General features: G+C 47.0%; 2 protein-coding genes and 2 pseudogenes across 5 annotated transcripts; all 4 read right to left on the bottom strand.

Annotated features, from left to right (window-relative positions):
- Positions 1-4,871: 4,871 nt before the first annotated feature.
- Positions 4,872-59,317, bottom strand: LOC139268862 (solute carrier family 2, facilitated glucose transporter member 11-like). 4 transcript variants are annotated; one of them, XM_070887649.1, is made up of 12 exons: positions 58,998-59,317; positions 54,721-54,819; positions 54,458-54,618; positions 38,720-38,844; positions 34,249-34,378; positions 32,576-32,724; positions 29,561-29,748; positions 28,725-28,835; positions 18,069-18,170; positions 13,158-13,233; positions 6,578-6,705; positions 4,872-6,067 (listed from the first exon to the last, which is right to left on the bottom strand). In XM_070887649.1, the coding sequence occupies exons 1-12, from the start codon at positions 59,031-59,033 to the stop codon at positions 5,894-5,896; spliced, it is 1,479 nt and encodes a 492-aa protein (XP_070743750.1). In that variant the 5' UTR covers positions 59,034-59,317; the 3' UTR covers positions 4,872-5,893. The 4 variants fall into 4 exon arrangements, with proteins under 4 accessions (XP_070743750.1, XP_070743752.1, XP_070743751.1 ...); XM_070887651.1 differs by lacking the exon at positions 29,561-29,748 and adding an exon at positions 29,820-29,969 and having other exon boundaries at positions 28,725-28,798; XM_070887650.1 differs by lacking the exon at positions 58,998-59,317 and adding an exon at positions 57,044-57,776.
- Positions 59,318-60,090: 773 nt separating this feature from the next.
- Positions 60,091-60,329, bottom strand: LOC139269974 (U2 spliceosomal RNA; annotated as a pseudogene).
- A 152-nt stretch (positions 60,330-60,481) lies between these two features.
- On the bottom strand, positions 60,482-60,712 carry LOC139270021 (U2 spliceosomal RNA; annotated as a pseudogene).
- A 12,714-nt stretch (positions 60,713-73,426) lies between these two features.
- Positions 73,427-128,048, bottom strand: LOC139269234 (solute carrier family 2, facilitated glucose transporter member 11-like). Its single transcript, XM_070888324.1, has 12 exons — positions 128,028-128,048; positions 122,257-122,355; positions 121,995-122,155; positions 117,930-118,054; positions 116,722-116,851; positions 115,854-116,002; positions 95,570-95,757; positions 86,150-86,260; positions 83,184-83,285; positions 80,049-80,124; positions 79,144-79,271; positions 73,427-73,588 (listed from the first exon to the last, which is right to left on the bottom strand). Exons 1-12 carry the CDS (start codon positions 128,046-128,048, stop codon positions 73,427-73,429), a joined length of 1,452 nt encoding a protein of 483 aa, XP_070744425.1.
- Between the last annotated feature and the right edge of the window lie 16,131 nt (positions 128,049-144,179).

Genomic DNA, 144,179 nt, shown 5'->3' on the forward strand with positions numbered 1-144,179 from the left:
AAAAGTGTTTCAGTATTAAATGAATCATTACACCGCGAGAATCAAAGCCTTAATCCATCAGAACACAATTAAGTATTTTAATTTATGTTAGCCCATTTCAAAGATCTCTGTTTAATCCTAACCTGTAACAAATGTCGTAATTGTAACTTTGTGTATCTCAGGGTTCAGTTCCGTGCCGGCGGGTAATGCAAAAACAAGTGCGCTGCGAGTTCAACTTGCCCAGAATAAAATGGCATAAGAAATTCAACAGAACTGATGGCATCTATTCAAGATTGTCTCTCATGTCTCCGTACCACCTTGTGTGGAAGAAACTAAGATTTCCCAATTTGCAAACTTTGGGCTTTTGATTTGATTTCGACCTCGCTATTTTGGGGTTTGCTGTGTCTTCTCTTGTACAATGGGCCCGGAGAGCGAGCAGCCGCCCCGGGCCCCAACACCACCAAACCTCCGGGATCCACACACTCCACACAGGGGGCAAGCTCGACCGGGGGAGCAGGGGCCTGAAACATCGTTGGGTTTGACCACCAACCGACCCGGCTTCATCGCCCCAAAGTTTGGCCAGGTGTCTTGAAGTCCTGGTCCCTGTGGCCTGCCTGAGCCGGCGCACATGCGCGTCTCTGGCGGGGCGGTGTTTAGGCCCCGCCCCCGCCATGTTGGCGCATGCGTATCTAAGGCGGGGCGGTGTTTAGGCATGCGCAGGACACTATGCAGATGCTCAGAGCATTTACAATAGCAACTGATGTCACTGAATCCGAGAAAACAGACTCAGATTTGTAACATATGGAAAATATTTATTGCTATACTGGCCAGTTTATATGTTGTAAAGTCCTGTCCCCTCAGTACAGATTCACACGAGGCATGTAGTGAAGTCAAGGTCACTCTGGACCTGCACCTTTATTTCACAGCTCTGGAATGCTGCACTTGCCTGAGACATGTCCTTATATACCTGTCTCTTGCAAGTGCACCCCTGGTGGTAAGGTATGCTGGTGGTTACAGGTCATATCTTATTATAGTCATGTATAGCATGTTAGGATACAGTTATATATAATAATGTAAGATACATGACATCACCCTCCCCCAAGGTCTTCTTGTCTTTATAGGTTCAGTCTCTCAGGTGGTCTACGCTCTCGCGTTGAGCGTCTGAGTTGTGGTTCAGTTATTTGCCTTGGTGTCTGTTTTTCTTTGGGTGTGGTTGCTGGTATCTCGCCTGGGCTGTCTGTTTCGATTGGTGTGATTGTTGTTGACTCGCCTGGGCTGTCTGTTGGGATTGCCCTTTCCTCAGGTTGTTCCCTCTATCTGTCCACCAGGTGTGGTGCGAGTTCCACATTGTAGTCTGCCTCTGGTTCCGCACTGTTGTTGGTAAATCTCCTTTTGACTTGTTCTACATGATTCCAGCAAGTTTTGCCATTGTCCATTTGTACTACCAGTAGCCTGTTTCCTTCCTTGCCCACTACTGTCCCTGAAAGCCATTTGGGACCCCTGCCATAGTTTAGTACAAACACTTTGTCCCCTATCTCATTCCATCTCCCCCTCGAATTTCTGTCTTGGTACTCAGTCAGCTTACGGTGCTTTGCCTCAACGATTTCGTGCATATCTGGGAGGATTAATGAGAGCCTTGTTTTTAAAGTCCTTTTCATCAACAGTTGCGCGGGGGGATCCTAGTCAATGAGTGCGGACAAGATCTGTATGCCAGCAGCAGTCGCGACAGGCGACCCTGCAGCGTGGGACCTTGGATTTTAAGCATGCCTTATTTAATGATTTGCACTGCTCTCTCCGCCTGGCCGTTGGAGGCTGGCTTGAACAGTGCCGTCTTGACGTGATTTATGCCGTGGTCAATTATAAAGTCTTGGAATTCTGCGCTGGTGAAGCATGGACCATTGTCACTGACCAATATGTCAGGGATTCCGTGCATTGCAAACATGGTTGCGAGGCTCTCCACAGTGGTGGAGGTTGTGCTTGAGTTTAAAATGGTGCATTCGATTCACTTTAAAAATGCATCTACAACTACGAGGAACATTTTGCCCATGAATGGCCCCGCATAGTCTACGTGCACCCGCAACCACGGTTTGGTAGGCCAGGGGCTCAGTGGAGCCTCCCTGGGGGCATTGCTGAGTTGGACACAAATGGTGCACCTTCGGACGCAGAGCTCCAAGTCCGCGTCAATACCAGGCCACCAGACGTGGGATCTGGCTATGGCCTTCATGAGAACGATCCCCGGGTGCTCGCGGTGGAGCTCCCGGACAAATGCCTCTCTGCCTCGCAGAGGCATGACTACTCGGCTGCCCCACATCAGGCAGTCTGCTTGTAGTGATAGCTCATGCATGCGCCTGTGAAAGGGTTTTAATTCCTCGGGGCAGGCATCGCGAGCCTCTGCCCTGTCACCGGTTAGGACACATCTTTTTACTAAGGGTAACGTGGGGTCGCTGGCCGTCCAGGCTCTGATTTGGCGAGCTGTCATGGGCGAACCTGTGGACTCAAAGGCATTGATTGCCATGACTATCTCACAGTCCTGTTCGTCAGACCCTTCCGTGGTCGCCAGGGGTAGCCTGCTGAGCGCATCGGCACAGTTGTCTGTGCCTTATGGTATAGTCGTAGGACGCCAGCATGAGTGCCCACCGTTGAATTCGCGCCGAGGCGTTGGCGTTTATTGCCTTGCTCTCAGATAGGAGAGACGTGAGGGGCTTGTGGTCGGTTTCTAATACGAACTTGGCCCCGAAAAGGTATTGGTGCATCTTTTTGACACCGTACACGCACGCGAGCGCCTCCTTCTTTACCATTCCGTACCCGCGCTCTGCCCGCGAAAGTGACCTGGAGGCATAAGCTATGGGTTGTAATTTGCCCGCACTATTGACATGTTGCAAAACGCACCCGACCCCTTACGCTGACGCATCGCATGTGAGAACTAGCTTTTTACCTGGATCAAAGAAAGTCAAACCACTGTTGGAACACAGAAGGTTGCGTGCCTTATTGAAGGCGCGTTCCTGGGCATCCCCCCAAAACCAATCGCACCCCTTCCTGAGTAGCACGTGGAGAGGCTCCAGCAGCGTGCTTAAGTTCTGCATAAAGTTCCCAAAGTAATTGAATAGCCCAAGAAAGGTGCGCAGTTCTGAGACATTCCTGGGCCGGGGCCAGGCGAATTGCTTCTGTTTTGGACTCTGTTGGGCAGATTCCATCAGCGGCAATCCTTCTGCCCAAAAATTCAACTTCGGGTGCGAGAAACAGGCACTTGGATTTCTTGACTCGTAGGCCTACCCGATCCAACCGCTTTAGTACTTCCTCCAAATTACGGAGATGGGAGTCGGTGTCCCTGCCCATGATAAGCATGTCGTCTTGAAATACAACCGTCCCCGGGATGGACTTAAGCAGATTCTCCATGTTGCACTGGAATATGGCAGCTGCCGACCTGATGCCGAATGGGCATCGATTGTACATGAAAAGGCCTCGATGTGTGTTGATGGTAGTGAGTAGCTTGGATTCCTCGGTCAATTCTTGCGTCATATACGCAGATGTGAGGTCTAGTTTTGAGAAAAGTTTACCTGCAGCCAATGTGGCAAATAAGTCCTCCACTCTGGGCAGCGGGTACTGGTCCTGTAGGGAGACTCTGTTTATGGTAGATTTGTAGTCCCCACAGATTCGTACGGATCCATCAGGCTTCATGACTGGGACGATGGGACTTGCCCAATCGCTAAGTTCCACAGGTGATATAATGCCTTCCCGCAGAAGCCTGTCTAGTTCGTGTTCAATCTTTTCCCTCATCACATAGGGTACAGCTCTGGCCTTATGATGGACTGGTCTAGCATCCTGTGTGATGTAGATTTTGACTTTGGCCCCTTTGAAAGTGCCCACACCTGGCTGAAAGAGATGTTCAAATCGCTTTATAACTTGAGCAGGAGGTCCATTCCTCTAATGACATGGCATGGACATCATCCCATTTCCAGTTTAGTTTTGCCAGCCAGCTTCTCCCCAGCAGTGCTGGGGGGTCTCCGCGGAGAATCCACAGGGGATGTCGGTTCACTGTCCCTTTGTGTGTGACAGAGAGCATGGCGCTGCCGAGGACTGGTACGATTTCTTTGGTATCGGTCCTTAGTTTGGTGTCGACCCTTGTGAGTTTTGGTCTGTCTCTTTTATGTGGCCACAGTTGTTCAAATTGTTGAACGCCCATGAGAGATTGACTCGCTCCCATATCCAGCTCCATGTTGACAGGTATCCCGTTGAGTAGGACCCTCGTCATGATAGGAGGCGTCCTGTTGTAGGAGCAGCGGCCATTGATCGTGTTGACCCGCTGTACATCGGTGTCCCGGATACTGTCCCCACCGTCTTCTGGTCCGCTTTCCGACTCATCTGATTCGTATACCAGCCGAGCTGCCGTTTTTTTGCACATGCGGGCCAAATGCCCTGTATATTCACAGTTCCTGCAAACAGCCTGCTGAAATCGACATCCCCTTGACGAGTGCCCACCCCCAGTACAGACCGGTTCCATTGTTCAAAGTGTTCGCAAAGAATGAGCTGCGTCTGGCTGATCTCTCTTGAGCTTCTCTCAGTTAGTAGTTGATTGCTCGCATTGTGGGTTGATGAGGTGTGAACGGCCGTTCCTGTGGCTCTTGATGGCTTCTGGCGCCACTGCCTGCTGTCGAGAGCCTGTTCTCCCGGTTTTGTCTGTGTGTGGGGGTAACAGCTTGTTTAGTGCTGTGAACTTCTTCTTCGATATTTCGTTAGTTGTCGTACCTGCATTATAAATCAACCTCGTTTCTTCTTCCCCTACCAAGAATGTCTGTGCAACCAGTGCTGCTGCCTCTAAGATCAGGTTCTTGGTCTCTATGAGCTTTCGGAATATGCCTGCGTGGCCTATTCCTTCAATGAAAAAGTCTCTCAGCATTTCTCTCCTCAGTTCATCGGAGAACTCACATGAACTAGCCAACCGCCGAAGTTCCGCCACGTAGTCAGGTATGCTCTGGCCCACACAGCGTCTGTAGTTGTAGAACCCGTGTCTGGCCATGTATAGGCTGCTCGCTGGCTTCAGGTGGTCTCTTACCAGTGTGCTCAATTCTTCAAATGACTTGCTTGCTGGTTTCTCGGGTGCCAGCAGATCCTTCATTAAAGCGTATGTTTTCGAGCCACAGCTGGTCAAGAGATGGCTCTTCTCTTGTCTGCCTAATCATTGCCTAACCAGTCTTTGGTTACAAAGCTTTGTGGAGCCTTTCTATAAAGTCCTCCCAATTGTCTCCCGCATTGTACTTTTCATCTGATCCATTGTTCGCCATTCTGTGGATTCTGTAATCCCGTAACTTGTCGCCACTGTAAAGTCCTGTCCCATCAGTACAGATTCACACGAGGCATGTAGTGAAGTCAAGGTCACTCTGGACCTGCACCTTTATTTCACAGCTCTGGAATGCTGCACTTGCCTGAGACCTGTCCTTATATACCTGTCTCTTGCAAGTGCACCCCTGGTGGTAAGGTATGCTGGTGGTTACAGGTCATATCTTTTTACAGTCATGTATAGCATGTTAGGATACAGTTATATATAATAATGTAAGATACATGATATATGTAGCTAATATTTTGTTGATAGTTTTGTGTCACCAAAGCCTTAGCACCAAATCCTGAAGTATCAGCCAGTTCTGAAACTTCCTAACATCTACTTGAACATGAAATCCAGAAACAGAATGCAAGAAACTTTGGCGACCGCTATTTGATTGTAACTTTCAGAGTCCCTGCCTCAACAACCCACCCAATTCAACCTACTCTTGCCGCAAGCTCTTGGTGCAGAGAAACAGTTGTTAAACACAAAAACTAGTCCAATCGACAGATCAAAACTGCATGGTAATGCTAGGGAAACACAACTATAACATGAACATTTTGTGCTGATAGCAACATGGTTGGTTTTATGGTCCTTTCACAGTCTTGTTTCGGCTTGTTCTGGCTGACCTTTGAAATTGCGTTCGTAAAACTCGTGAGAAATTTCCAGAAAGGTCTTCCCTTTCGTTTCTGGCAGAAAGAATCCAATGAATAAAGCGGCGAGGAAACTAAAGGAAAGGAACGGCACATAACAGAAACTGCCCAGTCCGCCCTGAAAGAGAAAAAACAGGGTGAGTGCAAACAGAACAGATTTTAAATTTGGTAATGATTCTGCTATTGCCATTTACACCCCCTCTGGACCCATCTTTTGTTTAGTTACTTTTTCCATTACCACCTCCTTTTGCCTTGCACCATCAGACCTTTTGTCGTTTAATCTCTCTGCCTTCTGGCCTATCACAGGCCTTCCCCTGTGTTCTTTCCTCCCCTCCACCCCCCCCCCTTTTCCCTGCCACTGTACTTGCTTAAAACCTATTACATCTCTAACTTTTTCCAGTTCTGATGAAAGATGATCGACCTGAAAAGTAAAGTCAGTTTCTCTCTCCGCAGTTGCTGCCTGACCTGCTGAGTATTTCCAACATTTCTGTTTTTATTTTTTAATTTTTCTTTGCATTACAAGTTATTTTTATTCCCCACTTTTCCCTCACACCCCACCCTCGCCAAAGGATAGTATAGTCAGTGTCACAATATTAAATTAAATTTAACCTGCGTTCAATATACTTACAACGATGAATGGGAAAGTCATCCCAACAATAATAAGGGTTATCCAGAACAAGGAGCCATTGATCATGTAGGCTGCGGGCCGTGCAGTTTGGTCAAATATTTCCATCGGTATGATCCCAGTTACTCCGGCTAAGGGCAAAGAAATGATAATCACTAACACAAAACAGAGAGTCGGGATAAATGGGTCATTTCAGGTTGTCAATGTCCTAGGGGGAGTGTTTGCTAGTGCTGTTGGGGAGGATTTAAACTAATATGGCAGGGGGATGGGAACCAATGCAGGGAGACAGAGGGAAACAAAAAGGAGCCAAAAGCAAAAGACAGAAAGGAGATGAGGAAAAGTGTAGGGCAGAGAAACCCAAGGCAAAGAACAAAAAGGGCCACTGTACAGCAAAATTCTAAAAGGACAAAGGGTGTTAATAAAACAAGCCTGAAGGCTTTGTGTCTTAATGCAAGGAGTATCCGCAATAAGGTGGATGAATTAATTGTGCAAATAGATGTTAACAAATATGATGTGATTGGGATTACGGAGACGTGGCTCCAGGATGATCAGGGCTGGGAACTCAACATTCAGGGGTATTCAACATTCAGGAAGGATAGAATAAAAGGAAAAGGAGGTGGGGTAGCATTGCTGGTTAAAGAGGAGATTAATGCAATAGTTAGGAAAGACATTAGCTTGGATGATGTGGAATCTATATGGGTAGAGCTGCAGAACACCAAAGGGCAAAAAACGTTAGTAGGAGTTGTGTACAGACCTCCAAACAGTAATAGGGATGTTGGGGAGGGCATCAAACAGGAAATTAGGGGTGCATGCAATAAAGGTGTAGCAGTTATAATGGGTGACTTTAATATGCACATAGATTGGGCTAGCCAAACTGGAAGCAATACGGTGGAGGAGGATTTCCTGGAGTGCATAAGGGATGGTTTTCTAGACCAATATGTTGAGGAACCAACTAGGGGGGAGGCCATCTTAGACTGGGTGTTGTGTAATGAGAGAGGATTAATTAGCAATCTCATTGTGCGAGGCCCCTTGGGGAAGAGTGACCATAATATGGTGGAATTCTGCATTAGGATGGAGAATGAAACAGTAATTTCAGAGACCATGGTCCAGAACTTAAAGAAGGGTAACTTTGAAGGTATGAGGCGTGAATTGGCTAGGATAGATTGGCGAATGATACTTAGGGGGTTGACTGTGGATGGGCAATGGCAGACATTTAGAGACCGCATGGATGAAGTACAACAATTGTACATTCCTGTCTGGCGTAAAAATAAAAAGGGGAAGGTGGCTCAACCGTGGCTATCTAGGGAAATCAGGGATAGTATTAAAGCCAAGGAAGTGGCATACAAATTGGCCAGAAATAGCAGCGAACCTGGGGACTGGGAGAAATTTAGAACTCAGCAGAGGAGGACAAAGGGATTGATTAGGACAGGGAAAATGGAGTACGAGAAGAAGCTTGCAGGGAACATTAAGGCGGATTGCAAAAGTTTCTATAGGTATGTAAAGAGAAAAAGGTTGGTGAAGACAAACGTAGGTCCCCTGCAGTCAGAATCAGGGGAAGTCATAACGGGGAACAAAGAAATGGCGGATCAATTGAACAAGTACTTTGGTTCGGTATTCACTAAGGAGGATACAAACAACCTTCCGGATATAAAAGGGGTCAGAGGGTCTAGTAAGGAAGAGGAACTGAGGGAAATCTTTATTAGTCGGGAAATTGTGTTGGGGAAATTGATGGGATTGAAGGCAGATAAATCCCCAGGGCCTGATGGCCTGCATCCTAGAGTACTTAAGGAGGTGGCCTTGGAAATAGCGGATGCATTGACAGTCATTTTCCAACATTCCATTGACTCTGGATCAGTTCCTATGGAGTGGAGGGTAGCCAATGTAACCCCACTTTTTAAAAAAGGAGGGAGAGAGAAAACAGGGAATTATAGACCGGTCAGCCTGACCTCAGTAGTGGGTAAAATGATGGAATCAATTATTAAGGATGTCATAGCAGTGCATCTGGAAAATGGTGACATGATAGGTCGAAGTCAGCATGGATTTGTGAAAGGGAAATCATGCTTGACAAATCTTCTGGAATTTTTTGAGGATGTTTCCAGTAAAGTGGACAAAGGAGAACCAGTTGATGTGGTATATTTGGACTTTCAGAAGGCTTTCGACAAGGTCCCACACAAGAGATTAATGTGCAAAGTTAAAGCACATGGGATTGGGGGTAGTGTGCTGACGTGGATTGAGAACTGGTTGTCAGACAGGAAGCAAAGAGTAGGAGTAAACGGGTACTTTTCAGAATGGCAGGCAGTGACTAGTGGAGTGCCGCAAGGTTCTGTGCTGGGGCCCCAGCTGTTTACATTGTACATTAATGATTTAGACGAGGGGATTAAATGCAGTATCTCCAAATTTGCGGATGATACTAAGTTGGGTGGCAGTGTGAGCTGCGAGGAGGATACTATTAGGCTGCAGAGTGACTTGGATAGGTTAGGTGAGTGGGCAAATGCATGGCAGATGAAGTATAATGTGGATAAATGTGAGGTTATCCACTTTGGTGGTAAAAACAGAGAGACAGACTATTATCTGAATGGTGACAGATTAGGAAAAGGGAAGGTGCAACGAGACCTGGGTGTCATGGTACATCAGTCATTGAAGGTTGGCATGCAGGTACAGCAGGCGGTTAAGAAAGCAAATGGCGTGTTGGCCTTCATAGCGAGGGGATTTGAATACAGGGGCAGGGAGGTGTTGCTACAGTTGTACAGGGCCTTGGTGAGGCCACACCTGGAGTATTGTGTACAGTTTTGGTCTCCTAACTTGAGGAAGGACATTCTTGCTATTGAGGGAGTGCAGCGAAGGTTCACCAGACTGATTCCCGGGATGGCGGGACTGACCTATCAAGAAAGATTGGATCAATTGGGCTTGTATTCACTGGAGTTCAGAAGAATGAGAGGGGACCTCATAGAAACGTTTAAAATTCTGACGGGTTTAGACAGGTTAGATGCAGAAAGAATGTTCCCAATGTTGGGGAAGTCCAGAACCAGGGGTCACAGTCTGAGGATAAGGGGTAAGCCATTTAGGACCGAGATAAGGAGAAACTTCTTCACCCAGAGAGTGGTGAACCTGTGGAATTCTCTACCACAGAAAGTAGTTGAGGCCAATTCACTAAATATATTCAAAAGGGAGTTAGATGAAGTCCTTACTACTCGGGGGATCAAGGGTTATGGCGAGAAAGCAGGAAGGGGGTACTGAAGTTTCATGTTCAGCCATGAACTCATTGAATGGCGGTGCAGGCTAGAAGGGCTGAATGGCCTGCTCCTGCACCTATTTTCTATGTTTCTATGTTTCTATGTTTCTAACTAGTGGGATACCACAGGGATCATGCTGTTAGTGGTGGGTCATTTATGGCGGAGGAGCGGCGAGAGATTGTGGCGGAGGTGCAGTGAATGAGGGTTCGGGGCCCAGAAGAGCCGAGGGCCCAGGGGCAGCACAGGGCAGTCCACACTGCGATATGTGTGCGCACTAGGTCCGTGCAGCAGAGCAGGTTTCCAATCGTCCTGGTTAATCCTTGCCACTGGATAAAGGCCTAGCTCTGTCAAGCCTGTGTGGTGGCTGATGTGCAATGGTCACCACACCTTAAAAAAAATTCATTCACAGGCATCTTCCACCCCCTCAATTGGAGTTCAGGACTGGAACATCGGGTCCTTCATTGAAACATCTGTGAACTCATGTGGAAGCAAGTCATCCTCGTTCGAGGGACTGCATGTGATGATGATGACAGGGATCAGTCCTGGGGCCTCAACTATTTCCAATCTACATTAATGACTTGGATAAAGGGACCGAGTGTAATGTAGCCAAGTTTGCTGATACTAAGATAGGTAGGAAGCAAGTTGTGAGGATGACGCAAAGAATCTACGAAGGGATATAAATAGGCTCAGTGAGTGGGCAAAAATTTGGCAGATGGACTATAATGTGGGAAAATGTGAGGTTATTCACTTTGGTAGGAAAAATAAAAAAGCAAATTATTATTTAAATGGGGAGTGATTACAAAATGGTGTAGTACAGAGGGACTGGGGGTTCTTCTACATGAAACGTAAAAAGTTAGTATGCAGGTACAGCAAGTAATCAGGAAGGCAAATGGAATGCTGGCTTTTATTGCAAAGGGGATGGAGTATAAAAGTTGGGAAGTCCTGCTCCAACTGTAAGACCACACCTGGAGTACTGCGTACAGTTTTGGTCTCCTTATTTAAGGAAGGATATACTTGCATTGAAGGCAGTTCAAAGAAGGTTCACGAGATAGATTCCTGAGATGAAGGGATTGTCACATGAAGAAAGGTTGAGCAGGTTGGGTGTATACTCCTTGGAGTTTAGAAGAATGAGAGGTGATCTTATTGAAACATACAAGATTTTGAGGGGGCTTGACAGGGTAGGTGCAGAGAGGATGTTTCCCCTCATGGGGGAATCTAGAACTAGGGGGAATAGTTTCAGAATAAGGGGCCGCCCATTTAAAACAGAAATGAGGAGGAGTTTCTTCTCAGAGGGTCGTGAATCTTTGGAATTCTCTACCCCAGAGAGTTGTGGAGGCTGGGTCTTTGAACATATTTAAGGTGGAGATAGACAGATTTTTAAATGATAAGGGAGTCAAAGGTTATGGGGAGCGGGCAGGGAAGTGGAGTTGAGGCCAGCATCAGATCAACCATGATCTTATTGAATGGCGGAGCAGGCTCGAGGGATCAAATAGCCTACTCCTGCTCCTATTTCTTATGTTCTTAGAAAATGGGTGCACCAACACACTTGGTATCAGGGTGTAATGAGACATTCTTCATGAGCATCAGCAGGGGAGAATACAGTCCTCACACACTACAGACATTGTAACTGAGATGCACAACAGAGTCTCGGTGTAGATAGGGATGACTTGGGGGCGGGGGGCGGGGGGAGGGTCACGGTTCTGAAATTCCATGGGCTGCAATCCTGACAGTTGCAACAAGGTCATGCACTCTGACCCTGACCCCTGCCAGAGTTTGCGGAGTCAGTGGAAGGGCGCCTAATTTGCATGGAGCAGGTGGGTGCAAGCGCCATTTTCATGTGCATCTTTGACATCCATCTGCCGTGCACACCCAGAAACTTGAGCACCTGCCTATAGTGGGCACCCTTCCCACACTGTCACTGCTCTGATTTGTGCCCGAGCAATGGGGCCAATCCAGATAATTTTCAGGCAGTTTGCCACGTCCAGCCACTGGTGGGACCCACATGTGCCCTTATGGAAGTCTCATGCCTCTCAACGTGCCAACTACCACTACTAATGCCACGTACAGATCGATAGTCAAGACCAGGAACTCCCAGCTTGGGGATTCTCCACACCTCCCATCCTATCATTTATCCTGTAAAGGGGCTGGCAGAAGGTCCATCCCTTACAGATAAATGCAGAGATTCACAGAAACAGCAGAGTCCCAACATTTCCTTGGAGGTTCCGCCCCGGTCTCCATCTCAAGTTAAAGCGAGAGACCCGTATAACCCCGGTAGAATTTCAGGGTCCCAAATCTATGGTGCTGTGGTTTTCCATCCACTACCAATCACCACCCATTCTGCGCACCGACCAGCAACCCCGACCGCTAATGTTGAATTTCACCCCCTTTAACTCCCCAGGCTCAGACATGGACAGGAAACACGAACAGAGTTGCCACTGCTGAGTACTATGAGGACAGAATCAGGTTTCTCTCTGGAACCCCCTATAGTTCAGCAGCCTGTGAAACTGCACCATGGCAGGAGTCAGCAGCTCAAGGTGAAGGAGGGGAGAAAGCTGGAGGGGGAAGAATGTAAAAGGAAGGGAATCTCCTAATCTCAAATGTGGTTGAAAGGTCAGGGCGATCAACCGATTCATGGAATGAAAGCACAGCTGCTCCCATTCACCCCCCTCTGCTAGGACCCTAGGTGAGTCAGCAGGAGAGCCCAATGGCATGTCAAGGTGAAGAAAGTCCAGCTACTCCTGCCTACAGACTAATCCAAGCTTGACAAGGATGTTACCAGAACTGAAAGGTTATAACTATCAGGAAAGACTAAGCAGGCTGGGGCTCTTTTCTCTAGAAAAGAAAAGTCTGAGGGGTGACCTAACAGAGCGTTTTAAAATATGAAAGGGATTGATAGGGTAGACATAGAGAAGATGTTTCCACTTGTGGGGAGTCCAAAACTAGGGGCCTTAAATATAAAACAGTCACTGATAAATTCAATAGAGAATTCAGGAGAAACTTCTTTACCCAGAGTGTGATTAGAATGTGGAACTTAGTTAAATACATGAGGGAGAAAGGAATAGAAGGATATGCTGATAGGGTTAGATGAAGTAGAGTGGGAGGAGGCTCGTGTGAAGCATAAAGACTGGCACAGACCAGTTAGGCTGAATGGCCTATTTCTGTGCTGTATATTCTATGAAATTCTGTGTAATCTTGAGTGTTGGACAATGCCGAATGCAAACCCTAAGCATCTCAGTCAGCAGCCGATCACACTAACTCCTCGAGTACTCAGGGACTCTCACATGAGGTGGTTCTCGATGAGGAATTGTTTCTTTCTGTACTATAAGAATGATTTATAGCAGACAACCTACCTGGCCCAATTCCAAAGCTTAAGATGGACGCAAAGATGCAGGCCATGCTCAAGAATGGCATCCAGGTGATCTTGTCCTACATCAACAGACAGAGAGTGTTGTTGTGTGCGTAAATAAACAGACTAACTGAAACAGGAGTAATATAACTTAACTGTGTCCTTTATAGCAACTCCCCAAAATGGTGTCCCAAAACCAGCATGAACCAGTACATTTACAGCAGTGTGTGAATAGCTCCCTCAGGGTCCTAATGCCTGTCTAGTGAGAGTTCGTGTAGCAAACAAATAGAGTATAAACACAACATATTCCCCCCGCTTCTGAAATAACCAGGCCGTGTTCTGATACACTGAGACCAGCGTGGAGCTTGTGGTGTTTGATCGAGGTTTTCGGTTGGGAAACAGAACGGTGCCTCCGTTCCATCCTGCTGGTCTGTTGGCCTGTGAGTTGGGATCAGTCTACGAGCGTTCCATTGAGCTCGTAAGTGAGAGGGCTGAACTTTCACCCAATCTGCTTTGGAGGCGAAAGTGAAGATGCGAGCTTATGACTCCGGTTTGGGCGCTTAACTCTAACCCAATCTCCGTTCTTCACTTGGGGCTTTTGAGCGCGTCGTTTTGTGTCAGTGTACGACTTTGCTTTTCGTTGCTGTTCCGAAATTTAGGATGCAAGTGTGGTTATCCTTGCGCTAGGTTTGGCTGGGGATTTGAGAATGTCCAGTAGCCAGCGAAGATTCCGCCCAATCACGAGCTCAGTGGGTGTCTTCCCCGTTAGCGAGTGTTTTGTCGAACAGTATATGCAGAGAATGATTTGAACCGCTTCGTTGAATGTTTGGCCTGCTGCAAAGTTTGCTTTCAAACCCTCTTTGATAACGCGGTTAAACCGCTTAACACCTCCGTTGCTTTGAGGATTGTACCGAGCAATAAGGCGATGCTCGATAGCATGATGTGAGGAAATCCGCGATTGTCAGTGATTATGACCTCTGGGAGGTCCCACTTCGTGAACATATGCTGAAGAATCATTGATGAGGTCACTGAACTTGTTGTGATTTCTGGCATGCTCCAGGCCTGCAAGACCATCAGCAGGCCGGGGCCATTAGAGGGAGCAGCATGCGGCGGCATACCACTGCAGAGAGCAGCGCGTGCTGCTGCAGGAGTGGCGAGAATTCGTAGAGGGATGTGATCGTGGCCTAGGAGAGGCGAGAATTCGGGGCACAGAGGAGCCGAGGGCCCAGGGGCAGCACGGGCTAGCAGCCCACACTGCGATATGTGTGTGCACTAGGTCCATGCAGCAGAGCTGGTCTCCAGTCGTCTTGGTTAATCCTTGCCACTGGATAAAGACTTAGCTCTGTCAAGCCCATGTGGTGGCTGGGATGCAACGGCCACCACACGTTTAAAAAAAATCCACACACAGGCATCTTCCACCCTTCAAGATGTAATTCGGGATTCGGAATATTAGGTCCTTCATTGAAACATCCCTTTTCGGTGTGGAAGCAAGTCATCCTCGTTTCGAGGGACTGCCTATGATGATGATGATGATGATGTAGCGATTTCTGGCCATTTGGAATGCAGGTCATGTACTACAACAAGGAAATGCTGGTGCTGTGGAGCTGCTTCAACTGGACCGAAGATATCCAACTAAAGTTGTTGCCATGGTCTTTGTGGCCATGGAATGGGCTTCATTTGCGCTAGTCGGATGTTTGTGGCCTTTTCGCTCAGACTACATGCTTCGCCGTGTGAGGCAAACTCCTCGATGAGTGTCAATCCCAGGCCACCATACTGAATCGCAACATCTCTGCTTCATGCGGACAATTCCAGGGCGTCCATCGTGTGCCACGATGAACGTGCTATTGAAGCGACTTGGGAATTACTGCCCCATCACCACGAGCTAGGCAGCCATCGTTCCAAACGGAAAATTCATCGCAAAGTCTATGGAAGGTTTTCAGCTTTTATGAAATTTCCTTGGGCAACTCAGTGTGGAGGAAGTGGCACATGTGCTGGAGCGTAGCATCACTCTGTGATTCGGTTTGAGTTTGTCGCTGGAGACAAAGTATCTGATGGACTGAGTGATGATCGACGTGACATGTGTCATCATCTGTGAACAAGACAGCACCAGAGTCCGAAGCAGGTGTCGAGCGGCTGAGCATGTCAGCTACGTGGTTGCGACTGCCAGCGATGTACTGTACATCAAAGTTATACTGATGAAGGCGATCTGACCATCGGCTGATTCATAGTGGTCTGTGCCCAGATCCAGTTGTAGCGAGTAGCGTAGTCAGTACTTGATGATCCGTATGGAGGGTACACTTTCTGCCATAGAGGTAGATGTGCCAGCGTTCACATGTGTTGATGCAAGCGAGTGCTTCGCATTCCCCTGTAGAGTATTTATGTTCTGCAGATGAGAGCGTGCGAGAGGCTAAGGCTACTGGGTGTTCCAGGCCGTCAATCCATTGAGAGCACAGCACCCATGCGGTGCCTGATGCATCTGTGGTGATGTGCGTAGTGGTATTTGGATCAAAGTGCGCAAGAATAGGAGGGGATGTGATTTTCTCCTTAAGCGTGGTGAATGCCTGAACCTGGGAATCTGTCTATTCCCAAGGGATGTCCTTGCGTAGCAACGTGCGAAGTGGTTCGGCAATGTGTGCGTAGTGCGGGACGAACTTCAGATAGAAGCTGCAAGTGCCGAGGAATGATGTAAGTTCTTTGACGTTGGTAGCTTCTGCATTCGCTGGATCGTGTCGATGTTGTCAAGCGTTACCTTGTGCTGTGACTCTGTAGCCCAGAAAGTTTATTCTCCAGCAGCGAACGTACACTTATCGGCATTAAGTGTAAGGTTATATGTAGCAAGTCTAGCCATAACTGCGTGAAGTCGCTGGTCATGTTCTTCCATTGTCCGTCCATGGATGACGATATCATCAAGCAGATTGAGGGCTCCCTCTATGCCTGCTTGCATAGTAGTGACAATCTTCTGAAATGCACCTGGTGCAGAAGATAGTGCGTAGGGCGTGGGTTGATACTGATGCAGACCATCATGCGCCGTGAGTGCTGTGAGCGGTTTGCTGTCCTCCGCTAGGGGTATTTGCAGGTAACTGCGGCGCATGTCGAGTTTCGTAAAAACTATTGAGCCATGGAATTCTGAAGATAGTTCGTCGATGGTAGGAAGAGGGTACTTGTCGGGGCTGAATGCCTTGTTAACCTCTTTCAGTTCGATGCATAGGCGGATCTCCCCATTTTTACACCCAGCAATGACTAAGTTCAAGATCCAGGGTGAGGAGTCGATGCTCTCAATGATTCTCTGAGATTCGAGTCACGTTAATTCTGCGGATACTTGGTCGCGAACCGCGAATGGGAGACGGCGAAGTCGCTGTGTAACCGGTTTTAATTTGAATCATTATTGTTAAAAAGTACATTTGTTTAATTTGTCGGTTTTAAAGGGGGCACTTAATTTTTTGTTTTACTAAAATAGTTGTAACTTAACTGTGTCCTATATAACAACTCCCCAAAATGGTGTCCCAAAACCAGCATGTTTACAGCAGTATGTGAATAGCTCCCTCAGGGTCCTAATGCCTGTCTAGTGAGGGTTCGTGTAACAAACAAATAGAATATGAACACAAGGACTTAGCACTCTTCCTCTTACCACTTCCTAGTTACAGCTAACTATCAGTGTCAGCGAGGATCAGTTGGTAGCATTAATCTCTGCCTCAGAAGGTTGTGCTTCAAGCACCGCTTCAGGGCAGGAATTACTGAGGGAGTGCTTAAATATCACTCTTAGTACAACAATCCAAGAGTCCATTAAGATAGATTTTGAACCTGCCGCCCGGGCGTTAAATTGACGTTGTGGTTCGGCTACCCATTATTATACATGTTTACCATCCTTTGAGTAAAAGACTTTTTAATCCAAGTTCCCAAGAAATTGATTAGGCCCTCTGATTGTACTCATGAACTCACTCTCCTACTGACTGGCAATAAATAGAAAGAAAGACTCCCATTTATATAGCGCCTTTCACGAACTCAGGACGTACCAAAGCACTTTAGAGCCAATGAAGTAATTTTGAAATGTAGTCACTGTTGTAATGTAGAAATAGTCCTATAACTAACATTACACCCCTTCAACTTCCAGGCAATGTGTCCAGGCTCTCTTTTGAGCACCTCCTTCTCTGTCACTTAGTTCTGCATAGACAACGAACAGGGTCTTATAAGGGGTGGAGCTTCAGCCTGCCTCTCATGAGATCGATGACACAGAATAGACACAGAATTCTCACAGCCTGGGCTTGGGATATACACATCGTGGATCATCAACCAGGATATCTAGAAGGAAGAGATGTGCTGGCACCATGGATGGTGGGAGTGTGGTCCACACTGGGGGTTTGGGATTGGGATCTGGCCTGGACCACCAACAAAGAGGTATTTTTGTAGTTTCTCCCTTGGCAAGAGGACTGGTGGGGAAAGAGTGGCATGTTTCTTGGATGCTAACCCCCCCACCATAATAGCCAGCAATGCCCAAATCTTGTGGTCTCCTGGGGCAGGTGTGTGTCTGAGATGCAGCTGTTGTGACACATGTGCACAATGGTCCCATGTTATTTGGGTACCCTCCACATCACCCCACATACTCTGGAGGGCACCAGAAGACACAATCTCAACTAAGTGAGCGTACCGTGGCCCATGGAACATCTGTCTATACAAATACAACAGGAGATTAGGGCAACTCTCTGCTGCCTCTTTGCATACTCTCAAAAATATTACTCCCCTCCATTGAAAGTCCTGACACGAATATTGCTTCCACAATCTTGAAAGGTTTACAATAAGCCCACCGAATACAAAGACCATAGATGTACATGTTCCTGGATGTGGGAATTACATCTTGAAAATGCACTCATTCCAACCTGACTCCTTTTTTTACTGTGAGAAAGAGGCTGCAACTCACCTGGAGAGTCAATGAGATGGTGAACAATATTCCACAAACAACCATCGAACTGTAACCTCCCAAAAGCAGCATTCTACGCCCAATCCGCTCAACAAACAGGTTCTAATGGAGAAAATCACTGTTAGGACACGTTGATTAATCACCTCTCATTCTACAGCCTATCCCAATGAAAGCAATAAACATTCCCGGGTCTGCTACAGCACATTGCAAATGTGTCAGAAACTCCTACATTGTCCAGACAATAGCAGAGCACAGAGCTCAGCATAAACCCCATCTCATGCTGCAGCCCAGCTTCGATTCTGAAGCTTAGTGTGATTTACAATTTTGTTTGATCTTCTTCAGCCTGTCCAATCTGGACAATCTACTCAACATTTAGTGACATCCTGCCTCCAACTCCTTGGCTGACATAATGATGTCAATAGTCTGCAGGTTGTGTGTTATCCTGTATGTACCCAGTGTAAGAATATAGAAATGTTTTTATATTATTATTTTAAATACAGAACAAAGTTAGAGCAGCTAATGTAGACAGAATTGGTTTAAACTGTGTGCTCACAAATCCTATTTTTCTCCACAATGACACGGGAGAATGACATTGGAGAAAGATGAATTTCAGGGCCAAAGACATTGTGCTATAAAGATAAGCACATGTAGATTATTAAATAAATAAGCTAATTGGCATTAATGAAATAATATGGAGCTAAAAGGGTTGTTAGGTTAAAACACATATATAGGCTTTCAAAAAAACAGGCTATTGATCACAGCAAGTGCAAATGAAGGAAATTCCTGCAGTGTAAGTGAAGAAATGGGTTCCTTTTACTATAGAGATTTCAAGAGCTAAGCCATCAAAGACTTGGATTTATATTGTGCCTTTCATGACCATTGGACAACTCAAAGCGCTTTACAGCCAATGAAGTACAATCACTGTTGTAATGTGGGAAACATGGCAGCCAATCTGCGTGCAGTAAGCTCGCACAAACAGCTATGTAATAACCACTAGATAATCTATTTTTGTTATGTTGATTGAGGAATAAATATTCACTAGGACAACGGGGATAACTTTGCTGCTCTTCTTCGAAATAGTGCCATGGAATCTTTTACATCCAGCTCAGAGTGAGTGGGACTTGAACCCACAACCTTCTGACTCAGAGGTGAGTGTGTTACCCACTGAGCCACAGCTGACACGCCAAGTGGAGGAATGGGTTCCTTTTACTATAGAGATTGCAAGTGCTATAGGCATCAAAACTTGTACAATAAAGGCTATAATTCGGGAAGAGCAAAGATAGGAAGCAATGGTACAATGTAACTGGATGTAAGGCCAACCCAGAATTGTCCAGTAATCTGTGCAAAGATCTAAGCATCATAAAACACACAATAAAATTGAATTCACTCAAGAACTAGACAATGAAAGAAATGGTATAAGAAATACAACGTTTCACTCAGTAGGAACTTTTGACTCCCTTCAAGGTAAGGTATCGTGAACAGGCTTGGATAAGCCACGCCCATGATTGCCACAAAGTTCTCTACAGGTAGGTTTTGGACATAAAGCTAATGTGTATAGCTCGTTATGAAATTTTAAGATGAATGTTTTGAAATTATAATAAATAACAATTATCAGACATGTCCCTGGCCACTGACTCCGCCCCTCTCCCTAACATCTGCCTGATGCTGAATCACACTGTTCGCAGTCTTAGTGTCATATTTGACTCTGATACGAGCTTCCAACCACATATCCGCGGCATAACTAAGACTGTCTATTTAAACTTCCGTAACATCACCCATCTCTGCCCTTGCCTCAGCTCATCTGCTGCTGAAACCCTCATCTGTGCCTTTGTTAACTCGAGACTTGACTATTCCAACGCATTCCTGGCTGGCGTCCCACTATGATGAGCAGTGGCAGACATTTAAGGAGATATTTCATAACTCGCAACAAAAATATATCCCAACGAGAAAGACTGTAAGAAAAGGGATAACCATCCATGGCTAACTAAGGAAATAATGGATGGTATCAAATTGAAAACAAGAGCATACAATGTGGCCAAGACCAGTGGGAGGCCAGAAGATTGGGACATTTTTAAAGCCAGCAAAGAACGACTAAAAAAAATGATAGAGAGGGAAGATAGATTACGAAAGTAAAGTAGCATGAAATATAAAAACAGATACTAAGAGTTTCTACAGGTACATAAAAAAGAAAAGAGTGGCTAAAATCCCCTGGAGGATGAGACTGGGGAATTAATAATGGGGAACAGGGAAATAGCAGAGACGTTGAGCAAATATTTTGTATCGGTCTTCATGGTAGAAGACACTAAAAACATCCCAATAATGGATAATCAAGTGGCTATAGGGAAGGAGGAACTTAATACAATCACTATCACTAATGAAGTAGTACTCGGTAAAATAATATGATGAAAGGCGGACAAGTCCCCTGGACCTGATGGCTTACATTCTAGGGTCTTGAGAGGGGTGGTTGTAGAGATAGTGGATGCATCGGTTGTAATCTACCAAAATTCCCTGGATTCTGGGGAGGTCCCAGCGGAATGGAAAATCGCAAATGTAACGCCCCTGTTTAAAAAAGGAAGCAGACAAAAAGCTGGAAATTATAGACCAGTTAGCCTCCTAACATCTATCGTTGGAAAAATGCTGGAGTCCATTATTCATCATCATAGGCATCGAGGAAGACATGCTTCCACTCTTAAAATGAGTCCTTAGGTGGCTGAACAGTCCAATACGAGAGCCACAGTCCCTGTCACAGATGGGACAGATAGTCGTTGAGTGAAAGGGTGGGTGGGACAGGTTTGCCGCATGCTCTTTCTGCTGCCTGCGCTTGATTTCTGCATGTTCTCGGCGATGAGACTCGAGGTGCTCAGCGCCCTCCCGGATGCACTTCCTCCACTTAGGGCGGTCTTTGGCCAGGGACTCCCAGGTGTCAGTGGGGATGTTGCACTTTATCAGGGAGGCTTTGAGGATGTCCTTGTAACGTTTCCTCTGCCCACCTTTCGCTCATTTGCCATGAAGGAGTTCTGAGTAGAGCGCTTGCTTCGGGAGTGTGGGCCTGCCCAGCGGAGCTGATCAAGTGTGGTCCATGCTTCAATGCTGGGGATGTTGGCCTGGTCGAGGACGCTAACGTTGGTGTGTCTGTCCTCCCAGGGGATTTGTAGGATCTTGCGGAGACATCGTTGGTGGTATTTCTCCAGCGACTTGAGGTGTCTACTGTATATGGTCCATGTCTCTGAGCCATACAGGAGGGCGGGTATTACTCTAGCCATGTAGACCATGAGCTTGGTGGCAGATTTGAGGGCCTGGTCTTCAAACACTCTTTTCCTCAGGTGGCTGAAGGCTGCACTGGCGCACTGGAGGCGGTGTTGAATCTTGTCGTCAGTGTCTGCTCTTGTTGAAAAGAGGCTCCCGAGGTATGGGAAATGGTCCACATTGTCCAGGGGCATGCCGTGGATCTTCATGACTGGGGGACAATGCTATGCGGTGAGGACAGGCTGGTGGAGGACCTTTGTCTTACTGATGTTTAGCGTATGGCCCATGCTTTCGTACGCCTCAGTAAATACGTCGATTATGTCCTGGAGTTCAGCCTCTGTATGTGCGCAGATGCAGGCATCCTCCTCCATTTCAGATGCCCCCAAAAGTTCGCCACTATCCTCCGCCTGCTTCACGATGACATGCAGGCCGTGATCCTTATCAACGGATCCATTACAGACCCAATCCAGGTCCGGACCGGCATCAAACAGGGCTGCGTCATCACCTTAATCCTCTTCTCAATCTTCCTCGCTGTCATGCTCCACCTCAGTCAACAAGCTCCCCGCTAGAGTGGAACAAAAGTACAGAACCTGTGGGAACCTGTTCAACCTTCGTCATCTCCAGGCCAGGTCCAAGATCACCCCAGATACTGTGAGCTCAAAGTAAAGTGTGACCGTAGTCTTTTATTGTAGGTCTCCAGCGTGCCTCTTCTGCCTGTGAGGCCTCCTTAAGTACAGGTGCTCCCAAGGGATTGTGGAATCCCTTGGGACTCCAGGGGATGAGCCCTCTGGTGGATAAAGGTATTTATAGGTTTACATACATAACAACACCCGCCTCCCCCCCCCCCCCCAAAAGTCAATAGTGTAACTATTTACAAATTGAATCGATCTGGGGCCTTTCCCTCGTTGATCATCTCGGTGCAAATACTGGTTTTGATGAGTTGTTTGTTGGGCCCTCGCTGGGCTGCTGTGCAGCTGGCCTTGCTGGGCTGCCTGGTGTGGTGAGTCCCGCTGGGCTGCTGCGGGTGATGGGTTCTGCTTCGTGATCAACCGCTGGGTCGGTTGCCACTGTGTATGTTGGAGGGTCAAAAAAGATAGGGTCTATTGTGGGTTGCTCTGGATAGTCCATGAATCTGAGTTTGGTTTGGTCCAAGTGCTTCCTGTAGATGAGTCCATTAGAAAGTTTGACCCGAAACACCCCACTCCCCTCTTTGTCCACGACAGTGCCGGGAAGCCACTTGGGACCTTGTCCATAGTTCAACACAAATACAGGATCATTAATCCCAATTTCGCGTGACACATTTGCGCGATCATGATATGTACTTTGTTGAAGCCGTCTGCTCTCTACCTGTTCATGTAGATCAGGGTAGACTAACGAGAGCCTTGTCTTAAGTGCCCTTTTCATGAGTTCAGCGGGTGGAATCCGAGTGGGGTCTCGTGCAGTAACTAAGCAGGACTCTGGATAAGCGAGTCTGCAGTGAGCCTTCAGTTACCCTCTTCAAGCTCTGTTTGATAGTTTTTACTGCTCTCTCTGCCTGACCATTGGATGCTGGTTTGAACGGGGCAGATGTGACATGTTTGATCCCATTGCGGGTCATGAACTCTTTGAACTCGGCACTGGAGAAACACGGCCCGTTGTCACTCACAAGGACATCAGGCAGGCCGTGCGTGGCAAACATGGCCCGCAGGCTTTCAGTGGTGGCAGCGGACGTGCTTGCCGACATTATCTCACATTCCATCCATTTGGAGTACACATCTACAACCACTAGGAACATTTTTCCCCAAGTACGGGCCTGCATAGTTGACATGGACCCTAGACCACGGTTTGGCGGGCCAAGACCATAAACTTAGTGGCACCTCCCTGGGTGCATTGCTTAACTGTGAGCATGTATTACATTTGTGCACGCAGCTCTCCAAGTCTGCATCGATACCGGGCCACCACACGTGGGATATGGCTATCGTTTTCATCATTACAATGCCTGGGTGGGTACTGTGGAGATCACTAATGAAAGTGTCCCTGCTCTTTTTTGGTACCACTACCCGATTACCTCACAGAAGGCAGTCTGCCTGTATAGACATTTCATCTTTGCGCCGCTGGTATGGCTTTATTTCTTCCTGCATTTCTAACGGGACACTGGACCAGCTCCCGTGAAGCACACAGATTTTTACTAAGGACAGTAAGGGGTCCTGGCTCGTCCAGGTTCTAATCTGTCGGGCGGTTACAGATGATTGCTCATTCTTGAATGCTTCCATTACCATAACTAAATCTGCATGCTGTGCCATTTCCACCCCTGTGTTGGGCAATGGCAGCCTACTGAGAGCATCGGCGCAGTTTTCTGTGCCTGGCCTATGGCAGATGGCGTAATTGTATGCGGACTGAATAACGTGAATGCCCATCTTTGGATGTGGGCCGATGCATTCGTATTTATCCCCTTACTTTCAGAAAAGAGGGATATCAGTGGCTGATGGTCGGTTTCCAATTCAAATTTGAGCCCAAACAGATATTGATGCATTTTTTTTACCCCATAAACACACGCTAACGCTTCTTTTTCAATCATGCTGTAGGCTCTCTCAGCCTTAGGCAGACTCTGGATGCATAAGCAACCGGTTGCAATTTCCCAAATTCATTTGCTTGTTGCAATACACATCCGACCCCGTATGACGACGCATCGCATGCGAGTACCAAATGCTTACATGGATCATACAACACAAGCAATTTGTGTGAGCATAACAGTTTTCTAGCTTTTACAAAGGCATTTTCTTGGCTTTTACCCCACACCCGTTCGTCTCCTTTACGCAGTAAGGCGTGCAGTGGTTCTAACAGTGTACTGAGACCCGGTAAGAAGTTACCAAAGAAGTTCAGGAGTCCAGGAATGACCGCAGCTCCATCACGTTCTGTGGTCTCGGTGCGTTCTCGAATGCGTGTCTCTGTCTTCGAATCGGTGGGCCTGATGCCGTCAGCTGCTATTCTTCTCCCCAGGAACTCCACTTCAGGCGCCAGGAAAACGCACTTCTAGCGGTTTAACCCGAGTCCCACGTGATTGAGCCGACTAAGAACCTCCTCCAGGTTCTGCAGGTGCTCGACGGTATCGTGGCCTGTAACCAAGATGTCATCCTGGAAGACCATGGTGCGCGGGACCGACTTCAGTAAGCTTTCCATGTTTTTCTGGAATATCGTCGCAGCTGATCGAATCCCAAACGGGCATCTGTTGTAAATGAAGAGACCTTTGTGCGTGTTGATGCAGGTGAGGCCTTTCGATGATTCCTCCAGCTCCTGCGTCATGTAGGCCGAGGTCAAGTCCAGCTTCGTGAACTTGTTTCTTCCCGCCAGCGTCGCAAGTAGGTCATCTGCCTTTGATCCTGCAGGGAGAAACGATTGATAGTTACTTTGTAATCATCACAGATTCTGACGGTGCCGTCTCCCTTGAGGACTGGAACAATCGGACTGGCCCACTCGTTGAATTCGATCGGTGAAATGATGCCCTCTCGTTGCAGATGGTCCAGCTCGATCTCCATGTAGGTACTGCTCTCACCTTGTGATGAATGGGTTGCGCCCCCGGAATTAGCTGGATCTGCACTTTTGCTCCTTGGAACGTCCCGATGCCTGGTTCGAACAGCGAGGGGAACTTGTTTAGGACCTGGGCAAACGGACGTCGTCCCAGTTCCAGCGTATCTTCCCCAGCCAGCTCCTGCCGCGCAGCGTGGGGCCATCGCCCGGTACCACCCAGAGTGGTAACTTGTGCACCGCTCCATCGTAGGAGACCTTTACGGTAGCACTGCCGATTACGGGAATCAGATCCTTTGTATAAGTTCTCAGTTTAGTGCGAATGGGAGTCAGGACTGGCCTTGAGGCCTTGCTGCACCACAATTTATCAAAAGTTTTTTTGCACATAATGGACTGGCTCATGTCCGTGTCTAGCTCCATTGACACCAGGAGTCCATTTAATTCAACCTTCAGCATTATCGGGGGATACTTTGTGGTAAATGTGTTCACCCCAAATACCTCTGCCTTCTCGGTCTGAGGCTCTGGTTCGTCATGATCCGCCGTGGCTCTGTGCCCCTTTGCAACATGGTGGTTTGCAGGATTAGCAGGGTTTGCAGCTCACCTGCACATATGTTGGAGGTATCCCATTGTTCCACAGCCCTTGCAAACATATCCTTTGAATCGGCATGAATGGAAACGATGATCACCCCCGCAGCACCAATAAGGTGTTAGTGGCCTAGCATTCATCACCCTTGATGGTGGACTCTGAGACATCTGCGGACGTGCAGCTGCAGGCATGTGAGGCCTGCCCTGTATGTTACGATTCGAAAACAACATTACTTTGTTCACAGTACTTGTAGCAGCACTCGTGTGCTGAGAGTTTTGCTTGGTATTGTCACTGGTGGCGATGAACACCTGGGCTATCGCTATGGCTTTACACAAGGTTGGGGTCTCTACAGTCAAAAGTTTGCAAAGTATTACTTCATGGCCAATGCCAAGTACAAAGAAGTCCCTGAGCATCTGCTCCAAATATCCTTCAAATTCGCAATGTCCTGCAAGGCGTCTTAGCTCGGTGACACAGTTCGCCACTTCCTGGCTTTCAGACCTCTTGTATGTGTAGAACCGGTGCCTCACCATCAGAATGCTTTACTTCGGGTGGAGATGCTCCCAGACCAGTGTGCACAAATCATCATAGGATTTCCCTGTGGGTTTAGCTGGAGCAAGCAAACTTTTCTTGAGGCCATACGTTGGTGCCCTGCAAATGTTGAGGAGAATCGCCCTTCGTTTGGCAGCATTCGCTTCTCCTTCCAGCTCGTTGGCCACGAAGTCTTGGTCGAGTCGCTCCACGAAGGTTTCCCAATCATCTCCCTCCGAAAATTTCTCCAGGATGGCCGTTGTTCTCTGCATCTTTGCAGTGGGGTTCGTCATCTGTATCTCATCGCCAGTTGTAATGTATTGAATAAAGAGTCAGACTAGATACTGTGAGCTCAAAGTAAAGTGTGACCTTAGTCTTTTATTGCAGGTCTCCAGAGTGCCTCTCCAGCCTGTGAGGCTTCCTTTAGTACAGGTGCTCCCAAGGGATTGTGGGATCCCTTGGGACTCCAGGGGATGAGCCCTCTGGTGGATAAAAAGGTATTTACATTTTTACATATATAACAGAGTCCATCATTAAGGAAGCAGTAGCGGGATATTTGGAAAAGCTTAATTCAATCAAGCAGAGTTAGCATGGTTTTATGAAAGGGAAATCATGTTTGACAAATTCGCTGGAGTTCTTTGAGAATGTACTGAGCAGGGTGGACAAGGGGGAACCAATGGATGTGGTGTATTTGGATTTCCAGAAGGCATTCGATAAAGTGCCACATAAAAGGTTACTGCACAAGATAAAAGTTCACAGGATTGGGGATAATAGAATAGCATGGATAGAGGAATGGCTAACTAACAGAAAACAGAGAATTGGGATAAATGGGTCATTTTCCAGTTGGCAAACAGTGACTAGTGGGGTGCCGCAGGGATCGGTTCTGGGTCCTCAACTATTTACAATCTATATTAATGACTTGGATGAAGGGACCGAGTGTAATGCAGCCAAGTTTGCTGATGATACAAAGATGGGAAAGTAAATTGTGAGAACGACACACAAAATCTGCAAAGGGATATAGATAGGCTAAGTGAGTGGGCAAAAATTTGGCAGATGGCATATAATGCGGCAAAATGTGAGGTTAATCACTTTGGCAGAAAAAATAGAAAAGCAAATTATAATTTAAATGGAGAAAAATTGCAAAGTGCAGCAGTACAGAGGGACCTGGGGGTCCTTGTGCATGAAACACAAAAAGTTAGTATGAAGGTACAGTAAGTAATCAAGAAGGCAAATGAAATGTTGGTATTTATTGCAAGGGGGATAGAGTATAAAAGCAGAGTAGTCCTGCTACAACTGTACAGGGTATTGGTGAGGCCACACCTAGAGTACTGCGTACAGTTTTGGTCTCCGTATTTAAGGAAGGATATACTTGCATTGGAGGCTGTTCAGAGAAGGTTCACTAGGTTGATTCTGGAGATGAGGGGGTTGACTTATGAAGATAGGTTGAGTAGGTTGGACCTATACTCATTGGAGGTGAATTTATCAAAACATATAAGATAATGAGGGGGCTCGACAAGGTGGATGCAGAGAGGATATTTCCACTCATAGGGGAAACTAAAACTAGGGGACATAGTCTCAGAATAAGGGGCCGCCCATTTAAAACTGAGATGAGGAGGAATTTCTTCTCTGAGGGTTGTAAATCTATGGAATTCTCTGCCCCAGAGAGCTGTGGAGGCTGGGTCATTGAATATATTTAAGGCGGAGACAGACAGATTTTTGAGCAATAAGGGAATAAAGGGGTTATGGGGAGTGGGCAGGGAAGTGGAGCTGAATCCATGATCAGATCAGCCATGTTCTTATTAAATGGCGGAGCAGGCTCGAGAGGCCACATGGCCTACTCCTGCTTCTTATGTTCTACCCTACGTAAATTTGAGGTCATTCAAAACTCAGCTGCCCGTGCGCTAACTCACACCACGTCTCGCTCACCCATCACCCCTGTGCTCGCTGACCTACATTGACTCCAGTTAAGCAACGCCACGATTTCAAAATTCTCATCCTTGTTTTCGAATATCTCCATGGCCTTGCCCCTCCCTAACACTGTAATCTCCTCTAGTCCACAACCTCCTGAAATATCTGCGCTCCTCTAATTCTGCTCTCTTCCACATCCCTGATTATAATTGCTCAACCATTGGTAGCTGTGTCTTCAGTTGCCTAGGCCCTAAGCTCTGGTATTCCTTCCATAAACCTCCCCACCTCGCTATCTCTCTTTCCTCCTTTAAGAAGCTTCTTAAAACCAAGCTTTTGGTCATCTGCCCTAATTTCTCCTTAAGTGGCTCGATATTGAATTTTTTGTCTTCTAATACTCCTGTGAAGCACTTTAATGTTTTACTACATTAAAGGCGCAATATAATTATAAGTTATATTAGTGTCTCCAGCTTTACAAATCTGTTAAAAGGTTGAGGAAGGAATTATCCAACAGCCAAGTTGTGTGTTATCCTGTATGTACATAGACTGTGCGTTATACTGTATGTATCCAGATTGTGCATTATCCTTCAGATAACATCCTTCAGCCTGTGCATAACATGCTTCAGGCTGTGCATTATCCTTTTTGACACTGAAAAGGGGAGGGTAACTGAGTAATTTTAAGTTGTTACTAGATATATTGACTAATCATGAGCCAAAAAGAAAGATGGTCAGACAGTCTGACACTGGAGCAGTCCTGCTCTCCTGTGATTCATGTGGGAAAAGAAGGGAGTTAGGATAAACTGCATAATAATCAAGTAAATATAACAAATAAATCACGAGAGAAATTGTTTGACGGTGAAACAAAGGAGAATTAAAACAGTACGTACACTTGTTAATGCAGTGATGAACTCACTGCACCCAGTTCCAATAGTGGCATACTGAATCTTTTCATTGGGAATTCCTGCAGTACGAAACACATACACAGCGTAGGAATATGTCTGGTGGGAAAAAAGGCATTAAACTTTGAGTCCAACAAAATATCTGCAGGATCTGTCAATACACTGGGCATGTAGCATATATAAATAATACATATACAATTCAGAGTCTACCTAGAAACTACACAAGTGTCCGTTAATCCACAGGGACATTACTTTATTCTATCAGAGTATACAGGGTCTGCTATTTCTTGCAATTAGTGGCCATCCCGTGGCATTGCTCACAGTGAGACTTAATAAACTTAAACTTAAAGCCAGTTCACAGATGCTGCTCAGGTACACAGCAGTCGGGTTTTCTTTGAAGGTGATGGCGGGGGGTGGGGAGGGGGGGCATGACTTGGCAGTGGAGGAAAGGCTGGGGATGAGAGCAGCAAGAGGTGACAGGGGGATAAAGTCATGAACATTTGGAACAGGGAAGACTTTTATAGATAGATTGCTATACAGACAGGATCTGCCTTCATGTGACCTGCAATGTATTATAAAATATTCACAGGGGGCATCTAGTATTTCCTGCTATCCTGTGTGCAGCACCTGGCTGTTATCCTGACCACACTGCTCGACTGGTCTGGTGCCTGATGATAGCCACAAGGCTAAAAGCACAACACAGCCTTTCGGCTACCAGCTCAAGATCGCCAACTGAGGGCCGAATCACCACCCACTCTGCTCAAGGTTTACACCAGTGGGGTTTATTCTTAATTTTTCAGAGCTAGATTTCCAGCTAGACTCACGGCATCGTTCCCACATAACTGTATGGCACTGCCCAGCACGAAGGTGATGATCAGCTGCCATTGGACGGAGACATCTCGGAACAGGTCCCACAGTCTCTTTGCCCTTTGACCTTTGACTGCAGTTTGCTCCTTCAGCATTTCATCTATTTCGGCAGTGAGGTCGACCTCCCCACGTAATCTCCTTAACGCTGTGGAAATGGAAAGGGCGATTATAGTGGTAACCAGAGGGCCAATCAGACCATACTAATCCTTTCCTCACCAGCTCTGGAAGTTGTCTGTATTATCGTATCCTCTTCAGAAGTTCCAGTCGGATAGCCTCTCTTTGATGGCTCCAGATCAACAGTAAAAGGATTTGGAAAGAAGCAGGTTGATGAGACAGTAACTGGAGCCGGGCAGGATTTACATAACTCTGTTCAATTCATAAAGCTGTTAACCAGAGACAATCTGAACAATCATGCAGCATATTTGTATTTGAATTGAGTGACTTGGTTCCTCCCTCAAGCAAAGCCGCCCAGCAAGCAACTGAACTATTGTTGCAACGTTGTATCGGATTAAACGCGGTTATGGTTTCTGTGAGTAAAGCTGTTTTTTAATAACTCCTTCATAAAATTAAACAATTCAATATCAAGCTTAATCTTAGATAAAAATCCTTCAGTTTTCTTACAGTCCCCATCAGCTGATTTCCCCTCCCATTTTTTTTATGGGACTAGCAGATATCCTCACACAGATTTGGAGGTTATACCACATCAAGAGGGATGGGAAAGAAGAGCACATTTCCCCTGAAAGAATTTGGAGAGAAGAACACAAGAGATGCATTCGGAGCCAATGAAGTGAATAATTTTTTTTTAAACTGATTTCTGGAAAACATATATCACATTACCCATTGTAGGTAGGTACTTAAAGAAATAAAGGGGCCTAAATTGCCCCCTCCTTAAGAACATAAAAAATAGGAGCAGGAATAGGCCATTTGGCCCCTTGAGCCTGCTCTGCCATTTAATGGCTAATCTGATCTTGGGCTCAGCTCCACTTCACTGCCCGCTCCCCATAACCCTTCACTCCCTTATCATTCAAAAATCTGTCTATCGCCACCTTAAATATATTCAATGACCCAGACTCCACAGTTCTCTGGGGCAGCGAATTCCACAAATTTACGACCCTCTGAGAGAAGAAATTCCTCCTTATCTCAGTTCTAAATAGGCAACCCCTTATTCTTAAACTATGACCCCTAGATCTAGATTCCCTCAAGTGGAAACATCCTCGCTGCATCTACTTTGTAGAGCCCTCTCAGTATGTTATATGTTTCAATAAGATCACCTCTCATTCTTCTAAATTCCAAGAAATTATGGCGGGGTGGGATTCGAACCCACGTCTCCGAAGAAACTGAAGCCTAATTCCAGGACATTAGACCGCTCGGCTACGCGAAGAGTTGGTAATGGGGAGGTGAGGCCTTTCCAACCGGGGGCAGGCGGATGGGCCGACCCATCAGAAATTGCCCCTGGGGTTTCTGCCCTGCCCACTGTGCCCGTCCTGTCGGGCATACGCCAACCCTTTGTCGCCCAGCGGCAACCACTTTCTGCCTCTTGAGTGCCGGACCGCTGGCCCGGCCAAAGCCCTCCCTGATGGCCCAGTGTGCGCCACTAAAGTGGCTGCAGAGCTCGTGGCAGCTCTCCCCTTTAACTGAAGGCGAGGGAAGTTGCTACGCGTCAGCGCGGTGCTAATGACACCTTCCACTCCGCTCCCAACCCACTTCTGTCCCTCAGCCGCCCAAAACACCGCCCCAACGAAATCACAGAGGAAACAAGCACAATCCCTCTATTCTCCAACCCAGGGATTGGGGCGGAGAATAATTATTTAATTCAAATTATCCGCCCTGTTTGGGGCAGAGGGAAATTTCGGCCCCAAAGGTGTTCTCTTCAGAAACTATGGCTATAAAACTAAATAACTCTTTGCAAATATGATGAGGAAAGAATGGTTTCTGGAGGAAAAGAGCAGCTCAGAATGTTACCAAGTGACTCACCAACAAGTGGTTGCAGAATGCCAGGGATGGTCACAACCCAAGAATGAATTAAAACCAACATCTGATCTCAGCAGGGGGAGGGGGGTTGGGTGGGGGGCTCTATAATTGGGCTCAGTGCAACTAGGCTAGGGAGAAGAAAAAATAATTAGCCAGGGTACCCTCTGCTGGAAATGTGTGGATGTCAAGTGGGGACATGATCTGCCTCAATACTGCGTGCATATTTACAAAAGTATATACTTGCTTTGGAGGCAGTTCAGAGAAGGTTCACTAGGTTGATTCCAGAGATGAGGGGGTTGACTTATGAGGAAAGGTTGAGTAGGTTGGGCATCTACTCATTGGGATTCAGAAGAATAAGGGGTGATCTTATCGAAACGTATAAGATTATGAGGGGGCTTGACAAGGTGGATGCAGAGAGGATGTTTCCACTGATAGGGGAGACTAGAACTAGAGGGCATAATCTTAGAATAAGGGGCCGCCCATTTAAAATTGAGATGAGAAATTTCTTCTCTCAGAGGGTTGTAAATCTATGGAATTTGCTGCCTCAGAGAGCTGTGGAAGCTGGGACATTGAATAAATTTCAGACAGAAATAGAGTTTCTTAAATGATAAGGAAATATGGGATTATGGAGAACGGGCAGGGAAGTGGACCTGAGTCCATGATCAGATCAGCCATGATCGTATTGAATGGCGGAGCAGGCTCGAGGGGCCGTATGGCCTACTCCTGCTCCTATTTCTTATGTTCTTATAACCAAACAGCCCGCTGACACCTACTCGCAAGGCCCGTATTTGAAGAATAGCAGGTCAGCGAGGGCTGTAGGCACCTGTGAATCCACACTGCAGTTCTTCAGTAGTGGAGCAGAGAAAAGGAAATAGTTTTGTGTTTTATTATAGTGCAAGGCCTGCCTCTGTAACCACTGGGGGAATTTCCATTCCCGCTTTCTCCAAGATTCCCCCAGCCAATGGAACAAAATATTTATTCTCCCTCTCTCAACCACTTACCCTTTATGCACAAGTCCTTGTTCTCCCTGTCAATCAGCAGGTATCTGGGACTCTCTGGGCACCACGGCAGAGTGATGAGCTGGATCAGAGCCGGCACTGCACAGGACGCCAGCAGTAGAGGCCACAATTCTTCACTGCCCAAAATCTCTCTGCAAGTAATATCATGAAATAGCATCACTTCCTTATGAATACACCTTGTTCGACCAACACAGTCCAATATAGTTGCACTATGCACAAAGGATCAGTGGTGAGTGGAGGTCTGTGATTGGAATAATGGCCCTGCCAGTGATGCCCACATCCCAAAGAATTATTTCAAAAATTATGCTGAAGTAGAATGTATATATGGACCGAATATTTCTCAGTTATTAACTGATATTTATTGCTAGATATATTTGCAGTAAAATTTGCACATTGGCAATTATTATCTACACTAACCTAGTATGCTACCTGCTCCTGTTGACCTTTCCTTAAATGTGTGGCACTCCTTCATTCATCACCCTGCCCGTGTCAGAGGAGTCAGAGGTGAAAATGGGATCTTGACTGGGAAGTGGAAAGGTCACAGGATCGGTGCCCAGCTCCAGAGCCCCTGAGCATCACACACACAGTCTCTGCAGACCATCCGGGGGAAGAGTATTGGGATGTTTTCCTACGTTAATGCCACCATATAAATGCTTCTACATTGCTGTTGTCGAGGCAGATAACTGCTCACGGCCACATTTGGTGCAAATATCCAAGAAGGATTTGACGCAATGGAGTGTTACCTGGAGTGGGGGATGGCACTATAAACATCTGCCACCGAGGATATTGTGACCATTGGGGTCCATTTGGCGGAACGATGGAAGACAATTCCGAAAGCTACAGAGCAACATCTTTCAGTGTCTGCAGTATCAATCTGATACCACGAAGCCTGCTGGTCAATGGGCACTCAGATCCAGGACTCAGCACCTGTAGCGTAACTAGAGTCTTCCTTCATGATGACATCCTATCTCTCTGGTGACAGCCCATGTGACCTCATCAATTGGCTGGTAATTTAGGTGTGAAGATGCAGGAGCAAACTGCCCATGCACCTGCACTGGTGACACAGCATATGGAAGAGTCCTCCCGGGACTGAGATGGGAACCACCAGGGGGTGGGGAGGTGCGCAGCCAAGCACCACTGTTATCCCTATCCCTCAGGTAGCACATCTGGGCCACACCAAGTTAAGCTTAGATCAACAACGAGAGGTACCTGGGTTAGGTAAAATAGTAATATGATGTGTATGTGTACAGTAAAACCACCTTGTGATAAGAAGTGTTCTGAAATAAATGTGTGGGGGGGGGGGGCGAGGTGCCTCAAGGGGGGCGGCGAGGTCAGGTAGGGGGCTGGAGGTGGGGCAGGGGTGTGATACCCATGAATGGGCACTTGGGGGGGCAGACCCAGGGTGGGTGAGATTTGGGGGCGGGCCCAGGGATGTGGGCCACATGGCAAATGGGCCCAGGATGGAGCCCAAGGGAGTGGGGCCCAGGAGGCGGGCCCACCTTCCGCAAGTACACCGTTCTACAAAAATAAAAATCAGAATTTCAGGCCCTGTATCTTTATGCAGTATTTTGACAGAAACACATACCACACACACCTAGCAGTGTAAAACTGCACTACATGCAGTTATTGTAAAATAAGTTAATCTTAGGACTTACCTAAGTCCGATGGTCTGTCCCACCACTAATCCAGCTGCAGTGAAGGGAGCAAATGACAAGGCCACTAGGCCTCGGATCTTCTTAGGTGCACACTCTCCGAGATACATGGGGTTAATGTTTATTCCCACACCTCCAAGCAAAATGAAAACTGAGTTACATGAGCCACAGTTAAAGATAGACATTCCTGTCCACTTTTATTTCTAGTTTACGCTTACTGAATATTCGCAACACTGCGCCAATTTACTCAATTGGTAAATTTTGTTTCAAGGTATTTTATGATGCACTTGTATTTTGCTTGGATATTAGTTGTATAGAATCATTGGCGGCAAAATTGCGCCTTTTTATTGCCCTGGTAGCATCCCTGAGGGGTACTAACAGGACATAATGGCAATTTCGTCTGGGGGAGGGGGCGCTACCAGCTCGCGGAGAATTGTCGCGGAACTTTGGAGGGCACTGTCCTGGCAGTGCTGCGCCCCGCGGTTAGCCCCCGGGCCGGCGCGCAACTGCCGATGTCATCTTCGCCATGCATGGCGATTCCGCGCCGACTCCTTTCTGCCAATTGGGGGTAATTGCCCCACGGGCCATGTGGCTGGCACGGGCGGATGTCAACTGCAGCTTTGCGGGTCGTGAAGTTGGCGGACATCTGCCTGGGACATTATTTAAAGGGGAGGCCTTTAGCGCCATCTTTATTTGTTTGGCCAACTTTTGGGTCGCACCGAAAATGGCGGCCCTAGTGACGGTCACCAAAGGGCTATGCAGAGTGCACAGCGGCCCTCCCCTTAAAGGAAAGGGAGGAGCATTGTGGCGTGTCAGCGCTGGCCTGCTCCACTTAGCGCTGGACTCAGCGCCGCACCACTGCCACTGGAGCGCCCCTCAAAGGAAGCAGAGCACCTGAGACAGCGCTCCACTTCCTTTGAGGGGCGTACAGCCCCATTCCGCTTCGGCGACGGGACTTCCGGGCCAGGCGCAGGAAGTCCCGGCCTTGGAAGGTTACCGGCCCAATCGGGGCGAGGAGCAATTTCGCCCCCATAGAATCTTACAGCATGGAAGGAGGCAATTTGGACCATTGTACCTGTGGAGGTTATTTGAAAGAGCTATATAATTAGTCCCACTGCCCTGCTCTTTCCCCTTCACCCTGCAAATCTTTCCCTTCAAATATTTATCCCTTTTGAAAGTTGCTTCCACCACCCTTTCACGCAGTGCATTCCAGATCATAACAACATTATATAAACTAATTTTTTTTTCTTTTCACCTCAGTTTCTACACATGCCCACCCTTTTGTACCTCACCCAAGTAGTTAGTCTTCGTCCGTGAGCCTAGAGACTGAAGGTTAGAAATTCATCTACTCACCACCACTCTAGTGCCATGAAATGGCAATGGAATGGCAGTGGCTGCTCTTTTGCCAGTTGATGGAGAGTCCTGCGGTGGCTGCCATAATTCTTTTCCCCATTGCGCTGCAGGTAATTGGCAACGCCCTACAAAATAAAGAGCAGCGTGGTGACGTCAATCGGCATGCAACGCTGACTTTACGTCACCAACGTGAATTCAGCGCTGGGTCCTAAGCACGCGTGGTGACGTCAATCGGCATGCAAGCAGGCTGACAATGGCTATGTCTGCAGTTCTTAAAGGGACACACACATCATTCAAGTCAGTTTGTATTTAAGGGTTTGGATTCGGTTTTTTTAAATTTTATTGACGTGGTGGCTTGTTGCAATAGATGTGAAAAGCTTTTTTAAGTGTGCAAGGAGTGCTGCTGGATGCTTGCAAGGGTTTGGATGGCAAATGAAGGCCTTTGAGAAGCTAGAAAATGCTGCGAATACTCATGCAACGTCTGTGGGGAGAAAAACAGAGTTCATGTCTCAAGTTGACATGCTGCCTGACCAACTGAGTATTCCCAGAATTTTAAATCGTCATTTCACATGTATAGCATTCGCTTGCAGAGGGAAGAGGAAGACGCAGAGGAGGAATTAGATGGAAGGATGCAATCCACACAGCCTGTTTGAGGCCGGGATATCAGGGATGGAATCATTCACCTGCGGTCCCACTGGCTGGGCAGGCTGCCTCTTCTTATTGGCCCACTGACTGGGCAAGCTGCCTCTTCTTATTGGCCCACTGGCTGGGCAGGCTGCCTCTTCTTGTTGGCCCACTGACTGGGCAGCTGCCTCTTCTTGTTGGCCCACTGACTGGGCAGGCTGCCTCTTCTTATTGGCCCACTGACTGGGCAGGTTGCCTCTTCTTATTGGCCCACTGGCTGGGCAAGCTGCCTCTTCTTGTTGGCCCACTGGCTGGGCAAGCTGCCTCTTCTTGTTGGCCCACTGACTGGGCAGCTGCCTCTTCTTGTTGGCCCACTGGCTGGGCAGGCTGCCTCTTCTTGTTGGCCCACTGGCTGGGCAGGCTGCCTCTTCTTGTTGGCCCACTGGCTGGGCAGGCTGCATTTTTTGGGTGTGTGAAATGAGGAAGGCACAAGAGTAGAGTTGTGGTGATGGAAGGGTGGGAAAGCAAGAGGTGCATGCCAGAAGGAGCATAACGTATGAGGATACTTGCATCTTGTATCCTTTCAGCCTTGCAGCAGGCCAAGGGCTCAACCATGCCCCTGCCAAGAATGGCCTGCACCGTGGGGGTGAGGTATATCGCGCGGGGGAATATAACGGGCAGGGTGTGTATCAGGCGGGGCGTGTATAGGGCGGGGTGTGTATCACGCGGGTGATATAATGGGCGGGGTATCGGGCGGGGCGTGTATCGGGCGGGGGATATAATGGGCGGGGGATATAATGGGCGGGGCGTGTATCGGGCGGGGCGTGTATCGGGCGGGGCGTGTATCGGGCGGGGGATATAATGGGCGGAAGATGCATCGGGCGGGGGATATAACAGGCAGGGTGTGTATCGGGCGGGGGATATAACGGACGGGGTGTGTATCGGGTAGGGGATATAACGGGTAGGGGATATAACTGGCGGGGGTTGTATTGGGCGGGGGATATTACGGGCAGGGGATATTACGGGCAGGGGATATTACGGGCAGGGGATATTACGGGCAGGGGATATTACGGGCAGGGGATATTACGGGCAGGGGATATTACGGGCAGGGGATATTACGGGCAGGGGATATTACGGGCAGGGGATATTACGGGCAGGGGATATTACGGGCGGGGGATATTACGGGCGGGGGATATTACGGGCGGGGGATATTACGGGCGGGGGATATTACGGGCGGGGGATATTACGGGCGGGGGATATTACGGGCGGGGGATATTACGGGCGGGGGATATTACGGGCGGGGGATATTACGGGCGGGGGATATTACGGGCGGGGGATATTACGGGCGGGGGGTGTATCGGGCAGGGGATATAACAGGCGGCAGGTATAACGGATGGGGTGTGTATCGGACGGGGGATATAACGGGTGGGGGCTGTATCGGGCAGGGGCTGTATCGGGTGGGGGATATAATGGGTGGGGGTTTATCGGGTGGGGGATATAATGGGTGGGGGTGTATCGATTGGGGGATATAACGGGCGGGGGTGTATCGGGCGGGGGGATATAACAGGCGGGGTGTGTATTGGGTGAGGTGTGTATCGGGTGGGGGATATAAAGGGCGGGGGATATATCGATTGGGGGATATAACGGGCGGGGGATATAATGGGCGGGGGACCTAAGGGGCGGGGGATGTAACTGGCAGGGAATATAACGGGCGGGGAATATAACGGGCGGGGAATATAACGGGCGGGGGATGTAATGTGCGGGGGTTTATCGGGCGGGGGATATAACGTGCAGGGGGTGTATCGATTGGGGGATATAACGGGCAGGGGGATATAACGGGCGGGGGTGTATCGGGCGGGGGATATAATGGGCGGGGAATATAACGGGCGGGGAATATAACGGGCGGGGAATATAACGGGCGGGGGATGTAATGGGTGGGGTATATATCGGGCGGAGAGTATAACGGGCAGGTTGTTTATTGGGCAACCAACACAATACCTTCCATTTGTTCTACCACCCGAAGCCCATTTGTCAGCTATGGCTCAGTTGGTAGCACATCGCCTCCGAGTCTGAAGACTTGTGGGCAGGGACTTGAACACATATAAAAAAATCTAGGCTGACACTCCAATGCAGTGCTGCACTGTCGGAGATGCTGCCTTTTAGATGAGACGTTAAACCGAGGCCCTGTCTGCTCTCTCAGTTGGTAAAAGATCCCATGGCACCATTTCAAAGGAGAGCAGGGGAGTTACCCCCAGTGTCCTGGTCAATATTTATCCCTCAATCAACATAACAAAAACAGATTATCTGGTCATGATCACATTGCTGTTTGTGAGAGCTTGCTGTGTGCTAAATTGGCTGCCGCTGCGGTGACTACACTCCAAAAGTACTTCATTGGCTGTAAAGCATTTGAATTGTCCGGTGGTCGTGAAAGGCGCTATATAAATGGAAGTCTTTCTTTTCTTTCATTTCTACCGCGTAATTTGTTCGAAAAATGTACCTGAGTTTATTCCAGAAAAGAATCTCCCAATTATGATCATCTCGAAGGATTCGGCTGTTCTGCTCAGCCCCATTAGCAAAGCACCAACCAGTACAAAAATGTTGCTTAGCAACAGCGAATTCCTCCTGAGAGGAAAAAAAAGTAATGAATGTCAATCAGTAAAATGCGATGGAAGCACCTTTATCTAATCACAATGGCAGCAAGTTCCCATTCACATCAGTGGAATTGATCTCTTCATATCTGCTTACAATTCCTCTCCCCCACAAACTCTGTTCCCTTGCCGTCGACTCCATCTCTCTCCCAGGCAACTGTCTGAGGCTGAACCAGACTGTTCACAACCTTGGTTTCACCCCGTGATGAGCCTTCAATCACATATCCACACCATCGCTAAGACCACTTATTTTCACCTCTGGAACATCGCCTGACTCCATCCCTGCCTCAGCTTACCTGCCGCTGAAACCCTCATCCATGCCTTTATTACCTCTAAACATGATTATTCCAATGCACTCCTGGCTAGTCTAACCAACGTAAACTTGAGGTTATCCGAAACTATGCCACCCTTTTCCTAACTCACACCAAGTCCTATTCACCCATCACCGCTGTACTCGCTGACCTACGTTGGCTCCTGGTTAAGCAACGCCTTGATTATAAAATTCTCATCCTTGTTTCCAAATCCCTCCATGGCCTCACCCCTCCCTATCTCTGTAATCTCTTACAGCCCCGCAACAATCCAAGATATCTACGCTCCTCTAATTCTGACCTCTTGAGAACCTCCGATTTCAATCACTCCACCATGGGTGGCTGTGCCTTCAGATGCCAAGGTCCTAAGCTCTGGAATACCCTCCCTAAACCTCTCCACCTCTCCTTACTCCTTTAAGACGCTCCTTTAAACCTATCTCTTTGATCAAGCTTTTGGTCATCTGCCCTCATATCTTCTTATGTGGCTTGATGTCAAATTTTGTTTTATAACACTCCTGTGAAGCGTTTTGGGATGTTTCATTATGTTCAAGGTGCTATACAAATACAAGTTGTTGTTGTAATGAGTGAATGTACCAGCAGCCTCAGTGCAGACATTTATATTCAAGAGAAGTAGAAAGGCAGTGTACTGGGACTTACAGGTTTCTCCATTTAAAATGTGGAGATTAGAAGCAGTTTATTCTCAGGGCCGGCTCGGGGATGAGTCAATAACAGTTTAATGGGAAATCCATGATCATTGCAAGTAGATCATTTTCTTCTTTGACAAGCTGGATTTGCTCTGTACCTTAACTGACTGAATAAACTGTTGCCTGGGTACAAGGTAGTCACAGCGCTGCAATGCCACACAAGAGTTTTAATAACATCAGAGACAAGGGGAGAAAAGGCAAGAGTGATTTACATAGGATATACAGCACATAAACAGGCCATTCGGCCCCACCAGTCCATGCTGGCATTTATGCTCCACTCGAATCTCCTCCTGTCTTTCTTCATCTAACTCTGTCAGCATGACCCTCTATTCTTTTCTCCCTCATATGCTTACCTAGCCTCCTCTTAAATACATCTATATTATTCACTTCAACCGCTCCCTGTGGTAGCAAGTTCCACATTCTCTCCACTCTCCTGAATTCTCCATTTGATTTCTTGGTGACTATCTTATATTGATGGTCTCTAGTTTTGCTCTTCCCCACAAGTGGAAACACTGTATCTAATCTGTGAATATTTTCCTAATTTAAAAATCTCTATTAGGTCACCCCTCAGCCTTCCTTTCCTGATAGATATACCCTCGCATTTCTGGTATCATCCTTATAAATCTTTTTTGCACCTTCTCCAGTGCCTCTATATCCTTTTTATAATATGGCGATCAGAATTGTACACAGTACTCCAAGTGTAGTCTATCAATACAGGTTTAGCAAACTTCTCTACTTTTCAATTCAGTCCCTCTAGAAATAAACCCTAGTGCTTGGTTTGCTTTTTTTATGGCCTTGTTAACCTGTGTCACTACTTTCAGTAATTTGTATATTAATGCTCTGAGATCCCTTTGCTTCTCTACCCCAGTTAGATTCGTATTTTCCAAGTAATATTTTTCTTAACAAAATGTAATACCTCACATGTATGTGTTTTGAGTTTCATTTGCCAATTATATGCCCATTCATCAAGTTTATTAATGTCGTCTTGTAATTTGTGGCAGTCCTCCTCAGTATTGATTCCCCCCCCACCTCCATTTGGTGTCACCTGCAAATTTAGAAATTGTGTTGTTGATTCCAAAGTCTAAATTGTTCATATAAATTGAGCGGTTTTAGCATTGATCCTTGTGGAACACCACTTCCTACCTATGCCACTCTGAATAGCTACCCTTTACCCCTACTCTCTGCTTTCTGTCTTGAAGCCAGCTAGTTATCCATTCTGCTACTTGTCCCCCGACTCTGCATTCTCTGACCTTACTCATTAATCTATTATGTGGCACCTTATCGAAGACCTTTTGAAAATCTAGATAAATTACATCTACTTCATTTCCCTTGTCTACTTCCTGTTACCTCTTCAAAAAGTTCAGTGCGGTTGGTCAAGCAAGACTTTCCCTTTTGAAATCCACGCTGACTATTCATTATTATATTTTTGGTTTCTAGATGTTCTTCTATTTTTTCCTTTAGTAGAGATTCCATTATTTTTATCCTACCACCAATGTTAAGTTGACTGGTCTATAGTTTCCTGGACATGTTCTATCTCCCTTTTTAAATATAGGTATTACGTTAGCTATCCACCAGTCCTCTGGCACTATACCCTGTTCCAACAAATTATTAAGTATGTACAGTTATGCCTCTGCTATCTCTTCCCTAGATTCTTTTAAAATGCATGGATGTAATCCATCCAGACCAGGGGCTGGAAATTCTGTTCCGGCCATTTTGTGGAGTTATTCATAGTGGGGCGGTAAGTATAGCGCCCTATAAAGGTTTGCCCCTCTGTCCAGGAAATTTGTCCGAAATTTAGCTACATTGATTGGGGGCGCTAAATCAGGCGTTCCATACCCGTGCTCAGCCGCCCCAACCGAAAACTGCAGCACAAAAAAAAAAATCAAGTTTAATTGCGCATGCTAGGAGGCTCAGGATAGATCCCGAGCCCAGCCAAATACAAGTTTGCGCATGCGCAGTTCCACCAATGCACTTTGAGTAGAGTGGGAAAATGGAGGAGCAGGAAGGACGCCAAAGAGCATGCCGCTTCTCAGCCATGGCCGCTGAGGCACTGAAAAAGACTATAGAGAGGAGGTGGCCTGCCTTGCATCTTGCTGGAGGAAGGAGGCCCGTGCCAAGAGTATATCTAGGCAAAAGACACGAATAGCATCCCAAAAATTGACAAAGGGCTATTGTGGGGGGTGGGAAAATTAAAACAATCACTAAAGAAAAAAGTACTAGGCAAACTAATGGGACAAAAGCTGGACAAGTCCCCTGATGATGGCCTGCATCCTAGGGTCTTAAAAGAAGTGGCTGCAAAAATAGTGGATGCATTGGTTGTAATCTACCAAAATTCCCTGGATTCTGGAGAGGTTCCCAGTGGATTTGCAAACTGCAAACTGCAAATGTATCGCCCCTATTTAAGAAAGGAGGGAGACAGAAAGCAGGACACTATAGACCAGCTAGCCTAACATCTGTCATTGGGAAAATGCTGGAATCCATTATTAAGGATGTAGCAGCAGGACATTTAGAAAATCATAATGCAATCAAGAAGAGTCAGCATGGTTTTATGAAAGGGAAATCATGTTTGACAATTTGCTGGAGTTCTTTGAGGATGTAATGAGAAGGGTGGATAAAGGGGAACCAGTAGATGTGGTGTATTTGGATTTCCAGAAGGCATTCGATAAGGTGCTACATAAAAGATTACTGCACAAGAACAAGGGTTGAGGGTAATATATTAGCATGGATAGAGGATTGGCTAATTAACAGAAAACAGAGAGTCGTGACAAATGGGTAATTTTCAGGTTGGCAAACGGTAACTAGTGGGGTGCCACAGGGATTGGTGTTGGGGCCTCAACTATTTACAATCTGTATTAATGACTTGGATGAAGGGAGCGAGTGTAATGTAGCCAAATTTGCTGATGATACAAAGATAGGTGGGAAAGCAAGTTGTGAGGAGAATGCAAAGAATCTGCAAAGGGATATAGATAGGCTACGTGAGTGGGCAAAAAATTGACAGATGGAATATAATGTGGGAAAATGTGAGGTTATCCACTTTGGTAGGAAAAATGAAAAAGCAAATTATTTAACTGGGGAGAGATTACAAAATGCTATGGTACAGAAGGATCTAGGGGTCCTTGTACACGAAACTCAAAAAGTTAGCTTACAGGTACAGCAAGTAATTAGAAAAGCAAATGGAATTATGGCATTTATTGCATAGGGGATGGAGTATAAAAGTAAGAAGTCCTGCTACAACTGTACAGGGCATTGGTGAGACCACACCTGAAGTACATCGTACAGTATTGGTCTCCTTATTTAAGGAGGGATTTACTTGCATTGGAGGCAGTTCAGAGAAGGTTCACGGGGTTGATTCCTGAGATGAAAAGGGTTGTCATATGAAGAAAGACTGAGCAGGTTGGGCCTATACTCATTGGAGTTTAGAAGACTGAGAGGTGATCTTATTGAAACATTCACGATTCTGAGGGGGCTTGACAGGGTAGGTGCCAAAAGGATGTTTCCTCTCGTGGGGGAATCTAGAACTAGGGGGAATAGTTTCAGAATAAGGGGTCACCCATTTAAAACGGAAATGAGGAAGAATTTCTTATCTGAGGGTCGTGAATCTTTGGAATTCTCTACCCAGAGAACTGTGGAGGCTGGGTCTTTGAATATATTTAAGGTGGAGATAGATGGATTTTTGAGAGATAAAGGAGTCAAAGGTTATGGGGAAGTGGAGTTGAGGCCAAGATCAGATCAGACATGATCGTATTGAATGGCTGAGCAGGCTCGAGGGGCCAGATGGCCTACTTCTGCTCCTATTTCTTATGCTTCAGAGGATTTGAAGTGAGATAGCACAGGAGGTCTCTGCGAGAAGTTTAGCGACCTTACGAGGGTCGTCAGGGTAAGTACCCTTTACATTAATACACCAATGCCATGGTTGCAAAATCACTGTCTCACACAATGTAATGTCTTTGAAGAACCTGCCCCTTCTCCATGGCGTGGGCTTGTGAAGCCGCCTTAAAGCTGGAGGTTTAGTTCATCAGCCATGCCCTGCACATTCAGGCATCAAGGATAGTCTTGTCCCCTATTCATTCTCACACCTCCTCCCACAAGCCTTTGACTCTTGATATGCATTTGCCAAATGTCAGCCTGAGCCGCAATCCTAGATAGCGCTCACTTCCTCCCAACCTTCCCACATACTCAGGGCACAGCCACACAGATTATAATGCACATCTTTACACTTCCAGACAGTAGCAGCTACTCTACTATGGAAGGCACATGTGCCGCACGATGAGCTGCACACTCACTCACATCATCTTTAGTGTAGGCGAAATTGGCTCATAATTGCTGGGAGCAGCAGCGTGCCAGAGGAGGGGAGCCTGAGCTTCAGGACCTCACAGAGGTGGAACAGTGAGTATTGGCCCTCATGGGCACCACAGTTTGCATGGTGGCAGGCAGTGAAGCAGAACCCTCTATGGATAGTGATGGTCTGTGACTGGTATTTGCGATTTATGTGAGTTCCTCGACCCCGATATCAAGTGGCCTACCCGTTACGTATAGATGTCCAATGCCACCTTCCTCTTATCTCCCTGCCCCCACCCCTGCTGCTAACTGCACATCTGTTACTTTGTGATTACATATGATCGTCCAGAAGCACAGCAGCCTGCCCCTGAACCATCAACATCGGGCGATGGGGGAGATGATAAAGGAGGGACAATAGTGTGCTCACTGAGCGGGATATGCCATCAGTTCCACCGAGTGAGGACACCACATCGGTGGAGGAGGCTGAATTTGAGGGGTTTGAGGAGCCTGAGGCTCCTGGCCCCAGTGGCCTAAACAAGGCCCAGCGGGAGGGGAAGCTCAGAGGCCAGCTCTCCGGAGGGTGAGTCGGCCCAGGAGTCCCGTTGAGAGACAGGCAGACATGGACCTGGTAGCTATTCCAAGGAGACCACCCAAATGCACAGCGACCTCATGGGTGCATTGGAGAGGGTCCCGCACAGCATTGACGCACTTGCTGTGTGGCACGGAGGCTACCTCAAGCATTGCCTGCACACAAAGGGAGATGGACTCAATGAGCGCTAGTGGAATCCCAGAGGGGATGGCGCGTGCCATGGTTGACGTGGCAGCAGCAATCACTCAAGCCACGCAAGAACTTTGTGATGTGATGCTGTCAGTGATTGCTGACATAAACTCACAGACTGCTGCGTTTCAAGCTCAGTGTGTTCTGAGTTAGTCTCGGTGTGATGCCATGCAATCACTGACTACTGCCATCCTCTCTGTGTTCCCCACAGTCCAACGGGGAAGTGACGGTGCCAGAGCAGGCCAGCCAGTTGCACTCACATATTGTGCTCCGGATGCTGACGCTGTGTCCTGTGTGCGGGCAATGGGCCCCTGGAAATGGAAGGTGACAGCATTCCACCTCCCACCACTGCCACTCCACCTTTGCACCTGCCGCAGTCTACACCCGGGCCATCCCAGATTGCTGCCGTCGTTGCTGAGATGGTGGAGTCCGCAGCCGGGCCTTCCTGCTAGGCCACCTGTACTGTCTGCCCCACACACACAGCAGCCCTCAAGCAGTCTTGCTGTAGGCACTGAGGCCACATTGAGGAGGAGCACTAGGCGTGGGAGAGGGATAAAGGAAAGGGGTGGAAAATTTCAAGCGAAGTTTGACTGAGGACTTTGCCCACCATGGGCAGATGTACTCATCTTGTAAATAATGGATGTAAATATGTCATTGCATTGTTTGACACAACCTATTGGTTGTAGTGTGTGTACCTGAGATGCCATATAGATGCTGCTGTGGGATGACTAATGGAACTCCCCTTTGTCTATACATTCTTTCAGTTCATTGTGCTTGATGGTTTTTCTATGGGACATTGTGTTGTTTTGTTACTTGCTGGGGAGGGTTTTGGTTGTGGATTTGCGGCCACCACGTTGGTGTTGTATTGGCGTCTTGAGTATGCTTGTGAACATTATCGGAGATGTGGCATTATGGTGGCACATAGCGCAGTCAGTATTAGCTACATCCCTCATCTTCCTCCATTCAAGAGAGCCGATGCATTATGAGCTACTGACATGTGGCTCTGGCACCGGCAGCATTGCCACACTACCTCCACCATGGATGGTACTCCTTCTGGTGAGCCTGACCATTCGAGACCTCGCCAGGTCCTGTGCCTCGTTCTCCTCCTCCCCCCAATGTTATCCTACAGGCAGACCTGTAGCCTATGACATATCTCTCTCAGCACAGAAGTGCATCCTTCTCACACACCGCTCCCTCAGAGAGAGGTGAAATTATGAGCGTTGCTGCCTGTAACCTCGTGGGGGGTGAGGCCTCCTGACCAGACATCCACATCTCTCCTCATTCGTGGCCCTGCATGGCCAACAGCCCTTCTATCTTCATGTCACCTAACCACCGCATGAAATAGGTGATGATAGCGAACTAGTAATGAACCCATTAAATTATTTTACTTAAGTGGTAAGTACCCCGTAATGGCAGATCAGACATCTGAATTAAAGTGAGGGGTTCACGCAGTGTCTGGAGCACAAGCGTGCCGCTCAATATGCCCTCCGATTTATGCTCCTCCTCCCTCCCTTTCAGTATGCTCCAAATAACGCCAGTCAACCATGGGAATGACTGATTTTTTGGGCTTCACTTGGGGCGGAGATTAAATAAGCATTTCCACCTAATTTAGCGACCAGGGCGCTAGCAGGATCAAATTTCCCAGGGCGATGCTGGAAACTGGCCCCCTGGGCAGTCAGCATTTCAAGACCCATTACCGCCCCTCAGGGGCGCTAACAGAGGCGCAATCCACCGAATTTCCAGCCCCAGAGGTTTGATCCTTTTGCAGTTTCATTCGTTTACACACATTGAGGGTTATGGGGAGTGGGCAGGGAAGTGGAGCTGAGTCCATGATCAGATCAGCCATGATCTTATTGAATGGCGGAGCAGGCTCGAGGGGCCAAATGGCCTACTCCTGCTCCTATTTCTTATATTCTTATTACCTGGGCAGTAAGATTGCAGTTCTGCCTTTGAACTACCAGCAAGTAGTTCCATTTCAATGCAATATGTAGTTGTAGTCTGATTCACCAGTATTCAGAACTGCCTTGATCCTCTGCAATGGTGCCACTGTGACAACTTATGAAACGGCAAAACTCTGGTTGAGACCGAGGAAGGTCATTTTACATAGAAACCGTGTCACTAGTAACCGGGGTTCGCTGCCGGGGGTTCACGGACCCCCAGGACTCCCTGTCTCCACCACGCAGACAATTTTAACTCGATTCAATCCCCGAATGTTACAACATCGAGGGCACAGAATTTGACCTTCCACCCACCGAGTCACCCATGGACACCAGCACAGTAACACTTTGGTCCACAGCTCCGGCCCCGTACAGGAGGCACCGGAAACCACCACTTGGCCCCAGAGGCTCATGGTCATAGGCCCGCTGTGTTGCCAAGGAGACGGTGAGCGGTCTCAGCGGGCGCGTTCAGCTCGTGAGTAACAGACATGGGGAGAAGAGAGAGCCGTCAACACCATCGGTCTCACCAAGCTCCATGGCGGGCCACTAACAACACATCTCTCCGAACCTTGGAGACAGTCTCAACTGCATGATGAGTAAGTAACCACAAATAATAGTAGATTTGCAAAAGCAAAATACAGCAGATGCTGGAATCTGAAATAGATATACATGTTTAATTGAATAACTCATTTTATATGGAAACAAATATGTGTGTTGTGTTACAAGGGGATCTGTGGAATTTTGATAATGGGAGGAGGGCCTCAGAAACAAAACGGTTGAGAACCCCTGAGCTAGCAGACCATTCTTCATCACATCAGTTTCAACTGGATTTCAATTTATAGAATCAGGAGCAGCTCAGAATAGTGTTGAGACTGGGCTTATTTAACAGCGAGTGTGATTTCATACAGCTGTATCCGACAGGTAGACCACAGGCACAATCTGGCCCGTGACTTCCTTTCATTTGTCTCCTACTTCTCACCTTAAACACACAAAGGCCATTTCAAATAACCATAGTTTCACTGGGAGCTGAAATTAACTGGCTTTTTGCACTTATTCTAAGTCAAAGCTCGGTGACCAGTTTAGCAGCAGTCGTTTTAAACTCTCCGGGCCCGCAGGATTAGCAAAGGTTGCTCCCTCATTGGTGGATCTAGCCCAATCAGGGAAGCGACCTTTGGTCACAATCAGTCTCTGGCCCCAGGGGTGGAAAAAACTGTAGCTTTCAAACATCAGTCGATTGGAAAAACGATGTCATGTATTCAACTATCATTGTAACCCATGTATAAGCTGACCTAAGTTGTACACCTTGAGAACATTGACCACAAGGGGCGAACTTGTGGGAGACACTCCTAACCTGAACTTTCAGGCATAAAAGGAGAAGCTCCACCCATCTTCATCACTTGAGGTCTTGGTAATAAAGGTAACTGGTCAGAGAGTGACCTTCCTTCAAGTATGGGCCTTGCGTGCATTTATACTGTGTAGTAAGGACATATCATTGGCGACGAGAAACTGGGATTTAAACCACGCGAGCATGGCCACTAGCAGCACAGAAGAGAGGTACTGTGTTGGTGATGATTGGGACGACTTTATTGAGAGACTACAGCAAAGTTTTGTCACTAAGGAATGGTTGGGACAGGATTCGGCCGACAAATGCAGGGCTCATCTCCTGACGGTTTGTGGATCCAGAACATACTCCCTGATGAAGGACCTTCTAGCGCCAGAGAAGCCGGTGGACAAGACGTTCGAAGAGCTCAGTAAGTTGATCGAGGAACGCCTTAAAACGGCGAGCGGCATGCACATGGCGAGACACCGGCAGCGAGAAAGGCAAAGTGTTCCAGACTTCGTGGCAGATCTCCGGCGACTGGCGAGCCTATGTAAGTTCCCAGATGTATGCAGAGCGGAGATGCTGCGAGACTTTTTTTATTGAGGGCATCGGGCACACTGGGGTTTTCAGGAAACTGATTGAGACCAAAGACTTGACCTTGGAAGCGGCGGCTCTGATAGCCCAGACATTTACCTCAGGGGAGGAAGAGACCAGAATGATGTATGACAAAAATCTTGGCTCAAATGCGGAAAACGACCAGGAAGTCAACATTGTTAATGCGGCACACAGTTCTCTAGGCAGACAAGGGCAATCGCACATGCCCCAGCATGTAGTCGAACCCAAAGGGGGAATTCAACAGAGACAATGGCTAGCTGAATGGCGATTCATGCCATCACAATGGACAATGCGGCCAGTAATGGGGCCATCAACACCTGTTAATGGTGCGCTTAAGGACAGTCACAGAGACAGTCAGAGACGATCAACTGGTAATGGACCTTTTGTTTCCAACAATGGGGCCTCCAGCTCATGCTGGAGGTGTGGAGGCAAACACCCAGCCAGAGCTTGCAGGTATCAGCAATATACCTGCAGAAACTGCAACGTCAGCGGTCACTTGGCGCGTATGTGCAGGAAGCCTGCAGCCAGATTGATGTACGAGGACGACGGGTCCCATGTAAGCCCTACGAGACCAAATGAATACTGGGGGAAATCACTAGAAGCTGAAGTTCAGCGAGTTCATGTAGAGCACATATACAGTTCATATACCAGGACGCCACCGATAATGATGAAAGTGCTCCTCAATGGCATCCCAGTATTAATGGAGCTAGACACGGGGGCCAGCCAATCCCTGATGAGTATCAAACAGTTCGAAAGGTTGTGGGTGTTCAAGGCCAGGAGGCCAACATTATTGCCGATTGACGCACAGCTACGGACATATACAAAGGAGGTCATTCCGGTGCTCGGCAGCGCCACGGTAGTCGTGACCCACAAAGATTCGGAGAACAGGTTGCCACTCTGGATTGTCCCGGGGGACGGTCCCGCACTACTGAGGAGGAGTTGGCTTGCTGTCATGAACTGGAAATGGGGCGATGTCAATGCAATTTCTTCTGTGGAGCGAGTATCATGCTCACAGGTCCTGGACAAATTTGACTCATTATTTCAACCCGGCATCGGCACTTTTATGGGGGCCAAGGTAGTGATCCACATAAACCCGGATGCCAAGCCAGTACACCACAAGGCCAGAGCAGTGCTGTACGTGATGCGGGAAAAGATAGAAGGCGAATTGGACCGCCTGCTGAGGGAAGGCATCATCTCACCAGTCGAATTCAGTGACTGGGCGAGCCCGATCATGCCGGTGCTCAAGGCGAATGGGTCGGTCAGGATATGTGGCGATTACAAGGCCACCATCAATCGGGTGTCACTCCAAGACCAGTACCCACTACCAAGAGCAGAGGACCTCTTTGCGATGCTGTCCAGTGGCAAATTTTTTTCAAAATTGGACCTGACCTCAGCTTACATGTCCCAGGAGCTGGCGAGTGAGTCAAAGAAGCTGACCATCATCACGACACACAAGGGGTTGTTTGAGTATAACAGATATCCGTTCGGGATTCGTTCGGCCGCCGCGATCTTTCAGCGAAATATGGAAAGCCTCCTCAAGTCGATTCCAAGGACGGTGGTTTTTCATGACGACATCCTCATCACTGGTCGCGATACTGAAGAACACCTCCACAACCTGGAGGAGGTGCTAAGCAGACTAGACCGGGTAGGGCTGCGACTGAAAAAGGTAAAGTGCATCTTCTTAGCTCCAGAGGTAGAATTCCTGGGGAGGAGGGTAGCAGCAGACGGGATCAGACCTACTGTGTCCAAAACGGAAGCGATCCAGAGAGCACCCAGACCCCGCAACACGACGGAGCTGCGTTCGTTCCTGTGGCTCCTGAACTATTTTGGTAACTTTCTTCCCAAGTTGAGCACGCTGTTAGAGCCGCTACAAGTGCTCCTATGCAAAGGTCGTGATTGGGTCTGGGGGGACAGCCAGGAAAGGGCTTTTGATAGAGCACGCAATTTGTTGTGCTCCAACAAACTGTTAACACAAGTTTCTTACACAGGTCATATAACGTTAACGTGCGTCATCCTATGGGGTCGGGTGTGTGTTGCAGCATGTGAATGCCAATAGTCAGTTACAGCCGGTAGCTTATGCCTCCAGAAGTCTGTCCCAGGCAGAAAGAGGCTACGGGATGGTAGAAAGGGAAGCACTAGCATGTGTATATGCAGTAAAAAAAAATGCACCAGTACCTGTTTGGCAGGAAATTTGAGCTGGAGACAGATCACAAACCCCTAACGTCCCTTTCGGCCGACAACAAGGTCATAAATGCGAATGCATCGGCCCGCATACAGAGGTGGGCACTTATGTTAGCCGCCTATGACTACACAATTCGACACAGACCGGGCACTGAAAACTGCGCCGATGCACTCAGCAGGCTCCCACTAGCCACCACTGAGGCGGCAACTGAGCATGATGCTGAGATGGTCATGGCTGTTGAAGCTTTTGAAAGCGAAGGCTCACCTGTGACAGCCTTTCAGATTAAAGTCTGGATAAATAAAGACCTGCTACTGTCTTTAGTTAAGAAATGTGTCCTGAATGGGGACTGGGCAGCCACGTACGGGGCATGCCCTGAAGAATTTAAACCGTTTCATAGGCGCAAGGATGAACTCTCGATTCAGGCCGATTGCCTACTGTGGGGAAACCGAGTAGTCATGCCCCAGATGGGCAGAGAGGTGTTTATCAGAGAACTTCACAATGAGCACCCGGGCATTGTCATGATGAAGGCAAATGCCAGGTCACACGTTTGGCGGCCAGTGATAGATGCAGACCTGGAACTTTGTGTTCGCAGGTGCAACACGTGTGCTCAGCTGGGCAACGCACCCAGGGAAACCCCCCTTAGCCCCTGGCCCGCCAAGCCATGGTCACGCATCCATGCGGACCATGCAGGTCCTTTCATGGGAAAAATATTTTTGGTTGTAGTCGACGCCTACTCCAAATGGATTGAGTGTGCCATTTTAAATTCAAGCACATCCTCTGCCACGTTAGAAAGTCTACGAGCAATGTTCGCAGCCCATGGTCTCCCGGATGGCTTGGTCAGCGACAATGGCCCGTGCTTCACAAGCACTGAATTCCAGGACTTCATGGCAGGCAAAGAATCAGCCATGTCAGAACGGCACCGTTCAAGCCGGCCTCAAACGGCCAGGCGGAACGAGCAGTGCAGATAATCAAAACAGGAGATGCTCAGAATCCAAGGGGGTTCCCTACAAAGCCGCTTATCACGCCTCCTGTTGGCCAATAGATCCCGACCACACTCTCTCACAGGGGTTCCACCCACAGAGCTGCTAATGAAAAAGGATGCTCAAAACCACGTTACCCCTTATACACCCTACTATGAAAGAAATCGTTGAGAGCAGGCATCAGTCACAATGTGACTACCATGACAGGAATGTGAGGGCGCGATGTATTGATGTCAATGACCCTGTTTTTGTCCTTAATTACGCTGCAGGGCCCAAATGGTTTGCAGGCACTGTGATTGCCAAAGAGGGGAATAGGGTTTTGGTAGTTAAACTTACCAATGGACAAATCTGCCGCAAACACATGGATCAAACTAAAAGAAGGTTCAGCAACGCCATAGAAGAAGCAGAGGAAGAACATGACGTAGAGTTTACTCCACCACAGGTGACCGAACACCGGAACCAAGTGGAGGAGAGCCCAGTTACTGTGGGCAATCTGGACAGGCCTGAGGCACCGCAAACAGCAGACATTCAGGCCAGCGCCCAACAACCGGAGCCGCAACTCAGGCGCTCTACAAGAGAGCATAAACCACCAGAGAGACATAACCTGTGATCCCAATAAGACTTGGGGCGGGGGGGGAGGTGATGTCATGTATTCAACTATCATTGTAACCCATGTCTAAACTGACCTAAGTTGTACACCTTGAGAACATTGACCACAAGGGGGCGAATTTGTGGGAGACACTCCTAACCTGAACTTTTAGATATAAAAGGGGAAGCTCCACCCACCTTCATCACTTGAGGTCTTGGTAATAAAGGTAACTAGTCACAGAGTGACCTGCTCTCAAGTATGGGCCTCGTGTGCATTTATACTGTATAGTAAGGACATATCAGACGAGGCAGAAGATTAGAGGTAAGGGTGGGGGGGGGGGGAAAGATGAAAGTGAGGATGGGTGAAGAAGGTTGTGGGTCAGAATGGAGGGAAAGAAAGCGTTGCATTTATATAGTGCCTTTCACGACCACCAGATGTACCAAAGCGCTTTACAGCCACTGAAGTACTTGTTGAAGTATAGTCACTGCTGTAATGTACAAGATTACATGGAAAAGTAAGGGAGAAGGATGTGGGTGAGAATGGAGGGGAATGGATGGGAGTGAGGATGGAGGGAAAGGATGGGAGGATAGAATGGGGATGAGGACAGGTGGATGGGGTGAGAATGGAGGGAGAAGGATGCGGTGAGAATGGAGGGAGAGGCTGGAGGGAGAAGGATGGGGTGAGAATGGAGGGAGATGGACTGGTTTGAGGATGGTGGGGAGAGGGACAAAGCCTAAATGTTTTTACGTTGGGTGCTTGGAATTGTCGTGTAATAGGTCTCGCTACCCTCAACAATTCTTAACCCTTAATAATGACAACTCCATCCAAGCGCTGTCATATCTGGGGTGTCTCCTCTAACGGCTTGTTCACAATCTTGGACAGGCTAAAAGAAAAAGTGTCTCTTGCCTCTGGACTACAGCCTCTATCTCACTCGCTTATTCTCATCCTTTCCTATTTGCCTGTCGTTTATCAACACGGCTATGGTAAGTACTTCCCTGAACTTCTTTCCTTTTCTTCTAAGCTCTAAATATCGTTTTGTACCTTCACTGTGTTGGAATCAAGACTCATGGCATTGTCTCCTACTCCAGCTTTCTTTCCCAGGAACCCCAAACTATTGAACTACCTCCTTCCCTCCTCCAGTCGTCCCTTCCTCTTATAATTCTCGAGCTAGTCAAACCAAAGTTTAGTGTCAGACTAGCTGATATTCACTCCTGACACGTGAGCATTGGAATTTTTAATCTTCTCAATCGTTATTCCCTGATGCATCTCATCCACTGTTTTATTCTTTTCGGTCACATTGATGTCATAAGAACATAAGAATTAGGAACAGGAGTAGGCCATCTAGCCCCTCGAGCCTGCTCCGTCTTTCAATAAGATCATGGCTGATCTGGCCGTGGACTCAGCTCCACTTACCCGCCCTCTCCCCGTAACCCTTAATTCCCTTATTGGTTAAAAATCTATCCATCTGTGACTGCTTCACTGGATTTCTTTAAAAAAAAGACATTTTACTGAAACTCATGACAACACTGAGCACTTTTATATACAATCTGTTTGTGCTCAAAGTCCACTGAACTGCTGGTAAATGATTGGACAGGTTGTAAAAGACACGTTTCCAAAATTGTGGGGTCTTATTTCCACTTTCGACCCTGGTGTAAAATGGGCAATATCGAATTGTCCACCAATTGACACCCGACCTGATTTTTCCCTTCTATTGAAGTCAATGGAAATAAAAATGGAGAGAGCCGTAGAACGGGCTGCCGACTCGCTATCACTGCAGCACAAAGTCAAGATCTACCCTGCGGTTTATTCAAGTCCTGACCTGGACATGCCACTTCTTGGAAATGAATAGTCTGATTGTTGGTGTTTAACCCTGACATTCCCCCTGTAGTTCCTACCTTCCACACGTTATGGCCATGGGCCCAGCAATAAGTGCCCCGACCAATCCTCCAACAAAATAAGTGGCCACTGTGATGCTCCAGAGTAGTGTGATGACCCCGCTCTCCAGCTGCGTGCCATAGTGCTTAGTCCAGGTTTCATTGATAAATTTTTGGATGTACTGTCATTTTGAAGTAAAGAAAAATACGATTTAGTTTGAATTATGCCTTTACAAACGTGGAGACAACTGACCTTTTCAAATTGACCATTGCTCTGAACTCACAGTTGTTGGTGCATTGATGATTGTCAGGTTAAACCCATATTGGAAGGTGCCACCAATAGAGGCAGCAAAGATAGTTAGGAGCAGACCTCTGCTCTGCAGCTACAGGGGCACAAAGGAAATAGAAAAGAAGGATTACTTTCCAGCAAGGCATATGTACATTAAAGAAAAAAAGAGTTTAGAAATTGCGTAGCACCCCGTTTGGGGTGATAACTTTTGAGGGAAGCACAAAAGTATCGCCGGGCGCTACACACTTGATTCTGATGAGAACTTCCGGTTTAGTGCTCCAAGAGGGAAGTGGAGTGTTAAATCAAGTGCTACCACTTTCCTTAGAGTGCTAAAGGGAGTGAGAGGGGCAGTAGCGGCAGAGTGCTGCACAATGTTCCGTGCAGTGCTGCTGGTTTCACAGGTTCCTTCCCTCCCTTAAAGGGAAGGGCCAATGCTGGATTCATTGGAGGCTAAGGCTGGGAATGGTCGTCAATGGCACCTGTGATATGCGCAGAGCAGCCCCAAGCACCCCATGGGCTGGATTTTCAGCTCTGGTCATTTCGGGGCAGTAATGGCAGCGAGGCGGTAAAGTTTGCACCCGGGAACAGTTTGCGCCTCAATCAGCAAAATTCGGCAACTGGGCCCCGAGTGTGGGGTGGAGTGCTAATGGAGGCATTGCACACCTCTCGTAGGGCGCTCGGTCAGCTGAGCAAGCGAAAATCCCGAGCTAAACAGCCGGCCTCGGAGCGCTCGGAGAGGCCTAGGGAGAAAAGAAAACTTGGAAAAAAGCACAAAACATTCCAAATAAATAGCACGCCACCACCACATAAATCGCAAAAAAAACCATTCGCACTTACCTGAGACCAACATTACTTACCTCACTGCAGCCACTTTCACAGGCGGTCCCAGCATGGAGCACTACGGATCGGGCAGCAGCCAAAAATCGAGCCGGTGTCGCAATCAGGGGCTCGCCTCTTCCAGGCGGTAATGCTCCGCACTCCGCTGAAACCGGCACCAAAAATCCCGGCAGGGCGCTGGAAGCTGGCTGCCTGCCCGGAAGAGCTTACTACTGTCATTGCCGCCCCTCCGGGGAGAAAACACAGGCGGCAACAAGCCGGAAATCCAGCCTTAAGAGTGCAGGGCTGATCAATCGCGGGCTGGAAACATTTTTGCTCCGGGACAAACAGATCCAACGACAACAACAACTTGTATTTAAATAGTGCCTTTAAATGTCCCAACATTTCCAACATAATCTGTTACTTTAGATTTCCAGAATATCTGTTTTTCAGCTTCCTCAGTCCACTTGTCGTGTACCTCTGCTCCATTTTAACTTCTTTCTTCTGAAAACCTAAATCCTTTCATATCGTGACACAATACATTGCTAGAAATTCAGTTAAAGGGCACTTAAGGTGTTAATATCACCCGGGCACTAAATTTAGCGCCGGATGATTTTTAGCACCTGGCCCAGCAAAATTCAATTTCAGTGCCCCGAGAGTGGAGTGGAGCACTAAGGGAAACATTCCACACTTCTCCTGGGACGCTAGACCGGATACGCAACTGAAGATCCCGCGCTAAGGAGCTGGCTTCGTAGCGCACTGAGAGGCCTCCCTGCAAAAAAAAAACAGCCCAAAATTCACAAAAAAAACATTCCCTATACATTACTCACCCCAAATAAAGTAAAATCACAAAAAAAAAATCCAGAAATCAATCACACTTACCTGATTATGATCATGCCTTCATTCCCTTAGCGTCCTCGGACAGCTCCGCAAGCCAGGCTTTCTCTGGTGAGGTCACCACAGATTGCTAAGGGTGGCGAGCAAACCAAGGTTCCACGTCGCTACTGGGGACGTTGCTGGGCGATACTCCTCAGCGCCGCAGGTAACTGCACACTGAAGTTGTCGAGCAGCACTACTGTCGACGCTTGCTGACGCTAACCCTTTAGCGCTATCCACCCGAACTTTTCGCCCATTGAGTCTCCACAGTGAGCATCATCCATGAAACTTCACGTTATACAAGTTCTTTATGCCAACACGTAGCACCTTGAATGTGCACTTACCAGAACCAGGATGTTATCGGAAACCTTCCATGATCAGAATTGGGAAAATAAATCAAAAAGAAACAAACTTCGCTCCATTCACATATACCCAGTACCCGTTCCCAGCTAACTATACTCAGTACCTGTTCCCGGCTAACTAAAATCACAGTGGACTAACTAATCCATCCCTGAGAAGTGACTGAGCATTTGGAGTCCATTTCCAGAAGAAATTTTGCTGATTCAATCAAAAACCTTGTGCTATTTTACTCTTTCAACTGAAGTAAAAGATATTTAAACCCTCACCAGCTTGCTCAACATCTGTGCTATCGGAGTCTTCAGCCCGTCAGGTACTGCAGTGGTCAGTGATACTAGCCAATCTGTTTATTCAGTGATGTTTTAAATATACATCTACACATGCTACGGTCACATGGTAAAAATTCCAGCTCAATGATGGCTTGATCATCTATTCAGCATTTCACAGAAGGTTGACTCATTAATTATTTTTCACTAGCTAGTTCTTCTGTGCAGTAACATTGAAAGTTACCCATTTGCTACTAGCCATAGGACTGCCACTGGCATAACACTGGAAAATTGCCTGTGAATCACTCTCAGCTCGCTCTGTCCTTGTCCTTGACACCCAAAAATGGGAGGGGGTATTTAAACACTGTGGGGTAGAAATTCGGTCGCATAGCGCCCCTGGAAAGGGCCGGACAGGGGCGCTAAAGGAGTCGGAGCCGCGAGTGCCGGCACTCATGCCACTCGGCACATTCAGTGTGCCGGTGTTGGCGGTGCTGACCAGGATCGCCCGAGAGCATTGAGTCAGTGTGCAACGTCCCCTGTTTCGACAGCATTTTGATATTCGGTTGCAGTGGCACCCATAGTGCCCTGTGATAACAGCGCCTTTGAAAGCTGGCATGCAGAACTTTCCCGGGATGCTAAGGAAGGAATGACTGGAAAAGTTAATATAGCGCTGATTTATTTTTGCGATTCACCTGTATTTGCGGAGAGTAATTTATCGGGAATGTTTTTTGTCCCGATTTTTTTTTTCCAGGCCTCTCTTAGGGTGCTGAGGCCAGCTCCTTCGCAACGGATTTTCAGTTGCTCACCCGGCCTAGCGCCCTAAGAGAGGTGTGGAACGTCTCCCTTAGCGCTCCACTCCACTCTCGGGGCGCAGCAACAGAATTTTTTGGCTGTTGTCGCAAACAATTTCCGGCGCAAAATTTACCGTCCCGCGGCCATTAGCGGCCTAAGTAGCCCCAACCTAATTTCCACCCCTATGCATACAATGGAAATACATCATCTGACATATTTCCTGTCATTTGCACTATAGTAACATTGGATACCTGGGATATCTGCTCTTTGATGGTGTCCCGAGTTACTATGGACCTTTACATTTTATATGGACAGGAAGCCTGTGTAACCAATCACAGATGGGCAATGTTGTCAAACAATTGAATTAAAAAATAAATGAAAAGCAACAGCAGATCCCTGGCAAGTTAGGCTATGATATATAGGCCTCCATGACCTGTTGCTAGTGGGTTGGGTCTACCTGGAAAATTCAAATGACCCTCCGGGTTGATGGTGCGTACTTGTGGTGAGCACCAATATAATTGCTGAATGGAAGGTCTCGGTCAATTCCTTTCAATGACTGAAGAATGGGCCGGGCTCCTGGATCCCGTAGAAAGCTTGTACAATGTACAGCAGAAAAATCTGGTGTTTTCAGTAACGTACGTTCCAAGTGACCTTTCTGCATACCGCATTCCTTCCACACGTGAAAATCTTGTTATTTTAATGTAATTTATTGATAGTAACCACGGCTCTTCCACCATCTTCACTGTCAGTTATTTACGCAAAGCTCTACCAGTAACAGTGTGCAAGTAACTTACCAGCCCTGTCTATAAATATTTTTAGTAGAAGGTCAAGATTCAAAAGGACAGGACAGCATCAAGGTTGAAAAGAGTAGGAGAGAAGATGAGGTAAAGCAGGCTTTCTTACTCAAGCAAGAGCTGAATGACCTGTTCCATAAAGACAAAACAACAAATGGTCACTTTGCAATAATCTGTGTATCTTTGTCCAGCTACAATGGGGAGCAAAAATATTGGTAGGGGGAAAAAAACAGAAAATGTAAAATTATTAGCCGGTAAAACCAACTAAGTCATGGAGCAAAATTCAACAAACTGTAATTGAAAATGCAGAAAACAATTCAATCATTTTACCAGTAACTTAAACTGTTATTTCACTTTAAGACCCCTCCTACCATCTCTCGTTTCAAGCCTCCATACTTCCAGCCCATTATCCAATCGGTCCATGGACCCCAGTTTGTGAATCACTGGGCTAGGAGAAGTGAGGGAAGTTGCAGAAGCAGTTGATCAGATGTTCTCAATCTTAGTGACAAAGAAGTCCATGAGCTTCTCACACTTGCTGGTGGAGATGAAGGGGCCGAAATTGCTCCTCTCCTTAAGGCTTGTTACCACCGCAAATCGGCGGTCACATTGCGGAGTGGAGTGGCCGCTGACATTTCATGGAATGGCCACTGCTAGCCCAATTGCCCTCCCGAGTTTTACTGGCGGTGCCCCGATCTCCTTCCACGCCCCACCCCACCCCACCCCACCGCTCCGCTGCTGCCGATCCGTCTTAAGCGAGTCATCATGCGCATCGCCGGTCATCTTCGGCTCGCCTGGCGGTGACAAAACAAGCCTTTTCCCGGTGGTCCAGTGAGGTTGTGGCCTTCTGCAGCAGCGGTGCGGCTTCCCTTAAAGGGGAGGATGCACTGCCGCTGCCGCCATGTTTTTTTTTGTTGGTCGACTGCCATGTTAGCCCTACAATTATGCCCCCGGGTTCGGCCGGGCCGCTAACAGGCCGCTTGGCACCCCCTCTTGGGTGCCAGGCCGCAAATCTCCCTGGTGGCTCAGTGGCCCGAAGTTTAAAAATCGCGGAGGCTCTCCCCTTTAAGTGAAGGGGAGCGCTGTGGTGACGCGTCGCCGTGATGACTCCACTTCGCATCCAACTTCCGCCCCTCAGTTGCTGTCATCGCTGCGTTTCCGCCCCTCCGGTGTTGTCACTGCCCCGTTATGATCGAGTTCCGGATGCATGGGAAGAAAACCCAACAAAGAGCCGAATGTGATGCAAGAGTTACCTGAACCACAGCTGCAGTGGGAGCGCTCCATTTTGGGCAGGGGGAAATTTCTACCCCGAGGGTGGAAGAGACAGGGGAGAGGGATTTAACAAGATGGTTTGCAGTAGAGAAAAGAAGCCAGGGATTATCTTTGCATGCTCGGATGATTGTGGAATGAAGAGAGGAGTAGAACCTGATAGTGCTTCATGTGGTCCAGCCAGATCTGGTGTTGAATGGCTACTGCACCGTTCCTGGAAGTACTGCAATACCAGGTTCGTGCCATGGAGGTGGATGGGTCAGGTCTCCCACACACCTCCGTGGAGGTGGATGGGTCAAGCCACCCCACCCACCTCCTGTTTCCAAAAAAGCAAGCATATACCTTCCTGATCCAGGGAGAACCACCCGGAGGTCATGGTGGCTACTCCCCTGTCAGGTCAGTTACGCATGATCTTAGCCAAAAGGCCGAGAAGCAGTAATTTTTTTATTTTTTTTTTATTTTATTTTTTTTATTTTTTATAAATTCGTAGCCAATCGTTTCCAATTCTTTGTCAAGTCACAAACGCCAGAGGTCACCCTGCACCAGTCAAGGATCACTCTGCGCCAATGCTCTTAGCCAAAAGGCCTAGAGCCACTGCACCGTTCCTGGAAGTACTGCAATACCAGGTTCGTGCCATGGAGGTGGATGGGTCAGGTCCCCCACACACCTCCGTGGAGGTGGATGGGTCAAGCCATCCCACCCACCTCCTGTTTACAAAAATGTAAGCATATACCTTCCTGACCAGGGAGGAACCACCCGGAAGTCATGGTGGCTGGTCAGGTTAGTTATGCAGATCTTAGCCAAAAGGCCGAGAAGCAGTAATAGTTGATCCAGTGGCAGAGTCCATAGGTTCGACGTTGGGAGGGGTGAGTGAGACGGGGAGGAGGTAGGAAAGATTAGCCTCCAGTGGGCGCGCGCTGGCTGGGAAGGTTGGCGAGTGAGTAGGATGTGGGGCAGTTGGGGTTGCTGCCCATAAGGAGGATGCCAAGAGAGGCACAGAGGGAAGTTGCAGGCTTATTTAAAAGGGGGTCAAGCCTGGGATGGCAGCAGGAGCGTAGGAAGGTCGAGGAGTGCTGAAGGGTTTAGGTCGGGATTTGTGAGGGCAGAGTAACCAGAGAGGGAAAATGAAAGGAGGCATGACAGACAACAGGAGCGAGTGGTCTCAGAGGGGTAAAGAGAAAAGAAGAAAAAAGTGGAAATAGAAGTGATGAGCTCAGGTCTGAAGCAGCAGCCAAAACGTGCACATGAATGGTTGCCAAGGGGCAGCATGTAGATGAGAACTAGGATGGGGCCAAGGATATAACCATAGGGGACACCAGAGGTAATGGTGGAGGATGAGAGATGCAATTGCAGGAGATTGTCTGGTTATGATTGGATAGGTAATAGCGGAACAAAGCTAGGGCAGTCCCACTTAGCTGGACAACAGAGCAGAGGCGCTGGAGAAGGATGATGTGATTAACCATGTTTAAAATCTACTGAAATAAAGATAAGGAGGAATAGTGCACCACGGCCACAATCGCAGAGGATGTCATTTTCAACCTTGATTAGGGACGAAACATGATCGGAGAGCTTCAACAATGGAGTTGTGGAAAAGGTGGAAAACAGGAATGGAGCCAATGGACATTGTCTTCTACTCCACAGCTACAAATAACATACAGTGTATTTTGGAATGCAGACGTTAGCTGTTGGGAATTGCAGGCAACAGAAACTGCACAATGCCTCCTCTTCACACCTACAGCTGCTCTGCCAGTTGGGTTATGTGTATCTATGAATACTGCTAATCCTTCCATTGCTCCTTTTCTTCATTCAAAAAAAAAATCACAAAATAATTCTGGATGAGGAAAGTTATTTGGCTCGACTGGAATCAAGTGTTGATTCCTCTCTGTGTGAAGAATGATTTCTTGATATCATTCCTACATTTGAATCTATGTCATTCTCTCCTTCACTGGCAATCTTCCTTGTGACTTTTCTCTGCACTAGCCCCAGCACATCAGTAGCTCATCGTGCCTCAGTGACTAGTACTGCACAAAGGACTCAAAGTGTGCTCTGAGCAGCAGACTCTTCACAACTTGCTCGGACAAAAAATGCCTCGAATTTCCTTATGAAATCTGGCCACTTCTGGGAGGTGGTGGTCTGGCAAAGGACCGTTGCCATGGTACGGGTGAAGAAAAGAATCTGCTTCAACTCGTGGCAGAAAGTAACATGTATTTTCACGTGTTTAAGAGGCACCAAGATGAAAGGCAGTTAATATACTAAATGGGAGGAATGTTCCCTGGAGACAAAACACTAAGAGAATAATTCGCTTGCTTAGGTAATCGGAAAACAGCTAACACCCATTGTGTTGGAAAGCCCATTGATTACTGTAAAGGGATAAAAAGAGAGGCTTTTGGCAGGGAATACAATTATATGACAGCTGAGAAAGATTTTGCGGGAAAAATTTGCGTCGTTTGAGCCTCCCGTTAGCGCCCCCGGGAGTTTAGCAGCGCGCTAGCCAGTAGCGCCCGCTCTGATTGATAGTGCCCCGGGCCGCTGTGCCGGTGATCATCACCGTGTGCAGTCATCCATTTTCGCCCCGAAGCGAAAGTTCAGTAGCGTCCCGTGAGGCTGCCGCGGACAAATCAGTGCAGATCATGGGGTCCGTACCACAATCCTGCAGCCCAGCACTCCGCCTGTGTGCTGGGCTGCTGCCATGGCACCCCGCTCCCTGGTGGTCTAGCGATGGCCCCTTCTCACTCCTGCAGCTTGGCCCTCCCCTTTATTGAAAAGGGGAATTCCCTGTCCTCCTGCCAGCACTACGCACCCCTCCACATAGCACTGGAAAATTTGCGTTGCTTAGCGCCTTGGTCCTGCCCCCAAGAGAAAGTGCTACGTGAGATTTTGCGCTCCACTTCCTCTCGGGAGAGCTAAGCCCAATTTAGCTCCTGGCAGGGGACTACTGCGCCAGGCGCAGGAACTCCCGTCGCTCGGCGGTTACCGTCCCCATGCAATTTTGCCCCTTTTGGCAAGTCAAAACTTCTGGAGGAACAGTTAGAAGACATCTTAAGTAAGTATGACCTACTTATATGTCCTTACAAACTACCGCCCCATCTCCAACCTCCCTTTCCTCTCCAAAGTCCTTGAACATGTTATCGCCTCCTAAATCCATGCCCACCTTTCCCGCAATTCCATGTATGAATCCCTCCAATCTGGTTTCCGCACCTGCCACAATACCGAAATGGCTCTAATCAAAGTCACAAATTACATCCTTTGTGACTGACAAAGGCAAACTATCCCTACTCGTCCTTCTTGACTTGTCTGCAGCCTTTGACACGGTTGACAACTCTATCCTTTTCCAACACCTCTCCATCGTCATCCAGCTGGGTGGGACTGCACTTGACTGGTCCATTCTTAGCTATCTAGTCGTAGTCAGAGAATCACCTTCAACGACTTCACTTCCCGCCCCCGCCTCGTTCCTCTGGTGTCCCCCAAGGATCTATCCTTGACTCCCTCCTATTTCTCATCTACATGTTGCCCCTTAGCGACATCATCCGAAAACACTGCATCAGTTTCCACATGTATGTTGATAACACCCAGCTCTACCTCACTACCACTTTTCTCAACCGCACCTTGGTCTCTAAATTGTCAGACTGCTTGTCCGACATCCAATTCTGGATGAGCGGAAACTTTCTCCAATTGATTACTGGGAAGACCGAAGCCATTGTTTTCAGTCCCCACCACAAGCTCCGTTCCCTAGCCACTGACTCCATTCCTCTCCCCCACTTCTGTCTGAGGCTGAACCAGACTGTCCGCATCCTTGGTGTCATAGTAAACCCTAAAATGAACTTCTGACCACATATCCGCAGCATAACTAAGACTGCCTATTTCCACCTCCGTAACATCGCCTGACTTCACCCTCAGCTCATCCGCTTCTGAAGCCCTCATCCATGCCTTTGTTACCTCTAGACTATTCCAACGCACTTGCGGCTGGCCTCCCACATTCTACTCTATGGGAAATTGCGATGATCCAAAACTCAGCTGCCTGTGTCCTAACTCTCACTAAGTCCAGCTCACCCATCATCCCTGTGCTTGCTAACCTACATTGGCTCCCGGTTAAGCAATGCCTAGATTTTAAAATTCACATCCTTGTTTTGAAATCCTTCCATGGCCTCGCCCCTCGCTATCTCTGTAATATCCTTCAGCCTCACAACCCCCCGCCCCCCCACCCCGAGATGTCTGCGCTCCTTTAATTCTGCTCGCTTGAGAAGTCCTGATTATAATCGCTTAACCATTGGTGGCCGTGCCTTCTGTTGCCTAGGCTCCAAGCTCTGGAATTCCCTGCCTCAACCTCTCTGCCTCTCTTACCTCTCTTTCTATACAGTATAAATGCACATGAGGCCCATGCTTGAGAGAAGGTCAGTCTGTGACCTGTCTTTTATTTCATTGCACTCAAGTGATGGAAGTGGGTGGAGCTTCCCCTTTTATATCTGAAGGTCTAGGTTAGGAGTGTCTCCCACAAGTTCACCACCTAATGGTCAGTGTTCTCACAGTGTACAACTTAGGTCAGATTATACATGGGTTACAATGCTGGATGAATACATGACACTTTCCTCCTTCAAGACATTCCTTAAAACCTACCTCTTTGACCGAACTTTTGGTTACCTGTCCTAATTTCTCCTTATGTGGCACGTGTCAAATTTTTCAATCTCATAATACTCCTGTGAAGCGCCTTAGGATGTTTCACTACATTAAAGGCACCATATGAATACAATTTACTGTTGTTGTTGTATGGTAATGCAATGGAATGTGTTTTTATTTTGTATCATGAGCAGATAAATTTTATTGATTGAACTAAGTGAATTTCACGTCCTGTGATACCATGCAGTCTAACAAATTGTAACAGCTTTGCCTCGCCAAGTGTTTGTTTGGTCTACCTTTAGTGAGATTGAAGAAGTACACGTGTAAAAGTGACAAATATCTAGTCACAAGAGGTTACTGTTACACCCCCAGGGACAAGCAGAAATAGGCCAATGTGAGGCAACTTCCACAAAGCAAGATGATCAGATCATTTACAAGAGCAACTGATGTCAATAAATCCAAGAAGATGACACACTCAAATTTGTTAAATATGGAAAAAAAATTATTGCTGTACTGACCAGTTTATAGCTAATATTTTGTTGATAGTTTTGTGTCATCAAAGCCTTAGCACCAAATCCTGAAATATAAGCCAGTTCTGAAACTTCCTAACATCTACTTCGGGAGTTCGAAAAGTTCAGGGTTCCGGGGGGTCCGGGAGGCCAGAGAGGTCGGTGAGTTCGGGAGGTCGGTGAGTTCGTAAGTATCTCTCTTTTCTCTTTTTCTTTTTAATTAGATTTTAAACTAGGTAAGTCTAACTAGAGGGATGGCAGGGCAGCTCAGTCCTGTGGCGGGCACATCCTGCAGCATGTGGGAAGTCCTGGACGCTTCACGCGGCTTAGACAACCATGTGTGCAGGAGGTGTCTCCAGCTTCAACTACTCGAGATCCGCATTTCGGAGCCTGAGCAGCAGCTGGAGTCAATACGATGCTTCTACGAGGCTGAGAGCTATGTGGTGTAAGGTTACACATTTTCCAGAAAGCACAGAACGAGGCCACGAACTAAACATTAATTAAGTTGATTTAATACAGGCTCTTGGGATGAACTGGCCAAAGGGAGAAAAGGGCGCCAGCCTGGGGCAGGTGGTGACTCATCAGCAATTCAGGACAATCTCTGCGGTTGAGGACCAGACTAGTTTTATGCATGAAAACAATGGGGTTGTTACATTTCATATAAACTAACTGAAGAGGCCCTGAACTGATTGGCCAGAGGGGGAAAAACAAATCTCTCTGGCGACTCCAAGTCTGCAAGGAACCAGAACAACAAAGCGACCCCACCAGGTGTACATTTTTGGAGAATGAGGTAGTTAAGATGAAGAGTTACCATTTGCCCTGTAGACTCCATTTGCAAATTGGGGACATCCAGGTCCATCATTGCAGTCAGTCAAATAAGATTACCACAAACAACGTATTGATCCAAACACATTATCGGAAACCGCAGTTCAGCGGGGGATTATTCATAACGTGGATCTAAATATGCGAGCTAGAAGTAGCTCAGAGTGCGTGGTACAGAAGCGAAGTGAAGTACGGAATGGATATGGAAGGAACAGAACTGAAGAGAATGACCAGAAGAGGAAACAACCGGTTAAGGAACCAATGACCACGAACCTACAATGTACGATTACAGCTACGAACCGGACAAGTGATTGTATGTCTTCAGTCAATTCGCTCAGGAGCCTAGTTCTGTAGTTTTTAGTTCGTTTTTGTGTAATAAAACTGACAACTGGGGTAAGCCTAATTTTTGTGCCATGTGTCGTCCTTTTTCCTGTAATTCCCGAGGTCTACGAATCAAGGTAGAGTGTAAAACAAGCACCCGACAGAAATTGGTGACCGCGGCAAGACCTCGGCGTTTGGAATAGGATCACGGACACAAAACAAGGGCAAGGAACCCTAGGGAGGATTGGTTAAGTCTCAGGTCGGCTAAGGTTGTCGAAGTATTTCTCAAAGGTGGCTAGAGAGACCAGAAGAGAAACAACCTCAGAAAGGCAGGAGTAGCCTCGGGTCGATTAGGGTAGCCACCGAGAAAGTCGCAGGTAGTCTGCAAAGGGGTCTCTAGGGCGACTAGGACTAGAGTAATCTCAGTTGACTAGGGTAGTCACACAGAAAAGTCAGTAGTAGTCACGGGTAATCTGCGAAGGGGTCTCAGGGAGGCCAAGGGTGATCTCAAGGGTGACTAGGGGACCAGGAGAGAAACAGTCTCTGACAGGCCGGAGTAGTCTCGGGTCGACTAGGGTAGCCACAGAGAGAAGCCTGAGTAACAGTAACCGCAAGTCACTGTGAGGTGGTCTCAGGAGGCCAAGGTAGTCAGGGGAAATTTCTCAGCCAGAGGCACTAGAAATGGACTCACTGCAGCAAAATGCGGTCGAGCCCGTGGCTAAGAGCAGTCATAGGAAGTCCATGGGGGCTAAGGTAGCTGCATATATATGCAACAAACTGGACATTTCAGAGCCATGGGCGTGGACATGTTGCACTCTGGGGATCTGCAGAAAAAAGCGGCAGAATGGACAGTCAGTAGTAACCACAAAGGGTCAAAAGAGAAGGCGATTTGGCTCATGTGCCTGCAAAAGCAGACACAACTATTAAGAGAAAATGTAGGACAGCTGGAGGAGGAGAATTAAAAAGTTAAGAGGCGAGATAGAAACATAGAAAATAGAAAGAAAGGCAGGACCAGGGTATGAAGGAAGAAATGGTGCATAATCACTTCGAGTATTTGCAGTGCCAGGTGACCAAGTGTAAAAAGCAGCAACAAACCCTACAACGAACAAAGTGAAAGGCACTTAGAATCTGCCAAAGAGTCAGAAGAACAGCTCAGGAAAATCAAGATAGCGGAGAAACAGAGTTACGAGAGGGCAGATCATGGACCTTGTAAGGGAAAGATCCGCCAGCTAACGGCAGAGTTAGACGGGGCCAGAGGGATGGTTTGTCTCATGGCACCAGGAACAAGCGAGGAAGGTTGGGATCCAGAGGGGAAAGAGTCAGATGATAGGCCCGAATATAGCGAGCATCGGCCAGCTTCTGAGGCACCAGGACCCCCGAAACCGATGTGTCCCTTGAGACAGCAGAAATTCGGCCCACCCCCACCAAATAGTGGTCCGGCACAATTACAGAGCGACTATGTGATCCCATACATGCTGCTTCAGCTGCAAGAGATGCTGACGGGTGTGGTAAAATTAAAGCAAGGAGGGAATGACTCTGTTCATTTTGCCAATATAGAGCAGATAGGGGGTATAAATAACTTCAGCGAGGAGGAGAAAGTGAAGTTAACACTTCTCTAGCTGGAGGGGAAGCTTTATCGGAGCTTGTCAACAGCCACCATGTTAGGTGGAGGAACCCCACAGGGCGTAAAGGAGGAAATCATGGCAGCCCTAGAGTACAGTCAGGGTAGTCCATTCTGGCAAGTAGATCAATCTAGGCAGCAAGTAACCAAATCACCCGATACGTTTGCAGACAAACTGTGGCCTATTTATTTAAGGGCCACTGGAGAAAATCTGGTACGGGCAGACTTAATAGGGGAACCCAGAAACCATTGGTTGAGAACCATAATGGCTAACAGTTTGCCACAGCTCAGAGCAAAGGTTGAAGCATGGTTTGACCCAGACGATCTCCAGAATACAGAGGCAGGGGTGTTGAGAAGATTAACTTCAGCTTTTAAGTCCAGGCAAGGGGAAGAGGAGAAACTAAAAGGGAAGGTGCATGAAGTAAAAGGAGAGGTTCAGCCAAAGAAAGAATGGAGACAAGAGGGAGGTAATTCGGGTCGATCTAAAGGAGAGTGTTTTAATTGTGGGAGGTTGGGACACTGGAGCAAGGATTATAGGCTCTCTAAAGGAGAGAAGCCAGGGTATGAGGGTGCTGAGGCAGAAAAGGGGCAGAAGAAGGTAGCCGACGACCCAGTACAAATTTTAGTGCCCGCATTACAGCAGGTTATGGGCATGGGTAGAGGAAAACTGGATGCAGCAGTGGGAGAAAGGGGACCCAATGCGTCGGCATCCCCGCTTTGACTTTGCGCCCAGCCAGAATACCTGTGTCCATTCATACATGATGAGTGGGGCAGGCCATGTGTGGATGTGAAGGTGGAAACAGTTAGAGGAAGGTATCTAGTAAGTACAGGAGCCTCTAGCACGGTCCGACCACTTCCCCGTGGTTGAGCGGAGTCCCATTTACACTGGCGGATTTTACGGGTAATGAGCAAGCTGGGGCAGTATCAAAAACCTTAACCATAGAGTTAGGACCTAACCTAATGAAATGGGAGTGCATTTTAATGAAGTGGGAACAGCCCGGTTCGGGAGTTCTCGGGGCCGACTACATGTTGGCACACCACGCCATAGTGGATATGAAAAACAATTGTCTATGGGGAGCAGTTGATGCAGATAGGATGGGGGAGATACTAGTGATTCCCAGGGACAGTACAAAGGCCGCACCTGGACAATGAAGCCGAGAGGGAGTTATGACTTGGAAAGATTAGTCGATAACATTCCGGCCAGGTATCAAGGGTATGTATGGGAGAATATGGATGCATTTGCAACGCACAAGCATGATTGCGGGAGAGTAACTGGGGTAGAGGTGAAGATAGACGGGGATCCGATGACATGACCCTACAGTGGATAGCACGTTACAGGAGGTGGTCACCCCGCAGCTTAAAGGCGTACAGGCAGCGGGGAAGTGGGTGACCACCAGACGTAGTAAGAATGCTAGGCAGGTAGTGCAGGAGTCCCCCCGTGAGTCCATCTCGCTTTCCAACCGATATTCTCTTCTGAGTATCGGTGAGGGTGATGGTGCCTCTGGGGAATACAGCCAGACCCAATTCCAAGGTACCATGGGTGGCTCAGCTGCACAGGGTGGAGGGACGAAGAATAAAAGAGCTCTAGTGATAGGGGATTCTATAGTTAGGGGAACAGACGGCATTTCTGTGGCCGTAGACGTGACTCCAGAATGGTATGGTGCCTCCCTGGTGCCAGGGTCAAAGAGGTCACATTCTGGGGGGAGAGAGTAAACAGCTAGAGGTCGTGGTCCATATCGGGACTAACGACATAGGTAAAAAGAGGAATGAGGTCCTACAGTGAGAATTCAGGGAGCTTGGAAGAAAATTAAAGGGTAGGACCTCAAAAGTAGTAATCTCCGGGTTACTACCAGTGCCACACACTAATGAGTACAAGAATAGAAGGATAGAGAGGTTGAACACGTGGCTGGAGAGTTGGTGTAGGGGGGAGGGCTTTAAATTCTTGAGGCATTGGGACCGTTTCTGGGGGAGGTGGGACCTGAACAAACCGGATGGGTTGCACCTCAAGAGCACCGGGACCAATATCCTCGTGGGGAGTTTTGCTAGTACTGTTCGGGAGACTTTAAACTGGCTTGGCAGGGGGATAGGAATCCGAGAACAAATTCAATTGGGAAGGAAGTAAAGCAGAAAAGTGGATAGCAAGAATTTAGAAAGCAAATCTGTAAGACAGAGGAAGCGAGGGTTAGTAAGTAATCAAGGCGGTCTTCTTGTGCTAAATGGTATATACTTCAATGCAAGGAGTTATAGCGAATAAGGCGGATGAGCTAAGAGCACGGGTAGATACTTGGGAGTATGACATTTATAGCCATTACAGAAACATGGCTGAAAGAGAGGCAGATTTGGCAGATCAATATTCCTGATTGCAGGATTTTTAGACAAGACAGAGAGGGGGTTAAAGGGGGGGGAGGGTTGCGGTACTGATTAAAGAAACTATTACAGCGGTGAGGAGGGATGATATGTTAGAGGGATCATCAAATGAGGCCATATGGGTCGAATTGAAAAATAAAAAAGGGGCGATCACACTGCTGGGCGTGTATTATAGACCCCCAAACAGTGGGAGGGAGATAGAGGAGTAAATATGTAGGCAAATTGCTGTGAAGTCCAAAAGCCATAGGTAGGGATTTTAACTATCCAAATATTGATTGGGACAAATATAGTGTGAAGGGTATAGAGGGTGCAGAATTCTTGAAATGCATTCAAGAGAACTTTTTTAGTCAGCAGTATGTAGCAAGCCCAACACAAGAAGGGGCGGTTTTGGATTTAGTTTTTGGGAATGAAGCTGGGCAGGTTGAAGGGGTATTAGTGGGAGAGCACTTCAGTGCTAGTGACCATAATTCAGTCAGATTCAAGTTGGTTATGGATAAGGGACAGGGATAGGCATGGAATAAAAGTCCTGAATTGGGGAAAAGCTAATTTTGCTAAGTTAAGGAGTGATTTGGCCACAGTGGACTGGAAACAGCTACTTGTGGGTAAATCAGTGTCGGAATAGTGGGAGGCATTCAAGTAGGAAATCCGGAAGGCTCAGGCCAAACATGTGCCCTTAAAGAAAAAGGGTGGGAATAATAACTAGAGCCCCCTGGATGACTAGGGACTTACAGGGGACGATAAAGAGAAAAAGGGACGCTTATGTCCTATACCAACGACTAAATACTATAGAATCTTTAGAGGAATACAGAAAGTTAAGAGGCAAAATTAAAAAGGAATGCTAAGAGATAGCATGAAAAATTCTTGGCTAGTAAAATTAAGGAAAACCCTAAGATGTTCTATAAATATATTAAGAGTAAGAGGGTAATTAAAGAAAGGGTAGGGCCTTTTGGAGACCATGAGGGTAATCTTTGTGTGGAGGCAGAAGATGTTGGGAGGGTTCTTAACGAATACTTTGCATTTGTTTTCACAAAGTAAAGGGGCAATGCAGATACTGCTATTGAGGAGGAGTGTGATATTCTGGATGAAATAAATATAGTGAGTGAGGAAGTATTATGGGGTTTAGCAGTTTTGAAAGTAGATAAGACCCAGGCCCGGATGAAATGCATCCCAGGCTGTTGAGCGAAGTAAAAGAGGAAATAGCAGAGGCCTTGACCACCATTTTCCAGTTTGCTTTGGATTTGGGCATGGTGCCAGAGGATTGGAGGACTGCTAATGTTTAAGAAGGGAGAAAGGGATAGGCTGAGTAATTACAGGCCTGTCAGCCTAACCTCAGTGGTGGGAAAATTATTAGAAAAAGTCCTAAAAGACAGGATAAATCTACATTTGGAAAGGCAAGGATTAATTAGGGACCATCAACACGGATTTGTTAAGGGAAGATCGTGTTTGACTAACCTGATTGAATTTTTTGAGGAGGTAACCAAGAGTGTCGATGACGGTAGTGCGTACGATGTAGTGTATATGGACTTTAGCAAAGCTTTTGATACGGTCCAACCTGGTAGACTGGCCACGAAGGTTAAAGCCCACGGGATACAGGACAAAGTGGCAAGTTGGATCCAAACTAGAGGTAGGAAGCAAAGGGTAATGGTTGATGGATGTTTTTGTGACTGGGGTTCCGCAGGGTTCACTACTTGGTCCCTTGCTTTTGTGGTATATATCAACAATTTAGATTTGAATATAGGGAGTATGATTAAAAAGTTTGCAGATGACACTTAAATTGGCTGTGTGGTTGATAATGAAGAGGAAAGTCATAGGCTGCAGGAGGATATCAATCTGCTGGTCAGGTGGGCAGAGCAGTGGCAAATGGAATTTATTTCAGAGAAGTGTGAGGTAATGCACTTGGGAGGGCTAAAAGGAAAGGGTATACACATTGAGTGGTAGGCCACTTAATAGTGAAGATGAACAAAGGGACCTTGGATTGCTTGTCCACAGATCCCTGAAAGAAGCAGGCCAGGTGGATAAGGTGGTTAAGAAGGCATACGGAATGCTTGCCTTTATTGGCCGGGGCATAGAATATAAGAGCAGGGAGGTTATGCTTAAATTCTATAATACTTTGGTTAGGCCACAGCTGGAATACTGCGTGCAGTTCTGGTCGGCTGTATTATAGGAAGGACTTGATTGCACTAGGCAGGGTGCAGAGGAGATTTACTAGAATGCTGCCTGGAATGGAGAATCTTAGTTATGAGGACAGATCGAATAGGCTGGGTTTGTTCTCATTGGAACAGAGGAGGTTGAGAGGAGACCTCATTGATGTGTACAAATTATTGAGGGGCCTGGACATAGTGGATAGTAAGGGCCTATTTCCATTGGTGGAGGGGTCTATTAAGAGAGGGCATAGTTTTAAGATGGTTGGTGGAAGGTTTCGAGGGGTTTTGAGGGGGGAGGCTTCTTTTATGCAGAGGGTTGTGGGGATCTGGAACTCACTGCCTGGAAGAGTGGTGGATGCACAAACCGGCACCACTTTTAAGAGATGGTTGGATGGGCACTTAAAGTGCTGTAACCTGCAGTGTTACAGACCTAGAGCTGCTAATTGGGATTCGACTAGATAACCTTGTTGGCCGGCGCAGATATAATAGTAAATACTGCAGGGAATCGAATACGGCCAGGGTGATCTCCTGGACTAGTTTTGATCGCCTGGATGGGTCGGAGAGGATTTTTTCCAGATTTTTTTCCCCCTAAATTGGCCTGGATTTGATCTGTTTTTTGCCTCTCCCAGGAGATCACATGGCTTCGGTTGGGGTGGAGTGTAGAATGTTTTAGTGTAAGGGATGTCGCAGTTGTGTGAGGCGGATTGGTTGGGCTGGGTGCTCTTTACCTTTCCGCCATTGTTCATAGGTTTATATGTAACCTTCAGGACTGCTGACCAAGGGCCGTGTGGCTTTGTCGGCCGGCACGGACACGATGGGCCGAAATGACCTCCTTCTGCGCTGTAAATTTCTATATTTTTATGTTTCTACTTGAACATGAAACCCAGAAACAGAATGCAAGAAACTTTGGCGACCGCCAATTGATTGTAACTTTCAGAGTCCCTGCCTCAACAACCCACCCAATTAAACCTACTCTTGCCGTAAGCTCTTAGTGCAGAGAAACAGTCGTTAAACACAAAAACTAGTCCAATCGACAGATCAAAACTGCATGATAATGTTAGGGAAACACAACTGTAACATGAACATTGTGTGCTGATAGCAACATGGTTGGTTTTATGGTCTTTTCATTGTCTTGTTTAGGCTTGTTCTATCTGAGCTTTGAAATTGCGTTTATGAAACTCCTCAGAAATTTCCAGAAAGGTCTTCCCTTTTGTTTCTGGCAGAAAGAATCCAATGAATAAAGTGGTGAGGAAACTAAAGGAAAGGAAAGGCACATAACACAAACTGCCCAGTGCGCCCTGAAAGAGAAAAAAACAGGGTGAGTGCAAACAGAACAGATTTTAAATTTGGTAATGATTCTGCTATTGCCATTTACATCCCCTCTGGACCCATCTTTTGTTTAGTTACTTTTTTCATTACCACCTCCTTTGCACTATCATACCTTTTTACATTTAATCTGTCTGCCTTCTGGCCTATCATAGACCTTCCCTTTTGTTCTTTCATCCCCTTCCCTGCCTCCATACTTGGTTAAAACCTGTTACATCTCTAACTTTTACCAGTTCTGATGAAAGATCATTGACATGAAAAGTTAAGTCCGTTTCTTTCTCCACTGATGCTGCCTGACCTGCTGAGTATTTCCATCATTTTTAGCCCGATGGGGTGGGTTGTAATGTATATGATGTTGTGGCAATAACAGAGACCTGGCTCAAAAAAGGGCAGGATTGGGTACTAAATATTCCTGGATATAAGGTGTTCAGGAAAGATAAGGAAGGAAAGAAAAGAGGTGGGGTGGCAGTTTTGATTAAGGAGAATATTGCAGTGCTGGAGAGATAGGATGTCCTGGAGGGGTCTAAGACATAATCTAATTGGTTAGAGTTAAGTAACAATAGAGCTGTATTCTATAGGCCACTAACAAGTAGGAAAGATAGAGAGGAGCAAATTTGTACAGAAATTACAGAGAGGTGCATGAACTATAGAGTAGTGATAATGGGGGACTTCAATTATCCTCATATAGACTGGGATAGTAATAAGTGTAAAGGGCAGAGAGGGGGAAGAATTTCTGAAGTTTGTTCAGGAGAATTTTCTTGATCTGTACGTTTCTGACAAAAGAGGCATTGCTGGATCTGGTTCTGAGGAACAAGGTGGATCAGGTGCAGCAGGTGTCAATAGGGGAACATTTAGGGAACAGTGATTATAGTATCATAAGATTAGTATCATTTAGATTGGCTATGGAAAAGTACAGGGAGCAATCTAGAGTAAAAGTACATATTTGGAGGATGGCAAATTTCAATGTGTTGATAACGAATCTGGCCCAGCTAAGTTGGAAGCAAAGACTGGCAGACAAAACTGTAATTGAATAATGGGTTGCCTTTAAAGAGAAGATAGTTTGGGTACAGTTGAGGTCCATGACGGGGGAAAGATAGGGCAACCAAAGCCAGAACTTTCTGGATGATGAAAGAGATAGAGAGTAAGTAAGATGAAGCAGAAAAAGGGGGTGTAAGAAAGACATCAGGTTGAGAATACAAGTGAGAACCAAGCTAAATATAGAACATTCAGAAGGGAAGTGAAAAAGGAAATAAGAGGGGCAAAGAGAGAATATGAGAATAGACTGGCAGCTAACATAAAAGGGAATCTAAAAGTCTTCTACAGACATATAAATAGTAAATGGGTAGTAAGAGGAGGGAGTCGGGCCAATTAGGGACCAAAATGGAGACCTATGCATGGAGGCAGAGAGCATGGCTGAGGTATTAATGAGTACTTTACATCTGTCTTTACCAAGGAAGAAGATGCTACCAAAGTCATAGTGAAAGAGGAGATAGTTGAGATGCTAATTGATAGAGAGGGTACTACAAAGGCTAGCTGTACTTAAAGTAGATAAATCACCAGAATAGGATGCTGAGGAAAGTGAGGGTGAAATTTGTGGAGGTACTGGCCATAATCTTCCAATCCTCCTTAGATATGGGGGTTGTGTATCACTTTGCCTGAGGACTGGAGAATTGCAAATGTTATACCCTTGTTCAAATAAAGGTGTAAGGATAAACCCAGTCACTTTAACCTCGGTGGTGGGGAAGCTTTTAGAAAGGATAATCCGGGACAAAATTAACAGTCATTTTGACAAGTGTGGATTAATTAAGGAAAGCCAGCACAGATTTGTTAACGGCAAATCGTGTTTGACTAGCTTGATTGAGTTTTTTGATGAGATAACAGTGAGGCCAAGGCGTTTGATGTGGTGTCCATGGGCTTCCAAAAGGTGTTTGATAAGGTGCCACATAATAGGCTTGCCAGCAAAGTTGAAGCCCATGGAATAAAAGGGACAGTGGCAGCATGGATACAAAACTGGCAAAGTGACAGGAAACAGAGTAGTGGTGAACGGTTGTTTTTCAGACTGGAGGATGGTAAATAGTGGTGTTCCCCAGGGGTTGGTACTAGTAGGACCACTGCTTTGCTTGATATATTTTAATGACTTGGATGTGGGTGTACAGAGCACTATTTCAAAATTTGCAGATGACACAAAACTTGGAAGTATAGTGAACAGTGAGGAGTATAGTGATAGACTTGAAGAGGACATAGACAGGCTGGTGGAATTGGCAGACATGTGGCAGATGAAATTTAACGCAGAAAAGTGCAAAGTGATACATTTTGGTAGGAAGGAGAGACAATATAAACTAAAGGGTACAATTCTAAAGGGGGTGCAGGAACAGAGAGACCTGGGGGCATATGTGCACAAATCATTGAAGGTGGCAGGGCAGATTGAGAAAGTTTCAAAAAGCATACAGGATCCTGAGCTTTATACAGTACAAAAGCAAGGAAGTTATGATGAACCTTCATAAAACACCGGTTTGGCCTCATCTGGAGTATTGTGTCCAATTCTGGCACTGCACTTTAGGAAGAGTGTGACGGCCTTAAAAGAGGGTGCAGAAAAGATTAACAAGAATGGTTTCAAGATGAGGCACTTCAGTTATGTGGATAGACTGGAGAAGCTAGGGTTGTTCTTCTTAGAGCAGAGAAGGCTGAAAGGAGATTTGATAGGGTTATTCAAAATCATGACGGATCTAGACAGAGTAGATAGAGTGAAACTGTTCCCATTGACAGAAGGGTCGAGAGCCAGAGGACACCAGACTTAGTGATTGGCAGCAGAACCAAAGGCGAAATGAGGAAAAGTGTTTTCACACAGCGAGTGGTTATGATCTGGAATGCACTGCCTGAGGATGGTGGAGGCAGATTCAATCATGGCTTTCAAAGGGGAATTGGATAAGTACCTGAAGGGAAAAAAATTGCAGGGCTACGGCAGAGTGAGACTAGCTGAGGTGCTCTCACAGAGAGCCAGCATGGACTCGTCAGACCGAATAGCTGTGCTGTAACCATTCTGTGATTCTATGAACGCACAGCACTGATGTTTGTAGGTCTCGCCAATGCTGCTCTATAGCCTCCTGCTGCTGTATTTTCCCAACTGGGTTAGTGGCCAACAGCAGCGGTAGATGACACTTCCTCTGATATTTTCCCCCCTCCCTCCCACAGACCTGTGCTCAGTAGTTTTGCCAGCAGTGGTTGGACATATTCCTGGAGGTGTCATCACATGACCTCCTGTTCCAACACCCCCCCCCCGCCCCACTCCCGCCATTGGTCGCACAACGTGGCCATACTTGCGGTGCCCCGCCTTCTCACGGAAAATTGGAAAACGAGCTGACTAACTGATTGCATGATTCTTGACCGTCAGTCAAGCAGCCTTTTTACACATGTCCAATATTTTTATAAGGAGTTAACAAAAGTATAAAAAAAAAACACAACTTTTTAAATACCCCATTGATTTTTGCTCCTAGGTTGCTTGCAGCAATGTCCTGGAGATTAGTCTTTAATTCCTTGAGACTCCAGGGCAGTCCTGGAAAGTTGGCATCCCTTGTGCTCAGTAGGCTCAGACCAAGACTGGAAAATCACATGGTGGGAAATGAAAGGTTGGAGACCCCATGCTAGCACTGTGCACGCCAGTGCATCGCTGCTCCAATACAACTGGTACAGCAACCCACCAATGTACACAACATGTGTACACGGGACTATGGGCAGATTGAGAATGCAAGGACTTAATGCAGTGTTACTCTGTAACTGACCTGGGATCCCCAGATTCCATTTCAGTCAATGATACTTTAATGACTCATCCCAGTAGAAATTCATCATTATCCAAGAATGAGGAGAATTCTATCTCCACCCAGGGGTTTTAGGGAGTTTTGGTTGGTTCCAGTTGGTCACTGCCATGGAGCAGACACGGTATAATACATCGGTGCTCCAATGAGCAAGTGAATGTTCACATGATCAGCTATAGATCTCAGCTGTGTCCATGGGCAGGAAGAACGGAACCAAAACCAATCTGGGAGAGATGGCAAATCATCAGTACAATTCACTCTACCACCATGTCCTAGTGGCTGACTGAAGAGCAGAGCTTGTTACATGTGGGTCTCAAGAGACCAAAGACAGGGGGACAGAAAAAATACATTTTAAATGGAGAAGTTATTTAGGGCATTAATAATAACTTTTATTTATATAGCACCTTTAACATAGTAAAACATCCCAAGGGGCTTCACAAGTGTTACGGACAAACAGATGGCTTTGACACCGAGCCGCAGAAGAAATTAAGGCAGATGATCAAAAGCTTGTTTAAAGAGGTAGGTTTTAACAAGCATCTTAAAGGAGGATAGCGAGGCAGAGAGGTTTAAGGAGGGAGTTCCAGAACATAGGGACCAGGCAGCTGAAGGCACGTCCACCGATGGTTGAGCAGTTATAATGAGGGATGTTCAAGAGGCCAGAATTTGAGAAGAGGCAGACATCTTGTGGGATTGTGAGGCTGAAAAAGATTACAGAGATAGGAAGGGGCAAGGCCATGGAGTGATTTGTAAACAAGGATGAGAATTTTGAAATCGAAGCGTTGTTTAACTGGTAGCCAATGTAGGTCAGAAAGCACAGGGTGATGGGTGATCTTGATGGTGCGGGTTAGTACACGGGCTGCTAAGTTTTGGATGACTTCAAGTTTACGTCGTGTGGAAGGCCGGCCAGGAGTGAGTTGGAGTAGTCCAGTCTAGAGGTAACAAAGGCATGAGTGAGGGTTTCAGCAGCAGAAGAGCTGAGGCAGGGGTGGAGGCGGGCAATGTTACGGATGTGGAAAAAGGCAGTTTTAGTTATACCGCGGATATGTGGCTGGAAAATCATTTCTGGGTCAAATATGACAACTAGATTGCAAATAGTCTTGTTTACCCTCAGATTGATGCTAGGGAGAGGGATGGAGTCAATAATTAGGGAACGCAGTTTGGGGACCAAAGATAATGGCTTCAATCTTCCCAATATTTAATTGGAGAAGATTTCTGCTCATCCATTACTGGATGTCGGACAAGCAATCTGACAATTTAGATACCAAGCAGGGGACGAGAGAAGTGGTAGAAAGGTAGAGCTGGGTGTCGTCTGTGTACATGTGGAAACTGACTCCGTGGTTTCGGATGATATCACCAAGGGGCAGCATATAGATGAGAAATAAGAGGGGACCAAGGATAGATCCTTGGGGGACACCAGAGGTAACTATGCAGGAGTGGGATGAGAATCCATTGCTGGAGATGTTCTGGCTACGATTAGATAGATAAGAATGGAACCAGGTGAGTGCAGTCCCACCCAGCTGGACATTGATGGAGAGGCGAAGGAGGAGAATGGAGCGGTCAACTGTATCAAAAGCTGCAGACAGACATTAAAAAGTGGGCTCCGGAAAGGATACACAGTACAACAAAGAGGTGTTTTATCAGAGTGTATTTTATAACACGAGTATAGTCTGTGCCACAATATTAAGTTAAATTTAACCTGCATTCAATATACTTACAATGACGAATGGGAAAGTCATCCCAACGAAAATAAAATTTATCCACAACAGGGAGCCACTGATCACGTAGGCTGCGGGTCGTGCAGTTTGGTCAAAGATCTCCATCGGTATGATCCCAGTTACTCCGGCTAAGGGCAAAGAAATCACAATAGATTTAAAAGTTGGGGTGCACCAGCACACTAGGGTAAATATAGAGGAGATATTTCCACTTGTGGAAAGTCCAAAACGGAGTGGAAGATGCCTGTGCGTAAGTTCTTTTAACGTGGAGTGGTCGTTGCACACCGGCTACCACACGGGCTTAGCTGAGTGAGGTCCTGATCCAGTGGCAAGGGTTCCAAGATGACTGGAGACCAGGCACTGCTATATGGGCTAGTTGCCTGTATCAATGCTATTTGCCTCAACTACTCCATGTGCTAGCAAGTTCCACATTCTAGTCACTTCCCTATTGGATTTATCAGTGACTGTTTTATATTTATGGCCCCTAGTTTTGTGGAGAGTCCAAAACTGGAGGCCATAAATATAAAACAGTCACTGATAAATCCAATAGGGACTACAATGTGGAACTTGCTAGCACATGGAGTAGTTGAGGCAAATAACATAGATACATTAAAGGGGAGGCTGGTTAAATATGTGAGGGAGAAAGGAATAGAAGGATATGCTAATAGGGTTGGATGAAGTAGAGGTTTGTGTGGAGCATAAATACCAGTTTGGCCAAATGGTCTATTTTATGCTGCAAATTCTGCGTAATTTTGAGTTTTGGACAATGCTGAATGCAAACCCCAAGCCTCTCAGTTACCAGGCAAGCACACTAACTCCTCAGGTGCTCGGGAATTCTCAAATGAGGTGGATCTCTGAGGAATTGTTTCTTTCAATAATATAAGAATAATTACTAGCAGTCAGCCTACCTGGACCTAATCCAAAGCTAAAGATGAATGCAAAGATGCAGACCATGCTTAAGTATGGCATCCAGCTGATCTTGTCCTAGGTCAACAGACAGTGTCAGTAATACATGCAGAACTTAGCCCTTCCTCTTACCACTTCCTATTTACAATTAACTATCAATGTCAGCAAGGTTCAGTTGGTAGCGTTCATCTCTGAGTTAGAAGGTTGTGCTTCAAGCACCGCTTCAGGGCAGGAATTACTGAGGGAGTGCTGCAATATCACTCTTGGTACAACAATCCAAGAGTCCATTGAGATAGATTTTAAACGAGCATTGTGGATCAGCCACCTGTTATAGAAATCGCCTGATTTTCATTTCTATTGATGTACTTTTTTGTTACTTTTCTCGCCTGCCCCTATCCAACACCTCCACCAATCACCACCTTCCACTAAACATAAATCACTATCGGCCTTGGATCTCAATGCTCTAAAGTGGATAAAAAGGATTAAATACTGCTCATGGTTGCCTTAATCCATAAATCTTGCAGTTCACCAACATCTGTTCACATAAACATATGGAAAAGCCAAGAACAAGAAAAGGCCAATCAACCTATCAAGCTGGTCCCTTGAGTATTTCAGCTCACCCAGCCTAGTATTCAACATCTTCATTAACATCTTCCATACCACTGCATCACTGGTAGGTTACTATAAATGTTTACCAACCTTTGAGTAAAGGCCTTTTTTACCCAAGTGCCCAACAAATTGATTAGGCCTTCTGATTGTACTCATGAACTCACTCTCCTACTGACTAGCAATAAATATAAAGAAAGACATGCATTTATATAATGCCTTTCACAAACTCAGGACGTCCCAAACGCTTTACAGCCAATGAGGTACTTTTGAAGTGTTGTCGCTGTTGTAATGTAGAAACATTACACCCATTGAACTTCCAGGCAATATGTCCAGGCTCACTTTTGAGCACCTGTTTCTCTGTCACTTAGTTCTGCATAGACAACAACCACTGACTCCTTTCTTGTTCTCTCCACTGGTCCTTCTCCTCTACATTTAAAATCTTGGCATCTGGGACACTAATCACTGACTTATTAACTTTATCCCTGCCACAAAATGAAGTGTCTATGAATCTCCAGCACCACAACCCCCCTTTTCCTCCACGCTGCTCTTGTGCTTGTTCCAACACCATTAAGATTCCTCTTCACTTCCACCCTTTCCTATGTATCTTTCCCCAATGGTATCCTATTTGTTACTTACACTTCTTGTGCTGCTCCTCTATTCTAACAAGGTTACTTACTACCCGTTGCAAATGTAATACACTTTTCTTTTGTCTATATTTATCCATTACTGCTTTCCCAATGTTCCCATTTTTGCCTCTTGCCCAGCCTAAGCTGTTTCTCTTTACTTGCCTTATACCTGCTTCTTATTGTATATGATCTTAACCACCATGAACCTGCATCATTCACCAATCTCGACAAGCACTTCTACCCTAGTATCTAATTCTACTGTCCTTTACTTCATCTCCATGAGTAGCAAACAACATTCACAGCAGCACTCTGCCTGAACACCTCTGCTGCCGACAATGTACCTATTCACACAAACTACTGTTCTCACACCCATCTCTTTCTGTTATACTCTTTAAAATCTTTTCAAAAGATTGATAAAAATGCACCACTGTTCAATAAGTTTTAAACCACCAAATCTACAACTTGTTTACAACTTGCCTTAATATTCTTTCACTAACCTTTATTATTCTATACTTTTAACCAATATAAACCAGGAAAAAAAATCCCACACCCAAACTACATTGTGCAGTTAAAGAGGGGGACGCTAAGAGTAAAAGAATAGAAAATAATGGGATGCCAACTGTAACTCTGGAAGGAGTCCACCAAAATATCAGCAAACTCTGCCAGGACCTGGATATACAGGTGCAGCGTCGAGAATCCGTAACCCTTGGGACCGAGGCCGTTCCGGATTCCGGGCTTTTCTGGACTTCTGATCGTCTTTCTGACATCACGAACCCGAGCCCAGGTTTGGGTATTTCTGGATTTCAGAACATCAGAAAGGGGAGGGCCCCGCCGAGGAGCTGTTCCGGCCGGCTGACCCCGTCGAGTAGATCGTTGGGCGGGGCCCCGCCAAGGAGGAGCTGTATGGGCCGGCCGGCCCCATCACGGAGGAGGTGTTTGGGCCGGCGAGGCCCCGAGGTAAAGGCAGCCGGGACGCGGCCAGCAGGGCGAGGTAAGGGCAGCGGTGGCAAGTGGGACGAGGCGTGCGTCGGCAAATCCCGAGGTCGGTGGTTTCGGATTCTGGAACATTTTACGGATTCCGGATGAACCCGCCACTTATCGGTCCGGATTCTGGAACATTCCGGAACTCTTGTACCTGTACCTGCTGCACCTGTACTGGGACCTGGCCTTGCATGGGGGTGGGGGCAGGTCGGGGACTTCAGCTGGACCTTGTAAGGGGTGGAGCTTCAGCCTGCCTCTTATGAGGCTGATGACATAGAGTAGGCAGGCCCAGTTGTGGGTATTCCCATGGCTGGAAGTTCTCACAGCCCGGGCCTGAGATACACCATATTGTGGATCATCAACCAATACGTCCAGAAGGAGGAGATGTGCTGTGTCATTTTTGTAGTTTCTCCCTCGGCAAAAGTACTGGTGGGGGAATAGTAGCATATTTCTGGGAACCCCCCCCCCCCCCCCAACATCCTCACCCTGGCATAGCCAGGAATGCTCAAATCTTGTGGCCTCCTGGCCTCCTGGGGCAGGTGTGTGTCTGAGATGCAGCTGTGCACAATGGTCCCATGTTATTTGGCTGCCCTCCACATCACCCCACATACTCGAGGTGCACCAGAAGGCTCAATCCCAAAGTAAATGAGCGTACCGTGGCTCGTGGAACATCTGCCTCTACAAATACAGCAGGAAATAAGGGCAACTCTCTGCTGCCGCATACTCTCAAAAATATTACTCCCCTCCATTGAAAGTCCCGACACACATGTTGCTTCCACAATCTTGAAACGTTTACAATGAGCCCACCATATACAAAGACCGTAAATGTACATGTTCCTGGATGTGGGAATCACTTTCTCAGAATGCACTCATTCCAATCTAACTCCCTTTTTTAACTGTGAGAAAAAGGCTGTGACTTACCTGAAGAGTCAATGAGATGGTGAACAATATTGCCCAAACAATCATCGAAATGTAACCTCCCATAAGTAGCATTCTACGCCCAAGCTGCTCAATATATAGGTGCTAATGGAGAAAATCACTGTTGGGACATGTTGATTAGTCACATCTCATTCTACAGCCGATCCCAGTGAAAGCAATAAACAATCCCGGGTCTGCTACAGCACATTGCAAATCTGTCAGAAACTCCTACATTGTCCAGACAATAGCAGAGCACAGAGCTCAGCATAAACCCCATCTCATGCTGCAGCCCAGCCCCGCTTCTGAAGCTTATTGCGATTTACAATTTTGTTTCATCATTTTCAGCCAGTCTGGGCGATCTACTCAACTTTTGGTTACAGCCTGACCTAGTTCAGTAATTCATTAATTGCCTGTCTTGGGATAGTAATCCAATCACTGGGCAACCCAGTACAGTAATCCAATCACAGGCCACCCAGCACACTAGGCCAATTACTGGCCAACCCAACGCAGCAGTCCAGTCACTGGCCAACCCAACGCAGCAGTCCAGTCACTGGCCAACCCAACGCAGCAATCCAGTCACTGGCCAACCCAACGCAGCAGTCCAGTCACTGGCCAACCCAACGCAGCAGTCCAGTCACTGGCCAACCCAACGCAGCAGTCCAGTCACTGGCCAACCCAACGCAGCAGTCCAGTCACTGGCCAACCCAACGCAGCAGTCCAGTCACTGGCCAACCCAACGCAGCAGTCCAGTCACTGGCCAACCCAACGCAGCAGTCCAGTCACGGGCCAACCCAGCGCAGCAGTCCAGTCACTGGCCAACCCAACGCAGCAGTCCAGTCACTGGCCAACCCAGCGCAGCAGTCCAGTCACTGGCCAACCCAGCGCAGCAGTCCAGTCACTGGCCAACCCAGCGCAGCAGTCCAGTCACTGGCCAACCCAGCGCAGCAGTCCAGTCACTGGCCAACCCAGCGCAGCAGTCCAGTCACTGGCCAACCCAGCGCAGCAGTCCAGTCACTGGCCAACCCAGCGCAGCAGTCCAGTCACTGGCCAACCCAGCGCAGCAGTCCAGTCACTGGCCAGCCCAGCGCAGCAGTCCAGTCACTGGCCAACCCAGCGCAGCAGTCCAGTCACTGGCCAACCCAGCGCAGCAGTCCAGTCACTGGCCAACCCAGCGCAGCAGTCCAGTCACTGGCCAACCCAGCGCAGCAGTCCAGTCACTGGCCAACCCAGCGCAGCAGTCCAGTCACTGGCCAGCCCAACGCAGCAGTCCAGTCACTGGCCAACCCAGCGCAGCAGTCCAGTCACTGGCCAGCCCAACGCAGCAGTCCAGTCACTGGCCAGCCCAACGCAGCAGTCCAGTCACTGGCCAGCCCAACGCAACAGTCCAGTCACTGACCAACCCAACGCAGCAGTCCAGTCACTGGCCAATCCAACGCAGCAGTCCAGTCACTGGCCAACCCAACGCAGCAGTCCAGTCACTGGCCAACCCAGCGCAGCAGTCCAGTCACTGGCCAACCCAGCGCAGCAGTCCAGTCACTGGCCAACCCAACGCAGCAGTCCAGTCACTGGCCAACCCAACGCAGCAGTCCAGTCACTGGCCAACCCAACGCAGCAGTCCAGTCACTGGCCAACCCAGTACAGGCGGGCGGAGAATGATGACAAAGTTTTGAGGGCAGCTGAATCTGAGAAGGTGGTAGGAAAAGCCAACTCCAATGGCACCCTCTTCCTGACAAAATGCTTAGAACACGGCCTTGTCATAACTAATACCCTGTTCCGTCAGAAGGACAAATATAAAGCTTCATGACAACACCCTCGCTCCAAGCAGTGGCATCTGCTAGACTACGTCATCGTCCGAGTGAGGGACCGCAAAGACGTGCGCATCATCCGCACCATGACAGCAGCTTACAACTGCTGGACGGACCACCACCTAATTCGCTCTGTCATCACCATCAACATTGCACCAGAACAGCAACGACAAAAGAAACAATGCCGCAGGAAAATCAATGCCGATGCACTCAAGATCCTGCTAAGAAAGCCCTATTCAGCGAGCGCCTTGCTACCAACCTGACGACGCCCAATGACCCAGAGACGCAGAGTGTCCACAGTGCCTGGTCAACTCTCAAGGCTTCCATAAAGACCACCTGCAAAGAGACGCTCGGTCACTCGACCAGGAAACACCAAGACTAGTTCAACGAGAATGACCAGGAGATCCAGGAGCTAATACGCCGCAATCGCAAGGCATTCTTGGACTGGAAACAGCAACACAACTCGAGGGCAAGAAAGCAGCTCAAAGATCGAAGGGTGATAAAACACCCAGTAAAGTTCAATCAAGAATTAGACAATGAAAGAAAATGCTTTAAAAAGAGATACACTGTTTCACTCAGCAGGAACTTTTGTCTACCTTCAAGGCAAGGTAATGTGAACAGGCTTGGATAAGCCACGCTTCTGATTGCCGCGAAGTTCTCAACAGATAGGTTTTTGACGTAAGGCTAATGTGTACTGCTCGGTATGAAGTTTTAAGATGAATGTTTTGAAACAGTAATAAATGAAGTTAGTTGTCAAACATATTACTATGTCTAGCTTTTTGAATCTGTTAAAAGGATGGGGAAGGAATTATCCAACACCCAGTGTGTTATCCTGTATGTACCTAGACTATGTGTTATCCTTCAGATAACATCCTTCAGCCTGTGCATAACATGCTTCAGGCTGTGCATTTTCCTTTTGACACTGAGAAGGGAAGGGTAACTGAGTAATTTTAAGTTGTTACTAGATACACTGACTAAACATATGCCATAAAAAAAGATGGTGAGACAATCTGACACTGGAGCAGTCCTGCTCTCCTGCAATTCATGTGGGAAAAGAAGGGAGTTAGGATAAAATAAATGAATAATAATCAAGTAAATATAACAAATAAATCACGAGAGAAATTGTTTCACGGTGAAACAAAGGAGAATTAAAACAATACGTACACTTATTAATGAGGAGCTCAGCTCACAGCAGCCAGTTCCAAGTGTGGCAAACTGGATCTTTTCAATGGGAATTCCTGCAGTACAAAACACATACACAGCGTAGAAATATGTCTGGTGGAGAAAAGAGGCATTAAACTCACGTCAACGAAATAGACATGGGGCCAAAAATTCGATTGCATCGCGCCCGTTGTTTGGGCGTTACGGGTGCCGTTTTGGGCCAAAGATAGAGGCCAAACCACGCGCGTGCACTCATGGTGCGGACTGCGCCGAATGTCATCTAGGTGAGGGTGTTGGCATCGGCGCTGGGAACAAGTGCCAGAAGTATGTAGAGCAGGCAGATCGTGAGATCAATCAGCGTGCAACGCTAATTTGACGTCAGCACTGCCATTTTCGTCCTCAATGCTGGAGCTAACGCCCTCTCTTGACCTCCCACATGCGTTCAGCAGCTGCAAGGACCAATGATATTTAAAAGATCATCAAAGTCTCAGCTGAATTGCTAATTAATTTCTACTGGCTCTGTGTAAGTTTGTGGAAGTGTTTGAAACTTTCCAGAGTTTTTTAAAGTTGATGAGATGACGGCGGAGAAGGCCATACTTCTGACTTCAAGGGTCTGGTCAGACCACTTGCTCCCAAGTCATGAGTGCTCTAATTGTCATCCCCTTGGTCTGCAGCATGATAGGGAGATGTAGCAGAGACAGTGAAGAAGAGGACACGCTGCTCACAGAGGACAGAGGAGGAGGGGCAGATGGGCTCTCAGCAGGAGGCCTTACCTACCTACGGTCTTACGAGAGCAATTCTATTACCTCAACTTAAGCCAGGAGCAGTGTGTGAGGCATCTGCCCTTTACGAAGGAGGTACTCGCAGAACTCTGCCACTGCTTGCCTCACAACAGGGCAAGGGCAGCGCTGCCAGTGACTGTGACCATGACCCTGAATTTCTTCACATCAGGATCCTTGAAGGCTGGAGCAGGCAACTTCTGTAACGTCTCCCAGTTCACTGTTCTCTGCTGTTTACAAAAGGTGACAGACACTCTTTATGCTGGAAGAGGAGACTTCACTGGCTTCTCTCTGACAGAGAGAAGCAGGTGGAGCATGCATGTGACTTTGCCAGGACTGCGGGCTTCCCCATGGTGCTTTGAGCCAGTGACTGCATGCACGTGGCTTTACAGGAACCACATCTAAATGCTGAGATGTACAACAACCGCAAAGGTTATTACTTGCTGAATGTGTAGTTAATGTGCCTCCATGTTCAGCACATCATGATGGTGAATGCCCGGTATCGTGGCAGCAGTCACCATGGTCGCCTGTCCGCTGTTCCCTCAGTCTTTGAGCCATCACGTCAAGCCAGAGACTGGCTACCGGGCAACAAGGGCTATCTACCGACCACCTCACTCATGCTGCTGCTCCGCAACCCAACCACACATGGGAAGTGGCTCGAGTGGAGCATAAACACCGGTATGAAATGGTTGAGCAAATGGCCTGTTTCTGTGTAATTCTAAGCATACGTACAATGAAAGCCATGCTGCCACATGGAATCTGATAGAGCAGACCATTGGCTTCTGCTGCCTCGATCGCTCTGGAGGAGCCGTGCGGTACTCTCGAGAGCACGTCTCAAGATTCGTTGTGGTCTGCTGCAATGTTCCCTTTAATTTGTTTACAGTGTGCGGCCCATTCAAACGCCCGCACATGCATGGTTTTTTCTATTTAAAAGCTGGCGTGCCGGTTGCCTGGGAGCTACAGACAGGTTAATGGGAACGTTGGTCTGTTGTATGCTCCGCAACCTCACCATCACGAGGACACAGCCTTTGCCACCAGGCATACAACGATAAGCTGAGGAGGAAGAGGAGGAAGCGGAAGGGAAGAAGCAACCCAGACAGTCCCTTTCTGCCCGAGCTGTCCATGATTAACACATCTGACTGAGGTAACACAACCACAAGTCCCCATTCAACAATAGTCCCACACCTTACCTACCTTCTGTTACTGACCATCACAACTTCCACTTGGCGACAATGCTGAAATGAAAGCCACAACAACAACTTGTATTTATACAGCGCATTTAACATAGTAAAACGTCCCAAGGTGCTTCACAGGTGTATTCTGAGACAAAAACTTGAAACCGAGCCACATAAGGAGAAATTGGGGCAGGTGCTCAAAGAGGTAGGTTTTAAAGAGCTTCTTAAAGGAGGAAAGAAAGGCAGAGAGATTTAGGGAGGGAATTCCAGAGCTTGGGGCCTAGGCAACCGAAGGCACGGCCACCAGTGGTCGAGTGATTATAATCAGTGATGCTCAGGAATGCAGAATTAGAGGAGGGCAGATAGCTTGGTGCGAGTTAGCACAAGGGCAGCCAAGTATTGGATGACCCCAAGTTTACGTAGGGTAGAATGTGAGGGGCCAGCCAGGAGTATGTTTAGAATAGTCAAGTCTGGAGGTAACAAAGGGATTGATGAGCGTTTCAGCAGCGCATGACTGAGGCAAGGGCAGAGACAGGCGATGTTACGGAAGTGGAAATAGGTGGTCTTAGTTATGCTGTGGATATATGGTCTGAAGCTCATTTCAGGGTCAATTATAATGCCACGGTTGCGAACAGTCTGGTTCAGCCTCAGACAGGAGTTGGGGAGAGGGATGAAGTCAGTGGCTAGGGAACGGAGCTTGTGGCGGGGAACGAAAACAATGGCTTCGGTCTTCCCAATATTTAATTGGAGTAAATTTCTGCTCAATCCAGAACTGGATGTCAGACAAGCAGTCTGACAATTTGGAGACCGTGGAGGGGTCGAGAGAAGTGATAGTGAGGTAGAGCTGGGTGTGGTCAGCGCACAGGTGCAAACTGATGCTGTGTTTTCATGATGTTGCCAAGGGGCAACATATAAATGAGAAATCATAGGGGGCCAAGGATAGATTCTTAGGGGACACAAGAGGTAACGATGCGGGAATGGGAAAATAAGCCATTGAAGGTGATTCTCTTGCTGATTAGACAGATAACAATGGAACCAGGCGAGTGCAGTCCCAGTCAGCTGGACGACGGGGGAGAATGTTGGAGGAGGATGGAGTGGTCAACCGTGTCAAAGGCAGCAGATAAGTTGAGAAGGACCTGATGGCTTGTATCCTAGGGTCTTAAGAGAAGTAATGGCAGGGATAGTGGATGCATTGGTTGTAATTTATCAAAATTCTCTGGATTCTGGGGAGGTCCCAGCAGATTGAAAAACTGCAAATGTAATGCCCCTATTTAAAAAAGGAGTCAGACAAAAAGCAGGAGACTATAGACCAGTTAGCCTAACATCTGTGGTTGGGAAAATGTTGGAGTCCATTATTAAAGAAGCAGTAGCAGGACATTTGGAAAAGCATAATTCAGTCAGGTAGAGTCAGCATGGATTTATGAAGGGGAAGTCATGTTTGACAAATTTGCTGGAATTCTTTGAGGATGTAACGAACAGGGTGGATAAAGGGGAACCAGTGGATGTGGTGTATTTGGACTTCCAGAAGGCATTTGACAAGGTGCCACATAAAGGGTTACTGCACAAGATAAAAGTTCATGGGGTTGGGGGTAATATATTAGCATGGATAGTGGATTGGCTAACAGAGAGTCGGGATAAATGATTCATTCTCGGGTTGGCAATCAGTAACTAGTGGGGTGCCATAGGGATCAGTGCTGGGACGCCAACTATTTACAATCTATATTAACGACTTGGAAGTAATGTAGCCAAGTTTGCTGATGATACAAAGATGGGAGGAAAAGCAATGTGTGAGGAGGACACAAAAGATTTGCAAAAGCACATAGAGAGGCTAAGTGAATGAGTGGGCAAAAATTTGGTAGATGGAGTATAATGTTGGAAAGTGTGAGGTCATGACAGAAAAAAATCAAGAGCAAGTTATTATTTAAATGGACAAAAATTGCAAAGTGCTGCAGTACAGTGGGACCTGGGGGTACTTGTGCATGAAACACAAGGTTAGTATGCAGGTACAGAAAGTGATCAGGAAGGCCAATGGAATCTTGGCCTTTATTACAAAGGGGATGGAGTATAAAAGCAGGGAAGTCTTGCTACAGTTATACAGGGTATTGGTGAGGCCACACCTGGAATACTGCATGCAGTTTTGGTTTCCATATTTATGAAAGGATATACTTGCTTTGGAGGCAGTTCAGAGAAGGTTCACAAGGTTGATTCCGGAAATGAGGGGGTTGACTTATGAGGAAAGGTTGAGGAGGTTGGGTCTCTACTCATTGGAATTCAGAAGATTGAGAGGTGATCTTATCAAAATGTATAAGATTATAAGGGGGCTTGACAAGGTGGATGCAGAGAGGATGTTTCCACTGATAGAGGACACTAGAACTACGGGGCAGAGTCTTAGAATAAGGGCCACCCATTTAAAACTGAGATGAGGAGGAATTTCTTCTCTCAGGGTTGTAAATCTATGGAATTCGCTGCCTCAGAGAACTGTGGAAGCCGGGACATTGAATAAATTTAAGACAAAGATTGATAGTTTCTTAACCGATAAGGGATTAAGGGGTTATGGTGAGCGGGCAGGGAAGTGGACCTGAGTCCATCATTGTATTAAATGGCGGAGCAGGCTGTCGGGGCCGTATGGCCTACTCCTGCTCCTATTTCTTATGTTCTTATGAGGGATAGTTTATCTTTGTCGCAATCACTAGGGATGTCATTTGTGACTTTGATGAGAGCAGTTTCGGTACTGTGGCAGGGGTGGAAACCTGATTGGTGGGATTTAAACATGGAGTTGCAGGAAAGATGGGCATAGATTTGGAGGAGACAACACTTTCAAGGACTTTGGAGAGGAAAGGGAGGTTGGAGATTAAGCGGTCGTTTGCAAGGATGAAGGGGTCAAGGGTTGGATTTTTGAGGAGAGGGGTGATGACGCCAGATTTGAAGGAGAGGGGGACAGTACCTGAGGAGAGAGAACAGGTAACAATGTTAGCTAACATGAGAGCTAGAAAAGGAAGTTGGTTGGTCAGCAGTTTAGTGGGAATAGGGTTAAAGGAGCAGAAAGTGGGCAAGGTGAGTGTGCAGAGGTCATATGGGGAGATCAGAGAGAAACTGGAGAAAGATGTGAGTTCAGGGCTAGGGCAGGGGGGATCCTTAGAAGAAGTTTGTCCCGGTGGGCTAGGGTATGAAAGGGAAGTGGCAGTCAGCTGATCCGATGGTCTCAATCTTAGAGGCAATGAAGTCCATGAGCTCCTCACCCACACAAAAAACAAACATTCCAATCCAACTTTATTCATCAATTCATCCAATATTACATAACAAAGTGAACTAATCACCCTTGTGCATTCCCTTATTGCCTGACTTCAGTGTGCTTTGCCTGTCCTAGTGCTCCTTCGGCATGGAGGGCAGTAGTCCAGGCTGGCTGGCTGACCGGCAATGGCAGTGGTGGGAGGATAAGTGCTGTCATACTGAGAGGACAGCATGGTGCCACTGCCACTGCTCCGGGCGGCACCTCAGCATTCCTGGCTATCAGAGAACAGATTACTGGATTGTTGTGACACCCTATAAGTCCCTTTCCACAACGGTAAATCTAGCCACGATAGCAGGAGTCTGAGCTTATCTGGCAGCAAGCTGAGCCTGCATGAGAGCAGCCTGAGCTTCCACAGCAGCATTCAGACATAAGGTGGCTTGTGCTGGTGTTGCAATGGAAACAGAGACATCCACCATCAGACACTGCATGATGGTTGGATCCACGAGTGCGCTAATGGATCTGCACATTCCTTCCATGCTGGAAATCATGGGCTTGAACCTCTGCGCAAAGCCCTGTGAAAGGCTTGTGATGGACTCCTCCATGCTCCTTGACATTGCACTCAGGATTTCTGGCAGGCGTGCCAATGCACTAAGCATTTTTTTGAGCATACCCTTCAGCCTTCTGTCGGCTGCCCCACTGAAATCCTCATCTGAGTCCTTGTGTGTGACCTCGCCCTCCAGGGAGCTGGCACCTGGGTTGCACTTTTCCCCTACCCTGGCTGCAGACCACTCATGCCTGTGACTCACCACGTGCAAATCCGGCCTCCAAGCTACCCTCTTAACTCCAAGCAGTGCCGGTATCTGAGCTGGTGGCTGCGAGTGTCAGATTGAGTGACGGTGTTTTCTTTTTCATCACACTCCTCTCCCTGTTCTTGAACCACTTGCTGGACTGGTTGGACTTCTTGGGGCTCTGAAATGAGAAAGGTAGAAGTGTATGGTTGTGGTGAGGGGAAGGGGAAAGCAAGACGTGCATCCTTACACCATGTTCAGCTTGTAAATCAGAAGAGATTGTGGGGTGAGAGGAAAGTAGGATGTGAGGAGGAGGATAACGTATGAGGATACCGGCATCTTGTATTCTTTCAGCCCCGCCGCTGGTCACGAGCTCAGCCATGCCCCTCCCAAGAATGGCCAGCACTGTCTCCTCCATGGAGGTGAGGTGATGCAGGCAAGCCTGTCTCCCGCTGGTTAGATTCTGCTGGCGGCATTATGCACCACCTTTTCCTGCAAGAGAAAGGGAAGTGTGTCAATGAGTGTGGTGCAATGTGTTTGGGTGATGTGCCTGTCATGATAGAATAGCTGGCATTATGTGCAAGGTGTGAGATGTGGGTATGAGGCTTGCAACGGTGGTAAGTGTGCGAGGGTGAGGTGAAGCTATGATTGTGAGGTATGAGTCGTGATTGATAGAGATTGTTGGTCATCATCATAGGCAGTCCGTCGGAATCGAGGAAGCCTTGCTTCCACTCTAAACATGAGTTTTTAGGTGACTGGACAGTCCAATACGAGAACCACAGTCCCTGTCACAGGTGGGACAGATAGACGTTGAGGGAAGGGGTGGGTGGGACAGGTTTGCCGCACACTCCTTCCGCTGCCTGTGCTTGATTTCTGCATGCTCTCGGTGATGAGACGTGAGGTACTCAGTGTCCTCCCGGATGCACTTCCTCCACTTAGGGTGGTCTTTGGCCAGGGACTCCCAGGTGTCGGTGGGGATGTTGCACTTTATCAGGGAGGCTTTGAGGGTGTCCTTGAAATGTTTCCTCTGCCCACCTTTGGCTCGTTTGCCGTGAAGGAGTCCTGAGTAGAGCACTTGCTCTGGGAGTGTAAGGCCCATGCTTTCATATGCCTCAATGAATATGTTGACTATGACTTGGAGTTCAGCCTCTGTATGTGCGCAGACGTAGGCGCCGTGCGCGTACTGTAGCTCGACGTCAGAGGTTGGGGTGGTCTTGGATCTGGCCTGGAGACGGCGCAGGTTGAACAGGTTCCCACTGGTTCTGTAGTTTAGTTCCACTCCAGCGGGGAGCTTGTTGAGTGTGAGGTGGAGCATGGCAGCGAGGAAGATTGAGAAAAGGGTTGGCGTGATGACGCAGCCCTGCTTAACCCTGGTCCGGATGTGGATTGGGTCTGCAATGGATCCATTGGTAAGGAGGACGGCCTGCATGTCGTTGTGGAGCAGGCGGAGGATGGTGATGAACTTTTGGGGAAGCTGAAACGGAGGAGGACGCTCCATAGAGCCTCGCGGTTGACAGTGTCAAAGGCCTTTGTGAGGTCAAAAAAGGCCATGTACAAGGGTTGGTGCTGTTCCCTGCATTTTTCTTGCAGCTGTTGCGCTATAAAAATCATGTCCATTGTGGCCTGTAGGGGACGAAATCCGCACTGTGACTCTGGGAGGAGCTCCTCAGCCACAGGGAGAAGACGGTTGAAGAGGACTCTAGCGACGACTTTCCCAATGGCTGATAATAGGGAGATTGTTGCCGCAGTCGGATTTGTCCCCTTTTTAAAAGATGGTCATGATCACTGCATCTCTGAGGTCTCCCAGCATGCTCTCCTCCCTCCAGATAAGAGAGATGAGGTCATGCATTCGCGCCAACAGTGCCTCTCCGCCATACTTCAGTGCCCCAGCGGAGATTCCATCCGCTCCCGTAGACTTGTTGTTCTTAAGCTGTCTTATGGCTTTTTCAACCTTGTGTAGGGCTGGGGTTTTACTGAGATGGTGGTGGGTAGCATGCTGCGGGATGGAGTCGAGGACACTTGAGTCAAAGGCAGAGTCTCGGTTGAGGAGATCTTCGAAGTGCTCCTTCCAGCGGGCACTGACTGTCCTTGATGATTGTTGGTAGGTGAGTGATGGAGATGTGGTGCAATGAAACTAGTGGTACAGGTGTGGAATTTGGCATTTGAAGGTGAATTGACTGACCTTGACTAATCGTGTGATGTCATTAAACTTCTTCCTGCATTGCGTCCACGTTTTCAGGGCTACACTGCTGGCATTCACCACAGTGGCTATCTGCTCCCACTGCCCATTGCTCTGTTGTCGGGAGGGCCTCCTGGCCTCCTGTGGAAAGAAGACTTTTCACCACCTATTGACCTCTTGCATCAAGGCTTCCAGTGATGCATCAGAGAACCTTGGTGTAGGCTCTCTCCCCTGTTATGCCATCATTAATTGTTCTTTTCCACTATCTTCCTCAGCCTGTTCAATGGCTGGGGATGGCAGGCAGAATGAACTTCGCCTTTAAGTGGTGCAGACTACCTTTAATTGGTGCAGCCTCGCAAAAACTTAGCGCCCTGCTGAGCATTCAGCCACTCAGCAACGTTTTCAGTGCTGGGCTGAATGCCACAATCATGGAAATGAACAGGCAGCACAAAGTTCGCCTGCTGACTCAAGTTGTCCAAAGGGGCGCAGGTTGATTGCACATCGCGATCCTGTGCCCTCTTTCCAGGGAAACCAATTTGAAGGCTGGAGCTGTCAATACACTGGGCACGCAGTATGTATAATACATATACAATTTGGAGTCTTAACTAGAATCTACACAAGTGTCCGTTAATCCACGGGGACATTATTTTATTCTATAAGAGTATACAGGGTGTGCTATTTCCAAAAATGTGGTGGTTGTTTGTATATATTAAATTAGTGAACATCCCAAGGCATTGCTCACAGTGAGACTTAATAAACTTAAAGCCAGTTGATGCTGCTCAGGTACACAGCAGTCGGGGTATTTTTGCGGGTGGGGGGCATGACTTGGCAGTGAGGAAAAGGCTGGGGTGAGAGCAGCAAGAGGTGGCAGGATCGAGCAGAGAGCAGTGAGTGGGGGGGGGGTAAAGGCATGAACATAGGCATGAACATTTGGAACAGGGAAGACTTTTATAGATAGATTGCTATACTGACAGGGTCTACCATCATGTAACCTGCAATGTGTTATAAAAAATGCACGGGGGGGTGGGGGGATCTAGTATTTCCTGCTATCCTGTGTGCAGCACCTGGCTGTTATCCTGACCACACTGCTCGACTGGTCTGGTGCCTGATGATAGCCACAAGGCTAAAAGCACAACACAGCCTTTCGGCTACCAGCTCAAGATCGCCAACTGAGGGCCAAATCACCAGCCATTCTGCTCAAGGTTTACACCAGTGGGGATTATGCTCAATTTTTCAGGCTAGATTTCCAGTGGATCTCAGTCCTACTTACGACATCGTTCCCACATAACTGTATGCCGCAGCTCAGCACGAAGGCGCAGATCAGCTGCCACCGGAAAGATCGGTCTCGGAACAGGTCCCACGGTCTCTTTGCCCTTTGACCTTTGACTGCAGTTTGCTCCTTCAGCATTTCATCTATTTCGGCGGTGAGGTCGACCTCCCCACGTAGTCTCCTTAATGCTGTGGAAATGGAAAGGGCGATTATAGTGGTAACCAGAGGGCCAATCAGACCATACTAATCCTTTCCCCATCAACTCTGGAAGTTGTCTGTATTATCGTATCCTCTTCAGAAGTTCCAGTCGGATAGCCTCTCTTTGATGGCTCCAGATCAACAGTAAAAGGATTTGGAAAGAAGCAGGTTGATGAGACAGTAACTGGAGCCGGGCAGGATTTACATAACTCTGTTCAATTCATAAAGCTGTTAACCAGAGACAATCTGAACAATCATGCAGCATATTTGTATTTGAATTGAGTGACTTGGTTCCTCCCTCAAGCAAAGCCGCCCAGCAAGCAACTAAACTATTGTTGCAATGTTGTGTCAGATTAAACTGGGTTCTGATTTCTGTGAGTAAAGCTGTTTTTCTTTTACTCCTTCATAGAATTAAACAATAAAATATCAAATTCTGGCCGTAAAATTCAGCACCTTAGCGCCGGCAGTTAAGGCCGGTTTGGAGAAAAAAATGGTGCCCGCCTCGCTTCCACCCAATTCTGGCCCAGACACGCTATTTGCCATCTTGGTGAGGGCGATTGTGCGTGCACCAGCAATATACAGAATAGGCAGATCATGACGTCAGTCAGCGTGTAATGCTGATTTGATGCACTGCTTGCCATTTTAGACATCGCTGCTCCAATCAACGCCCTCTCCTAAATACACACAGCTGAACACACGAGGGACTCCCCCACACCAGTGCTATTTAAAGGGATACATCCAACTTGCAGGTAAGTTGCTTTTTACTCTTAGAGGAGTATATATGAATACTGGCTTGCTGGAAGATATTTCTAAGATGTTAAATGTGTAATGGATGCTGCTGGATGTTGGAAAGATGTTGGCTGCTGCTGGAAGGCCTTCTACTACACCACTTTCTCCCATTCATGGAGGCTCTACTTGCAGTCCCCCTCGCACTGCAGCAGGACAGGGAGACGGAGCAGGGGCAGCAAAGAAGACAAGCTGCTCGCAGAGGGAGAAGGGCTCTGAGTGGGAGGCCCTACCCACCTAAGGTCTTCAGGGAGCACTTCTCCTATCTGCACCTAAGCCAGGAGCAGTGTGTTTGGCAGCTCCACTTCACCAAGGAGATGGTCACTGAACTCTTCCATCTCTTGGAACCAGACCTGCAGCCTCAAGAGCAGGGTGACACCGGCTCTACTAGTGGCCCTCAAGGTGACCGTGAATGTTTTTGCCAGCAGACCCTTTCGGGCTGGAACAGGCGAAATGACAAACATCTCGCAGTTCACCATCCATCACTGCATCCGAGAGGTCACAGAGGCTCTGTACTCTACACTTCATTGTCTTCTTGCAAGGAGCATCCGTAAAAGGTGGATGAATTAACTGTGCAAATAGATGTTAACAGATATGATGTGATTGGGATTACAGAGACGTGGCTCCAGGATGATCAGGGCTGGGAACTCAACATCCAAGGGTATTCAACATTCAGGAAGGATAGAATAAAAGGAAAAGGAGGTGGGGTAGCATTGCTGGTTAAGGAGCAAATTAAGGCAATAGTTCGGAAGGACATTAGCTTGGATGATGTGGAATCTATATGGGTAGAGCTGCAGAACACCAAAGGGCAAAAAACGTTAGTTGGAGTTGTGTACAGACCTCCAAACAGTAGTAGTGATGTTGGGGAGGGCATCAAACAGGAAATTAGGGGTGCGTGCAATAAAGGTGCAGCAGTTATCATGGGTGACTTTAATATGCATATAGATTGGGCTAACCAAACTGGAAGCAATACGGTGGGGGAGGATTTCCTGGAGTGCATAAGGGATGGTTTTCTAGACCAATATGTCGAGGAACCAACTAGGGGGGAGGCCATCTTAGACTGGATGTTGTGTAATGAGAGAGGATTAATTAGCACTCTCGTTGTGCGAGGCCCCTTGGGGAAGAGTGACCAAAATATGGTGGAATTCTACATTAGGATGGAGAATGAAACAATTAATTCAGAGACCATGGTGCAGAACTTAAAGAAGGGTAACTTTGAAGGTATGAGGCGTGAATTGGCTAGGATAGATTGGCGAATGATACTTAAGGGGTTGACAGTGGATGGGCAATGGCAGACATTTAGAGACTGCATGGATGAACTACAACAATTGTACATTCCTGTCTGGCGTAAAAATAATAAAGGGAAGGTGGCTCAACCGTGGCTATCAAGGGAAAACAAGGATAGTATTAAAGCCAAGGAAGTGGCATACAAATTGGCCAGAAATAGCAGCGAACCTGGGGACTGGGAGAAAGTTAGAACTCAGCAGAGGAGGACAAAGGGTTTGATTAGGGCAGGGAAAATAGAGTACGAGAGGAAGCTTGCAGAGAACATTAAAACGAACTGCAAAAGCTTCTTTTGATATGTAAAGAGAAAAAGGTTAGTAAAGACAAACATAGGTCCCCTGCAGTCAGAACCAGGGGAAGACATAACGGGGAATAAAGAAATGGCAGACCAATTGAACAAGTACTTTGGTTCGGTATTCACTAAGGAGGACACAAACAACCTTCCGGATATAAAAGGGGTCAGAGGGTCTAGTAAGAAGGAGGAACTGAGGGAAATCCATATTAGTCGGGAAATTGTGTTGGGGAAATTGATGGGATTGAAGGCCGATAAATCCCCAGGGCCTGATGGACTGCATCCCAGAGTACTTAAAGAGGTGGCCTTGCAAATAGCGGATGCATTGATACTCATTTTCCAACATTCCATAGACTCTGGATCAGTTCTTATGAAGTGGAGGGTAGCCAATGTAACCCCACTTTTTAAAAAAGGAGGGAACAGAGAAAACAGGGAATTATAGACCGGTCAGCCTGACCTCAGTAGTGGGTAAAATGATGGAATCAATTATTAAGGATGTCATAGCAGCACATTTGGAAAGAGGTGACATGATAGGTCCAAGTCAGCATGGATTTGTGAAAGGGAAATCATGCTTGACAAATCTTCTGGAATTTTTTGAGGATGTTTCCAGTAGACAAGGGAGAACCAGTTGATGTGGTGTATTTTGACTGTCAGAAGGCTTTTGACAAGGTCCCACACAAGAGATTAATATGCAAAGTTAAAGCACATGGGATTGGGGGTAGTGTGCTGACATGGATTGAAAACTGGTTGGCAGACAGGAAGCAAAGAGTAGGAGTAAATGGGTACTTTTCAGAATGGCAGGCAGTGACTAGTGGGGTACCGCAAGGTTCTGTGCTGGGGCCCCAGCTGTTTACATTGTACATTAATGATTTAGACGAGGGGATTCAATGTAGTATCTCCAAATTTGCAGATGACACTAAGTTGGGTGGCAGTGTGAGCTGCGAGGAGGATGCTATGAGGCTGCAGAGTGACTTGGATAGGTTAGGTGAGTGGGCAAATGCATGGCAGATGAAGTATAATGTGGATAAATGTGAGGTTATCCACTTTGGTGGTAAAAACAGGGAGACAGACTATTATCTGAATGGTGACAGATTAGGAAAAGGGGAGGTGCAACAAGACCTGGGTGTCATGGTACATCAGTCATTGAAGGTTGGCATGCAGGTACAGCAGGCGGTTAAGAAAGCAAATGGCATGTTGGCCTTCATAGCGAGGGGATTTGAGTACAGGGGCAGGGAGGTGTTACTACAGTTGTACAGGGCCTTGGTGAGGCCACACCTAGAGTATTGTGTACAGTTTTGGTCTCCTAACTTGAGGAAGGACATTCTTCCTATTGATGCAGCGAAGGTTCACCAGACTGATTCCCGGGATGGCTGGACTGACATATCAAGAAAGACTGGATCAACTGGGCTTGTATTCACTGGAGTTCAGAAGAATGAGAGGGGATCTGATAGAAACGTTTAAAATTATGACAGGTTTAGACAGGTTAGATGCAGGAAGAATGTTCCCAATGTTGGGGCAGTCCAGAACCAGGGGTCACAGTCTAAGGATAAGGGGTAAGCCATTTAGGACCGAGATGAGGAGAAACTTCTTCACCCAGAGAGTGGTGAACCTGTGGAATTCTCTACCACAGGAAGTTGTTGAGGCCAATTCACTAAATATATTCAAAAAAGAGTTAGATGTAGTCCTTACTACTAGGGGGATCAAGGGGTATGGCGAGAAAGCAGGAATGGGGTACTGAAGTTGCATGTTCAGCTATGAACTCATTGAATGGCGGTGCAGGCTCGAAGGGCCGAATGGCCTACTCCTGCACCTATTTTCTATGTTTCTATGTTTTCTATGTTTCTAAACAGTGAGAAGCAGGAGGAGCAACCGTGTGGCTTTACCAGAATATCTGACTTCCTCATGGTGCAGGGAGCCATCGACTACACACATGTGGGCCCCGCATATCAATGCTGATACCATAACTGCAAACTCACTTAATGTGCAGTTTGTATGTGACCACGGCCAGTACATCATAATGGTGAATGCCCGGTAACCTGGCAGCTGTCATGATACCTTCATTCTGTGCCAGTCCGTTGTGCTAGCAATCTTACAGCTACCAAGTCGAACCCGAGGGTGGCTGCTTGGCGACGAGGGCTAGCAGTTCTACACCTGGCTGATGACGCCCCTCCGCAAACCCACCATTCCTGGCCAGCAATAATAATGCCAGCCATGCTGTAAGAGTGTCATGGATTAGTTGATTTTTAGAATACTTGCTTTTGTATCTTATCAGTAATGGATTTATAATTGTGTGTATGAATTAAATATAAAAGTCTGTAATCATCAACTGTATTCAATGCTAATCTGAATTATATATAACATGTAACCCTTTTGCTTAAAATTAAAAGTCTCCAAGTAAGCTGTAGCCAGACAACCTAGGGTGAGAAAGTGGATTGCTGCAGTCAAGTAGTGAGACAGGGATTTTTTTTATTTGTTCATGGGATGTGAGCGTCACTGGTAAGCCCAGCATTTATTGCCCATCCCTAATTGCCCTTGAGAAGACGGTGGTGAGCCGCCTTCTTGAACCGCTGCAGTCTGTGTGGTGAAGGTACTCCCGCAGTGCTGTTAGGGAGGGAATTCCAAGATTTTGACCTAGCAACAATGAAGGAACGGCAATATACTTCCAAGTCCGGATGGTGTGTGACTTGGAGGAGAATGTGGAGGTGGTGGTGTTCCAATGCGCCTGCTGCCCTTGACCTTCTAGATGGTAGAGGTCGTGAGTTTGGTGTGCGCTGATGAAGAAGCCTTGGCGAGTTGCTGCAGTGCATCTTATAGCTGGTACATACTGTAGCCACGGTACGCTGGTGGTGGAGGGAGTGAATGTTTGTTTAAGGTGGTGGATGGGGTGCCAATCAAGCGGACTGCTTTGTCCTGGATGTTGTCGAGCTTCTTGAGTGTTGTTGGAGCTGCACTCTTCCAGGCAAGTGGCGAGTATTCCATCACACTCCTGACTTATGCCTTGCAGATGGTGGAAAGGCTTTGGGGAGTCAGGAGGTGAGACACTTGCCACAGAAGAACCAGCCTCTGACCTGCTCTTGTTGCCACAGTATTTATGTGGCTGGTCCAGTTACATTAAGTTAATGGAGGATTCAGCGATGGTAATGCCGTTGAATGTCAAGGGGAGGTGGTTAGACTCTCACTTGTTGGAGATGGTTATTGCCTGGCACTTGTGTGGCGCGAATGTTGCTTGCCATTTATCAGCCCAAACCTGAATGTCGTCCAGGTCTTGCTGCATGCGGGCATAGACTGCTTCATTATCTGAAGAGTTGGGAATGGCACTCAACACTATGCAGTCATTAGCGACCATCTCCACTTCTGACCTTATGATGGAGTGAAAATTGGATATTAGCCAACAGTAAGGATGAGAGAGAGTACAGCTAGCCTGGGAACCAAGGTTAGTTGCAGTCGCCACTGTGTTGGAATATAACATCTGCAGTGAATTATAAACGTAAAGGCTAACATCAAGGATCATATCTTAGCCTATGGAGATATGTTCCCTTTGTATTGCCATAGCTACCTCAGATATGAGTCTTGATGATCAAAAACAGATGACGCAAGAGTGTCATCAAACCAAAAACCTGCATAAGCCCACGTGTTATGAACGTGGCATCGTTATGATTGGATTTTGGGTTTGGGTGTCAGCCAGTGATTGGTTCAGGAGTACTCCATAGGTTTTGAATGAGAGTAAGGGTATAAAAAGGGTGTCGTAACAGCCTCAAAGTGTAGAAGATTTCAAGAGTAGAAGACTACAGAAGACTACAGTAGAAGATTTCAGGAAGAATCAAGGAGACACCCAGGAGATGGAGAGATGAGAGACAAGAGACACAGGGTGCAGCTTACTTATGGTTGCGGCTTCTACCAAGAGAATATAAGTCTCAATTATGCTGTGTAAACTGCTGCTCAAATACTGTAATGTATTAAATCTTGCTTGTGCTGAATAAAGTTATATCACTTTCCCCAATACGGGTCAACCTCGAATCATTTGGAACCAGTGTTTCTCTGGGATCTTATGAATTGGCACGCTTAGCTAGGAGGTTGATTTACAGCTGATTCTTTTATAAACTATTCGGTGCTAGCAAGATCCTCGGACAGGCGTGGTTAGCGTGACCTAGTGAGTTAAGGAAGGAAAATCTCCGAGGGTGTAGGACATTGCAATAGTAATAGCAACAAGTTAGTAGAAATGGTGGGCTTGACAGAAGTTGAGCAGGCCACGGATAAAGAGTTCAGAAAATAACGTGTAACTGATATAGTATTGTTTCTGATGAGTCTAGAAGCAGACTCATGGCTCTGGACTCTCTCTATCGCCTTCTGCCAAGTGTCTCTGGGAAAGGTCTAATTAGACAGAGGGAAGCACTTGTTCGGCTATGCAGCCCATTTGTGTGTACAGCGCGGTGACATTTAGAAGCACAGAAAATAAAAGAAGGGGAATATTTGGTAACGCAGAAAATAATAGAGCGAGAAAAAGAATACCAGCAGCCAGAAACCAGGAATCTGTGAACTCAGTAAAGGAAGGGAAAAAACGGGGAAGATGGAGATAAGCTGCTGATACGACAGTTTAAAAGGTGGAAAAAAGAAACATGAAGTTGAAACCATCTCTGAAGCTAATGGTACATGCTGCCAGATTCTGTGCTGAGAAAAATAAATCACAAGATTACAGAGTGTAAGGAACCTTTAAAGGATGCTAGAATTTCAGTTGTGCAAAAGTGTGTGTTAAAGTGTGGAAGTTTTCCTGACTATGAATGTTTAAGAAGTTACAGCATTTCTATTGTATGAAAGTCTTGTCTTTAAAGAAAGTGTCACGTTTGTTTTAGCTCCACGCACTTTTCTGTGCACTAAAAGCTGTTTAACCCTTTGCAGTCTTGCCTTGGACGTTGGAAACATTTTTAATTGATGTTTTTTCTGCAAGCATGTGGTGTTTTAAGTTTGTTAATTGTTTTCGCTATGTATGTATACACGTGTTTTATTTTTGAGATACCTGAGACATGTTTTTGATTTTTGAACCGATTTAAACTGAATATTCTTGGGTTTACGACTGGAGAATATCACCTAAATTTGGTACTCTGAGTTGATAACTCATTACAGGGATTAAATATTTCAAATTTCTGTGAATGTATGAATATTTGAGTATGTTCATTTTAATTTAAAATTGTGCACCCAGAATGAAAAAAAAACTTTGAACTACAATTTATGTTAAAAACGTTGGTGTGGAAAGGCTGACAAAAGCAAAAAGAAAATTTAGCAAAAGATAAGTTTCAGTCTAAGATTTAATCTCAGACTGTTGCCATGGAACCTGGTACTTAATTTGAAATCTCCAAAGCACTTTGATTTGAGTAGAGCTGACGCCCTTTCCCCCTGCCCTGGCTGCAGTTCGGTGACTCGCCATGTGCAGATCCTGCCTCTACGCTACCCTCTAAAGTTCACACACTGCTGTTTTCTGAGCTGGTGCCTGGGAGTGCCAGATCAAGTGACGGTGTCTCTTCTCTATTGCTCTCCTCCTCTAGTTCTTCATTCACAGGCAGGGCTGGTTGGCGTTCTTGGGTATCACAAAGGAGAAAGGCACAAGGATCGGGTTATAGTGAGGGAACTGGGTGCAAGCAAGATGTGCATGCTAACCCCATCAGCAGCTTGTAAGTGGGAAGCGATTGTGGGATGAGGGGAAAGTAGAATGTGAGAAGAAAGATTAGGTATGAGCATACTGTCATCATCAATGCTTTCAGCCTAGCCGATTGTCACAGCCTCAGTGATGGCCCCTCTGTCTACTCCAGCTGGGTCAGGTTCTGCAACCATGACTGCACCTCGCCTATTAGCTCCTCTGGCGATAATTATAAGCCACCTTGGCCTGCAAGAGAAAGGGAACTGTGTCAGTGAGTGTGGTGCAATGTATTTGGGTGATGTGCCTGTCATGGTTGAATAGTTGGCATTGTGTGCAACATGTGAGATGGGTATGAGGCTTAAGTGGCAAGTGTGTGAGGGTGAAGTGAAGCTATTGTGAGGTATGAGTTGTAATTGATACAGATTGTAGATGAGTGATGGGGGTGTGAAGCATTCAGCAGTGCGTGAGGCTAGTGGTGCAGCTGGTGGGATTTGACATTTGAAACATAGAAACATAGAAAATAAATGCAGGGGTAGGCCATTCGGCCCTTCGAGCCTACACCGCCATTCAATAAGATCATGGCTGATCATTCACCTCAGTACCCCTTTTCTGTTTTCTCTCCATACCCCTTGATCCCTTTAGCTGTAAGGGCCATATCTAACTCCCTCTTGAATATATTCAATGAACTGGCATCAACTGCGGCAGGGAATTCCACAGGTTAACAACTCTGAGTGAAGAAGTTTCTCCTCATCTCAGTCCTAAATGGCCTACCCCTTATCCTAAGACTGTGTCCCCTGGTTCTGGACTTCCCCAACATCGGGAACATTCTACCCGCATCTAACCTGTCCCGTCCTGTCAGAATCTTACGTGTTTCTATGAGATCCCCTCTCATCCTTCTAAACTCCAATGTATAAAGGTCCAGTTGATCCAGTCTCTCATATGTCAGTCCAGCCATCTCGGGAAGCAGTCTGGTAAACCTTCGCTGCACTCTCTCAATAGCAAGAATGTCCTTCCTCAGATTAGGAGACCAAAACTGAACACAATATTCCAGGTGAGGCCTCACCAAGGCCCTGTACAACTGCAGTAAGACCGCCCTGCTCCTATACTCAAATCCCTAGCTATGAAGGCCAAAATACCATTTGCTTTCTTCACCGCCTGCTGTACCTGTATGCCAACTTTCAATGACTGATGAACCATGACATCCAGGTCTCGTTGCACCTCCCCTTTTCCTAATCTGCCGCCATTCAGATAATATTCTGTCTTCGTGTTTTTACCCCCAAAGTGGATAACCTCACATTTATCCACATTATACTGCATCTGCCATGCATTTGCCCACTCACCTAACCTGTCCAAGTCACCCTGCAGCCTCTTAGCATCCCCCTCACAGCTCACACCACCACCCAGTTTAGTGTCATCTGCAAACTTGGAGATATTACACTCAATTCCTTCATCTAAATCATTGATGTATATTGTAAAGAGCTGGGGTCCTAGCACTAAGCCCTGCAGTACTCCACTGGTCACTGCCTCCCATTCTGAAAAGGACCCGTTTATCCCAATTCTCTGGTTCCTGTCTGCCAACCAGTTCTCTATCCACGTCAGTACATTACCCCCAATACCATGTGCTTTAATTTTGCACACCAATCTCTTCTGTGGGACCTTGTTAAAAGCCTTTTGAAAGTCCAAATACACCACATCCGCTGGTTCTCCCTTGTCCACTCTACTAGTTACATCCTCAAAAAATTCCAGAAGATTTGTCAAGCATGATTTCCCCATCATAAATCCATGCTGACTTGGACCAATCCTGTCACTGCTTTCCAAATGCGCTGCTATTTCATCCTTAATAATTGATTCCAACATTTTCCCCACTACTGATGTCAGGCTAACCAGTCTATAATTACCCGCTTTCTCTCTCCCTCCCTTTTTAAAAAGTGGTGTTACATTAGCTACCTTCCAGTCCATAGGAACTGATCCAGAGTCGATAGACTGTTGGAAAATGATCACCAATACATCCACTATTTCTAGGGCCACTTCCTTAAGTACTCTGGGATACACACTATCAGGCCCCGGGAATTTATCGGCCTTCAATCCCATCAATTTCCCTAACACAATTTCCCGCCTAATAAGGATATCCTTCAGTTCCTCCTTCTCACTAGACCCTCGGTCCCCTCGTACTTCCGTAAGGTTATTTGTATCTTCCTTCGTGAAGACAGAACCAAAGTATTTGTTCAATTGCTCTGCCATTTCTTTGTTTCCCATTATAAATTCACCTGAATCCGACTGCAAGGGACCTACGTTTGTCTTTACTAATCTTTTTCTCTTTACATATCTATAGAAACTTTTGCAGTCAGTTTTTATGTTCCCGGCAAGCTTCTTCTCGTTCTCTATTTTCCCCCTCTTAATTTTCCCCCTCCTCTGCTGAATTCTAAATTTCTCCCAGTCCTCAGGTTTGCTGCTTTTTCTGGCCAATTTATATGCCTCTTCCTTGGATTTAACACTATCCTTAATTTCCCTTGTTAGCCACGGTTGAGCCACCTTCCCCATTTTATTTTTATTCCAGGCAGGGATGTACAATTGCTGAAGTTCATCCATGTGATCTTTAAATGTTTGCCATTGCCTATCCACCGTCAACCTTTTAAGTATCACTTGCCAATTTATTCTAGCCAATTCATGCCTCAAACCATCGAAGTTACCTTTCCTTAAGTTCAGGACCCTAGTTTCTGAATTAACTGTGTCACTCTCCATCTTAATAAAGAATTCTACCATATTTTGGTCACTCTTCCCCAAGGGGCCTCGCACAACAAGATTGCTAATTAGTCTTTTCTCATTACACATCACCCAGTCTAGGATGGCCAGCTCCCTAGTTGGTTCCTCGACATATTGGTCTAGAAAACCAGTGGTGCTGGGTCCTCAACTATTTACAATCTATATTAATGACTTGGATGAAGGGACCGAGTGTAATGTAGCCAAGTTTGCTGATGATACAAAGATGGGTGGGAAAGCAAATTGTGAGGATACAAAAAATCTGCAAAGGGATATAGACAGGCTTACTGAATGGGCAAAAATTTGACAGATGGAGTATAATGTGGGAAAATGTGAGGTTATCCACTTTGGCAGAAAAAATAGAAAAGCAAATTATAATTTAAATGGAGAAAAATTGCCAAGTGCTGCAGTACAGAGGGACCTGGTGCATGTAACACAAAAAGTGAGTATGCAGATACAGCAAGTAATCAGGAAGGCAAATGGAATATTGGCCTTTATTGCAAGGGGGATAGAGCATAAAAGCAGAGAAGTCCTGCTACAACTGTACAGGGTATTGTTGAGGCCACACCTAGAGTACTTCGTAGTTTTGGTCTCCGTATTTAAGGAAGGATATATTTGCATTGGAGGCTGTTCAGAGAAGGTTCACTCGGTTGATTCCAGAGATGAGGGGATTGACTTATGAAGATAGGTTGAGTAGGTCGGGCCTATACACATTGGAGTTCAGAAGAATGAGAGGTGATCATATCGGAACATATAAGACAATGCGGGGGCTCGATAAGGTGGATGCAGAGAGAATATTTCCACTCATAGGGGCAACTAAAACTAGGGGACATAGGCTCAGACTAAGGGGCCATCCATTTAAAATTATGAGAAGGAATTTCTTCTCTCAGACTTGTAAATCTCTGAAATTCTCTGCCCCAGAGAGACCTGTGGAGGCTGGGTCATTGAATATATTTAAGGCGGAGACAGACAGATTTTTGAGCGCTAAGGGAATAAAGGGTTATGGGGAGTGGGCAGGGAAGTGGAGCTGAGTCCATGATCAGATCAGCCATGATCTTATTAAATATCAGAGCAGGCTTGAGGTGCCAGGTGGCCTACTCCTGCTCCTATTTCTTATCTCCTTATGCAAGGGTGAGAAATGATTGTTTTTTGCACCTTTCTTTATTATGTAATAAATTTTTATTTTGTGTTCCCTCTAAGCAATGATGTGTGAAAGGGCTCATTGGGAGGGCCATGGAAACGCAAAGATGAAGGGTGAAGTGACCATTAACTCATCGGAAACGAGCAGCAATGAGATGGGTCTGCTCTTCCCTTGCAGGGTTTGGATGGCGACGACGCTTCCTGTGTGGCCAGCGACCCGCATCCTGCTGGTCCTCCTCCTCCTCCTCAGGTGCTACTGCTGGCTCGTCCTCCAATGGCTGGCCCCTCATGATTGCCAGGTTGTGAAGAATGCAGCAGATGACCACGAATAGGGAGACCTGCTCAGGCGAATACTGCAACACTCCACCAGAGTAATCCAGGCAACGGAACCTCTGCTTAAGAAGCTTAATGCACTGCTCAGTTAGGCACCTGGTAACTGAATGAGAGTCGTAGGCATGCTGCGCAGCAGTCCTGGGATTGCGAATGGGAATCAGCAGCCAAGTGCACAGTTGATGGCCTTTGTCACCAAGCAGCCACCCGCAATTTTGGTTTGGGCCGGGCACACCGATCTGGTGCAGGATGAAGGCATCGTGGCTGCTTCCAGGATACCGGGCATCAACTGCCACGATGCTGCGGTGGTGGTCGCACACCAGCTGCATAGTGAGGGAGTGGAATCCCTTTCAGTTGATGAACATCTCCGCATTGGTTTGTGGCGCCCTCAATGCAACGTGGGTGCAGTCTATGTCGCCCTGAACCCTGGGGAAGCCTGCAATGCTCACCAATCCAGGCTGCCGTTGCATCTGCTCATCAGGAGAGAGAGCATCTGTCACTTGACAGATGGAACAATGGGCAGAGAACTGAGAAATGTTAGAAATGTCTGCAGTCGCAGATTGGAAAGAACCAGTGGTTTAGAAATTTTGTGCTATGGTCACTTTGGTTGCAACGCTCAGAGCTGTCTTCAACCTTGTCTGAGGCTGCAGAGCTGGCCGCAGGAGATTGCACGGCTCCCTGACTATTTCCTTCCTCAATCTAAGCCTGTGGAGACATTGGTCATCCATAAGGTCGATGAAGGAAAACTGCTGCCTGAAGACCCTTGCACGATAGGGCCGCCTTCCCCCAACTCTATGGTCGGCTCCTTCTATGGCTGTTGGCTCATTGCCTTCTGCCTCATGCTCATTATGCTCCTCGGCCTCTGCAGCCTGCTGCTGGCAAGCACCTGCCTCCTGCGCATCCTGCCTTCTTTCTGTCTTGCCCACTATCTGGTGCGAGGGGGTCAGCGACCTGGCCCCCCTCCTCACGGCAGATCCTTCCTGTGCCACCTCTCTGCGTTGAGGTCTGTCGCCATTTCCACACCCTTCTCTCTGTTGGGTATCAATGGCTGTGCGTCCCTTGCCCACTGCCTGTGGAACCATTGGTGACAGTGCCGCCTTCTCCTGCGTGCCTCCCTGCCGCACACAATGTGCAGGAGGCCTTCCGCTGCCAGCATTGAGCCCATTACCTCTGCAAGCTCAGCCTCCAGAATGAGGCCTCTTGTGGAGTACAGATTGAGGCCTCAGCCAACTAGCATTCAATGCCGCTATGAAAAGGGCGAGTGACAAAGTTTTGAAAACTCGGAAAAATTAACGGCCAAAAAAAGAGATGCATGCAACACCACTTTAAAGTCCGCTGGTGGTCATGTGCCGGCACAGTGCACCGACACAAAAAAGTGTTGGGGGCACCGACAGGCGGCCGATAGACCTTAAAAAGTGAATTTAGCTTCCAGAGCAGAGAGGCTGCGGAGCGCGCTTGATGACATCTTTAACGACGCATCTGCAACAGCGGGGCGGAAGTGGGGAAGCGGTGTGGATTTCCACACCACTGCAAAAACCCCCGAGGAGAATTCCTAATTCCTAATTCCTAATTCCTGGACGCGCAAAACATTACCGCCCCGCTCCGCTGACGTTGCCCTGCTCCGCCGACATCCACCCCAATCATCCGCACACGCCGATAAAGGCATCATCACCATGTGCATCGCCTGATCCCCACCCCGGAGGAGACATTGCCCCAGGATCATTCACTGACCACTTGTCGGTGCCCGTGGCAGGATTTTCTGTCGATGTCCAAACGACAATTTGAACCGCCAGTGGCATTTAAAGGTGCCCTTTGGCTGCCACCATGGTAGTCAGTCAAAATTTGCTTCCGGGTTGAGCCCTTTTTGCGTGAGATTCCATCTTCGGCGATAGTCTGCATCCCAAAGTACTTAATAAAGTAGCTCTACAAATAGTGGATGCATTGGTGGTCATTTTCCAACATTCTATAGACTCTGGATCAGTTCCTATGGATTGGAGGGTAGCTAATATAACCCCACTTTTTAAAAAAGGAGGGAGAGAAAACAGGGAATTATAGACCGGTTAGCCTGACATCGGTAATGGGGAAAATGTTGGAATCAATTATTAAATATGTTATAGCAGCGCATTTGGAAAGCAGTGACAGGATCGGTCCAAGTCAGCATGGCTTTATGAAAGGGAAATCATGCTTGACAAATCTAGAATTTTTTGAGGATGTAACTAGTAGATTGGACAAGGGAGAACCAGTGGATGTGATGTATTTGGACTTTCAAAAGGCTTTTGACAAGGTCCCACACAAGATTAGTGTGCAAAATTAAAGCACATGGTATTGGGGGTAATGTATTGATGTAGATAGAGAACTGGTTGGTAGACAGGAAACAAATAGTGGGAATAAACGGGTCCTTTTCAGAATGGCAGGCAGTGACTAGTGGGGTACCGCAAGGTTCAGTACTGGGACCCCAGCTATTTACAATATACATTAATGATTTAGACGAAGGAATTGAGTGTAATATCTCCCAAGTTTACAGATGACACTAAGCTGGGTGGCGGTGTGAGCTGTGAGGAGGATGCTAAGAGGCTGCAGAGTGACTTGGACAAGTTAGGTGAGTGGGCAAATACATGGCAGATGCAGTATAATGTGGATAAATGTGAGTTTATCCACTTTGGTGGCAAAAACAGGAAGACAGAATATTATCTGAATGGTGACAGATTAGTGAAAGGGGAGGTGCAACGAGACCTGGGTGTCATGGTACATCAGTCATTGAAAGTTAGCATGCAGGTACAGCAGGCAGTGAAGAAGGCAAATGGCATGTTGGCCTTCATAGCGAGAGGATTTGAGTATAGGAGCAGGGAGGTCTTACTGCAGTTGTACAGGGCCTTGGTGAGGCCACACCTTGAATATTGTGTACAGTTTTGGTCTCCTAATCTGAGGAAGGACATTGTTGCTAATGAGGGAGTGCAGCGAAGGTTCACCAGACTGATTCCCGGATGGCAGGACTGACATATGAGGAAAGACTGGATCGACTAGGCTTATATTCACTGGAATTTAGTAGAATGAGAGGGGATCTCATAGAAACATATAAAATTCTGACGGGATTGGACAGGTTAGATGCAGGAAGAATGTTCCCGATGTTGGGGAAGTCCAGAACCAGGTGTCACAGTCTAAGGATAGGGGGTAAGCCATTTAGGACCGAGATGAAGAGAAACTTCTTCACTCACAGAATTGTGAACCTGTGGAATTCTCTTCCACAGAAAGTTGTTGAGGCCAGTTCGTTAGATATATTCAAAAGGGAGTTAGATGTGGCCCTTACGGCTAACGGGATCAAGGCGTATGGAGAGAAAGCAGGAATGGGGTATTGAAGTTGCATGATCAGCCATGATCATATTGAATGGTGGTGCAGGCTCGAAGGACCGAATGGCCTACTCCTGCATCTATTTTCTATGTTTCTATTACTGGGCGTCAAGTTAATGCAACCTGCAATACCTGCCCTTGCTGGAATATGTAGCATTAGCAGAGTATCCCACTGCTTGCAAGTAATGAGCTTAGACCTGGCACTGGACAACCTCCTTCACATTGTGTTCAGCAGGATGATTCACAGAACAGTGCGGCACTGGCAAATATACATGCAGGTGCAGAGGGACATGGAGAGGAGAAGGCAACAGCAGCAGGATACAGAGGGTCAGGAGCAGCATGACCAGGAGGCCGATGAGGAAGGTGGCAGAGCAAGACTCAGGCACAGATGTGGCGGCGGAAGGGTCTTCTGACATCAATTTTCCTACATCAACCTCACAAATGACCAGTGTCTGCGGAGACTGCGATTCAGGAAAGACGTGGTGATGGAGTGGTGCCATCTCCTTCAGCCAGACCTGGAGCCTCAAACAAAGGTGAGGACAGTTCTATCAGTGGCATCCAAGGTCACCATTACCCTGAATTTCTACGCCATTGGATCTTTCCAAGGAGCCACAGCAGATATCTCCAACATATCCCAATTTGCCACGCATTGCTCCATCCGTCAGATCACAGATGCTCTGTGCAAGAGGAGGAGGGGGAACTACACATTTCCAATGACCAGAGAGAAGCAATTAGAGCGGGCAACTAGCTTCTTCAGGATAGCGAGCTTCTCCAGGGTTCAGGGCGTCATAAACTGTACACACGTCGCATTAAGGGTGCCTACCGTTGAACAATCTGGAGATCTTCCGAAGCCAGAAGCGATACCATTCCCTCAATGTGCAGTTGGTGTGCGATCACAAACGCCAAATCATGGCCGTGGATGCCCGCTATCGTGGCAACAGCCATGGTGCCTTCATCTTTCAGCAGATCGGTGTGCCAGGTCTGTTTCGGAGACCAGAGCTATCCGCTCTCCACCTGGCTCATGACTCCCCTTCGCAATCCTACCACTCATGTCCAGCACTCATACAATGACAGCCATTCTGTCACCAGGAGCATTAATGAACAGACCATTGGAATCATCAAATAGCGGTTCCGTTGCCTTGATCGCTCAGGAGGAGTACTACAGTACTCGCCTGACGGGATGCCCCTATTCGTTGTCGTCTGCTGTATGCTTCACAACCTGGCAATCATGAGGGCACAGCCATTGGCTGATGACCTAGCCGTAGCACGTGAGGACGACGAGGAGGAGGAGGAAGAGCTGAGGAGGTTCCGTCGCCATCCTGATCCTGCAAGGGACGTCCTGGACCATCTCTTAGCTGCTCGTTTCCATTAAGCTGGTCGCCACTTGCAGCTTGCTCTGTACATCCCCATGCCCACACCAGTGAGGTCTTCCACACATCATTCCCCACACTGAAATGAGACAAAGCAACAGCGAATAAAGTTTCAAATCCACATTTATACAACAACAACCTGCATCAACAACATAAACATTTTCATTCACCCTTGTGCATTTCCTTATAGCCCCTTTTACACTGACCTACTCTAGAACTGCATCACAACGGCTCCCCTGTGACTGTAGCACAGCTGCTGGAAGGCTGCTCTCTTTCACAGGTTGCAATGACGGAGGGGCAGGGCTGGGATCAGGAATGTTGTCTTCCTGAGAGAGCACAGCAGGTTTCTGCTCCAATGACCCAGCGCCACTCCCCTGGGGCAGCACCTCATCATCCCTACCAATCTGCTGCCTCACAGTTGAGTGGGCTGCTGCGACACCGTGAGATCCCTGGTGGACTGTGGTGGACACAGCGGCAATGGCAGCCGTCAGAGCTCATGTGGCATCCAGCTGAGACTGCATGAGAGCAGTCACAGACTTGATTGACTGGATGACAGCAGTAAGACACTTCGCGGCATCTTGCTGAGACTGCATGAGAGCGTTCTGAGCTTCCATGCCACCAGCCACCCTCTCCATTGCAGCTCTAAGACGTTAGGTCGCTTCCGCCGGTGCTGCAATTGCACCTGCCACATTGTCATGACACGCGTCGAGGTTTGGATCTATACGGTCTTTCTGAGAGTCCACCATCGTCTGCACACTGGCAATGATGGGCTCCATGGTATGCGCAGAGCTATCTGCAGTGCGGGAGGTGAACTCCTCCACGCTCCTTACCACTTGCAACAGGCTCTCAGGCACCCTTGCCATTGCCCCTAGCGTGTCTGAGTGCATGACCTGCACCCTTTGTGCGAACGCCTCCACATCGAGGGGCCCATTTGAGTCGTGTGCAGCAGAGCTCACCCTTTGGAGAGCTGGCTCCCAAAGTTCCCTTTGCCCTTGACTGTGCTGCAGCTCGCTAGGCTCCGGTGCATCAACCAGTGCAGACACCTCTCCTAAGCTAAGCTGTTTAGAACATGTACTCCCAGTATCTGAGCTGATGCGGTCGAGGGTGAGAAGCAGTGATGTGGTGCTTGCATCTGTTGCTTCCTCGGCATCCTGCTCCTCCCACATTTGCTTGGTCGTCTCATTTAGCTCTGGGGGCTCAGTCACAGACTGGTCCGCCTCCAGGGCATAATCTGTAAACTGAAATGACACAAAAGTGGTGTCAAGGTGAGGGAGGGGTGCCCACCATGCAGCAACCAAGATGCACACATCATATGACCATGTTACTGATAGGCATTTGTCGAATGCCGCCCAGATGGCATCAAAGAAAGGCCTTCACTTACCAATGCTGTCTCCAGCGGGATCGGCGGTGCGGACGGCCACTGGGCAGGCAACCTGTGGCCTGATTAGTTGCAGTACCCTTGCCTCCACATCGCTGAGCTGCCGCAGTTGCGCCTCTCCACCTCCCGTTCTCTGTTGCTCCCAATGGTTATGTGCCCTCTTGGCGTACAAGGCAAAGAAAGGCTGGAGAGTAGCAGTCCAATTACAAATGTGGAACTAATGGATGTACAGCTTCATGAGCTGCAACTGCAATAACAAATGAAAGAGGCCATCAACTGTGAGTTTGCACACATGACATTTGGTTGACATCAGTAAAATGGTTGTTTGCTGACTACAAACAGACGCAGGGAAGTAAGAATTGGGGAAGGAGAGGCTCAGAGGCCGAAGGTCAATAGTAGGGGGGGCGTGTACTCACTTTCACCTTACGAGTGATGTCGTTGAACCTCTTTCGGCACTGAATCACCATCCGGTTCACTATTGAGGTGGCCGACACCTCGACAGCCATCTCTGCCCAAGCATTGCGGAAGACCTGCCAAAAGGGCCTACCAGACTCTGGGAATAGGAGGTGCCTCCTACCCTCCACAGCTTGCACCAGCATCTCAACTTGGGCATCGCTGAATCTGGTCGCCCTCATGCTGTTTCTCGGACGTGCCATTTTGCAAACAACATACAACAAACACAACATTGTAACTGATGAAAGACCTGACCTTTAAGGCAGCCAGGGACCAGGTGCTTCATTATGACTGATTAAGAGAAGGTGAAATTGGGTCCTCAGCCTTTGGTCCCGCCCCTCCAGCGCTCTGCGGAGGCCGCTGCTGCCCCCAACACCGCCCCGTTCATTTTTTTGCACAGAAGAGCGGAATTTTGCTCCATTCTCCGCCCCATCTATCATGACAGTACTTCTCCAGTTAACTCAATGGGGCGGAGGGCAATTTCCAGCCCTAACAGTCCCCATCAACTGATTTTTCTGCATTTTTATTTTGATAGCATAGCACTAGCAGATATCCCATGCTGTTGCTCACACAGATTTGGAGGTTATACCATGGCAAAAGGGATGGGAAAGGAGAGCACATTTCACTTGAAAGAATTTGGAGAGAAGAATAAGAGATGCATTCAGAGACAAGGAAGTGAATGACTTTTTTGATCGATTTCTGGAAAACAAATAGCATCTTCCTTACCCATTGTAGGCAGATAATGGAAAAAAATAAAGGTGTTCCCTTCAGAAACCACAGTTATAAAAATAAATAAATCTCTGCAAATATGATGAGAAAGAATGGTTTCTGGAGGAAAAGAGCAGCTCAGAACATTAGCAGGTGACTCACCAACAAGTGGTTGCAGAATGCCAGGGATGGTCACAACCCGAGAATGAATTAAAACCAATGGCTGATCTCAGCAGGGGGAGGGGGGTTGGGTGGAGGTCTCTATAATTGGGCTCAGTGCTAATAGGCTAGGGAGAAGCAAAAGTAATTAACCAGGGTACCCTCTGCTGGAAATGTGGATGTCGTGGGGACATGAACTACCTCATAACCAAACAGACTGGCGAAGCCCGTATTTGAAGAATAGCAGGTCAGCGAGGGCTGTAGGCACCTGTAAATCCACACTGCAGTTCTTCAGTAGTGGAGCAGAGAAAATGAAATAGATTTGTGTTTGATTATAGTGCAAGGCCTGCCTCTGTAACCACTGGGGGAATTTCCATTCCTGCTTTCTCCATGATCCCCCAGCCAATGGGAAAAAATATTTATTCTCCTTTCTCTGAACCACTTACCCTTTATGCACAAGTTCTTGTTCTCCCTGTCAATCAGCAGGTATCTGGGACTCTCTGGGCACCACGGCAGAGTGATGAGCTGGATCAGAGCCGGCACTGCACAGGACGCCAGCAGTAGAGGCCACAATTCTTCACTGCCCAAAATCTCTCTGCAAGTAATATCATGAAATGGCATCACTTCCTTATGAATACACCTTGTTCGACCAACACAGTCCAATATAGTTGCACTATGCACAAAGGATCAGTGGTGAGTGGAGGTCTGTGATGGGACAATATTGGAACACATCCCGAAGAATTATTTTTTTAAATTAAACTGCTGTAGATTTTCATGGACTGAACATTTAACAGTTATTAATGAAATTTATTGCTAGATATATTTACAGTAAAATGTGCACATTGACAATTATTATCTACACTAACAACCTCACCAGAGGATGGGGTCCAGCGGGTGGGGATACATGGGTGGGTACAGGGGCATGGGACCTGGAAGTGAGTGCCCCGGGGGATGGGGCTCAGTGGGGCAGAGCCCAGGGGGTTGGGGCCCAAGGAGAGGGGCTCTGGTGGGCAGATCTGGGGTTGGGGGGTCAGTGCCCAGGGGGTGAAGCAATGGAGGTGTGGCCCAGGGGTTGGGGCCTGGGGTGGTGGGCCCATCTTCTGCAAGCATCTTGTTCGACTGAAATTTAGAATGGGTGCAACCCTGGTGTATCTGAGTTACACATCTAGTTCAACATCCCCATGCCAGAACTATACCATCTTTGTATCAAAAATAAAAATCTTAATTTTGGGCCATGTATCTTTATGCAGCGTTTTGTCAGAAACACATACACTACGCACAGGTATTGTAAAATAACTTAATCTTACAACTTACCTAAGTCCGATGGTCTGTCCCACCACTAAACCAGCTGCAATGAAGGGAGCAATTGACAGGGACACTAGGCCTCGGATCTTCTTAGGTGCACACTCACCGAGATACATGGAGTTATTTTTCATTACCACACCTCCGATCAAAAGGAAAACTGAGTTACATAACTGATCCGGATATGCTTGTCCACTTTTTTACTGTTATTGAATATTCGCAACACTGCGCTGATTTATTCAATCTGTAAATTTGGTTTCAAGACATTTTTTGATGCACCAGTATTTTGCTTGGATATTAGCTGTACAGAATCATAGAATCTTAAAGCACAGAAGGTGGCCATTCAGCCCATTGTACCTGATACTTAAAGAGCTATCCCATTAGTCCCACTGCCCTGTTCTTTCACATAACTCTGAAAAATTTTTGTAGACTTTATCGAGCGGGAATATATCGGGCGCGTGGTATATCAGGCGAGGGGTATATCAGGCATGCTGTATAGCGGGCGGGGGGGAGGAATATTGGCCGGGTGGTGCACATTGGGCGGGTGGGTATATCGGGCGGGAGGCTTTAACAGGCGATGATTATATCGGGCGGGCGAGAATATATCGGGCAGGGGGTATTTCAGGCATGCAGTATATCGGGGGGGTGGGGGGGGGGGAAATATCGGGCGGTTGATTTACGTTGATTGGGCGGTGCATATCGGGCGGGAGGCTTTAAGAAGCGATGAGTATATTAGGCAGGGTGGTTTATGGCGGGCGGTATAACGGGCGAGGGGTATATCAAGCATGCTGTATAACGGTGGGGAGGGGGTTGGAAATATGGGCCGGGTAGTTTACATCGATCAGGCAGTGCACATTGGATGGGGTGTATATCGGGCGGGGGGGTATAACAGGTGATGAGTTTGTGGGGGTGGGGGGGGGGTTACATCGGGCGGGGTGGTTTATGGTGGGCGGTATATCAGGCATGCTGTATATCGGGGGAGGTGGGGTTGTTGGGAATATGGGCCGGATGGTTTACATCGATCGGGCAGTGCACATTGGGTGGGGAGGTATATCGGTGGGGGGATATAACAGGTGATGAGTATGTGGGGGGGGGGTTACATCGGGCGGGGGGGGGCGTTAATGGGTGGGGGTATATCCGGCAGCCAACACAATACCTTCCCTTTTATACGGCTGGCTGAGCCCCATTTCTACCACCTAATTTGTTCGAAAAAAGTGTACCTGAGTTTATTCCAGAAAAGAATCTCCCAATTATGATCATCTCGAAGGATTCGGCTGTTCTGCTCAGCCCCATTAGCAAAGCACCAACAAGTACAAAAATGTTGCTTAGCAACAGCGAATTCCTCCTGAGAGAAAAAAGTAGTGAATATCAGTCTGTAAAATGTGATGGAGGCAAGTTTCCATTCACATCAACGGAATTGAGCGCTTCATATCTGCTTACAATTGTTCTAATGGCTAAACGTACCAGCAGCCTCAGTGCAGACATTTATATTCAAGAGAAGTGGCCCACTGTCAAATAGATAAAAGTTTCTCCATTTAAAAAGTGGAGATTAGAAGCAGTTTATTCTCATGGATCAGCAACAGTTTAATGGGGAATTCATGATCATTTCAAGTAGATTGTCTTTCTTCATTGACAAACTGGATTTGCTCTGAACCTTAATTGACTGTGAGTAAACTATTGCCTGGGTGCAAGGAAGTCACAGGGCTGTAATCCCACCCACGGGTTTTAATAATATCGGAGACCCGGGGAGAAAAGGCAGAAAGATTGCAGTTCTGCTTTTGAACTACCAACAAGTAATTCCGTTTCAATACAATATGTACTTGTAGTCTGATTCACCAGTGTTCAGAACTGCCTTCATCCTCTGCAATGGTGTCACTGTGTCACCTTATGAGGCCGCAAGACTCTGCTTGAGACCGCGGAAGCTCAATTCACATAGAAATCTTCTCCTAGCAATCAGTTCTTCATCTGATCAAGACGGTGGCTCACCACCACCTTCTCAAGGGCAATTGGGGATGAGCAATAAATGCTGGCCTTGCCATCGATGCCCACATCACATGAATGAACAAAAAAAGACTCCTGTGGCATCCAGGGAGCATTGGCTTTGGTTGCCCTCCCTTCTCCCTTGTGGAATGTACCGAGACTGTACCTGAACCATCTCCCCTTTAAAGACCATCCATTGCTCCATTATATTGTTCCCTCTCCTTCCATCCTCGCTCTCTTGTCCCTCCATCCTATCTCTCCTTATCCTTCCATCCATCTATCCTCTCCATCCTAACTTCCATCATCTCCCTCCACCCTCTCTTCCACTCCCTCCTTCCTCTCCACTCCCTCCATCCTAACTTCAAGCTTCTGTCCCTCCATCCTAACTCCAAGCCTCTCTGTCCATCCTCATTTCTATCCGCACCCTCCTTCCTCTGCCTCCATCCTCTCCTCCACTCCCTCCATCCTCTCCTCCACTCCCTCCCTCCATCCTCACTTCCATCACCTCCCTCCATTCTCATCCTGCAGGCCTGATGAGTTTAGAATGACTGCTGCTAAGTGGTCACTGATCTTTGACTTCTAATAAGTGTAAAAAAAAAAGTTTCAATTATGGTTGGTTGCAGCTCCCAGTGAAACTATGGATATTTGAAATGGGCTTTGTGTGTTTAATGTGAGAAGTAGGAGACAGATGAAAGGAAACCATGGGCCAGATTTTGCCTCTGGTCTACCTGTTGGATACAGCTGTATGAAAGCACACTCGCTATTAAATAGCATAGTCACGACACTGTTCTGAGCTGCTGCTGATTCTACAAGTTGAAATCCAGTTCAAAGGCTGGATATTCTGAGGTGGATGTCTCACCTCCTGGCTCCCCAAAGCCTTTCCACCAGAATATGCTCCACTTGCCTGGATGAGTGCAGCTCCAACAACACTCAAGAAGCTCGACACCATCCAGGACAAAGCAGCCCGCTTGATTCGCACCCCATCCACCACCTTAAACATTCACTCCCTCCACCACCAGTGCATCGTGCTTGCACAACGTACCATCTACAAGATGCACTGCAGTAACTCGCCAAAGTTTCTTCGACAGCACCTCCCAAACCCATGAACTCTCCCACCTAGAAGAACCAGGGCAGCAGGTGCATAGGGACACCATCACCTCCAAGTGCTCCTCCAAGTCACACACCATCTTGACTTGGAAATATATCGCTGTTCCTTCATAGTCGTTGGGTCAAAATTCTGAAACTTCTTCCTTAACAACACTACGGGAGTGCCTTCACCTCGCGGACTGCAGCAGTTCAAGAAAATGGTCCACCACAACCTTCACAAGGGTAGTTGGGGATGGGCAATAAAAGCCGGCCTTGCCATTGACGTACACATCCCGCACACAAAGAAAGAAGGATAAACCTGGTCAGTTTAACATCAGTAGTGATGAAGGTTTTAGAAACAGTGAGCCTGAAATTCCGATGTCCCGGGTCTGTACGAAGTTTCTACTGACCCAGGAAGGCATCGGAAAAGCCGGTTTTCAGCGCGCAATGCGCATGCGTTGAAAACCAGCTTTTCCGATCTGTCAAGTTTCTGGCTTGACAGATCTCACGTATATCGGGAGCGAGGACACTTGCAAGGGCAAGATTTGTGATATTTACGCATATCTTGGCCAGCAAATGTCCTCAAAAATCTTGCGTCTGGAAAAGCAGGCATATAGCCTACTTTTACAGGCGCAAGTGTTTAAAAACTTACATAAACATTCAAATTAAATTAAATAAACACATTTGAAAACATATTTTATTGTTAAAAACCCTCCCCACTATGGTAAGTTTATTTTAAGGCATAATTTAAAAAAACTTTAAAAAGTCGGGAAAATATAATTTTTATAAGAACTTTAATTTAAATTAATCTTAAATATGTAAGAGTATTTTTCTATTTTTTATTAGTGTTTTGTGTGTTTGGGGGGGGCTTCTCATTCATAATAAAGGGAACTCCAGCTTACGGAGTTCCCATTATTATGAATGGGAAAATACTGTACCTTGATTGGCTGCCCAGAGCTATGGAACTCCAGCTCCAGCAAACGGATGTCCTAACGTGCACGCGCTCTAATGCATAGGGAGTGAAGGCCTCAGGATCGGAAGTTCGAGCAGGCGCAGCACTTTCAGGTAAGTGCGCATTTTTTTTCCTTTTTTCAGTAGTTTGCCCACGGGAAGACTTCGATCAGGATTTCTGGGCCAATAATTTGGGAGAAAATTAACAGCCACTTGGATAATAAAAGAGAGCCAGCATGGATTTATTAAGGGCAAATCATGTTTGACTAACTTGATTCGGTTTTTTTATGAGGTAACAGAGAGGCGGGTGGGGGGGGGGGGAGGAGGGGCCAGATGAGGGCTGTGCAGTTGATGTGTGTATGGACTTTCAAAAGGCGTTTGATAAAGTGCCACATATTCGGCTTGTTAGCAAAATTGAAGCCCATGGGATAAAAGGGGCAGTAGCAGCATGGATACAAAATTGGCTAAAGGAATAGAAAGAGTTGTGAATGGCTGTTTTTTGGACTGGAACGAGGTATACAGTTGTGTTCCCCAAGGTTCAATACTAGGGCCACTGCTGTTTTTGATATACATTAATGACTTGCACTTGGGCATAGAGGGTACAATTTCAAAATTTGCAGTTGACATGAAACTTGGAAGTGTAAACAGTGAGGAAGATAGTAATAGACTTCAAGAAGACATAGTCAGGCTGGTGGAATGGACAGACACATGGCAGATGAAAGTTATCGCAGAGAAGTGTGAGGTGATACATTTTGGTAGGAAGAATGAAAGACCATACATACTAAATGGTACAATGTTAAAGGGGGTGCACAAATCTTTGAAGGTGGCAGGACAGGTTAACAAAGCAATTAATAAAGCATATGGGATCCTGGGCTTCATAAATAGAGGCTTAGAGTATAAAAAAAACAGAAAGTTATGGTAAACCTATATAAAACATTAGGTTGGCCCTAGCTGGAGTATTGTGTCCAATTTTGGGCACCACACTTGGAAGGACGTGAAGGCTCTGGAGAGGGTACAGAAGAGATTTGCTAGATTGGTTCCAGGGATGAGGAATTACAGTTATGTAGATAGACTGGGAGAAGCTGGGGGTGTTCTCATTAGAACAGCAAAGGGTAAGAGGAGATTTGATGGAGGTCAAAGTCAAGATCTGTCCTGTTGAGTGTTTTTCCCTGCGGCTTATTCAAGTCCTGACCTGGACATGCCATTTCTTGGCAATGAATAGCCTAATTGTCAGGGTTTAACCCTGACATTCCCCCTGTAGTTCATACCTTCCACACGTTATGGCCAAGGGTCCAGCAAGAAGTGCCCCGACCAATCCTCCAACAGGATAAGTGGCCACGGTGATGCTCCAGAGCAGTGTGATGGACCAACTCTCCAGCTGCATGCCATAGTGCTTAGTGCAGGTCTCAGCGATAAACTTTAGGATGTACTGTCATTTTGAAGTAAAGAAAAATACGATTTAGTTTGAATTATTCCTTTACAAAAATGGAGACAACTGACCTTTACAAGTTGAACATTGTCTGGACCCACAATTGTTGGTGCATTGATGATTGTATTGTTAAGCCCATATTGAAAGGTGCCACCAATGCTGGCAGCAAAAATAGTCAGGAGGAGACCTCGGATCTGCAGCTACAGGAGCACAAAGGAAATAGAAAAGATTACTTTCCAGTGAGGCTTACTTACATTTAAAGAAAAGAGCTTATTTATGCAGGGCTTTTCTCATTGTCAGGATGTCCCAAAGAGCTTCAAAGCCAATGAAGTATTTTTTGAAGGGTAGTCACTGTTTTAAGAACATAAGAAATAGAAGCAGGAATAGGCCATATGGCCCCTCTAGCCTGCTCCACCATTCAATAAGAACATGGCTGATCATCGACCTCGACTCTACTTTCCCACCCGATCTCTATATCCCTTGATTCCCCCAGACTCCAAAAATCTATCTTTCTCAGCCGTGAATATATTCAGAGACTCAGCATTCACAGCTCTCTGGGGCAACAATCTGAATGAAGAAATTCCTCCTCATCTCTGTCTTAAATTGTCTACCCCTTATCCTGAGACATTCCAGTCAGGGGAAACAACCTCTCAGCATCTACCCTGACAATCGCCTTCAGAATCTTGTATGTTTCAATGAGATCACCTCTCCTTCTCAATTCCAGAGAGTATAAAGACATTCTACTCAATCTCTCATCATAAGTCAGCCTTCTCATCCCAGGAATCAATCTAGTGAACCTTTGTTGCACTGTCTCCAAGGCAAGTATAACTTTCCTTAGATAAGGAGACCAAAACTGTGCACTGTACTCCAGGTGTGGTCTCACCAAGGCCCTGTACAATTGTAGCAAGGCTTCCTTACTCTTATACTCCAACCCCCTTGCAATAAAGGACAACATGCCATTTGCCTTCCTTATTGTTTGCAGTACCTGCATGCTAGCTTTCTGTGTTTCTTGCACAAGGACACCCAAATCTCGCTGAACACCAACATTTAAAAATTTCTCACCATTTAAAAAATATTCTGTTTTTCTATTCTTCCTAATAAAGTGAATAACCTCACATTTCGCTACATTATATTCCATCTGCCACCTTACTGCCCAGTATAGTTAGGGGATAGATAAGCTTCTCTGCAGCCGAGAGCATGTGTCCCGAAGGCTGTGTTGCCAGCCCGATGCCAGGGCTAAGGATCTCTCAGCTGGGCTGAGAGGAACCTGGAGTGGGAGGGGAAATATCCAGTTGCTGTGGCCCACGTAGGACCAATGACAGGTAGGGCAAAGAAAGAGGTTCTGCGAAGGGGGTATGAGCAGCTAGGGGCCAAATTAAAAAGCAGAACCACAATGGTAATAATCTCTGGATTACTACCTGAGTCACGAGCAAATTTGCATAGAGTAAATATGATCAAGAGCTAAACATGTGGCTCAAAGACTGGTGTGGGAGAAATAGGTTTTGTTTCATGGGGCACTGGCACCATTACTGGGGTAAGAGGGAGCTGTTCCATTCTGACGGACTCCACTTAGACCGTGCTGGGACTAGGGTCCCGGCGAATCAAATAACTAGGGCTCTAGAGAGGGCTTTAAACTAAATAGTGAGATGGTGGGCGGGGGGGAGGGTTCAGCTGAGCACAAATTTAAAAAGTCAAAGAATAAGGAGAAGGCAATAGAGCAGGGTAGCACTGGGGGAAATGAAAGCCAGAGCATGACAGGAAGGGACTGAATGTATAAACATAAAAGTAAATCAGAAAGTGGCATCAAAGCAGGAAAAAAGAGGAAAGAACAAATTTAAAAGCTCTATCTGAATGCACGCAGCATTCGTAACAAAATAGATGAGTTGACGGCACAAATGGGTATGATCTGATAGCCATTACAGAGACGTAGTTGCAAGGTGACCTAGACTGGGAACTAAATATTATGAGGTATTTGACAATTCGGAAGAACAGACAGAAAGGAAAAGGAAGTGGGGTAGCTCTGTTAATAAAGGATGAGATCAGTGCGTTAGTGAGAAACGATATTGGCTCAGAGATGTTGAATCGGCTTGGGTGGAGATAAGGAATAATATGGGGGAAAAGTCACTGATGGGTGTAGTCTATAGGCCCCCTAACAGTGGCTACACCTTTGGACAGAGTACAAATCAAGAAATAATAGAGGCTTGTAAAAAAGGACGGCAATAATCATGGGCGATTTTAACCTTCACATTGATTGGAAAGAGCAAATTGGCTAGGGTAACCTTGAGGAAGAGTTCATAGAGTATCCGGGATAGTTTCCTCGAATAGAACGTTGCGGAACCAACCAGGGAGCAGGCTATCTTAGATCTGGTACTATGTAATGAGACAGGATTAATAAACGATCTCCTAGTAAAGGATCCTCTAGGAATAATTGACCATAACATGGTTGAATTTCAAATTCAGTTGGAGGATGAGAAAGTTGAATCTCTAACCCTTAAATAAAGGAGACTACACAGCTTTCAAGGCAGAGTTGGCAAATGTGGACTGGGAAAATAGATTAAAGAGTGGGACAGTTGGTGAGCAGTGGCAGACATTTAAGGAGATATTTCATAACTCTCAACAAAAATATATCCCAATGAGAAGAAAAGGCTGTAAGAGAAGGGATAACCGTCCGTGGCTAACTAAGGAAATAAGGGATGGTCTCAAATTGAAAACAAGGACATACAATGTTGCCAAGACTAGTGGGAGGCCAGAGGATTGGGAAACTTTTAAAAACCAGCAAAGAATCACTAAAAAAATGATAGAGAGGGAAGAAAGATTATGAAAGTAAACTAGCACAAAATATAAAAACAGATAGTAAGAGTTCCTACAGGTACATAAAAAGGAAAAGAGTGGCTAAAGTAAATGTTGGTCCCTTTGAGGATGAGACTGGGGAATTAATAATGGGGAACAGGGAAATGGCAGAGACTTTGAATAAATATTTTGTATCGGTCTTGTAGGGTGTTTGTTTTTACACTCTACCTTGATTCATTTGACCTCGGAACTTAAAGGGGAAAGGACAACACATAGAAACATAGAAAACGTAGAAAATAGGTGCAGGAGTAGGCCATTCAGCCCTTCGAGCCTGCACCACTATTCAATAAGATCATGGCTGATCATTCCCTCAGTACCCCTTTCCTGCTTTCTCTCCATACCCCTTGATCCCTTTAGCCATAAGGGCCATATCTAACTCCCTCTTGAATATATCCAATGAACTGGCATCAACAACTCTCTGCGGCAGGGAATTCCACAGGTTAACAACTCTGAGTGTAGAAGTTTCTTCTCATCTCAGTCCTAAATGGCCTACCCCTTATCCTAAGACTGTGTCCCCTAATGGCATCGTATCAACAATAACTAGGTTGGTTTGACATTCAGAAGGCCATTGATTGAAACAGGAGCTAAGGAGTTCCCCATCACAGCTAAGTGTATCGTGTGGTGAGATATCAAGTCTCACAGGCCAGATGGTCCACGGTTCAATTCTATTGTGCAGAGTTAACTGATCTTTAGCTCTAGTGGGGAGTGCAACTATTGGCTTCACTAATCTTAAGCAGAGTGTGTGTGTGTGGGCGGGGTGAGGAAGAGGAGAGAGAACCACACACACCCCCAGGTTCCCATTCCTTGGCACCAGCCGGTGATCCCTGCTGGAGAGCATTGAGTGGGTAAGTTAGGATCAGACGTGGCTGTGATTCCCCTCCTGGTCAAACAGCCCAACACTCACTGTTTAGTGCTATACTTCAAGAACCACCACTTGGGCTGCCAGTATCTGTGAGAGTCAACAGCCAAGCACTGGGTGGGGGGCAAAGAGGATCAGTGACACCACAAAAGATAAAATCCTACATCGTCTCCTTACATGGCACAAAATTTAGGCTTAACCCAGTGTCAGTTTTATTACACAAAAAACGACTAAAACTACAGGACTAGACTTCTGAGAGAAATCAACTGAAAACATACAATCACCTTTCCTGGCTATAGTTATTGTAGGTTCGTGGTCATTTGGTTTTGTGACCGGTTGGTGGTTCTTCTGGCCGTTCTCTGCATTGCTGTTGCTTCTGTGTACGTTCCATACCTCACTTCGCTTTGGTACCCCTCTTCCATTTCCCGCCAAACGATGTTGGACGACTGGTGGAGTAACCTCTGAGCTGCTTCGAGCCCGACTGATGGAACTGGTCGCCTCGTGGTCTCCTGAGCTGCTTCGAGCTTGCATATTTATATCCACGTTATGACTGATCTCCCGCCACTGCAGTTTTGATAATGTGTTTGCATTGATACATTGTTTTGTGGTCCCCTTGGTTGATTGATTGCAATAATGGACTTGTTTTCCCATTTGCACACTGAGTCTGCAAGGCTCAAGTTGATTTCTCAACACTTCGTTCCCAGAAAATGTGCACCTGGTGTGGTTCCTTTTGTTGTCCAGTCTTTTTACAGACTTGGTGTCTCCAGTGAGCTTGTTTTTCCCCACCCTGGTCAATCAAGTTCAGGGCCTCATGTAACAACCCCATTGTTGTTATGCATAAAGTCAGTTTTGGTTCCTGACCACAGAATGCCCTTAATTGTCAAGCTTAATTCCAAAAGCTTATATTAAATTCCAAAAGCTGTATTAATCAATTTTTAGTTCATTGTCTCCTTCTGTGCTTTTCTGAAGATTAGTAACCTTACACTCAATCTATAACACTAGAGACATTACTTGTGGATTTCTTCTTTTTCTATGAGCTCTTTTTGGGTGTATTGCAGTCTCAGTCAAAAACTCCCGATTACATTCCTTTTTTACAACAAAAAACAGTACTTTTTCCCAACAAACCAATGCTTTTTACAATAAAAATGTTTGGTCTTGATCTGACTTCAGTTTTATATACAAACACCTTTGGCCTTGGTTCATCTTAACGACCCTTCAAGATTCCCTTCCTTCATTTTCTGTTTTAACTTACAGGATAAGATAAATAGGTACGCCACTATCACCAAATCTACAATGACTAGTGCGTGTGACACGATTCGAACCCAGGGGGGAATCTCAATATTGAATCCCAAATCCCATTATGGAGGAACCATCATTTCCTCAATTTCCTCCCTTACTTTTTCATTTGTTTGGTGTAATATGTAATAGTGCTTGTGGGATAGCTCGATGTCCTTTAATAACTTGGTCAAATGTTCGATTAACAGCGAGACACTTGTGTATTTTTGGTCTGAGCTAGGAATTATCCTTTCTTGTGCTATGAGTGTCCCTACCTGGGGTGTGAAACAAAAGGTGGAATCTGTCACTGGACACCAAGTGTCCTGGTATACTCTGTGCCGGCTTTCGCTGATGGTGATACAGTATGTACCGTTTCCCTTGTACGCAACCTGTGGCGGGACATGGTCACGAGCCGTCACTTCCATGATACAGCTTATAAGCTGCCCGTCCTTGTACATGAACTTACATACCGGCCGGTCAAAAGGATTCAGATGATAGGGGCACAATATCACGTTTGTACCTCCTCTCTGGTATCCCTCCAGACTAGCACCGGTTATTGAGTGACCCAATTTTACCACAGACTGCGGGGTTTTATGATGCTTCACATGTACCCCGTTCCAAATTACCCGAATGTTTTCCACCCAGTATACCGGTACGGATCGTTGTGACTGATCCATCATTGGTATTCAAAGTATTATCCCCATTATGGATTGTTTACTTTGACCACAGTTGACCGGGACTGGATACGCTTCGGAGGCTGACTGTAGCTGGCACGAATTCAGTAGGTTGTTATAGGCACTCAATGCCTTTAGATGCTTGTTACTGACCCACGATGGTACGTGGCCTTGTTTTAAATCCTCTAAATTACTGCGTCCTTCATTTAACAACCAAGCTCCGTACATGACGCATAAGTCATTTTGAGTAGCTTGATCTGATGCGTTTCTACCCTCCTTGATTAAAGCATTGATGGTCTGAGCATATGTTTCCACCTCAGCTATCATCTCTTTCAAATGATTTGTCATTGCCTGATCCTCCTGTAATTCGTTACCCTCTATGTCACTACCCTTCTCCAATATCTTCTTTAACTGGTCCATTAAGGTATTCACTTGGACTTGCAACTGCGCGTTGTCCACACTATTTACCAATGATGTCCCAGTATTAAATGCTGTAGCTACATCACTCATTAGCCCACTTTACCGTCTCGGTTTGTACGCTTCTCCCTGACTCTCGTCCCCATAATTCTTTTGATAGAATTGTTTAAACATTTCCCTTAAAAGTTTTTTGTATAACTTTTCCGTTTTTGGCGGGTAATTGTAATTGTTAAATTTAGAATAACTGATGCTACTTCATGATATACAGAATGATACAACATTTTCCCTGTTGGGATTAACGCATACCCATTCTTAGGTCCGGGTGTTAGGACAGGACATGGAATTTCTTGGTTTGGAATCTCCAGCATTTTAGGGAAAGGTTTTAATTCGCTTGCGATCAGTTCAGTTGCATTGACTGTTTTTGGAGGGTTCAAGGTCACACAGGAATCAAAACCCTGCGTCCAATTCATTCCTGACCCAGAATCCTGCCATTGCGATTTAAAGACAATCCCCACACCTCTCCTGCACTTGTGGCAAGATCCAACCACATAGACATAAATCCCTTGTTCCTCCTTGCACCACTTTCCCCAACACAATTTCGCCCTTCTTTTGTTCCTGTGGTCCGCCTGTTTGAGCTATTACCCAGTTTCTCCCCTGTCTGTTTTCCGTAACCACCAAACTCGTCTACCCTCTCTCACCAGTACCTTCCTGGTCGTGATGTTTAGCCTGGGGCAGGACACTGACACCTCCCCAAGTTTGTTCTTGGTTTGTCTGGAGTACTTGGTCGAATTTGACCCTAACCACCCTGGTCAACTCCCAATGTGAGCATAGGCGTTTGTGCCCTTGTTGCTCCGTATGGCTCCCCCTTCAGTTACAGTGGGGCCGGTTCTCCCATACACCCATATGTAAGGAATGTCTTGGTGGCTCCCCGATCTCCCAATCCTATAATAATAATGGCCATCCACAGGCCTATCCATAACGTCCAGCTCATCTCGTATCCCTTGCTCGAGTCGCTCCTATAAAGACAAAACTGAAATAAATACATTTGCTCTGTGGGGGCCTCCCCCTCACAGGTCCTTCTTCAGTTATACACATATGTACATAACATCTTTTTACGATCACTGCTTCCCTCGCCTTTTATCCTGATGATTGGGCTTACGGAGGCTCGGGGGTGGAGATGAAGGAGGCATTCAGGGCACCCTAGGTCGCAATACCTGACCACTCCACCTTACTGCTCCATCCCTTACTTCATCATCATCATCCCACGGCATTGGTGGAAGACTTACACTGATCAAACTCATTATTGTTCCTTGGGCCTTCGCCCGCTTTTTACATTTCTCTCCAGGGTTGTACAGCTTACACTGGTTTATATGGAACCATTTTATATGTTTTGGCAGCTGGATCACGTACACCATAGGGCTTGCCTCATCTACAATGCTATATGGTCCTTTGCACAATGGTTCAAATGCCCTGATTCTGACAGAATTTCTAACCATTACCTGATCCCTTACCTTCTGTTCCTGTGTAACCCGGGGTTCCAGCAGCGGTTTATTCTGCTGGTGCTGTCTCCCATATTGTTAGCCTCTTCCCAATGCAGCCCCTTCAGAGTATCATACAGATCTCTGACAAACCTATCCCGTGTGACCTCTTTAACCTGCTTTTCGGTCAGGACTGGTACTAGGATATGTGTCGGGATCCTCATAAGTTTCTCTGTCATCAATGCATGTGGGGAGTGTCCCGTACTCTTCGAGAGACTGGCTCGGTGTCTCATCAGTATTAGGGGTAGGATCTCAACCCATTTCTTCGGGGTATTTCCCATCTCTTTTCTAAGCCACTCTTTTAAGGTTCGGTTTGTCTTTTCTACTGGACCTGACGATTGGGAGTTATAAGCAACATGCTATTTCCCCTGTATCCCTAACAGCTTTAGGGTGGCCTGCATTACCGCGCCAGTGAAATGACTCCCTTGATCTGATTCCACTATCAGGGGCAGTCCCCATCGAGAAAATACTTCTCGCACCAGAATCTTTGCAGTGACTACTGTGGTGGTCGCCCTACAAGGAAAAGCTTCTACCCATTTTGTAAAGAGATCTATTAACACCAAGCAATATTTATAGCCTCTGCCTAAGGTGGGCAGTGGCCCTATGAAATCTATCACTGCCAGGGCCCCTCTACCCTCCTTGCGTGTTCCAACGGAGCCTTTCTCAGGTGGGGATCTGGATTGTTTGTGGCACATACCAGACAATTCTGGCAATAATCCCTTACATCACTTCTAAGCCCGGGCCACCATCCCACGGTTTCTACTTTATTCCATGTTGTTTCTGGCCCTGGATGTCCAGCTCCTGGACCCCATGCGGTAGTTGCAAGAATTCTTCCCTGCACTGCCCTGGCACGATCCAACTATCTCCCTTAAACAACATTCCTTGCTTTACTACTATGTCTGCAGCTCCCAAAGGTCCCACTACAGACTTCCCGTCTATCTTGTTCCTAATCGCTGCTCTAAGATCTGCATCCCGTAGCTGAGCCTGTTTTAAATCAGGCGGCAATGGTACTTCTTTGGGCCCCTCTCTGCCTGTTACAGTCATAATCTGTCCACAGTGATATGGATCCCAAGGTGTCCCTTCTCCTGCCCCTGTTTTGGCCAGTGTGTCTGCTTTTTCATTCCCTTTCCACTTGGGCTTTGTCTTAGAGAGTGTGCTTTGACCTTTTGGATGTAGTAATCCTGGTTCCTACTCGTGATGTCCAAAATGAGTTTTAACAACGGAGCCGTTGAGGACTTAAACCCTCGCCTAGTCCATATGGCTAAATACTCTGTACAGGAGTTACAAGTGAACATGGAGTCCGAACAGATCGCATAGGGAGTTGGGAATTTGTTCGGGTGTGTGACTACGTACGCTACCACTGCTAGCTTGGCCTGCTACGCACTTAAAGTGATGGGGAGTTTTATGGCTTTTTCTATCCCTGCCTCGGGATCGTAAATCCTGTTTTTCTCCTTTTATTACTGAATTGGACCCATCTACATAGATGTCCATGCCTGTCGGGTGTTCTCCTGCTTTGAATCCTACCTCTACATCCCACACTCCTTCCACTGAACACACATGAGTTGCCCCTGGATAAACCAGGTTCGGGGCTAGCTTTGGTTCTCCTAGCCTCTCAACCTTCAGGTCTAACTGAGTAAGCAACAATGTCCAGCGAGCAATCGTGTTACTGCTCATTGTCCCATCTTTCATTCTACCGTCCAGTAACATTTGTGTCAGGGTGCGACAGGTCACAGGGTGTGACTGTAGCTAACCCTGTGAGTGACTGAAAATGCTTTACTGCCCAAAAAGTTGCTAACAGATGTCATTTGCAGTTTGAAAAGCTTTTTTCTACGTCGGTGGGAACCCGGGAGGTGTAGGCCACCGGTCTCAGCTTGCTGTGTTACTCCTGGAGTACCACTGCACTCAAACTGTCCCCAGTCGCTGCTACCTCCAGACTAAAGTCCTGGTCCCCACTTACTGCTCCCAACACTGGTGCTGTCTTTATCACCTCTTTTAACCGAACGAATGTTTCCTGACAACTCTCACTCTATTCCCACTCTACTCCTTTCCTAAGAAGCCTCAACAAAGGAGCTGCCATGGCTGTATATCCCTCTATGAATTCCATGCAGTAACCCGTTATTCCCAGGAAAGATCTTACTCCAGACACGTCCTTAGGAATAGATAGTTCCTGGACTGTCTTTCTCTTAGCTCCATCTGTGGCTCTCTCTCCTGCGCTATTGGTCAAACCTAAAAACCGCACCTCCTCTTTGCCTATTTGAGCTTTCTTCGGATTTACTTTAATACCTGCTTCCTTCAACAATGCAAATAACTCACTCAATAATGGCCCATGGTCCTCCGCACTTTCGGAGAATAACAATAGGTCACCCACATATTGGACCAACCGATCTGGCTGACTAAAACCTTAATGCCTCAGCCATACTTTGGTAAAAAATTGAGGGACTATTGTGAAACCCTTGTGGAAGACATGTCCACGTATACTGCTGACCCTTAAAGGTAACGGCAAATTTATACTGGTCCTCCCGTCTCAGGGGAATGGACCAAAACCCGTTTGAAATGTCTAGCACAGTGAAAGTTGTAGTGGCTGCGGGAATACTTCCGATCAAATCCGCTATCGAGGCTGCACAGGCTGGAATATTTTTATTCAGGACTCTGTAATCTACCGTGGCCCTCCATGAGTTATCGGGCTTCTTTACTGGCCATAGGAGTGAGTTTATATGTGTGGCTATGGTCCTCAACACGCCTTGATCCACCAGGGAATTTATAGCAGTTTCCAAATCCCTTTCTGCTTCCCGGGGAAAATTATACATCTATCTTCACCTCTACCCCAGTTACTCTCCCGCAATCAAGCTTGTGCGTGGCAAAAGCATCCATATTCTTCTGTACATACCCTTGATACTGGGCCGGAATGTTATTGACTAATCCTTCTAAGTCATAACTCCCTTTTGGCTTCATCGTGCAGGTACTGCCTTTGTCTGTACTGTCCCTGGGAATCTCTACAATCTCTCCCATCCTATCTGCATCAACTGCCCCCAAAAACACTTGTTTTTCATATCCATTATGGCATGGTGTGCCAACATGTAGTCGGCTCCAAGAACTCCCGAACTGGGCTGTTTCCACTTCATTAAAATGCACTTCTATTTCGTTATGTTAGGTCCTAACTCTATGGTTAAGGGTTTCGACACTGCCCCAGCCTGCTCATTACCTGTAAAATCTGTGTAAAGGACACTCCGCTCAACCACGGGGAAGTGGTCGGATTCGGTGAATGGACAACCATGCTAGAGGCTCCTGTATTTATTAGATACCTTCCCCTAACTCTTTCCACCTTCACATCCACACATGGCCTGCCCCACTCATCATATATGAATGGACACAGGTATTCTGGCTGGGCGCAAAGTCAAAGCGGGGATGCCGGCGCATTGGGTCCCTTTTCTCCCACTGCTGCATCCAGCTTTCCTCCACCCGTGCCCATAACCTGCTGAAATGCGGCCACTAAAATGTATACTGGGTCGTCGGCTACCTTCTTCTGGCTTTTTCCTGCCTCAGTATCCTCATACTCTGGCTTCCTTCCTTTTGAGAGCCTACAATCCTTGCTCCAGTGTCCCAACTTCCCACAGTTAAAACACTCGCCTTTAGATCAACCCGCATTACCTCCCTCTTGTCTCCATTCTTTATTTTGCCTAACCTCTCCTTTAACTTCGTGCACCTTCCCTTTTAGTTTCTCCTCCTCCCCTTGCCTGGACTTAAAAGTTCTGTATTCTGGAGATCGTCTGGGTCAAACCATGCTTCAACCTTTGCTCTGAGCTGTGGCAAACTGTTAGCCATTATGGTTCTCAACCAATGGTTTCTGGGTTCCCTATTAAGTCTGCCCATATCAGATTTCCTCCAGTGGCCCTTAAATAAGTTGGCCACAGTCTATCTGCAAACGTATCGGTTGATTCATTTACTTACTGCCGAGTCTGTTCTATCTGCCAGAACGGACTACCCTGACTGTACCCTAGCGCTGCCCTGATTTCCTCCTTTAAGCCCTGTGGGGTTCCACCTAACTTGGTGGCTGTCGACAAGTTCTCATAAAGCTTCCCCTCCAGCGAGAGCAGTGTTAGCTTCACTTTCTCCTCCTCGCTGCAGTTATTTATACCCCCTATCTGCTCTATATTAGCAAATGAACGGAGGCATCTCCTCCTTGCTTTAACTTTACTACACCCGTCAGCATCTCCTGCAGCTGAAGCGGCATGTATGGGATCACATAGTCGCTCTGTAATTGAGCCGGACCACCATTTGGTGGGGGTGGGCCGAATTTCTGGTGTCTTGAAGGACACATCGGTTTCGGGGGTCCCGGTGCCTCAGGATCCGGCCGATGCTCGCTATACTCGGGCCCATCATCTGACTCTTTCCCCTCTGGATCCCAACCTTCCTCACCTGTTCCTGGTGCCATGAGACAAACCATCCCTATGGCCCCGTCTAACTCTGCCGTTATCTTGCGGATCTTTTCCTTACAAGGTCCATGCTCTGCCCTCTCGTAACCCTTTTTCTCCGCTACCTGATAGGAAAATTAAGATAGCCTGAGCTGTTCCTCTGCCTCTTTGGCTTTTTCTAAGTGCCTTTCACTTTGTTTGTTGTAAGTCTGCTGCTGCTTTTTGCATTTGGTCACCTGGCATTGTAAATACTCGAAGTGATTCCGCACCGTTTCCTCCCTTATACCTTGGTCCTGTCTTTCTTTCTCGAAACTGGCTACCTTGCCTTTTAACTTTTTAATTCTCCTCCTCCAGCTTTCCTATCCTTTCTCTTAATAGTTGTGTCTACTTTTGCAGGCACATAAGCCAAATCGCCTTCTCTTTTGACCCTTTGTGGTTGCTACAGACGTCCACTCAGCCGCTTTTTCCTGCGGATCCCCAGAGTGCAGCATTTCCCACGCCCATGGCTCTGAAATGTCCAATTTGTTGCGTATATATGCAGCTACCTTAGCCTCCATGGACTTTTTACGACTGCTCTTAGCCGCGGGCTCTACTGCATTTTGCTGCAGTGAGTCCATTTCCAGCGCCTCTGGCTGAGAAATTCTCCCTGAATACCTTGATCTCCCGAGGCCACCTCACAGTGACTTGCGGTTACTGTTACTTAGGCTTTTCTCTGTGGCTACACTAGTCGACCCGAGACTACTCCGGCCTGTCAGAGACTGATTCTCTCCTGGTCCCCTAGTCACCCTTGAAATCACCCTTGGCCTCCGTGAGACCCTTTTTCTTTCACAGACTACCCGTGACTACTTCTCCCACTGGCTGCCCTAGTCAGTCGGAGCTCTTCGGCTATCCTAGTCGCCCTTGGGAGTACTTGGATCTCCCTGAGACCCCTTCACAGACTATCTGCAGCTTTCTCGGTGGTTACTCTAGTCAACCCGGGATTATGCCAGCCTACCCAAGACTGTTTTCTTCCTCTGCTGGCTGCCCTAGCGAAGATAACTTTTGGTCTTTCTCAGACCCCTGCACAGACTACCTGTGACTTCTTTTCTCAGTGGCTCCCTCAGTCGACCTGAGACTACTCCTGCCTGTCAAAGACTGTTTCTCTCCTGGTCGCCTTAGCAGCCCTTGAGAAGATAACTTTCGACTACCTTAGCTGACCTTGGACTTAACCAAGCCTCCCTCGGGGTTCTTGCCCTGGTTTTATGTCCGTGATCCTATTCCCAATGCCAAGGTCCTGCCGCGGTCGCCAATTTCTGTAGGGTGTTTGTTTTTACACGCTACCTTGATTCGTTTGATCTCGGAATTTATAGGGGAAAGGACAACACGTGGCACAAAATTTAGGCTTAACCCAGTGTCAGTTTTATTACGCAAAAAATGACTACAACTACAGGACTAGACTTCTGAGAGAAATCGACTGAAAACATACAATCACCCTTCCTGGCTGTAGCTATTGTAGGGTCATGGTCATTGGTTCCATGACTGGTTGGTGGTTCTTCTGGCCATTCTCTGCAGTGCTGTTCCTTCTGTGTACGTTCCGTACCTCACTTCACTTTGGTACCCCTCTTCTGTTTCCCGCCGAACGATGCTGGACGACTGGTGGAGTAAGCTCTGAGCTACTTCTGGCTCAACTGATGGAACTGGTCGCTCTGGGCTGCTTCTAGCCCGACTGATGGAACTGGTCTCCTCGTGGTCTCCTGAGCTGTTTCTAGCTTGCATATTTATATTCATGATATGATTGATTTCCCGCCACTGCGGTTTTGATAATGGCCCTGACATTCCGGCCTCCCCGGGTCCGTACAAACTGCACATGCGCTGAAAACTGGCTTTTCCGATCTGTCAAGTTTCTGGCTTGACAGATCCTCCGCATTGGGAGCGAGGACATTTGTAAGTGCAAATTTCTGATATTTACACATACAAATGTCCTCAAAAATCTTGCGCTTGAAAAAGCAAGCGCATAGCCTACATTTACAGGTGCAAGTGTTTTAAAAAAACACAAAAACACAAAAATAAAGTTATTAAAACATATTTTATCTTTAAAAACCCTCTCCACTGTTATACTCATAATAAATGGTCAGACCAAGTACTGTGTGTAATGAGCAAGTGTGACCTTAGCTCCTTTATTATAGTTCCAGAGTGCAGGTACCTCGTGGGTGCCCTGCTTATATACTGTGCTCCCAAGGGATGCTGGAATCCCTTGGGACCCTAACAGGTAGGCCCTCTGGTGGACAGGTATGATCAGGTTACAAGGTTACCATGGGTTAAATACATAATACCCACAATGGTAAGTTTATTTTAAAAAGCGGGAAAATATATATATATTTTAAGACATTAATAACTTTAATCTAAACGAATGTAGTGTATATTTTCTATTTTTTATTACTGTTTTGAGTGTTGAGGAGGGGGCGGTTTCTCATTCATAGTAATAGGAGTTTAGAACCCAATGGAACGCCTATTATTATGAATGAGTATATACTTTACCTGATTGGTTGCCCAGAGCCATGTGACTCCAGCTCCAGGCCTGCACATGTCCCGACGTGCACGTGCTGCGATGCGTAGTCAGCTCAGGCCACAGCATCGGAAAGTCGAACGTGGGCAGCAGCTTAAGGTAGGTGCGTATTTTTTCTCTAAAATGCCCACGGGAAGGCCAAAACGGAATTTCAGGGCCAATGTGTTTGCATTCGATACATTGTTTTGTGGTCCCCTTGGTTGATTGACTGCAACAATGGACTCGTCTGTTTTCCCATTTGCACACTGAATCTGCAAGGCTCAAGTTGATTTCTCATCTTAACACATCGTTCCCAAAAAATGTGCACCTGGTGTGGTTCCTTTGTTGTCCAGTCTTTTTACAGACTTGGTGTCTCCAGTGAGCTTGTTTTTCCCCACCCTGGTCAATCAAGTTCAGGGCCTCATGTAACAACCCCATTGTTGTTATGCATAAAGTCAGTTTTGGTTCCTTACCACAGAATGCCCTTAATTGTCAAGCTTAATTCCAAAAGCTTTTATTAAATTCCAAAAGCTGTATTAATCAATTTTTAGTTCATTGTCTCCTTCTGTGCTTTTCTGAAGATTAGTAAAATTACAGTCTTCACAGTAGAAGACACTAAAAACATTCCAATAGGGGATAATCAAGGGGCTATTGGGAGGGAGGAATTTAATACAATCACTGTCACTAAAGAAGTAGTACTCAGTAAAATAATGGGACTAAAAGCAGACAAGTCCCCTGGACCTGATGGCTTGCATCCTAGGGTCCTAAAAGAAGTGGCTGCAGAGATAGTGGATGCATTGGTTGTAATCTACCAAAATTCCATGGATTCTGGGGAGGTCCTAGCAGATTGGAAAACAGCAAATGTAACGTCCCTATTTTAAAAAGGAGGCAGACAGAAAGCAGGAAATTATAGACCAGTTAGCCTAACATCTGTCATTGGGAAAATGCTGGAGTCCATTATTAAGGAAGCAGGACATTTGGAAAAGCATAATTCAATCAAGCAGAGTCGGCATGGTTTTATGAAAGGGAAATCATGTTTGACAAATTTGCTGGAGTTCTTTGAGGATGTAACGTGCAGGGTGGATAAGAGGGGAACTAGTGGATGTGGTGTATTTGGATTTCCAGAAGGCATTCAATAAGGTGCCACATAAAAGTGCTCCCAAAGCAAGTGCTCTACTCGGAGCACCTTCATGGCAAACGAGCCAAAGGTGGGCAGCGTAAACGCTACAAGGGCACCCTCAAAGTCTCCCTGATAAAGTGCAACATCCCCACTGACACTTGGGAGTCCCTGGTCCAAGACCGTCCTAAGTGGAGGAAGTGCATCCAAGAGGGCGCTGAGCACCTTGAGTCTCAACGCCGAAAACATGCAGAAATCAAGCGCAGACAGCAGAAAGAGCGTGCGGCAAACCAGTCCCACCCACCCCTTCCCTCAACGACTCTGTCCCACCTTCGACAGAGTCTGTGACTCTCGTATTGGACTGTTCAGCCACCAAAGAACTCACTTCAGGAGTCTTCCTCGATTCCGAGGGACTGCCTATGATGATGATGATGGACATAAAAGGTTACTGCACAAGATAAAAGTTCACGGGGGTGGGGGTAATATATTAGCATGGATTGAGGATTGGCTAACTAACAGAAAACAGAGAGTCGGGATAAATGGTTAATTCTCGGGTTGGAAATCAGTAACTAGTGGGGTGCCGCAGGGATCAGTGCTGGGACCCCAACTATTTACAATCTATATTAACGACTTGGAAGAAGGGACCGAGTGTAATGTAGAAAAGTTTGCTGACGATACAAAGATGGGAGGAAAAGCAATGTATGAGGAGGACATAAAAAATCTGCAAAAGGACATAGACAAGCTAAGTGAGTGGGCAAAAATTTGGCAGATGGAGTATAATGTTGGAAAGTGTGAGGTCATACACTTTGGCAGAAAAAAATCAAAGAGCAAGTTATTATTTAAATGGAGAAAAATTGCAAAGTGCTGCAGTAGAGAGGGACCTGGGGGTCCTGGTGCATGAAACACAAAAAGTTAGTATGCAGTACAGCAAGTTAATCAGGAAAGCAAATGGAATGTTAGCCTTTATTGCAAGGGGGATAGAGTATAAAGCAGAGTAGTCCTGCTACAACTGTACAGGTTATTGGTGAGGCCACACCTCTGCATGCGTACGGTTTTGGTCTCCGTATTTAAGGGAGGATATACTTGCTTTGGAGGCTGTTCAGAGAAGGTTCACGAGGTTGATTCCAGCGATGAGGGGGTTGACTTATGAAGATAGGTTGAGTAGGTTGGGTCTATACTCATTGGAGTTCAGAAGAATGAGAGGTGATCTTATCAAAACATATAAAATAATGAGAGGGTTGGACAAGTTGGATGCAGAGAGTATATTTCCACTCATAGGGAAACTAAAACTAGGGGGTGTAGTCTCAGTATAAGGGACCGCCCATTTAAAACAGAGATGAAGAGGAATTTCTTATCTCGGAGGGTTGTAAATCTATGGAATTCTTTGTCCCAGAGAGCTGTGGAGGCTGGGTCATTGAATATATTTAAGGCGGAGATAGACAGATTTTTGAGCGATAAGGGAATAAAGGATTATGGGGAGCAGGTAGGGAAGTGGAGCTGAGTCCATGATCAGATCAGCCACAATCTTATTAAATGGCGGAGCAGGCTCGAGGGGTCAAATGGCCCACTCCTGCTCCTATTTCTTGTGTTCTTGTGTTTTCTGGAGTTGAGGCCTTATAGGAAGGGTCAATTTCGGCCCCTCTGTCCCTTCCTGTTGCACTCATTTTTACCCAAATCACTATACTGCTCTATTGCATTGACCTTTCTCTTTAGATTTCTAAACTTCCCCTCCCCGCCCCCCCCCCCACCGCCATTTTTTAGTTTAATACCCTACCTACAGGCAGGCAGCAGTAAATGCAGGCAGATGTGGCAGCCGAATTCCACATTGTCTTGTGGGCTTATTGTATGGGGGAAATCTTCATTTCTGAGTCTCCCAACTAAGAGCGTGAAATTGCCCGTTATAGCCCCATTAGCATCTCCGGGTGGCGCTAATGGGGGGCAATGAGGTTATTGCTTGGGGGAAGGGGCCGATGGCGCCTGCAGGGAAATTGCCCTGGAGGTTTGGGGGTCGTTGAGTTGTTATCGCCGCGCCCTGCAATTTGCGTCCAGGGTTGACGTCAGTGCCTTGCGTGCCAATCCTCACTACCCAGCACCGACCCCTTTGCGCCCCGCGGAGGAAATTGCCCTGCGGCTGACGAGGATGGCGCAGACCGAAGTCATTGCCAGATTTTCAGGTCACGAAGTTGGCAGACATCCGCTGCTGGTGCATCCCTTAAGGGGGAGGCCTTTTGCGCCATGGGCCGCCACATTATGTAAAAATAAAACGGGGAAGGTGACTCAACCGTGGCTTACAAGGGAAATTAAGGATAGTGTTAAATCCAAGGAAGAGGCATATAAATTGGCCAGAAAGAGCAACAAACCTGAGGACTGGGAGAAATTTAGAATTCAGCAGAGGAGGACAAAGGGTTTAATTAAGAGGGGGAAAATAGAGTACGAGAAGAAACTTGCCGGGAACATAAAAACTGACTGCAAAAGCTTCTATAGATAAGTGAAGAGAAAAAGATTAGTGAAGACAAACGTAGGTCCCTTGCAGTCGGATTCAGGTGAATTTATAATGGGGAACAAAGAAATGGCAGACCAATTGAACAAATACTTTGGTTCTGTCTTCACGAAGGAAGACACAAATAACCTTCCGCAAGTACTAGGGGACCGAGGGTCTTGTGAGAAGGAGGAACTGAAGGATATCCTTATTAGGCAGGAAATTGTGTTAGGGAAATTGATGGGATTCAAGGCCAATAAATCCACGGGGCTAATAGTCTGCATCCCAGAGTACTTAGGGAAGTTACCCTAGAAATAGTGGATGCACTGGTGATCATTTTCCAACAGTCTATCAACTCTGGATCAGTTCCTATGGATTGGAGGGTAGCTAATGTAACACCACTTTTTAAAAAGGGAGGGAGCGAGAAAGTGAGTAATAATAGACCGGTTAGCCTGACATCAGTAGTGGGGAAAATGTTGGAATCAATTATTAAGGATGAAATAGCAGCGCATTTGGAAAGCAGTGACAGGATTGGTCCAAGTCAGCATGGATTTATGAAGGGGAAATCATGCTTGACAAATCTTCTGGAATTTTTTGAGGATGTAACTAGTAGAGTGGACAAGGGAGAACCAGTGGATGTGGTGTATTTGGACTTTCAAAAGGCTTTTGACAAAGTCCCACACAAGAGATTGGTGTGCAAAATCAAAGCACATGGTATTGGGGGTAATATACTGATGTGGATAGAGAACTGGTTGGCAGACAGGAAGCAGAGAGTCGGGATAAACGGGTCCTTTTCAGAATGGCAGGCAGTGACCAGTGGAGTGCTGCAGGGCTCAGTGCTGGGACCCCAGCTCTTTACAATATACATCAATGATTTAGATGAAGGAATTGAGTGTAATATCTCCAAGTTTGCAGATGACACTAAACTGGGTGGTGGTGTGAGCTGAGAGGGGGACGCTATGAGGCTGCAGAGTGACTTGGATAGGTTAGATGAGTGGGCAAATGCATGGCAGATGCAATATAATGTGGATAAATGTGAGGTTATCCACTTTGGTGGTAAAAACAGAGAGACAGAATATTATCTGAATGGCGGCAGATTAGGAAAAGGGGAGGTGCAACGAGACCTGGGTGTCATGTTTCATCAGTCATTGAAAGTTGGCATACAGGTACAGCAGGCGGTGAAGAAGGCAAATGGTATGTTGGCCTTCATAGCTAGGGGATTTGAGTATAGGAGCAGGGAGGTCTTACTGCAGTTGTACAGGGCCTTGGTGAGGCCTCACCTTGAATATTGTGTTCAGTTTTGGTCTCCTAATCTGAGGAAGGACATTCTTGCTATTGAGGGAGTGCTGCGAAGGTTCATCAGCCTGATTCCCGGGATGGCTGGACTGACATATGAGGAGAGACTGGATCAACTGGGCCTTTATACATTGGCATTTAGAAGAATGAGAGGGAATCTCATAGAAACATGTAAGATTCTGACGGGACGAGACAGGTTAGATGCGAGTAGAATGTTCCCGATATTGGGGAAGTCCAGAACCAGGGGACACAGTGTTAGGATAAGGGGTAGGCCATTTAGCACCACCATTCAATAAGATCATGGCTGATCATTCCCTCAGTACCCCATTCCTGCTTTCTCGCCATACCCCTTGATCCCCCTAGTAGTAAGGACTACATCTAACTCCTTTTCGAATATATTTAGTGAATTGGCCTCAACAACTTTCTATGGTAGAGAATTCCACAGGTTCACCACTCTCTGGGTGAAGAAGTTTTTCCTCATCTTGGTTCTAAATGGCTTACCCCTTATCCTTAGACTGTGACCTCTGGTTCTGGACTTCCCCAACATTGGGAACATTCTTCCTATATCTAACCTGTCTAAACCCGTCAGAATTTTAAACGTTTCTATGAGATCCCCTCTCATTCTTTTGACCTCCAGTGAATACAAGCCCAGTTGATCCAGTCTTTCTTGATATGTCAGTCCCGCCATCCCGGGAATCAGTCTGGTGAACCTTCGTTGCACTCCCTCAATAGCAAGAATGTCCTTCCTCAAGTTAGGAGACCAAAACTGTACACAATACTCCAGGTGTGGCCTCACCAAGGCCCTGTACAACTGTAGTAACACCTCCCTGCCCCTGAACTCAAATCCCCTCGCTATGAAGGCCAACATGCCATTTGCTTTCTTAACCGCCTGCTGTACCTGCATGCCAACCTTCAATGACTGATGTACCATGACACCCAGGTCTCTTTGCACCTCCCCTTTTCCTAATCTGTCACCATTCAGATAATAGTCTGTCTCCCTGTTTTTACCACCAAAGTGCATAACCTCACATTTATCCACATTATACTTCATCTGCCATGCATTTGCCCACTCACCTAACCTATCCAAGTCACTCTGCAGCCTCATAGCATCCTCCTCGCAGCTCACACTGCCACCCAACTTCGTGTCATCCGCAAATTTGGAGATACTACATTTAATCCCCTCGTCGAAATCATTAAGGTACAATGTAAACAGCTGTGTTCCAGCACAGAACCTTGCGGTACCCCACTAGTCACTGCCTGCCATTCTGAAAAGTACCCATTTACTCCTACTCTTTGTTTCCTGTCTGACAACCAGTTCTCAATCCACGTCAGCACACTACCCCCAGTTTTAACTTTGCACATTAATCTCTTGTGTGGGACCTTGTCGAAAGCCTTCTGAAAGTCAAAATACAGCACATCAACTGGTTCTCCCTTGTCCACTCGACTGGAAACATCCTCAAAAAAATCCAGAAGGTTTGTCAAGCATGATTTCCCTTTCACAAATCCATGCTGACTTGGACCTATCATGTCACCTCTTTCCAAATGCGCTGCTATGACATCCTTAATAATTGCTTCCATCATTTTACCCACTACCGATGTCAGGCTGACCGGTCTATAATTCCCTGTTTTCTCTTTCCCTCCTTTTTTAAAAAGTGGGGTTACATTGGCTACCCTCCACTCCATAGGAACTGATCCAGAGTCTGTGGAATGTTGGAAAATGACTGTCATCCGCTATTTCCAAGGCCACCTCCTTAAGTACTCTGGGATGCAGTCCATCAGGCCCTGGGGATTTATCGGCCTTCAAGCCCATCAATTAATTGAAGTGGAGGAGCGTTCTACCTCATCAGTGCTACGCAGAGCATCCGCATAACGCTGATGTTGCCGGCAGGGCGCTGGGCTCCAGAGACTCAGCACAGCACTACCGACAGCAAGAACACTCCACCACGGCCACATAGTGTCTCTGATAGCGCGCCGTCCCCCTTGAGTGGCGGAAGTGCCGAATTTTTTACCAGGGGCGGAACCTCGGAAGATTACCACCTCCAAATAGGGCGTGGGGCAATTTCGTCCCCTTAGGGCGAAAAGTTTGGCCGCGCCTCATTTGGGGTGTTAATCCAGGCGGAGCGATAATTTTTAAATTACTTGATAACTTGAAAATTTTGCACCGTCCACCCAGAAATTTGTCAGAATCGGTTGAAAATCTGACAGGGGCACTAAATCAGCCATTGCACACTACAGCAAGGTATGGGGAGTCATAACGAAAGTTTGGGTGGTAAATTTGGCGGACACATTGCACATGCGCGGAACTCCCAGTCACACCCCAGGAAAAGCTGACTCTTAAAGGCGTGGCAAGTCAAGTATAAGCATGCGTAGTTCAAGACTCTCACTCATCTGAGAGCAGGAGGATGGATGAGCAGGCAGGTCGACAACGTGCAGCACCGCTTCTCGGCCGCAGTTGTGGAGGCGCTCCTGGAGGCCGTAGAGTGGTGCCAGGATGTCCTGCTGCCTGGAGAGGGATGAAGGGCCTATCCCAGAGTGTTCAGGAGGCTGTGGAGGGAGGTCACACAGCAGGCTTCTGCCCCTGAT

This window comes from Pristiophorus japonicus, chromosome 8 (assembly GCF_044704955.1).
Source record: "Pristiophorus japonicus isolate sPriJap1 chromosome 8, sPriJap1.hap1, whole genome shotgun sequence".
NCBI lineage: Eukaryota > Metazoa > Chordata > Chondrichthyes > Pristiophoridae > Pristiophorus > Pristiophorus japonicus.

What these genes read in the sequence shown, in the direction of transcription:
- LOC139269234 (XM_070888324.1), bottom strand. Translation starts at nt 128,048, where the DNA reads ATGCGTCATGTACGGAGCTTG. An exon ending in TTGGCCATAACGTGTGGAAG is followed by an intron (nt 118,055 to 121,994) that starts GTATGAACTACA and finishes TTTTTCTCTCAG; the next exon opens with GAGGAATTCGCTGTTGCTAA. An exon ending in CCATCTCATTGACTCTTCAG is followed by an intron (nt 80,125 to 83,183) that starts GTAAGTCACAGC and finishes CTGTTGACCTAG; the next exon opens with GACAAGATCAGCTGGATGCC.
- LOC139268862 (XM_070887649.1), bottom strand. Translation starts at nt 59,033, where the DNA reads ATGGGCTGGAAGTATGGAGGCTTGAAACGAGAGATG. An exon ending in ATGGCCATAACGTGTGGAAG is followed by an intron (nt 38,845 to 54,457) that starts GTAGGAACTACA and finishes TTTTCCTCTCAG; the next exon opens with GAGGAATTCGCTGTTGCTAA. An exon ending in AGTTATGTGGGAACGATGCC is followed by an intron (nt 28,836 to 29,560) that starts GTGAGTCTAGCT and finishes TTTTCCCACCAG; the next exon opens with ACATATTCCTACGCTGTGTA.